This window comes from Passer domesticus, chromosome 4 (assembly GCF_036417665.1).
Source record: "Passer domesticus isolate bPasDom1 chromosome 4, bPasDom1.hap1, whole genome shotgun sequence".
Taxonomy (NCBI): domain Eukaryota; kingdom Metazoa; phylum Chordata; class Aves; order Passeriformes; family Passeridae; genus Passer; species Passer domesticus.
The window spans coordinates 45,579,800-45,688,747 of NC_087477.1; the positions used below are offsets into that span (position 1 = coordinate 45,579,800).

Here is a 108,948-nt window from a genome sequence, read left to right on the forward strand (position 1 = left end):
AATATTTTGAAGCATTTAGTTCACATTCATTTTGCTTATACCAACAGGATAATTTCTACCTCTGTGCAATGTATATGCCCATAATGATTTGTTTACAATGAGGTTACGACGAGGCAATGTGAAGAGACACAATGGGAATAATAGCTGTGTGGAGACAACAGGCCCTATCCATACAATCTTTCAGCTGTCATCTGTGTTCAAGTTCAAGGAATGTATCTCAATTATTTTCACATCATACTTTTCCAAAGAATGTTTTCCCTTTAGAAAGCTGCTGATCAAAATAACCAAAAGATAAAAATCAAGTTGTGCAATCATTTCCAGTTACAGCTTCTTTTTCCCCCCCAGTCTTTAATATTTCAAAACCTTGCTTTGAAAAACTAAAGAGCAAGCAAACAAAAGCTACAAAACCCCTTGGAACTTAGATTATATGTATGTGGAATATCTAATAATAAAATTAAGAACTGTGCAAATCCCTAAATACCTTTTAATTATTATTTGATTAAAAAAATTAAAGAGAATCTGGATATCTATGCCCTTATGTTTCCACCTTGAAATTATGTGAAGGGAGAAATATGTTGTGTCTCAAACCAGCCTTCCTGCTGGGCTACAGAGATACAAATACAACTGGATGAGATGATTACCCTCTGCATCACCCTAATCTAATGTTTTACAAGTCATCAAATCCAGGTATTTAAGCACCTGTTTGGCCCTTATCCTAGGTATCTGTAGAGAGGAGGAGAGATTAAATATATGCTGAACTGACTGTCTGTCTCCCATTGTGATTAAAAAGACATAACTGCCAGAGTCCATTTTCCACTCTGGTTTCAAAACCCATGAATTCAGTGGAATCACTCTGGATTATAAATGTCATCCTTGGGAGTAGAAAATGACCTTGTGTCCCTTTTCTTTCCACCACAAAGATCCTCTTTCCAGCTTTCCCATGTTGAGCAAGGACAAATTGGCACATGCTACCACTGCACATTTCCCTCCCAATTACCCATTTCCTCTCCTCTGTGCATTTTTGAAACAATGTGTCATGTTCTGAAACCTCACATACCTGAAACATTTGGAAACACTGAGCTCTGGATGCATCTGGTTATTAGATTTGAGATGGCTGCCCCTTCTGCGAGTAAAACCCTCACAACTGCCATAGGAAATTCCATTAAATTTTTCTCCTCTATGTTAAAATTTTGCCTCAAATATTTTACTGCTTTATTTATTTATTAATAAGTTTTGTAGTAGTCATGAAAAACACTACAGAAACTTAAATAAAAAATGTTATTTTTAGGACAAGGATATAAAACAGTCTTCCAGGTGAGAACATACATCCTCCACAGCTAAATTCAGTGGCAGAGTTTGCCATCCACTGTGGTGAATGCTCAGTGGCAGGTTATAGCCTTTGGGAAGCAGAACTATAGATGGATAGAAATAATGTTTTTCTGTATACTTTTACTGTGAAAATTTGTATGTGGCCATATGATCAGCAAACAGCTTATTGTAAATTTGTAGTGTGAACAGCTTGATAAACCCATTGGTTGACTTCAGCCTACTGATGTGTGACATCAAACTGACACACAGAAGGGCTCTTAGTATAAGCTTCATCCTCTGTTTTTAGGAACTAGTAGAACACTGTCTTTAGAAATGTCTTGACTCTCCTCTACTTGCTTGGAATAACATTTTTCCCATACCAGCAGAGTGTAAATGCTGGTTGCTAACTTAAATGCTGAGTAGCCTTGCTAGAGCTAGTAAACAAATTGAGCCTCATCAATTGCATGTCATCAAATTCTCTGTGTTCTTCTTTGTGTCTTCTATCAAGAGGCGTTCTTTCTTCTCTGAATTTTAAGCATCACACTATTACCACTTTGGATAAAAAGTCCCATCCAACCCATTAAAAGTTATTAAAAAATTATCAAGCATTGACTTATATATAATGTCTTCTGTTTATAATTTTTTTCCTTCAGTTAACAAAAATTTACTTTTTTTTTATATAAGGCAGATTTTACAAATTGTTATAAATAGAATTACCTTATTTTTACATTTTGCTGTCTGAAAAAAAATCTCAGTTTATTAATTCATTAGGTTGTAAGCTGGGGATCAGGTAAGTGATAGCTAAGGTAATAATTTGTGAGGAACTAATCTCCGGTTACAGCAATGGCAGCTTTTATTAACTATGAGCCAAAAGGCTAAGGATATGTCTGAACTAACTTGGATGGTGCTGTGCCTGCCTGTGACAAGCTGTGAATTTAGGGCTGAAATAAGTTTAAGGATAGTGGCAGAATGAGGAAACAGTTCACAGGAAGGGATGGAAGAGGTGTACTAAAATCTTGCACTACTTCTGTATCTATAGAGTATTACAGACTTTAATATTACAGACTTAGCTGAGTGGATGTCCTATTGAGGAGAATGGAAATATTTACACAGTTGGTGATTGTACTGTATCAGTATGTTGCTGAATTAGTCTTGAACATATTTAGGAAAAAAAAACCTAATTATTATCACCCTGGAAGTCTATTTACACTTGCTACCTTTTCTCATGGCCTAATGCCCAACAGCTGCACTAACAAGAGACATTATCAGCCCTAATTGTCCTTCACCTCCCTCCCTGGAAGGGACCAATCTGCTGACAGAGCCAGTGTAGTGTTTCATTTTAAAGGGCATTGGTTAGCTTAAATAGTGGGGTTTTGCTAACTTGGCTCTTTTAGACTGAAATTAATTAGGGTGCTTGCCAACCTTCACCCCTTAGGCCAGCTGCTTATGGGCTCCATGTGTGTTCACATCCTGAAGCACAGTGTAAGTAATATCCATGAGTCAATAGCAAACAAAAACTGAATTAGATAAAGGATATATTTTGAATATTAATTATAGTAATAACAAATATAATTGGGTAGCACAGTGGCCAAATAACAGGCAAAAGTCTATTAAATGCATTTTTTGTTGCTACACACAGTGAAAAGTATTGCAACAAGACCAGTAAAGCAAGCAAATGTGTTAACAAGGAGAACCAGTAATTTAGCCCCCTCAGCTGTCAAATCTGGATTATTCATGCAGAAGTTATTATGTATTAAAATATTTTTCTTTATGCATAAAATTAAGCCCTTGCTAGATTGTTAAAATGGCTAGACAGAAAAATGCCAGCTGTAGCCAGTTCTTGTACAACTTGGTATTTGTAACTGGTATTGGGGCTTAAAGGATCTTCCTCAGTTCCATGATGTGGAAGCTGGATTTTGAAAGCAGAGGACACTTCCTTTTCTGGGAATAGTAAGGATTTTTTTCCTGTTTTTTCTTTCCAGTGAAGAGCCTGTTTGTCTCTCATGTGCACTGGCAGATGGGGTGAGTGTGAAAACATTCATTTTTTATTTTTGCACTCAATGTTCACTGCAGCATATGGTAGCCAAGAAAGGAGTGAGTAGAAGGTGAGAGTGCTCAGTGACAGAGTGGCCTCCTGGAGAACCTGGTGGCCAGGGCCTCTCATGCAATGTGTTCCTTTGTAGTTTTCTCTGTGTTATAAGTTAACCTTTGCATTCTGGACCCGGGTCAGTTTGTGTCTTAAAAGAACTCTTCCAGAAAAGATAAATCTTACCCTAAATTCAGGGGACATATGCTTCAGAGGTCTAGGTCAGGGTGTAAAAGCTCAGATTCTTAAACTGGATTGAGGCTGGAGTGTTCAAAGTGGTGGGGCATTGCTCAGCACTCAGTCGTTGCAAGACTTGGAGATGGCCAAGCTCCACTTATGCAAAAATCTAAATGTCTCCTGTTCTTAATTTGGGTGTGCTGTTCCTCCAGCAGTGGTCACAGCTGGGGAATTCAGCAACCATTACCCAGTAATGCAGGGGAGGATATGTAGCTGCTATCAGCTCACACGGAGTGGTGAGCTGTGGGAAACACGAGTCTCCCAAACTTTTCTTAGAAGAGGACTGGGAAACTGCCATGCATCTGCCTGGAGCAGTGACTCATGGCTTGGGGTGCGTGGTAAGAGAACCCTGTAACTGTGGTGCGGAGCAGTCCTTTGCCTGCACAAATTGGACTCTGCCTCCCTGCCATCCCAGGACTTGTCAGTGCAGTTTAGCCACTGTCCTTGTCTCGATAACAGTTTAATTAATTACTGAAAGTGGCATCAGAAAGATTGGGATTGTTCCCCTCTCCTCCATCCCGGATTGTTCCAGAGCAGGGTAGTTGTGCTACTGTCAGGGATGAGATTTCACTTCCCCTTCACGGGAGGACCAGTGAATCCAAATCACCTGTTGCTGCATGAGAACAGTTGACATTCCTAAAGCTTTCAGTGGATGAACCTGCCAAAGACACTGAGAATCAGCAAGCGGCTGCTTTTGGAATAGTGCTTTTCCAATGATGCTGAATCTCTCATTAGCACCAGTCGCAGGTTCCTTGGGATTGAGTATCATGGAGGAAATCTGTTCTGCTTTGAGAAAAAAATGCATTGAGGAAAGCCAGCTAAGGGGAAAATTCAGGTTCTTTAGATGATGCAAACCCTGGGAAACAGAATTACAATATATACTGCATACACTAGATGGCAATGTAATACCTGCATAAAGAGGTTACCCCCGGATTCAATAAAAAGTGTTTTCTGGTAGGTATTGCGAGCTCTTTCAAAGTAATAACTTTACCTTAACTCTCTTACAGTGACCAAATATTCTAACAAGGGGTAAAACACAGGACCAATTTGGATCAGTAAAGGACCACTGAATTAGTGTCTTGCTTGTTCTCATTAGTTTAATAATTTTCAGAAAAGTGTATTTATTTGTCACAGAGCTTAATAATTATTTCAGAATGTAAACTCTGTTAGTATGTTGTTCGACCTTTGCTAGGTTTTCATCTCCTATCCTGGTTTGACCCCAGCTCAAATAGCTTTGAAACATCCTTCCCGTATATTCCCTTTAGAATACTTTAGACACTGCAGATGTTCCCTTTTCATTTCCTCTTTTTTTTGTCTGATGAGAAAAAGCCTGTGTAATAGCTTGGTAATGTTTCTGGGACATAAGGAAGCTCTGTTGCATGTATAACTCAGGTTCACCTCCTTCTCAGACTTTGCTGTGCCTCTCTGGATATAGGCAAGGTGTGAATAAACCTGTGATACTATTTGATTTAATACATACTGTACTGTACTTTAGCTTTTCATCTATTTAGGTGATTGCCTCATTCATCTAGAACCAGTGCTGAATATTCAGTAAGGCTTTGTACTATAGTGAGAAAATTCTTCTCAACTGTTTTGTGGTTTTTTTTGTTTTGGGTAGTTTTGATTTTTTTTTTTTTTTCCCATTGTTATCACTTATTTGTATCATATTACTGTTTAAATAAAATTTAAGGGACATCCACTCTCCTGAGCTTATAGCAGACATTCTAATTGATTCTTTTATAGCACTCCTGTCATTAAGAATCAAACAGGGAAATTGTGTTGCAGCTTTTGAATGATAACAGAAAAAGTTAATACTGCAATTCTAACATGTTGACCTCTTAATCTAAATTTAGATTCAATTCATCCCCTTTGCAGTTAGTTTTGTTGTGCAATCATAATTGAATGCTTCTTAGTGAAATTCTTGATGTTGTTTTCAGTCAATGAAAGATTATTGGGACATTCCATGTGGTTTTCTTCAGTATTTGTGGTGTCTGTGCATGAAGAGCTGCAGTAACAGAAGGCAACCATCAGTAATTCCACATGACCCTCAAGAATCCACCATGTCAAATATCAGGCTATATCCCAAGTAGCTGCTGAACTTTGTTTTTCAGGTTTTCATTTCCTATCTCCCAATTAATTCTTCTAGTATTTCCGCCCCCCCACCCACGCAGAACAGTCCCTCTCTCTCTCTGCTTATTATTTTTATTATTTCCATTCTGCCTTTTTTATTTACCTTTTCCTTCCTCCTATCTCACTGTATAGAACATACAGGGAATGGGAACTTAATATATTGATTTAAAGGGAATTAACAGAAATATTTAGATTTTTTTTTTAATCCTGGCTTTGTTTGGTATTACTATTTCTTTATACCTATGCTTTGACCCTGTCATCATTTTTTTTTTTTTAATCAACAGGGCAGGTGAATGTAAAAATACACATTGAAATACAGCAATGTGCAACACTGCCCTTCATACATGGCTAATCATGGTCTTCTCTTTATCCTGACTGTACCTGTCATGCCATCATACATGGTATGCACGATGGTATGACAGGCTGGAAAGGGCCTTAAAGATAATCTAATTCCAACCCCCCTGACATGGACAGGGACACCTTCCACTGGACCAGGTTGCTTAAAGCCACATACAACCTGGCCTTGAACACTTCCAGGGATGGGGCATCTTCCTTCTTGTGATCTAATGTGATGAAAGCTCCTGTGCCATGCTTCCTTCCTTACCCACTTTTCCAGCTAGCACCTGCTCTTGCAGTTGAGATTGACAGTGGACTAATCCTTGAACAGGGACTCCAATTACAAACCAGCATGAGTTTGTGTTGTGCTGCAGTATTTCTTCCCTCAGGGCTTTCTTTTAAGGTGAGGCAGAAAGTGAAAACTGAATTAATGCATTAATTTATGGAAAATGCTTTCCATATCTTGGTAGTATGGCCTTACATAAAAGTCGGCTGAAAATTCTCTGTGAAATCCTTTTGGTGTTTTTGATTGCTGAAGGGACCACAGAATAAATTCCTTCCTTCCTAATGCTGCACATACCATTGGGAATCTTTCATTGGAGACATTTTATTATTGTCATATTTTCAGCGAGTTAAAAATACAATTTTTAAAAGCCTATTATGTATATATTAAAAATATCTCTGCTTTGACTACAGCTGGTTAGAGAATGTATTTTAGCATCTGTTATTTGGTTTATGTTTTGATTTGACTCTGACAGAAAGTTGTTTTTCCTTTTGGTTTCTGAGTGAGAGATTATGTTAGTAGCCTTGGGTAAAAGATGTCTTCATACCTGCATATGGAGTAGAAGATGACTATATTAAAGGGATTAATTTTACATAATTAAGTTTTTTACACAACTGAACACCAGTCTTTGCTTGGGTGTAGAAAAGCAAGGCAACATATGCGAACTGATTGATTCACTCTATAATTTTGGAGCTATAATCTTATGTCATCAGAATATTCTGTATCAGACAAATTTCCTTGCCTTAGAAGCTACTGCACAGTTCCAGGTGTTGTAAAAGAGCAGAAGACATTCCAGATGTTATTGTATTTTAACATATAAAGAATGTGTATTAGGTAAGGAAGGAAGGGTCAGTGTAATTGGTTTAGCCTCCAGACATAAGTCTTTTATATAACTAATTTTCACAGCTCTTACTAGCAAATTCTGCAAAGTGGTTTCTTAAGGAAGAGGGGGAAAACTTGCCTCACTGGTAAACTGATTTGATTCCAGAATTACTGACTTATTGAGATAAAAATGAAAACTTTTATGTGTCACTCTTTGATTAAAAATTCCCAAGATAAATCAAAAGTAAGAATCATCTAATAATTAGATGGATTAATGAAATGCTAAAATAACTGTTTTGCAGTGGAATGTCAGCCTGTCTCTGTGGCACTTACAGAATCTCAGCCCATTTAGTGCTTTACAATTTCCAGCTGAAAGTTTGTTTTCATTTTGCTGTTATTTACAGTTCTTTATGTGAAACATAACAAATCTGATGTGAATTGTCTTTGTTGTAAGTTAGATAGTCATACTCTGGTGATGATTTCAGTAGCATGTATGTGTTTTCTGTTTAGGCTGGATTTACACTGGCTCATCAAGTGCTGGGGTTGGTTGTATTTTCCTTCAAGTTCAAAGCCTTCCTCATGAAGGTTTTTATTCAATTATGAGGTTCTATTGTCTAAAATGAAAATGGTTGTAGAGGTAGTTCCCACTGCAAATCTTCTGCATCTTTTGTCTAGTTACAATGTTCAGATTGGACAGCTTTCCTATCTGACTCTCTGTTTTCCAGATTAAAATGCATTAACTGTGGAGTGAGTTAAAAAACTAATCTTGGCCAATTTAGCAAGAAATGCCCAAAGTACTTAAGGTGTTTTGCAGACCTCTTAAGCTGAGTGGATGCAGCAGCTGACTGGAATTCCCGGAGAGAAAAGCCATGTGACTGTTACCTTGAAAGCAAGACATGTCCAAAAAATCTAAGTGGTATTAATTTTCATGTCCACATTTCCAATTATTTGACCTGTGTGTTTTGGGAAAAAACTCTTGCAACCCTTTGTTGAGCAATTGTTTCTTTAAGCATTTGCGTTTGCCTTGACGTCTTGGCTTATTCAGGGAGCCTGCTTTGGGAATGAGCTCATCAAAAGCCATGGTATCTGGAAGCCAGACTTCCATTAAGTGTGCCTGAGGACACTACGTGGGCTGTGAAGCAGTATGGAGAGTTTTGAACCTTTTTCCAATACGATTCTTAAAAACACCCACCTTGTTGAGCTGGTGGTGGTAATGGTTATGCTCTCAAAGTGAAAGAGGCATTCAGGATTATCTTAAAAATCTCATTGGCAATCATTGGCAATCTTTGATCTTAGTGCCTTAAACACAAGAGAGAAAAGGATGAAACAAAAAAAAAACCAAACCAAACCTCCTGCCCACCAACACAGAGAGTTTCTTTTTTTCAGTATCCAAATATATGGCTGTTTTCTCAAGTATAAAAATTCTTTTATGTTTTTGTATGTGTAGTACAGTAATAGATAGAAACAAAAGTTTATTGAAAGTACATCATGCTGATGTTGCATGCTGAATTCCCTCTCCCTCAACCTAAGCAATGGCTGTGTTTATGCCGCACAGAAAGCGAAACTGGCCTTGTTCTGAAGAGGCACAGTCAGCATGCTTGCTAATTCTGTCGGTGGAAGGAAATCAAAATGCAAAGAAAAATAATTAGAGATGGTAAAAATAACAAAATATTAAATTTTTGCTCAAGTTGTGATGTGATATGGATGAATTAGGTGAAAAGAGCAATTTTTTTCTTGCTTGCTTTTTTATTTCCTCTCTAAGAAACCACATATGAGGTCTGCTGGTAGCTGAAATATCTGTAGGATTATGAAAAATTTGAGAAGAGGAGATAATTTGAGTATTTGTAAAGCTCTAGGTAATTAAACTACTTTGAATCTGTTGAAGACAGAGTAGTGAGTATACAAACATTTCTCATTGCATTTCAGAACTCTCTTCTGGTATCTTGTACAGATTCATTGCAATAATTAGATGAGAAAGAAGCAGTTGCCATTGCAGCCAACTACTGTTGAGAAATTAAACAAAAGTCTGGGGAAGATGAGATAACCTGGCAAGGGAGCTCGGGGTTTAGGAAGAAGTTTCTGGTGGATGATAAGGCAGTGATATTGCAAACTCAAGAAGGAAAAAAAAGTGGGTTTAAATTTGCAATAGATTATTATATGGGAAGGATAAAGGTTGGGAGATATTTGAGAAGGGAACAACAGAGGTAGTGAGTTTAGGGGTGGAGGAGGTACTAGCTGAGGAGGGAAAATGGAGACCAGATTTTCAAGGCAGAGAAAGAACTTGGGAACTTAGACCAACAACAAATTCAAGATTAGAGGCAGCAGTGTAAGCACAGATCTGACAAGATGATGAAGGGAAGAAGGGGCAGCCTGTGCTCATTCTGGCATGTGCTGAGCTCTTCTGGCAAACCTGCCATGCTGGTTTGTGAAACAAAGCATGGCGCAGCATCGAGGGTTTGGGGATGGGTAAGTGTCAGCTCCTGGTACGCTGATCCTCAAAGAATGCAGTCACAATATTAGCTATTAATATTATCACTTCTGTGAAGGACTGCGTGCAGCAAACAAGCTCGGGAGGAAGCCAGGGTAGCAACCCTTCAGGTAGCAGAGTGCGGAGCTGCCTAACTCAAGCAAACGCCTCTTCAGACAGATCTTGTTTGCACTTCAACTGGCTTCTGATGTTGCTCGAGGCTGTATCCTACTGAACTTGAATTGTGTAAGGCAAAAAAAAAAAAAAGTGGAAAATCTCCAATTCAGAGTGCTGAGAGAGCGTTTACAGGAAGTGGTTAATGGGAGTGCAAGGTCTGGTGATTAAAAAGCTTGCTGCAGCCTCTTGTCTTTGATCTTACCACGCTGCTTGTCCCCATCGATCATTCCAATTTATTGCCCTATCTATGCACATTTGCTCTTTGTGGGACTATTTACACAGTCCATCCTCATCAGATTATCAGGTGATTTACGCCCTGTCCACACAAAACCAATTCACAATGGGTGATCCCATTGATGTGCAAGTGGGTTTTATACAATTCAGTTGTCACAGAAGTAAATTGCACTGCCATAAGCTCACAGGTTTATAGTGTGTGTGTGCACAAATGTGGATTAAGGGGTTGGCAGAATATCAATTATATTGATGTGGATTGCTATACAGAGCAAACTTTCAAAATACAAAGAAATTTAGATAGGAAATATTCCAAGTACTATTTTGCAGCATGATGACCCAGACCAAAACTATACTGAAGCAGATCGTTCCATGGTTTAAAAAACATCTAAATCAGAATATTTTTTAATTGTTAAAAAAAAAAGGAAAAAAACTAAGGAAGTTGTTTAACATTTGGAGTACTGACTTCCCCCCTTCCTCCCCCTCCACCCAACAACTTATAAATAGGGGGAAAATACCTGAAAATATATTATTTTTCAGTAAAGGAATAATTTAGATGAAACACTACAGTAAAAGCATTGTTCCTATTCTCTGCACCCACAAAACTTGAATACTACTAACATACTTCTAAATTTCTCAAGAGCTTAAACTACTATTTAAGTGAAAACTACTATTTTTTTAGTGAAAAGAATCAAGGCCTAAGAGAGGACTCAAAAGAAGTATTGCTGTTACAAGTAAGATAAGGAAATTAAAAAAAAAAAAAAAAAACACAAAAAAAACCCAAAAAGCCACAGAATAACACATGTAGTCACATCAGGGCATCTGCAGTTACCTTTGCCCCTATTTGGATATTGGGGGATGAAGAGCAGCTCTGGAAGCCAGTGGCTGGTGATGGGGATGGCTGGTGGAAGCAGTACTGTCACTTTTCTGTCTCTGGTGTGCTTGTGCTGCTCAGGAGAAAATTTTCTTTTCTGCATTTGAGGGAGGTGCTTCCATGTTTTGTTTTTACATCTACCTGGAAATTGAGAAGAATCTCCCTACCTGGTTTTCTGTTTGCATGGGTACTGCTGTTTAAACCTTGAGGTCTGGTTCATGTGTTTTAAAGCTACTTTGATTCTTTTAATATTGAGTCTTATATTCAAAAGAAGGAGCAATAATGATTAAAAATTAAGTATGGTATGCTGAAAGCAACAAGGTTGAAATGTGATTTCTTTGACACATCAGTTCAGGTTACTTTACCAGACACCCCAGCAACTGGGTACTGATGTTGGATTGGATTAAGCTGATTGATTTTGTGTTTGGGAATTAATGATAAAGATGTAAACATCAGCTCCAATGGTACTATTATGAAATATTCTATGTCATTGCCTCCCTTAGGCAGTGTTCCAACTTATAAAAACAGGGAGTGAGCTATAGGCATTTAGCAGTTGCTAAACTGCTAAACTGGGTGTTTAGCTAGATTTTGAATGAATGCGCAATATTTTGCTCTTTATTTAGTACTCTAGCTCCTAATTTTTTTCCAATAAAAAATATGGGAGGGCAAAAAACCTGCATCTTATAAACTACCAGGAGTAGGATCCTGGCTTTCACGGAGCAGTCTCCAGTAGGAGAAAATAAATTTTCTAATAATGGCATTGCACTTTGTTTCTGTAGACAGCAAATTCAAAGAACACTTAGAGTAAATATTGAGCCATACAATAAGTCTCTTGGGATAGACATTTATTTGAGTCCTGAATGATGTATCACTCTAATAAAGTCAAAGTCAGACAGAACTGAATAAAGGATATCCTTCACCTGCTGCTTGGCCTGTGGCACATCTAGGAGATGAAGTAGTGGATTACATTCACACAGCTAGTGAAAGGTCTTAACAAATGAGAGAATATGCTAAAGAGATAGGGCAGTAGGTCTTGTTTCAATAAGAAACCAACTGTTCCCAAAGTGCTCCTTTTTTTGGGGTCCCTTCCCCCTACGATTAATCCGTATTTGAGACTGTTGACCCAAGTGATCGTTCCCAAATGATTGTCTTTGCTTCCGCTCTGCTTAGTCACTATTATTCTACAGCTGAGGCTCTCTGCTTTCCTCAGGCAGTTCCACTTGTTCTGCTTGTCTCAATAGCTGTTTTTAGAAGACGTGTCTTTAATTAAGCTCAAGAGGAGTTAAACTAAAAATTCCAAGAAAGGTTTTACCACAAAGAATGAAGAACTGCTAAAGTTTAAATGTTGAAACATTTTGGCAGAGATAATAAAGTATGTTCATTACATTTGCTAGGAAGGGGAGACTGGAATGCCACACGCTGAACAATTGCAAAGATTTAACACTTGGGTATAAGAACATTTTAGAAATAAATGTATAAGGTGGTGATTTTCCAAGTGGGACTGAAAGTTAAATTAAAATCAGATCAAGATGCATGAAAAGGTATTGCATACCATTTTAGACTGGTGTTTTGTGATACGCTGACATTATTTTGGCAATACGAAAAGTATCACTTTTATAAGTGAGTTCACACTGCCCTAGTAATTTCAGCCACGGAGCTACAACAACATAACTGGTGAAGAAAGATGAATGTGATTGATTGGATAGAGTGCATGGATTAATAAGTGTCAGAGCAGAGAAAAAATATGCAATGAAGAGAAACGGGGCATGGGAGGAGAAGGAAAACAGGTGTTGTGGCTTACTAGAAGGTTTATGGAATTTGGCACAGAGTATTATCCCATATTTAGTGAAGCTGATGGCAAAGCTCCCGTTAACTTTAATCATCCAGAATCCAGACATTTCCCAGGGTATCCAGAAAAAAAAAAAAATATTGTAGAGGGGCAAAATAATAATGAAAAAATGGGAACTTGGACAACAGCAACAATGCAAGCTTGTCAGGAGCCAGCCAAGAGAGAACGGTGATTTATTAATAATAATCTTATGCTTTCTTATTGACCAACTGAATGCAACTACAAACAAAGGTAGAACTGCTTTGAAAAATTCCTGTTCTGTTCTCTGCATCTAACTAAATAAATGTCCAAATTTTAACTCTTGTGAATTACCGTGGCTCAGAACAATATGTCTGTTATTGTTGGTGGACTGTGATGATTTATAAAAATCCTCAGTTATTCTGTTATATTTAAACAGGGTTGGTGGGGCACACTACAAGATATCTGTTTTGAATGCTACCATTTCAGTAGGAGAATTCATGCTCAAACCACAGTTCTCTGTCTGTTCAGAGAATGTGTCTTAAGCTGTTCAATTTGCCATATTGGTGAATATGTGTCCACGATATTTTTAGCCTGAGAGTACCTGGCTGTAAATAAGCTATGTACATTATGCAGAAGGGAGGAAATCTCAAAAATAGGTTCAAAAGATGCTAACCTGATCTGTACTTATATTATCACACTAATTTTTTTCAGTAGAAAAATCTGGATCACAGAAAAAATGGAAATTAAAAGTGTTCTGATTAAGACATTATAAAGCAAGTTTCTTGATGCTATCTTGAGATATGGAACTATTTAAAGGAAGACTTTATGAACAGCAGAAAAAGTGGTGTGGTCTTCATTGTTATTATGTGGTATAGTCTCATTCAGTGGTATATACCATTTTCTTTATTGGATTGCATGATTCTAGATTCAGTGATCCATGACCAGAAAAGGTCTTGGATTAATTTACTTCTAAAATTCAATTGCCTGCAGTCACAGCACAATGAACTGTCTATAATTATGTTTGAGTAGTGCTTGGACAGAGGAAACAAGATTTTTTTAATGAATGGATTTTTAATTCTGAGCAGCAGTTCCCAGAGTTTTTTTCATGGGCTGTACCTAATAGTTTGGACTTAGAATAAGAGCCTTATAATAAAAATAATCTGTGCCATAGTAACTTTTTGTTCCAAGTCAGTTACAGGATGTTTGTATGCAAGGGAGAATCCAGCACCATTACTGAATGAATCATTGAGAGGGACTAATGCAGCTGAATTTTCTAACAGTTAATTCAGGCAATATAACTTTCTGTCGCTGGCACCTGGCTTTGCTCTCCATCAGAGAGCAGTCGGTGGATGCCAGGCCTACTCCATAAATCCAGTTTCAGAATATACGTGGGAAGAACTTTCCTATGAAGCTCAGTTGCTGTCATAGCCAAACACTTCTGTCTGGGGTGGTACCAGCAGCCCTGGCCTCCCTCTCCTGTATCAGAGAGATGGCCACTGGGCTTTCTTGACTGGCTGTTCTTGGTTTGCAGGTCATGCATCAGGCAGAATATCTGTTATCTCTGTTAGCAGCTCTGGGAAGGACTTGGTGGCTGCAGGAGTTGTGTTAAGCAGCAGGTTCTGCTGAGATCCACAACTGAAAGTTTCATGTATAAACACCATAACAAGAATTTGAAGGTTGCAGTTTTGGCAGCCTTGACATTTCAGTAGAGATAATTTAGTGTTAATTATGATTTAATTATTTTCTATCTTAGAACTTGCAGTGTAGTAAAATCACTTGATCCAGCTTGAGGAGCAAGAAAACTACAGTATTAATCATTACAAATGTGCATATATTTTACATTAATATGTGTTCAGGATCAATGATTATATATGTTTGTAAAATTATAAGCGTTATTATCCAGTTATTTCTCTGCATCTGAAAAGCTGGTACCTTTTGACTTAGATGTTGAAACCCAAAGTCCTCCAGTTATCATCATCTTTAAAGCATGTTAATTACATATACTTCTGTCTTATTCTGTCCCTGGCTTTTACATGCCCATTCACTTAAATTCCTTATGTTGTCAAAATGCCCAATATTAGGCATAGATTTTATAGGCTGTTTTCATATAGGGAGATCATGTATTTATGTAACCAAAGAGGAATGAAAAGCAAAGACCATAAACAGTGCCCACGAGAATCTTGTTGAAGCTGTATTTGCAAAGCAGATGAAGAGCGCTGGCATGGGAGGATCTGCCCAGGTAGCCAAGCAGAGCACTGAGTTTGTGAGAAAGTGGGCACTGGTGTAGGGCAATATCTTGAAGGACAAACCTATTAACAGAGATGATTATTTTTATATCAATGAAAATCTTAGCATTTACTTATTCTGTTAATTTTTTCTATGCAGTATGAACTACATAGATCTATAATTTAGATAGATACATCCATCTTTAAATCTCCTTAAATGCCACTTTTCTATCTGTTACATTTGTTAAGAACTTGACCTCATTAATGATGACAGAAACTTCAGTTAGCTGAGTGTATGCCAGTACTGACCAAGAGACTGATGATGAATTTTTCTGGGATTTGAATGACACCTAAATAATGGATCATAAAGGTATGGATCATATTGTCAGTGTCTGAGACTGTGTGTCTGGATGCTTGATTACAAAGCTGACTGTCCCCAGAATATTCTATGGTCTAGCACTGGAATGCTCAGCATGATAAGACAGTTGAAAATTCTGAAAAATCCAATCAAGTATGGATTATGAGTTTAATACCATGTTTCATTTTACTAGTGTCTGATTTAAATCTGTAGGTCTGTAGAACTTAACTTATGAAAGTTCCTCTGATGAAATATCATTAATCTGCAGCACTCAGAATAGATATGTGAATATAGGTTTTAATTTAGTGTTGGGAGGAAAAGTCTTTTGAATGTAGTGAAGCAGTGACTTTCATGGGATTTTGAGGAACACTTTAAAGTATTTCTGCGTAACTTCTCAAAAAAACTGGCAAGAAAGCTTCAGAAAGTTTGTCTCATTTGAATCTTCTAAAACGTCACTTTGGTATTGATGTCTACCTGTATGGAACCAAAGTGGTTTCCTCTCTCTATAGTAAGTAAAAAGGTTAAAAATTGACATGCCACTCATTTAAAAATGGCTTAATTAATGTGCTTCTGACATAAAGTGTGTAAGTAATTTGGGACAATGTACTATCTTCCCTTGCCCAGGAACACACTGGAAAATGTGCTGATGGCAGGTGTAACAGTCTGCTATTTAGAAAGTGCTGCTCAAACACTTTGTCTTGTCTCTACTTCTCCATTTGGAAGTAAATGTGCTGTTCCTTCTCTGTCTGCCTCAGACCTTATTTCGCTGACCATAGTTGAAAAACCGCATCCAATACCCTGAAATGGCATTAAAGAGTGATACCTGTTACTCTGATGTAGCAGTAAGTGTACCTTGTATTCAAGATTTATGTCAGGGAAACCTTGATTTCAGGCAATCATTTAAATCTTTAGTATGAATGTGTATGATCGAAAAAACATTTTTGCTTTATATCACCTATATCACCATGCCTCATTCCATCCTGCTGTAAGGATTAACATGTAACATCTAGATTCAGGGAATTATTTCATGATATTGCAGATAGTTGTGTATGGAATTAACAGTGTTCATATAAAAATGTTAAATATGAGTCCCTGTGTGTTGTAATTGTGCTCAACAGTGAGCTATTTTTCTTTTGCTGTACAATTAATCTACTAGCAAGTCATAGATTCACAAACATGCCTCTTGTTAGAATTATTATTCTTAAAGTCTTCAATTTAGATGTAGGATCTTTTCTTCTAGGAGAAGCCAGTATAGCAGAAAATGCAGTCTTCAAGGGAGTGAAATATACAAGTCACAAAAAAGCAGAAGGGAGAAAGAAGTATTATTCTAATCTCAGTATTAAGTACATAAAGAACCAATCTACTGAAACTGAATGACTTGCCTCAATGTAATCCAATTTTTTTGGTAGTAAAGCCAAGAAGATGATTTTGATTTCCCTAATGCTTAACCCCACCCTTCCTTCACAATATTCATTATTATAAAACAATCCCTAAATCCTGTTCATATCAAGTGAGAGCAAAAGAAATCTTTGCATCTTGACAGAGACATGCTATTAATTTGCAAAGAATGCCCAAAGGTTTGACAGCACAAATCCTGCAATACCTGATAGCATATGGATGTGTTACTTGTCCCCAGGGTCTTTGATACAGGGATTAAGGGTTTTTTAAAAAGTCTTCTTTTACCTACATGTAGAATGCTATCTATATATTAAAATGTTCAATCTGCTTACTCATTATTGGCAAGAGAAACAAATATTGAAACTTCTTCTGGCAAATCTCCATCCCTAAATCTGCTGCACATAGCTGTTCTAAAGTTTCCATTTTTCTCCAGAGTAGGCACAGTCACTCTTTGTCCTCTGCAGAGCAGATCAGTGCACAGGGAAATCTCATCTCAGTCCCAGTACAACTTGACTCCTGTGGTGTTTCAGTACTTCATTCTGGCCATCTGTGTCTAACTGCTTCAGCAACTTTCCTCTTAGTATTGTCATTAAGCATTTTCTGCACGCAGGCTTTGCACTTGGAAATGAGCAATGTTGTGTTAATCTAATTCTAGTGAATCAGCTAGACTGTGTAAATTTGCAGGGACATGTTGTTTGGACCAGAATACATATTTCCTCTCCCCCCCCCCCCGCCATTTCCTATTTTCCTTTTTTTTTTTCTTATTGCTACTGGTCTTCTAGCCACTTTCTGTTCAGATATCTGTCCTATTGCCCATCACTAGTTACTTTACTCTGAAAATAAACCCTGACTTCCTCAGGAACATAGTGCCTCTTTATAACTGAAAATTGTTCAGTTATTAAGGGCAGTTATCAGGCCTTCTTGATTCTAAGACATGATGCAAAGACATTTAGGCAAGAGGAAGGGTTCACAAAGCAGTTCAGTTTTAGGTATTGATCTTGGTTTCCTGTCACCTGCTGAATATTATATACATAATATCCAGTGGTGTAAGAATATAAATGGGCTTTTGAAGAAAAGATGCTTCTTTTCTAGAGACTTTTCTACTGCCATTCTGCAAAGGTGTGCTGTTTTTCTCATTAGAGATCTTTAAAATAAAGCACAAAAGCAACACAAACCAAAATAAAAGCCGACAACATAATTCGTGTTAAAAAAAATAAAAAAAAGTGAGATTTCATCTTTCCAATTAATAGTGAATAACAATCAGATGTCTGTTAGTGATGGGATGCCTGTTTCATTAGCTATTCTTCACAGCAAACAGATGCTTCCTACCATAAAACAGTTAACATCTAAATAGATGATGAAAAATGAGCAGATATGGCAGTCAGGAAACACAAAGAAACTTGTTGAGCTGCAGTAAAAGAGGGGAAAGATGGGAGTGGGTATTTCAGTAAAGAAATCTGACAGCTTCTGCGCAGACCGAGGTATCAATTGGATCAGGCTGACAAGGGCAACAGGGAACAGAGGGCTTTTGGGCATAGTGCCTTTACATTTGCAGTGCTACAGGGTCCTGGAAATAGTTCCAAGTGCAAGATACATCCACTTCTGGCAAGTCAATGTTCCATCTTCTTTGTATTATAAAACATATTTTCCTGTTTGTTGGCTTTGAGTTCAACAGAGGGAGCCTTAACAATTCAGGAACCATAAATCCATCTCTTTTTGAGCTTGTGAAGCCTGGTCCAAGGAAAAACACCACAGTGAATGTGTTCACACATTTTTTCCCCCCGTTGGCTCTGGAGCACACTGTATTTTGCAGGATGACTGCAGAAATGCAGAACAAGTGGCCCACTGCCACAGCTGCAAGGACAAGTGGAGTCATCCCAGTGATGATGAAGATTGTTGTTGTCATACAGCCCTGCTGTCACATGGATGTTTCCAGCAGCTGGCTGGGCTGGAAGCTGTAGTTTTGTGTCTTTTTATCACTAGTACAGTTCCAGAAGCTTGTTTCCTGGTTACTTAAGGAAAAAAGTTTTGTTCCTATCTGTTGCCTTTTGTTGTCTTACTGACAGCTTTCCATTGCTCAGTTGTGTGAGTAGGTTGGTCAGCTGCACATTTTTTACTTGTCTACTTTTTATGCACACGAGTTAATTCAAGTAAAATGTTTACTGGGATTTTTTGACTGACTGTGGTGCACAGATATTGCTTATTATTGCTGCCCTTTTGTAGTTGGCAGTGACAGAGACCCCTGTATTAGGGAGCAAAAAATTCTTAGCCTCATTTAATATCTCCAATGTGTAATAAGCTACATAGCCCTACTGAGTAGAAATAACTTGCTTAACAAAAATAAAGGGAAAGAAATGGCAGCATGAGAAATGCAGGTCATTATGAACAGCTGAGATTTGCACAGCAGTGATTTAATCTGAACAAGACTGTTCCTATTAAAAAAAAAATCCTCTTGGATGAGTGGAAGAATCCTCCCTGATTCCACTACATGTTGGATGAGGACATTTGTAGATGAAACTTTATAAAGTTGTACCTTGAGCATTCTTTGAATCTCCCAGAATAGGAATTTAATTTAATTATTTTAAAATTATCTTTCATGTTGTATGAATTTGCATATTTTTCTTTACTCTGAGAATGAATGCAAGTGTCAGAAAACTAAATTTGTGGTAATGGGTGCTCCACAGCAGCTGAAAGTCCTTGGGTGAAGGACTCCAACTGCTGGCTTGTGCTGTGGTCTGGCACCTGTGAGCCAAGTGTGGTGAGAGCCTTGGATAATGAGGGAGGTTGATGAATGTAGGATAGTTTGACATCTTTTTTTTTTTTTTTTCATAACAGCACAGCAGTTCTGAAAATACACAAAAACATTCTAAATGTTTATCTCAGGTTGTCAGATTTATTATTCTTTTAGGTTATTGCAGATGGCAAATTCATTTTAATCTTACTTTTTAATGTTCTGTACATTTGTTTGTAAATTCCTTTACTTTAGAAACATCTGTATTTTGTTTTCCCTAGTATTATTAAAGTTACATCAGATTTGCACTCAGAATATCATTATGTGCAGCAGTGCCACCAGATTAAAGAGATTATTATGGTTATGAACTCCCTATATATTTAGTTCTCAGTTCTGTGCCAGTCTGTGAGCTGCCTGAGTGGATCTGATTTGCAGCATGGCTGTTTTCTACAATATGCAGATGATTAAGGCCTATAATTAACTAATGATTTATACAGCAATTTGACAAAACCTTTTTTGCTCTCATTGTCTACTCTCAACAGAAACATTTCTCTACCTTCAGAGAAATTTCTGCTCCTGTCTCCTCTAAACCTCAGCTATGAAACATCTTTTAATTTATAAAGCAACTTAGCATTCCTCTTTGTAGTGGTGGAGGTGGCTGTGCAAACTTCACAGCTCGGCATGGAGCATGAGGGGAAGTACAAACTTTAAAAGCCACTAGGTCAAAAAAGAGCTTTTTGCAGCTATCCTCCAAGTGCAGCCAGCAGCAGTGGCAGCCAGCCATCCTCTGCAGAGTAAGGCTATAAACATGGCTTTTGAGGGCAGAACAACCCATCATTTCTGAAGTAACTGTACATGTAACATCTCCTTTAAGTGACAACCCGAAACAATGATAGTGTTTAGGAACAATGCTTTGTTAAGAGTAAGTGATGCTGGAATAAGGGGACCGCAGCCGCCCTTGACTTTCTGACAGCCTGGGAGCCAGTGAGGAAGTGCAGATGGAGCCAGTCTGCATCAACCTCTTCACACTCACTTCTTTTTCATTTCAAAGAGCAGGAAAATATTGAGCAGTGCCAAAGTCCAAATGAGCCACTCTGCATACAATAGGAAAAATTGTAGAGCACTGAAGACCACCTTAGATGTGAGTTCAAAAGAAAAATGTGTATACACATCTTTCATGTATTGCTGATTCTCTTCCTTTAAATCCCCACTATGAATTTTCCAGGAAAATGTGGAACAAACAACAAAGAGAAAGTTCTCTGATTTATGTTCTATTCTAGACGGAAGAAGAGAATATTGGAAAATATTCAGAGTGTTGTTTAGAAAATGGGGGCACATCTCAGAAAAGGGAATTTAAAGCCTATCAGTCTCCTTTTTAAATCAGTGGCAAACTTCCAAGTAGCTTCAGAGAAAGATTCAGCATTTAGAAAACAGACTATGAACATATTTTTTAGCTTATTCTGTCCACCTCCCCTTTTAAATGACTGAAAACATAAACCATGTTTAATGCAGATGGTTCTCACTGGTAATATGAAATGCATCCAGTTGTGTTCTAACTACACTGACAATACCAGAAGCTACAATACCACCCTATCCCCCCAAAAAAATTATAATAACTATGACAAATAAGTTTCAACCATTAGAAGTAAAAAAGAAAGCTTGTATCTTCAGTCAGAGGAAAGGCTTAGAAGAAAAACTGATTATAAGAAAACAGTATAAAGGGTAAGAAAACTGAGCTTAAAACCAGAGACCATCTGTGAGAACAGAAAATACCTGAAGATCAAATTTCTTGGGACAAATAAAATCTTTTAAATCAAAGGAGATGTGCTCATTGTTTTCAGTGGCTTTGAATTCAGGCTTTAAATTGGATTGAAATTATTATGCCAGAGAGCCTGCAGCAGTAAAGGTCTAAAACTAGGTTTTTGCAAGCTGATGGCCTGCTATGTGTAAGGAAGTCATGGGGCAAGTCAACAAATCAGGAGAAAGTTGTATTTATCCTGACTATTGAATTATATTTTATATTTTGGTCTTCAGACTGTTTTGTCACACCTTTGTACTTCCTCAGCATTAACTGAAAATATATTTGTCATTCTTAACAGTTGGGGGAAAATTGAATTCCATCTGTTTCTTCCATAGTAAGTAACAGGAATGAAGGCCTTAACAAAGAACTCCCCCTTGCTAAACACCACATCAATGCTATTTGTGGTGAAATTCTAGCTTAATGTATTTGGGCCCAGAAAAACTGCTTTCCTATGCAGAAGTCCATATGATCAGACAGCAGTGACAGATGATCATCCAATCTGGTCAAAAACACACAGCCATTTCTGCTGTGTAACAGCTTTTGGAGTCTTTACTGGTACATCAAGGCAATTTTAGTAGGATAAGTTTTATATGGAAAGTTGTATGAATGAGAATTCCAGGTCTTTCTAATGAGCACTTTAATTGTGGCACAGTCATCCAGAAATCTCTATAGGTTTAATAAAATGTTTCTCATTCTTTCATAGATAGACTCTTTCAGATTTTTCTATCCAACTTTTTTTTTCTTGTTTTGTTTTATTGTGCTTACTCCTGATCTGCAAGATAAGTAAAAAATGTTTTCTGCAAGGACCTGAATGTTAGAATTTGTATGTTGAAGCCTATCTGTAATTACAAACTCTATCTAATAGAACAGTCAATTCTATTACTTGGATATAGATAGCAGGGTAATACAGAAAATTAACCCAGAGAAACTGTAGTCATAGGCATTGAATACTCACAGCCCTAGTGACCCCTGGGGCCAGGGAAAAGTAGATCTGGGGTATATCAAAGTGAAGACAAAGGAAATGGGTAGTGAATATTGTACTAAAATATTTTTGTATGTCTGATCTAACTGAGGAGAATGTGAGGTGAATCTCTTCAGCCACCCTACATCTGCTTACTGTCTTTTTATTCAAGATTATTCCCTAATTTATGAAGAGATAGGCACATGTTCCCTGACAGTTTGTTCTGAGTGGTCCTAGAAATGGATGCAGAGTCTGTAGAGTCTGAAAGCAAGCATTGGCTGTCCCTCTGGACACAGAAGCCACCAGTTCAGCTCTTGTGTCCCAGTCATTCCCCAGTCACTGCCAGAGATACACAGCAATTTCTAGGAGCAAATAACTCTGCTGCTAGAGATGTTTGTCATTGCCACAGATAAAACAGAAACTTGAGCAAACTTGAGCTGAATATGGTTGTTCCTGACCAAAGGAACTAAAAGGTGGAGTCCAGGAGTTCTGCACTAAGCTGTTTTATTCTTTTCCTGAGAAAATAATGGGTTGGAAACTATCACGTATTAATAGTTTTCATTATATTTCCTTTCCATGTCCCTCTTATATGTCCTTTCTGCCTAGTTAATGACTTCACATGCAATTACAATCTCAAAGTGCAGGTCACCATGTTCAAAATGTTACACCCGTTTCTGGCAACAGCCTCATAAATAGCCTGGAGCATATGCTTCCTGTATCGTCCCCCTCTCTTGGGGACAGAGGCTGTTACTGCTGATAACAGATCAGCTCCTTGGTGATTCATGGGAATTAAAGGCCAATACAACCTGAAACATTTCTATCTCCCCCAGCCTTACCAGATGATACTGTGTCCTCACTCAGGACTTCCTGGAATGGTGTGGTCACCACCTCCTGATGCTCTCTGGCGTGAGTGAAGTCTTCAATGCCCTTGGGCAAAATGACTTTACTTTTTGGAACAGAATTTTATTTTCTACAGCAGTAGTTTTCACTGATTCCATGGAAACTACTTGCAGGACCTTGTCTATTTTTCACTTGCATTTATGGGCAATTTGCTATTCAGCATTGAGATTATTTTTGCATTCAAATGTTTTTTCTCTGTGACTGTATATTAGAAAAAATCATTAACAAACTGACTTCTAAAAGTCAGAAAGGTGATTAAAAATAGTCTAATCTGAAGACTTAGATCCTCTGCTACCGTCTGCTCCTTAGATAAATTGTTCTGCAGATCAAGAGTAGTGAAGGAAAATGCTGTATTTAGAACATTTGAAGCTCATGGAACATGAAGGGCTCATTGGCTGAACTAGCAAATGCTTTTTCAGACAGATTTCACCTATGTCAGTCCTGCACAGTGTGTTTTGTGGATCCTTCACAGCTGGAACTGGGTATTACAATGAAAATTTCTTTTAACTTTTGTCAGAATCTCTCACATTCAGGGCAAACAACCCTTTAAAGCCACCTTTGTTACAACTGGAACTTAATAATGCAAAACAAACCAAATTTCAGCCTAAAGCATATTGCAGATCTCTTTTTCACCTATTTCACCTATTTTCACCTACAAAGCTGTATTGTTTAAAGCTCTGCTCTACATGCAAAAAAAAAAAAAAGAAAAAAAAAGAAAAAAATTATCTGAATGAGCAAGCATGAGTTTGCTCTTGAAAAGATACTAAACAAAAAAAACCTTAACAAAAACATAATCAGAAAATCATTCCAATACTGTGCTTGAGAACATTCTCCCACTTTAGAGACAACCTAGATATCCAGTTTGAGAATCTAATCAATCATTAATTATGGTTTTCAAGCAGAACTGGTACAACATCCCTGCATTTCTCAGTCGATTTAATTGAATGATCAGCCTCACCTTCTGAAATCCAAGGGTCATTTCACAGCATGTTGCCAGGATGGTTTCTATTTACAGTTCTCTCACTCAGTGTGTGTGTGTGTATGTATGTATATATATATATATATGTATGTATTTTAAAGTTAAGTAGACTGAAAAGTAAAACTTCAGTGAAGACAGTGTTTGAAGGGTCTGTGACTAGCTCTTCTGGAATTGCTTGAAGTCCATATTTTTTGTAGCTGATTTGTCTGTGGTTTTCTCCCATTCTCACAAGCACATCTGTGTAGTTGTCTGCCTGCTCTGGATTTGAAATAACATGTATTTCAAACTCCAAAAGAAATGGGTGGAGTCCGAAGTTGTGTAGCTTTTAAATAAAAACGTCAGGTCATCAGTAAATTTGTTGTACCTAAGAAAATATCTGTGCCTGAGGCGCAAAGTAACTCTTTGCCATATCTTTCCATGCCTTATGGATTTGATTTTATTCAAAGATGTCTGCAGAATGGAAAAAAAAAATCAAAACCAAAGCAGCCCAGGAAACTCAGCACTGAAGTAATTAAGGTTGTTGAGAATTACTATCACATTCTTGGTGTTTTGCTGATTAATTGAAAGACCTCAGTGTGTCCAATGACACAATAAATTTAGCAGATCTAGGAATGACTTTCTGAGCAGGATATGCTAATGTCAGGGTTATTTTCCACCTTTCTCTAAGAGTGATCCTACATGCTGCGTTATTTTTAGAATGTAGCCTGTTGATAAAAAGCTCAGTAAAGATGGCCTTTAAAGAAGCCAGGATGATTCTTTTCCCCTCACAGAACAGACTCCACAGCCTCCCCTTTGAAATCCCAACTGAAAGCAGGCATTCCTGCCCCTTGATGTTAAAGGGTGCTACTCCACAAAGAGAGAAGTTACTATCTGACTCAGTACTGTCACTTTTGGTTTCCGAAGGATTATAGGAAACATTACATCTATTTCTTTGTAGTTATTTTTCCACTGTCTTCTTTGTCCTACTGGTTTTTAGGTCTTTCATGACAAGACAGCTGATTTGCCCACACGTGCTTCTGGGGCAGGGAATAATAAAGCCCGGCACACCCTCCCATCACTTAATTTAAAAGTAAGCTTTAAAGAAGCAAAAATAACCAGCAGGCTTTCTGCAGTGCATTAGTGGGATTATTTGCTTGTTTTTTTAATGTCTATTTAAATACCTTCCCTGATAACCTGCAGTGGGAGGGATTTGAAGCCCTACCTCAACATCTATTGAGGTACCAAATGGGACAATGCATCCTTTTGGAGGAGCAGCAGTGCAGGTGTCTGGCTGTTGAGAAGGGCTCACAATCCATGGGCTGTCAGACCAGCAGCAGGAGGCACCAGCCCAGGGTTGCACTGTAAGTCAGGGTAGGGAGGAATCTTCTGTGAGGCTGCTGGGGTGAAATGGGCTCTGTGGAGCAGCCCTGCAGCTTCATAGGAAGTAAGGAGAGGAAGATAGGAGGATTATTTGGCAATTACCATTCAGTCTGATCTTGAAAGAATCTAATTATGCAAGTTAGTTCAAGCATTCCACAAGATGCATGAGCATTCAGCACCTCAACATGTCAGGACCAGAAATGGGGAGAAAAGGGAAATGATTGCTCCTTGTGACTGCCAAATCTCTGTATTTGTACAATCTAGCACCTAATAAATAGCAAGCGATGTCCTTGTAACAGTTAATAAACTATAAACATTCATTTAAATGTTTTCTAATCTAAATGCGATGATTAGTTGTTGGTTTGTGGTTTTTGTTTTTCTTTTAAAAAATGTAACATACACTCATTTGTTAAAATCTTGATGGAAGTAGGAACAGTTTCTGCTTATGTCCTTAGGGAAATTGGCCCGTCAATTTTCAGCTCCTATAAAAGGGGATAGAAGAGAGTTCCCAAGGACTAGACTTGAGCAGATTGTGGAGGTCCATCCCATCCTACTTAATGCAGTTCAGATGTAGGAGTTTCCACCTACTCCAAAAGATGATTAGCTTCTAGTGATTTTCCATCACTAGCATAATTTTTAATGCTGTGCAATGTCTGTCTGCAATCCAATGGTTCTGGTGAAAACAGTGACACAGATCGTATATACCAGTGTATGTGTGCACTAGAAATTTTTTTCTATCTCTGTCTTGACCTCCCTCCTCCAGAACTGAGTTTCCAGACACACCCAAATGTACATTGATCCTTATAAAAACCCAAGCAATTATATTTAAAGGAATACAGAATACTTGTTCTATTTTTATCTGACTCTGTCACAGATGGTGGGGGTATAATAGTCTTTGAGGAACTGTGGTGTGACTCATTCCAGTAAGAAGATTTGTAATCCCAGGCTGTGTATCTTGTTAGTTAATTTGGAGTACAGGAACAAAGTTTCATCAAAAGTTTGTAGGAGCAAAGTGATTTGTCTCCCTTAGGCACCCAGCTAAGTGAAATTTCCAAATGTGAAATTGGAGAGAGTATAAAGTGCATGTGACAGCACTCAAAGCATTTGTTTGCCTCTCTATGCCTATGATGTAAAGTTACCACAGTTTTTGTTGCCTTAAATTGATTGTAAAATGTTGCTGTCACAGAGTTTTGGGGTTTCTTTACAATATTTCCAATATGCTAGTTCATATTACTTTAATGCAATTTAATCTCTTCCTTGGATCTAATGATATGCCTGTGTTATGTTTTTTGTTTGGATCAAACATATCCTCTCAAAGGGAATTTTCTGGTCATCCTCTCCTTTTCCTGCATTTAGGTTTGCATTTGGGAGTATATGAGTCAGGATGTGTTGATTGGCCACTGTAAGCACCCCAAAGCCCACACAGCTCCATGGCAGGCCCTCTGTCCAGATCCCCTGTGCTGACTCAGGTGTTCACAGCACTGGGCGGTATCCTGGGGCAGTGCTCTGTTCTCTGTAACCACTGAGGGCTCAGTCTGGGCGGCTGTGCACAGCTCCCGGTTCATTTACAGCATCTCCCTTTGTGCCAGGGTGGAAGAATGAGGTGTCAGGCTGTGAGTGAGCCAGCGCTGTGCCGCACACAGCGTGCTCTTCCCAGCCGGCGCTGCTCTGTGTGCCCGTGGCACGGTGACTGCTGCCGGGATGGCCAGTGTCCTAGCTCCCCTATCTCAGCAGCAAGCTATTCCACTTGCAGAACACCCAATCGCTCATTTGCCTTCATGAGTAGGACACTGTGAGAAAATTGCTAAGTGAAGTTCTGTTGGTAAATGTGAATGTTTTTTCTTTCCGTGTACATTAGATTAATTTCACCATTTCTATCTTTTTATAACCTCCATAACATTCAGTTTTGCAAGTAGTCTCCCAAGTACTGTGTTAGCATCTATCTGAAAAACTGCTGGCAATATCCCCAAAGTTTTCTCTCCCATCTCCTCTGTGAGTCCTCAGTATTGAATGTGAACATGGAAGGTGGTGCAGATAAAAAATAGAGAAGGGAGAATGTGAATATGTAAGAATTGATAAAATGAGCATTGCCAAAGTCCTCCGCAGAATGACAAAGTGAAGAAGCTTGGTAGAAATGAGGACTGAGAGGTTCCTTTGAGTTTTTTCTCCTTTGTTATACTCCTGTTGGTGTCACTCTGAGGTATTTTGGGGAAGCCTCTTTGTAATTCTGGACCAGGGGAACAGACTGAGTGACCAGCCACTTTACTGGCTTGCTGTGTGACCTTCTATTGTTTTACTCCTGTGTCACAATATTCTTCCCTCCCTAGAGTTTGTTGAAAAAATAAAATTTTATTAAAGGATTCCTGAACTGTAGCTAACATTTGCAAAGGATTTTGCTTCACACAAAAAAGCAGTCTAATGGCACCATGACATGACACTTATTACATGGCTTTATGCATTTTTTATTTTTCTACAAATAGCTTTTTGGCTCAACCAAAAGGAGTGCTGGATGAAAAAATTCAGTGTCAGCAACTTCATATCCTCTCTATTGCTTTATTTACTTACTTCTTGAAAAATCTCACTTGTGTTCTTAATTTTACTGGGCACTTGCTGATCAGTTTTCTCATCACAGCAAGACAAATTGCTCTCTGCAGACATTATTTTCACATTCGTTGGTGGCAGGGGAGGAACCATGTGGGTTTATCAGATTGGCAGATGTGATCTAGAAGAACTTCAGTTTGACTTCACAATCTCTATTTTCCAATTACTCTTTTATGCTTTCTTAACTGGTCTTTTAAAGAGCTGGATTCTGTCTTGTTTGTTTATAGAATAAATAAAACTAAGAGAAAAATAATCTGGCATGAGACTCTGCTCTGCTTGGTGCTGCTGTATGGAGCAGTGAGGATTGGTACAGTGCTGTCAGAGCATCTCACAGAGAGGATGTTGTATCCCATTGCCTCTGGGATGCAGAAACACTCTGCAAAAGTCATCAGATGATCTTCAAAGTATCAACAGCAAGGTCATTAAAGACCTGCCAAGTGCAATGTCTGTTGGACTCTAGAAAACAAAACACTATTTCAGGACTAATGGAAATTTCCACGAAACAGGCGGGATGTGACAAAAAGCCCTGCACCCACCCAACCCTTAAAAACATTGCAGGTTATAAGGTAAATGTATTAATAATGCTTTGTGGACCTATAGGAGGCTTTCCACAAAAAGAGTATAAGATGATGTTAAGTATGTGATGCCTGAAATATAGAAAAGAATTGGGTTTTTTTAAATGCAAAATTATATTTACATATGTATGTCAAGTTTTTATTGCATATCATATTTCAAGTGAATTCCCTTTATTTAAAATGTTGCTGCAGCAAAGAAAAAAGTAAGAACAATCACAGGGCTTGGTTCTCCAGTAGAAAAAAAGTTTGGTAAACCAATAGTTGTCCTTTGCTTAATGAGAAGCTAAGCAGAATATTTGTCAGCTCTGCTGGTGTAAGGGATTCAGAAGCAGTGTAGCCAAGGAACATAAGGAAGAGTGACCTTGGTATCTTTAAATATTTCTTTGTTTTTCTTCTCTGTTTTGGTGAAGCTGTGCTAATTTGGGGAATTTGTCTTATTGTGATCCAAATGATAAATTATGTACTAGCAAAAGCTGCAAAACAGAAATGAAATACTTTTGAAGTTGTTCAAATTATTTTTAATACAGTTTGGAACATTTTTCTTAGTAGTTTTACCCTAAAGAATAAATCTTGAATATGATTAAGTTGAAGAGACACTTTAAATCCAGATTAAATAACAGTTTGTTTGTTCTACTTATTCTCATCTGTCTTTGTCTTTTTTTTTTGTTGTTGTTGTTTGCTTTGGGTTTGTAGGGGGATTTTTTTTGCCTTTTTTATGCTGATTTTTTTTCATGTTTTCTTCTTTTATCTTACAAATTTATTCCTCTTTCACCATATTCTTTCTTTTCTTAATTTAATTTTACCTGAGAACTCCTGAAACATAACTATTATAATTGTTTTACCTTTTAAACTCTCTTTAAAAATAATTTATTAATGTGTACCTATGTAGAATATATAGAATTATGCCCATATATCTAGTTCTGATTAGTGAAAAATTAAATATTCCCTTTTTATATGATCTAATAGAACAGGAAGAGTTAATTGACAGACTGTAAGAGATTCAAGCAGAGGATTTGTAAATACCTGCAATTTGCCTAGCAGGAAAAACTGTGGATTTTTTTTTAATATTGGGAGCATTGGATATTATTACAGCAGAATCTCTCTTCTTCTGTGACCAGTGGCAGAAGTCGAGGAAATGGTGTGATGCTGAGTCAGGGGAGGTTTAGGTTAGGTATCAGGAGAAGCTTCTTGTGCAGAAGATGATTGGGCACTGGAACAGGGTCCCCAGGGAAGTGGTCACAGTGCCAAGCCTGTCTGAGTTCAAGAAGTGTTTGGACAGTGCTCTCAGGCACATGGTGTGACTCCTGGGGATGGTCCTGTGCACTTGGACTCAATGATCCTGATGCACTCCTTCCAACTCAGCATATTCTACGAAAATGATAAAGCTAATGTCTCCCTTTAAATGGACTGAAAAAGAGTTATTATTTATGAGTCAGCTTTGCTTCAATGCATGGAAAAATACTGGAACTAAAAATTAAGCTAAGTATTTGTAGGTACTTTGAAAAAGGAGAGTAGCAAAAGGAGTCAATACAGACCTGTCAAAAATACATTAAATCTAATTAATTTCCACTCAGGATTGGCTAATACCCCTTGTCAGTAGAGGAAAGGTATTACATATGGTTACATTAAGGCTGTAGATATTTTCATAAGCAAAAGAGATACGGTCTAGACACAAGATGAATCATTAGAGGATGAATTCAGACTCAAAGACTATACTCAGCAGTTTTGTGCAGTACACTATCAACCCTTTTAATTATCTATCTCGATAGTAGGTTAGGGAGTGTTCTCATCATCTTTGTAAGAAGCATCCTCCTGGGAGAGACAGCAAGCACTTTCAGGCAGGGTTGGACTTTGCGATAAGATTTCTGTTAGATTTTAGCAAAATGTGATGGCTACTCAGAAGGTTAAATAAGTACTGGGATAGATTCTTGGAAAGGGCTTTCATTACTAAGGGCCCGAATAGCTAAGTTAGAGAAGTGTCTACTTGCCATGAACTTCTGACATGCACTTTGATCCTGCTTGGTGGAGGTAGAGAGTGAAATGAATGACCTTTTAGCTTCCCTTCCAGCTTTGTTTTCAGATTTTATGATAAGAATATAGATTCCAGAGCAGAAAGATAGCTTTATATTTCAGCCAGTGGAGAATGTTCTGAAGAGCCAAAATTCACATTTTGAAAGTAGGCACATGTGAAGTGTATTTGACAAGATCCAAGGAAATTTAAAGATGGGCACATGCAACCTTTAGAAGACCTCTATCTCCTTTTTCTCTAATGTGCTAGCAATTAGGGTAACTTCGCCATAATACCATAGTATTGTCTGATTTATGGAGTGGCTGATGTTTTCCAAAGATCTTTCCTCCTCCCCTTCAACTATAAAAATGGCTCCCCTGGAGGTTTTTGATTAACATGGAACAAAGAAATATAATTTCACTTGTGAGGATATTTTTGTGGTACTAGAAATTTTCTCAAGACTGTGAACTTTATGGGGAGTGTTTAACAACATAGATTCCACCTATTTTCCCACATTTGCTTTATAATATCAAGCCTGAGTTTAAAAAAACTTAAGCATTTCCACTGAACATTTTCTCTAGTAAAACCCTATTAAAACCATATTTTTGAAACAGAAATTACAGTATGACCAAAACAGTTGGAATGTTCCCACTAAGGCATATCTGCAGTACTTGATAGTTATTGGCATTTTAGATTTATGGAGGGCCAGCTGCGAGACATTCACAAAACAGAATTTTGATTTATTTATTATTAATAACAAGCAGAAGTTTGCATTGAAAAACAAATTGCACAATGTGACAAGCTAAGGAAATGAGTAAATTCCTTGTGCCAATCGTGTGATTGTGCATTTGCATAATGAATTCATTTTCCCATAAATGGTCAGAAAAAGGCTTATCCCCCACATACAAAATATTTCATGCTTTGATTTTTTTAACATTTTTATGATGAATAGACATGGTTGCATGGCTTAAATGCAACTTTAAGCATATATCAGAAATTAGTTTTGTTGGTTGCTGGTAATCTGCTGTCAGAAGGCCATCAGCTTATCCATGTGATCTTTGGCTTTGAAAAATACATTATTTTTCTCTTTTCAGATATGCATGGCTAATTATTGTATAATTGCTTACAGAACTAGCAGGGGAACTACTGAAATTAATTATGTTTTTCAAGACAGCTTGCCAGCTCATACACAGATATTGACACCCATCCAGTTTCCCACTCATAGGGAGTTTCCTTTCTATTTATTAGTGGTATTCTACCAAATATCTACCTGACTCCTCCTTCAGATTTATCTACACATTTAGCAATACTATTTTAATAAATCATAATTCAGTTTCTCTTTTAATACATCTTCGGTTAGGATGAAAGATTGTAGCATTTGATAATGTCCTTGTAATAGTCGGTTTCTGTCAAGGGAAGATGTTACTGCTGGCAGTGTGATAAAGCAAATAGTTTATTAATTATGTGTAAATCCAGTTCATTTAGGGAGGAGCCATTTGGGAGACCAAAGTACCCACAGGTTTCTGGTTTCAGATTTATCTAAGTGGTTGTGTGTTTTTTGGTTTTTTTTTGTTGGTTTTTTTTTTTTTTTTTTTTTTTTTTTTTTAATTGAAGGAGAAGATCTATCTGATCTAGTGTAATTCCACAAACTGCCAGGGGCCCAAACTATATATTATTGAACCTAAAAAGTAGATTCCATTGTTTGACTGTAGTTTAAATTCTGAGGCAATATGTAAAAAAATCATCAGCATATTTACATACAAGTCATATGAACAATAGAGCTGGACTATATATTCAAATTGTCTAGTTTATTAGAACATGGTGTTTAAAATTGTGAGATCACAGAATAATAATATCAATTTATGATTGCAAATTTGTAATGAATAAAAAATTGTTATTGATATGCAGTAGGATTTAAAATGGTACTATTTTCTGCAGGCACTTACTCCAAACTGTAGTAAGTCTGCTTCCTTATCATTGCTGTTCAATGACATTTTGTTAATCTTTTGTTATGCTTCTGGTTGAATTTTAGATTAAAAAGTAGGAGCCGTGGTGATATTGCTCATGTTAATGACATGGCTCTCAGTGATGCCAATAAATCCATACCCCATTATACTCACATTTCTGTTTCAGGTCCCATGGGTATGTGTGATATTGCATAGGTAGTGATCTCACATAAGTCTGCTTGTTAATTATGGAAATGTAAATTTAGAGTATAAAATCACCTTCGATTATAAAATTTAATAAAATAAAAAAATACCTATTTGAAAAAAGTAAATTAGATCTACAATCTACAGGACCTTCTTTTCAAAATCAGAAATCTAATATGGCTTTCTACATATGAAACTGAATCAGCAAAAGAATGAACCCGTGCTCATTCTGACTCATGTCCAAAACCATTTCAGTGAATCAAATGCACCTGTTGAGACATTCAACAGTGACCTTTGGCTCACACTCTGCCTGATGCCTATAAGGGTTGAGATATGTAAAATAGGTGAATATATTTGAAGGGCCATCAGGTTAGAAAATCATCATCCTATGTGGTTATCAACCAGCTATCAATTTCTCACTTGTGTGGTCTTTAAGTCTCTAAAACCCTCATGGATGTGGCATGAAAGATGCAGAGCTTTCCTTTCTGAGTGTTTCAGCAAAATGCTTAAATTGGGTAAAGCTGCAAAATAATATCTGACAGTTTTGAAGCCCATTTAAAAAATCCATATCAGTTTTTGTTATTCATTTGCATGACAGCAGTCAAGGCTATTTACTGTAACATGGACAGAAAAATCAAATTTCATTTAAAAATGAATGCTGACTGTTCAATAAAGCAGGTAAAGTAAATTGATCTCTATAGGATACTTTTAGTGAGAACTCCTGAAAGTTAAGTAAACAGAACAGTCATAAACATGCAGTTTTGCCTGGTTTTCAAAATTCAAGATCCCTGTTTTTTGGGAAAATGTACCAGGAATACTCTAGTGAAAATCATGTTCCTATTTCAGGATTATTTTTTTTAAGTCCTCAATGTAAAGTGCTGATCATGCTTTCTTTCATCTACCAAATCTCTGAACTTGTTTAACTATGAACAAATCAAGATGTCATTTCTGATAGAACTGAGAATTTCCTGACAGCTCATTTGTCTGCCAATAATAAAATCTGATCTTTCTCATATGGGCCAGATTCCTCACTGTGGATCAAATGAAAATGAAAAGCATGTGATGATGCTGGCTTTTCAAAGATAAAATAATGATCAAAATCCTGACAGATATTTATTATAATAAGCTTTCTTTTCTGAAGCAATATTAATAGTTGCATGAATCAGAGTTATTTCTCTAAAGAAGGTTCTGGTCTACTTCCACCTCCCTTGAGATTTTGAGAAGTTAAACATGCCTCTCTCTTGCTATTTTTCTTCATTCCCTGTCTTGGAAGAAACTGCTCTCAAACAGGTCTGTATTCTTTCTATGCCAGAAGAAAAAAAATATACTTCTTCAGGGAACATCTTGAGGTATTTGGAAACCTACCTTTGCAGACTCACTTCACTCTGGGTGAAGAATAGCTGGATGAAAACTACTTGTTTGGATATTATGGTAACCTACAATAAGATAAATACAATAAGAATACATTATCACCTTATATATACTAAAAATATCATTCAGAAATTTTGTTCAGATAGGTAACAAAGTGAAAAGAAACCCCACCATTATGATCTACTTAGTAACAGATCAAACCAAAAAGATGTCTCAGGAGGTCTGGTTCTCTGATAGCAGCTTTCTGGCTGTTAAGCATCGCAATTCTATCTTATTCTGTGACTGCTTTCCACAGAGGTATCCCACTCCCTGGGAAATGTGAAATGTGCTTGCTTTTATAGGCAGATCCTTTCTTTGAGCCTTCCAGGGATTCCATTCATATTTAGATTTTCTTTTGTGTTTATCTCTAAATTTTTGGTGGAAGGTTTCGATATATTTCTCATTAAATTACTAGGAGTCTGTCCTTTGCATGTAAAAGTCATGTCTGCATCCTACGTATTTGACTAGCTTGCAGGTGACTGTGCTTGGAAGGCAGGCCTGATGATCTTGTCAGTGTCTGAAAGTATCCTCTCTTTCAAGGAAATACTGATGTGAGGCTTTGGTTGGTTACTGGAATCATGCAGACAGGATTCTTCACTTTGCTATCATCGCAGATGTGGTTACAGCTTTTTTGTGGATGTGTTATAAAACAGGTCCACAAAATAGTTCAGGTTAAGAGTAAACTCCCCAAGGTCTTATTATTCAACAGCATAATTTATTTTTAAACTATGTCCCCTGCAAAGGACCTGAAACTTGTAATTGAAAACCTGTATATTGTAAAAAATACTTCATATACACCTCTAGATGAGGTTAATGTATACAAACACAACACGATCTTAACTGAGCCTAAACATATCAGTAATTAAACGTTGCAGAATTGTAACATGTATGAGGCAGCTACAGTTAAAATCTATATTGGAAAAAAGTTATTCTTGGAAAATATTCTTTGCAATAAATTCTACCAGTGATTATCTCTGTGCTGTAAATCTAAGATGTCTGAATACACAAGAGACTGCATATCAAACAAATATGCATAAAATATAAATAATATTCAGTTCTTATTAATTTGGTTTTTTTCTGTTTGTTTTTGAGCATCAATGGACCTTTCATCTGGATATATAAATAAGAGGAAGAATGAAATCAATGTGCTGATAAGAAATCCCCTATCAAATTGCTTTCAGAGCTTTCATAAGCTTTCTGCAGCGTTTTGGTGTGGATGAGTAGTTTTCTAGTTTTTTTTTTCTTTTTTTTTTCCTGGTACACCCACATATCTAGTTCTGTCCAGCTTCCAAATCTTGTGCAGTCTCAGAATAACATCAAATCAATACAGATCCAATACTCTTGCTTTTGCCTCAACAGTAAAAACCTAATGGTGCTGACAGCTTTTGAAAAGCTTTCCAGTTGGCCAAATGTGGAATAAATTATCCTTAAAAAGAAGTAGAAGTCTTTTCCAGCTATGCTATTATTGTAGTATATTCCATCAACAATACCTATAAGTGTTTAATAATACATTACAGCATTACAGGCTAATGGGGGATATTACCTTTAGTACAGAAAAACTGGTACATTTTATCCTTTTTTTCTCTAAGAAAATTACTCCTCAAAGCAGGAACTGTTGACTTTCTATTGCAGCTTCAAACACTGAGCCTTTAAGAAATAAACAAATTTAATGTAAAATGTGTGTGTAATTTCCTTAGAAACCAATTTAGGGAAAAAAGGAGTGTAACATTTTGTTCCATTTTCTTAACACAGGTGCTAGCTGTGACCTTTTTTTCAGGAGGGTTCTTAAGTATGTGTCTCACTTGAATTCTGTAAATCTACAGATGCTGGTATGACTTCTCATGTACGAGCATGATACACACATGTCCTAAGGGATGCTCTTTTGCAAGGAGAAAAAAAAAAATCTCGTATCTTGTTTCTGCGTCCCTGTCCTATTTCTACTTTGCAAATGTCCTTGCCTTTTTATCCTCCTCCCCACAGATTTGATTTCTTATCCTCTGCCCTTCTGGTACTTATTTATCCATTTCCTTCTCCAGACAAATCACTACACACGTTTTGGTGATCAGAGATGTCAGATGCAAAATGAGTTTGACCAATATCTATTACCTCATTAACGCCCACAACCCTCCTGTGCTGCTGCATCTTCAGCAGTGCCAACACTCTTGTTTGTAGAGTTGTGTAGTGAAACACCTGGGGATGAAAAAGATTTAGTAGGTGTTATTTAACAAATTCTGTTCTGAGGTTACTCATCTGGCTCACTGTGCAGGCTCGGCTGAGGCTGGTGTGCACAAGTGAGTCGCAGTTAACTGCAGTGCAGCACCACAGAGCAGTGGAAGCAAAAGGGCAAGCGTCAGGGCTACCACAGGACAGTGCTCAGGATGGCATTTCTGACAGTGCTTTATATCTCAGATAAGGCTGAGGACAACACTGCTCTAAGAAATGAACACTGCCTGATTTCCAGATGAGAAGTTGAAAAGTCTGTGGGATAACTAGTGATATAACTGGGGACAGCTTGACCTCTTCAGTTTAGGAGGAAACTGCCTGTACAGCAGTCAAAATTCAAAAGGTCGTGTCTACTGATGATCATAAATAGTTTAAAAATATTATTAAATTCATAGGAATGCAATCTATAAACAATTGGAGTTTGCTTGTTTATAATGTCTTTAAACTTTTTCCTATAAAAAGTTGAGATGCATGTTGTACTTATAAAACAGTTTTAGAGATTTTGAGTCAAGCCTTGATACTGCGATTCCAAGGTACAGAATTGCATTGAAAAATCTGGAGGGCCGTCAGAGATATTGTAGATCTCATAAAAGGGGAGCACTATCATGCAATGTGACTCTTTAAACATGCAGATTTTGTTCCTACAGTTTTTGTACTTTTTTTTCTGATGGTATAGCGAGTCCATCTCTGTGTGCCTAAAGAAATTCACCTGAAGCTTTTATTAGTAGTACTGTCTGCACTGGAGCAAGATGGAAATTTCTTAAGTCTAAATTTTGAGAGTAAAACTCCCCAGATAGTTATATAAAAAAAATATAAAAAGGGATTGTTACTGTTAAGAATCAGAAACTTTTCCCACCAAATGTACGATAATTTCTTTTAACAGAAGAGGAATTTTATTATTTGTATGTTATCAACAAAACAATTATTTTCAAACTTGTATTTAGTTTGGATGTTTAGAAAGGAAAACAAACAGTCACTGGATCAAGTATTTATTCTGGCCAATTTTCAGCTAACTTCATTCTGTGTACTTTTTTAAATAAGAAAAGGATTTTTGCAGATACTGTGTTTTGTGGTTTTAAGTGCTCTTGGCAGGAAGGATAGGTATAGAAAGGACATTCTGTATGGAGCTATTTGCTCTCAGATTTTACCATTTCTTCTCAAGAGCTAGGTGTACAGATTGGGAGTGCAAAAAGAATAGAAGGAAATCAACCAAAACCCCCCACAGACACACAACAAAAATGCTCTAACAAGATTGTTTGTGGGGACATGTCTGACTGCAATTAGCACATGGCTATTGTTCTTTGTCAGTTAGTGGATGGAGAACGTTTAATTTCCACTTACCTAACATTGCTTTACTTTTGGTTTGCAACAAGACCATGGCAATACTTGACAAGATTAAAACTCACCTGAGTAATTGCAGCCTATTAGCAAGGTTAAAAGGGCAATGAGAAGGAGAGTCAGAGAAATGAAAAGCATCAGTGGTGTTTTAGTACCAAGAAAGGATGGGAAACTGCAAGAAATTTACAGTGAAACTGCAGTATAGCCAGGAAGATGAGGGCAATATTCTTTCTCTTTTCCCTTATCTAGGGTGAATATAATTCTTTTTTCCAAGATGTTTTTTTCTTCTTTTCATTTTAGAAAAATGTTGTTTGTTGCACAAACCTCCACAGAAATATTGAATACCTTATACCAGTTAATCTAATTTGAAAGATATTACCCTGTATGGTATGATACACTAGAATATGCCATACTCCTACATTACACATAACTGGAACACCTAAGACCTCAGAGCAAGAGAAGTCAATGACTTTCCTAATATCAAATATGAAAACCTTGCTTCTTTGGTATTTTAGTAAAAGGGACTTCCTAGACCCTTGGGAGTTTTTGATTATTTGGCCCTTCTTGCCTATGAAACCCAGCCTGGGAGTAACATTTCATTAGTAATGAATGACTGTGATGGCTGACATTAGTAGAAGAAAAGAGAAATGGGTAATGTGGAGGTATTTTTTAAAGTTCCCATTGCTGTGGTTATATATCATTATCACCTAAAGAGAATCATAAGTGCAGAGCTCGCTTTGGTTCTGTGTTTCTGTTGCAGTTGGAATCTCTTGTTTGTAGATAAGTGACCCTAATAACTGTGAACACAGAGCAGATGCCCCAAGGTGCCCTGTCCTTTTGGCATGCAGAAGGATGTCCTCTAATCAGTGAGCTCTAATTATACCCAAGTGTTAGGGGCAAAAGACTGCTAGCTGAGATGCATAGAGGTCCAAAGAACAGAAGATTTTAACTCTGTAATGAATCAATTTTAAAATTACCATATTTGAGATTTTCAAGTTTGGAACTAAATTTTTGTCCTGTCTTCGGATTTATGAAGAGTTCTGTTTTTACCGAGTGTATCTGCATACTTTCTCCTGAAGAACACAAGTTTAGTTCAATAAGCTAGCTATTTCTGAATAGCAAAATGTATCAGTTTCCCCCACCATTTCTAATTTTTTCCATTGTTCAAAGATTGCCACAAATTAGCATAATCTTATAGGTGATGATATTAAGGACACAAAATATTTCTTTAGTGTTGTGTTTTACTTATTTGTTCTACCGTTTCCATAGTTAAGGATTACACCACTTATTCTTCCTGATGGCAAAAACATTCATTTATTATTTACTGGGGATGGTGTTTTGCAGCAAGGATGCATGAAATTGAAAAGATTAGCATCTGAGGGAAGACTACCTGTACCTATTTAACTATCAGCCTGGAAATGACTGGAGCTGTTTATAATTTGTTGAAATACTTGGAAAAAAATTTGGTTCAACCTTTTTTATTATTATTTAGTTGAAAAAAAAAGAGCTCTGAACCAAACAAAACAAACTCCTTTTGACTAGCAACAAAAAAATGGTGATTAATGAAAAATAGGAAAAGGAAAGGAAATATAACTGGAGAGCTGGAAGCAGAGAGCTAGAAAAGCTGGAACAGAAGCAGTTTCTGAATGTTCTTGTGAAATTCTCTCAGTTCCAGCTTTCCACCCAGATATTTAGCAGAAATGTGATCACATTGTATTTGTTAAGACATATGCTTGCTATTTTCCCTCATCCTTTTTATCTGCCCAACTGTTGATAGGAAGTACAACCTCTGTACTTGGTGCTAAAGTGAAGTTGCAGATCTAGCTGATGTTTAGTTTGGTGCTGATGGCTGCCTTCCATTTCCCCCAATGAGACTTCTCACTGTTCTGATAAATTATAGTTGTTGCCAATGGACCTTTTCCTTCCCTTTCTTCAGCACTGCAATCCAGCTGTCTACTGAGTACAGGGAAAATAGCTGACTGCCCAAGGTTAAAGCAAGGACATTTTTCTCTTGCTGGAAAGCTGACAGTGAGCAGCATAACTCTGCCTGAAGAAAAGGGCTTACCCAAAACACTCCTATTAAAATATCTTTTCATTCCACTTGACATTCATGCATCTACTGGTGGTGGTTATTGAATAACTAAATCCAAGGCAACCATTTTAAATCAAATTAACTCTAGCGGAAACTCAAAATTTTACGGACATTTTTGACATTGCTTTAAGGCATGTGCGTGCCTTCACCAGCAGCCTGTTAGACACCATTTTGTTTCAGGAAAGAAAGTTTCTGTTTAAGATGTGTAGAATCAAGTATCTTCTATATAATTTGTATGTCACCTTAAAGAAAAATCTGAGATTGATGCTGTTGAAATAATTCTGAAATTTGATTCCTAACCTATCATCTAATCTGCACTCAGCTGGAAGTTCTTGTCATGAAAGGTCAAACCTCAGTGCACCAGAAATTCAGTTTAACAGTGACTAGCAATGCAATTAGATATGGAATTCTAAAACTTCAGTACCTCAAGACACTGACAAGTATCTTGTGAGTTGCAAGGAAGTCTTTAAAATAAAAAAAAAATTAAAATTATTTAAGTAAGAAAGAAAATTAAGGGTCACTTTATACTCGTCCGGTGTTATTTCTGTCAGTGAATTTCTGGATCCTAAGCACGTGCTATAGATGTTGTCAATCTTAGAGTTTTGTCAAGAAAGCAGTAAATATCCTCTAAATGTCAGAGCAATCAAGAGCCAAAGGAAAGACTCCAGCTGATTCCTCACAGAGCTGAAAGTAAGAATAGCCTCTCTTTGTGCTACTGGTTCAACTACACCCTGCTGCTGGTCAGTTTAATGTTAAGCTTCATTGATCTGCAGTCAGAACTTTCTGCTGAAGATCAAGAGAGCCAAGAAAGATTAACTTTCCAACATTGTCATAAAGCTTTCCTGCACCAGACATATGGGAGCAAGTTGCTTTAAAATTTAGTTCTGTTAATGACCTTCCAATGAGTTTTTTCATCTGAGATCTAAAAACATCTGCCAGAGCCCAACCACAAGTGTTCACAATCTCACACAACATTTTAAATTCTGTTAATAAAAATGCCAAAATGAAATAACATTTGAGCTTAACTTCACTACTGTAATATGCAGAAAGCAGGTGAAAAGCTAATTCAAAAAGAGAAAAGCATAAATGTAAATAAAAGAGTTTTAGCATGGGATTCAAGAGTATGTCATTAGTGAAAAAAGGTATTAATATGGAACAAGGCCAGAGCAATTCAGATTTTTTTGCAGTGGCTTAGCATGAGGTTGATTGAAAGATTAGAATCCACATCAAATTGAAATTTGACCCTAAACTTATTCTTTAACTGTTGTCTGTGGTATTTACTTGCTAGTGCTAGACCTGAATTCAATTCCAGGTGACACATCAGTTGTAAAGGTGCTCCTGCAAATATAGTATTTGAAAAGTATTTCACAAATTTAGAAAGTAAATCAAAATAGCAGACCAGTATAATTTTGTGTGATTGAATTTTTCTCAGATTGTACGTTACTGAAATTGAAGGATGATGAAGGTGATGGTGGAAGACTGGCCGTTACCTTTACATTGAACAATAAATGTTTCGTTTACAGGTTGAATTGTAGTCTTATAGGGCTTCAAATTCTTGCCAGAGAAAAAACCACTAACCTACATGTTTCATGAAGAACTGACATTTATTAATGTTTTAAAATCAAAGCTGATTGTTCAAAAATCTCTAAACAATGCTCTGTACACAGGGATCATGTTATGAGCAATCTTTCTGCCAGAAAAGGATTGGTTTTTCTCATGCTCTTGACATTATTTGGGACTGACTCTTCATTGGGGATCTATTTCCCTAATCTCTGTTCATTTCAAATTTCTATTAAGAATTAAAAAATGATGAAGTATCTTTATCCTCCAGTTTCAGTGAACAGTGGGCTAAGCACTAACAGTTGTTACACTTGCGTAGATGCTGCTGGATCATACTCATGTTTCCGTCTGATTTTAAATAGTAAATCCAAAAAATGTAACACAGTAGAACCTTTACAATTAAAATGGAGTTCCTGTTGTATCTCATTATCATATTTCTTGGCTGAGTTTTTGAAAGATAAGCCCATTTAAGTCAGATGAGGTTAAAGACTGAACTATAGCAGGAGAGCTGTATGTGACTCTGCAGTATGATGTTCTCCTTTGCCCCATAGCTATCCATCTCCACTTAAATGCATGCAGTTCACATTTGTTACCATGAAAATGTGAATAAATGTTAAGTATTGCTTTATTTCCCTTGCTTGAGGCTCAGCAAGCATATCACATTGTCACATGCCACTTTTCCTGACCTTGTATCCTGGAGACCTTTGAACATCTTAATGGCTAAGCATGAATGATGAACAGCAAGAAGTTGGGCAGTCAAGAATCAAATGCCTCTGAAAATAACACTGTTATAGACAGTGAATTATCTTCATTTAGTACCATTGCTACTGGTTTTCTGTAAACCAGCTGTTGGCAGTTTTATGTAATCAAAGATTTTTGAGTAATGAGCATGTTAATAGAGTTGAGCACATAGCAAAATTACTAGGTATACTATATTTTAGAAATTCAATTACTAAAAAATAATTGTGATGAATCCTTATATCATGAGAGAGGCATAAAATACTAGTGAATCTGGCTGCTGGCAGTGAGTTGTGACCCATGTACAGCTAGATCTGGCCTTGAATGTGGGTAACTACCTTAAAATTTGAATTTCAGTTTAAGAATTTAAAAGCTCAGTAGGTGATTTCTGTCTCCTAGAGAAAGAGCACAAAATAGGACATGAACAACAAAATTTCTTGTCTGTTTTCTACCTGTAAGAGAAGAACTCTTTCCTCAAATGGGAAAAGCCCAGTGGAAAGAACATGTTGAAGTGATTATGGTTTAAGCCATTTCTCCCTGCAGCCTTCTTAAAGATTGAAGTGCTCAGTATTAAGTAGTGTTGCTGTTATATATATATTCTCAATAGGATTAATTACTGTAGGTTCATAACATCATTTAGATTGGAAAAGAACACTAACATGGTCCAACAGTTAATTGATGTGAAGTGTAAATTTTTTACATTAAATTCTTATTGCTAGAAACCTTAAACATATTAGGGTTATGTAATTAGAGAATTTCATTGCAGAAACAGCAAGTACATTCAAGAAACATTTATTTCTTTGTGCACTGAATGCAAGTTAATATACAGCAAAATGCTACTCAAAGCCAGTGTGATTTGCTAATATAATTAATTTAGTATCTTATTAGAAAGGTAAAATTCTGGATAAATAAAGATATACTTTTTGTACCTTTTTATACCTTTATATTTTCATGTGTATAAAGTTCCTTAAGAAACCCAAGAATGAAAAAAAAGAACCAGTTACTCAGTGGTGCATTTTTTGTATTTCTTCTCTGTATTCAGTACAAGGTAATAAAAGGGCTTATGAAATGTCCTTCTTGTTTTAAGTCTCAGACACTGTAGAAAAAGTAGAACAATTGAAGACATTGGAACATAGATTTTGACAAGTCAAAATCTAAGTTTCATTTTTACTTGAAAAGAAATGTATTTCAATATGATCATATGCGCTGGTTTACTTAAAAATCATTGCATTTTTTATATACTTCATCACATAAAAAAATCTAATATTTATTAAAGGTATGTGTATGGATAAAATCAACAATTGTATTATTCAGACTGTTCAGAGAGAGCCCAAGTCAAAAGTGTTAAATGAGTTCATGCTTCCTTTTCAAATACCTTTTCCACAGCTTTTTGTGGTGTTCACGCAGCTCTACTCTGGACCTTAAGGCTGCTGCTCATGCCTTAGCTTTATTTAGCCTCTTCAAAAGAAGTGAGGGGAGAAGATCAGACTTTTCTGCTGAGAGTATAGGCTTTTTTCATCTTGCTACCTTTGACAGAATTCACAGGAAGAGTCCAAGATGGTGAGGGAAAGGTTCTTTTGAAATTTCTGGGTAACATCTCCTGTGTTGTTATCTTGTTCTTTCATCCCAGACACTTTTATTTTCAACGTGAATAACTGTCACAATAAATAATCTTCACAGGTTTCATAGAGCATTATTTGCTCTATTGAATCTTCTCAATGATTTTGATTCAAATATCAAAAACTCTTCACAGAGGCGGGAAAACCTTTTCATTCCCAGACCAGGGAAACAATTTTGCTGGTATAGCAATGCAGTCAGCTCTGCTATAGAAAAGAATGCAGTTCTTCCATCGCTATGCTGGGGAAAAAAAAAAAATCCAAGTAATTGTTGTCGTTCTTACGGCTGTGGTTTCTCTTCCATGGTTCTGTTTCAATCTCTGTGACCTTGCAGCTGCTGCAGCCATGTTGCTTTGTCTCAGCAATGGGGCCTTAACATTTTTTCCCTTTATGCTGTGAAGACCGTGACCCATTGACTTGTTATGATTTTTTAAAAGCTCTCCATAGAATTTAATCCAGTTGTTCACATCTGGAAAGTAGAAACATAACTGCCTGATTTTTTTATTTTTTTAAGCTTGGGGAATGGGGAGGGGAGGAGAGGTAAAGGAAAGGATCAGGATTTGGATTTTAATCACTTCTACTTCTTTCTGAACTAGCTCTATTGATTTGTAGAAATTGAACCCACACAGAAGGAGAGGCCCAGTTTTATTCTTCAGACAGTCAAAGTCTAACTTTTCTGTATAAAAATCTTAATAGCAACACGTAATTATGCAGCAGCCAGCTAAAGAAAATACTTCCACATTAAAACATGCCTTTATCCAGTTTAAATGCAAACTTCAGGTTACTAGGGATTTCTGTTGGTTGGAATAGGCTTTACAGGTATTTGCATTCCAGTCAGTCAGATTCTTCCATTTTACTCTGAATGGATTCAGATAGGTAACACAAAAAAAAAGGTTTGACTTTTTTTTTGTTGTTGGTTCTAGTTTTTAATATTTTTAAAAATATCATTCGTTCATTTAGCACTTTTCCAATCTGTTCTCCAAGCCCAGCACACATTTCTTGTGAGAGAATTAGTTGCAGTGGGAACTAGTGACCTGAACAGCAAGCTCACATATTTTTACAATCTGGATGTTTTCACTGTGCTAATTTGAATATAAGACTTGTGAATGCGTGATTGTTTATCTGTGTGCAGCAGTACATGACACCACCACATGCTTCTCCAAGTATTACAAAAAACAGAAACAAGAGGGAGAAAAATGATTAACAAAGGAGTAATCTGTGTTTAGTAATGGGATCTATAAGCTGAAGCAACCTATAAATCTACAATGTTGACGAAAGTTTATTTATTGCTGGGCAGTTAATGTAACTAGTAATGATCTGGGCAGTAGTTTTCATACTGAGGCAGTAAGAAAATTAGGTGCTTTTACTGGCAAAAATCCTGGATCACTAGGGAATTATACAATGAGATCTGGGAAATTTAACATTTTCTTGGTAGTGTAGGGGTAGTGGAGTTAGCCTGGGAAAACGCAAGTCAACATAAATTTTCTAGTGAAAGAAAAATTTGTGATACAACATAGAGATTAGTGCTCATGCGTGGCTTGAACTTTGACCTGTGGCCTGTGATAAGAAGGGACAGGATTTATTTAGCTGCAATGATGGTATTAATTTCTGTATAATTAAATGTGGTAATAGCTACATGAATCCATTTGATTCTGAGCACCAGGAAAGCAGAAGAATGCTGAAGGAATTCCTTAAGTAGTAAAGGGAATGGTCAAATCTAAGGGTATTTGTAGACAGAGCTAGGTGTCAGATACTGTAAAATCAGTACAGCTGCATGAAGAACACCACAGTGAAAGAGAGAATATTCTCTTCTATTGTACTATTGAAATTTTCATCATCAGGTTCATTGTGAGTTTTCCTCAGCCACCTAATTCTCTGAAAATGAATGAGTTATTTCTTAGCAGTAATAAAGTGGCATAACTTAAAGAAGTGAAAATAAACTGAAGGAAAAAGGCAATATTTCCAAAGGTTTTGGTAAATGAATAAATGCAGCCATTACAAGCATCTTTGTACAACAGGATGTCCATTAAGCAAATCAACACTTTATCCTTTGTATTTTGCCAATTTATTAATTATCATAATTTCACAAGTCAATCATCTTGACTTTTTACACTTTTGAGGTAAGATTGCTCAACACATTTTCCACTTGATGGTTTATACAAGTTCTGACCTTGAAATCTTCAACTTGTTTTACATTTTACATTGTATGCATACTAAAATGAATAATTATGAAATATAATGATTAAGAGCTGATTAATGTGTCATAATGGCTGATTCTAACTCTTTCTAGGAAACCAGTTCTATATGTATTTAATTAATTCTTAATATTTTATCTTCTGATTATTTCAAAGATTTCTCTCTTAATAATTAATTTGTTCTGAAGATAAGAAAATGTATGGATTACTTGGAGTTCCTCTTAGGGAAAAAGTACTATATAAAAACTATTTTCAGGGCCAGACACCTTGATCTTATGCTGCTTGTGCCTGAGCTATAAATAAGGAAATATGTAGATTCACTGTTTATTCAGGAAATCCAAATATTATTATTATAAAGGGGGAATAGAAAAAAATTTGGAAAAGATACTTAAAGTAAATGGAAGGAAATGAAAAGCCGAAGGGGTTTTTGGTGTGTTTTTTTTTTTTTTCTTTTTTTTTTTTTTCTTTTAAATAAAAATATTTTTGTTCTCTTGTGAAAAAAAATGCATAAATTTCATATGAAGCAGTGTGTTCTACATGTTAACATTGCTAGGTAGTAATATACAATCTATTTGGACAAGAAAATATCAGAAATTGTGTTTCCAACCTCGCATTTCAAAACTGTGTAAGGTTTTTAAACATATTTTTGTTCTGGCACTGTTCACCTTTTCCAGTAAGCTGGACATCAAAAGTACTGTATCTGCATAAACATGAGAAGTATAAGGAAAATATTTTAATTCCCTTTAAAGAAATCAATAAAAAGTGGGTTGTGGATATGTTTGAATATATCTTAGTGAGTTTCAATTATGTGTGAGTATATCTTACTGGGAATATGGATTAATTTGAGAGCACATTTCTCAAGTGTATCATCTGCTATTTTTAGATTGTGCCTTTATTAATGGGAAATTTGCTGAGTGAAGATTTTTAACAGAGCTTATATAAAACAGCCAAAGGAGACCCCTGTTCACTTACCAGTGGTGTAAATAGCAGGTTTAGTTTTTTGGGGTTGATTTGGTTTTGTTTTTTTTTTTCCTTCACTGGCTGGATCAGCTCATATATGTGGTATGTAGAGTAATGCAATAAAACTACAGGTGTGGTCAGAGGTATCTCTGAAATGTCAGATGGTTTTATTCAGATAGGAATAAATTTCGAAGTATTAAAGGTAGAAGTATTTCTCCTAGAGCCAAGTTTGTGAATAGCCATTGTATCCTTAGTGGTTTGAATACTTTAAATTTTGAAGGAAATGAAAAATATTATCAGAATTTGATGTCTTGGTTTATCAGTACTTTTTCATATCAGCAAATTCAGGTTTAGTAAATTGGTTGTGCTTAATAATAGCATAGAAATCACCTACATAATTTCTGAGTTAAGAGGATAAGAGTGAGCTGTGCTGCTCTTTGCAAAAGCTGTGAATTTGCTTTCTGTGCATTAGGAGCAAAAGCAACAAAAGTTTAGCATCATATCTGTGGTATGATCTTGAGCAATTTTGCTTATTTCAGGTAGTTCTAGGCTATTCCTCTCTAAATAGAAAAGGGCATTGTAATTTCATTGATATGGAGTTAGGAAAATTCGGTTGTCTGGGAAAGTGTTTTGTGCTGCTTTTGGTTTTGCTCAAAAATAGTTAGGAATGGCCAATTCTAAAGGGAAAGGGTGTGTATTCTTTTATCCAGGATTGTAATTTAAAAAAAAATAATTAATAAAGGAATAAGTTAATAAGTGTTTTATTCAATACACCATTGTAAAGTTAAAAATTAAATTCTAATCTAAAGTCTATAAAAGCAAGCACACATCAGAGATTCAGTCCTACAGATGAAAACTCCTATTACTGAAATGAGCAAAACTGAAATAATTGTGGCTAGTGTTACGGCATCTTTTTGCCCTTTTGGGGTTTCTAAAATAAAGAAAAGACTTGTGCAAGAATTTTTGTATAAAACTCTAACCACAATTTAAAAGATGTTCATGACTCACACTGACGTTTTCCTCTCACATGTGTTATGACTGTGACTTAGATGAACAAACTCAGATGTAGTATCTGAGTGAAAAATAGGGAAAGTGGCCAGCAAGGCAGGGGCTTGGACCATCAGTGGGAATTGTCTTTCTGTCACTTCTCAAGGAAGATGAGTTTTGATTTTGATTTTGAACATGTCACAACCCCTTCGGAATGGTCCAGCTTACTTTAAAAACCAAAGAACTTTACTATAAAAGTATTATATTGTCTTACTGTCTCCTGAGTTTTTATCAGTTTTGTGATTTTTAGATTTTTAACTATGAGGTCGAGGATTGGCAAGGGTTGGGGAGTGGTTAGTTTGCTTTGTTTGGTTTCAAATAAAATATCTTGGTTTGAATACCCACTTCCTGAAGATGTTTGCAAAATACTAATCATTGTCACAACGTGGAAACCAACAGGCAGGAAACTCCGCTGTGAGGATCCTTCAGCCAGAGAAGGTGCTGAGCACTACCTAGAGCTCTTCTCTGGCTGGGAATGGAAGTGTTTCTGCAGCACAGAAACAGGGGGAATATTTCTTTTAATAAATGGAAGAACTTGCAGGAAACAAAATGACATCTGCGTCTTTTCGGTACTGCTGTTGCATATACAACAGCTGACAGTTCTCCAAAAAGTGAGGCAAATGTTTCAGAAATCTCACTGTAAATTTTATCTGCTCATTTAATTCATGTTCCATCCATAAATGAAGTGAGTCCTTCCAGTCTGCGGTTCTCCCATGACTAGATAAATAACAATAAAAGAATTAAAAACAGTGTTGCCCTGGGGACAGTAAGTCTCTCAAGATTATTAGTTTGTGTTTTTACTGTGTCAGCAAGGATGTAGATTTGTAAATATCCCAGACTACCCAAAAGGGCAATAAGTTATTCCCCTTTTGTTGTTTTCTTACGTAATATACTTCCTTATTTTCATAGAGGAGGAAATATAATGCTGAGAACCAGTGCTAGAAGTTGCCTACTCAGAGTCTTTCTCATAAATATGAGTGAGTCAGAAGCTGCCAATTTGTTCAGGAAAAGCTATGTAAGACTAGCACACAGAGATGAAAGAAATATATTTTTCTTAAGGATGCCTTGTACTACCAGAGTTTTAAAGGCTGATTAATTATAAAGGTCAGAAGTTAATCTTTGTTTTCAGGATAAAAACTCTGCTTTGGGAAAAAACTTGAGTCATTTACTGTCAATAGTGACAGCTTGGATTATGTTCATTTATAGCTTGTATTCTGCCATATATTGTCATGCTATTATATTGAAATGACAGTGTCACAGGAAAGCATGCGTAACAAAGTCTGTGCTAAAGGATGTAGGTATCATTGAGCAGTCATTAAAGTCAAAAAGAGTTCTACTGTTAATGCCAGTGAAGGTATGATTTCCACCCACCCTATCTCTAGACCACTGCCAGTCTTAAAATGATGCATTGGCCTGGGGTTTCCAGTAAAACCTTTTGTAACTAACTCCTCCTTTGTGTGTCTTGTTTCTGCCATCATCTTAGCTGTTACTATCCAGGAAGCTTTTCAGCTGACTGGCTGCTGAAATGCTGCCTAGTGCCTCTGGGACTCTGTGCACTCAGTTTGGTTCCCTAAACTTCCCTATTTGGTGCCATATGGACTGCCATGATGTATGTGAAGCACTTGTGCAAGAGATAGAGAAGGAAGATGAAAGAATTTGAGATTTCAGTTCAATGAGCCCTTGGTTACACTGTGGCTAGTTTACAAGGATATTAAAACACCATCCCACAAAAAAAAAAAAAAAAAAAAGCCAACCAACCCCCCAGTAAAAGGCAGTTTCAGAAAATTCTTTGTATTTTATTCTCTTTTTCTGATTTAGCATCTTTGAAGTATTTGTTTTGAAAGCATAATTTGTTTTTTAAATGAACACTAATTATTGCAAATAAAATGGGGCTGAAATTCTATACATAATATTGAAGTTATGGAAGACACTTTTTTTTAATGCACTTCAAAAAATATTTACTTTGTTTCAGTCTGACCACATCTCCTGCATTGTATTCATTAGTTCAGGGCCTGAATTAACATAAATTCATCCTCTTTTCAACCCTTGACTTTGCCACAAAAATACTATTGCAGGATTTCTTTCAGAGTAATTCTCTTACAACTCCTTCCAATGTGAAGGACTGGTGGGATTTAAAACACTGTTTTCCTTTGCATCTTGTCAAGTTTGAAGGGCATAGTCTGAGCCAGAGCAGTGCCTATTGTGTTGTCAGGCCTCTGAATCCTACCCAGTCTTGTATTACTGATCTTGGCTCTGGCAAGCAGATGTGGATTCCAGGGCCTGCCAGGTAGTTGAATATTAAAACCAAATCCTCAAGAGGTATTGAGGGTCTAATCTTCAACATTAGCTCCCACTCAGCTCTGAGTGCTTGGGCTTTAACTGGATGGGATGAGGAGTCCTCTCAGGAAGTGAATGGCATGCCAGAATAGGTCTGCTCTGGATAATGGTATTTCCTCACACTTTATGGCCTTGGTGTGAAGTTCTGATGCCATTTGGTAATAACTTTGCCTTCCACTGACCCAGCTCTAGATTTGGTCTTATTTCTTTTCTTGAAACTGGAGCTCTGTCAGGTTTTCTATACTTTTCATATAGAAACTTTTGTCAGCCTTTTGCCAAGATAAATAATTCTCTTAGGGAACATAAATTGAAATATTTTCATCTCCTCTGACTCTAAACGATCTACTGATCTGTTTATCTAATCAGCCTATTTTCTTTCTTATCTATTGTGCTGACATCTGAATTTTCATCTCTTATGTGATAGATTAAACTTAAACAACTGCCCTCCAACACTTCAGTATTCTCTCAAACTTCCCTCTCTGTTTTTAACCTACAAGAGATGTTTCAACAGTGGACTTTAAAATGATCCCAGACTGACTTATATTATTTTTTGATTCAAACTTCAGTTTTCAAAACTAATGCCCATTTAGAGGGAATTCTCTCTCTAGTAAATATCTCTAAAAATCAAGTTACATTTAGGTCACTGCTTTCAACTGGTGATACCATTCTGTAGAAGTGCCAGAGTTATTAAATATTGTGTTCAGATATTTGTATTTAAAATCAGTCTTCTTATCAATTTTATTTGCAAAAATCAGAAATAAAGCACTCAATTCAGTCTTGTGGTGTGACACAAAATTAGAAATTCACACACAAAAAAACCCCAAAAACCAAAACAAAAAGAAAAGCAAAAAAGTTTACAGTATGAACATTGTTTTGTTACTGTAGTTTTACTACACATTATTCATACTTTCTCAACTTAGTTAATGGGCAAGAGAAGGAACTTGGAGTTACAGTCCAGTAGGTACAATTGTTCTTATTGTCTATTTCTTACTGTGTGGAGTGTTTTATTTATTATGTTAGAACTGTTAGGTTCCTGCTTTCTGACTACTTAGCTGTGCCCTGTGTGAGTAATCTGTAGGATTTCTCCCCTACAGGTTGTTCACATAGGTAAACAGAGTTTAATCCTCTGAAGTGCTAGAATCCCATTGTATTCAGAAGTTTTCTGACATTGTGGGCTTTTTTCTGATTTTATTTTTCCAAAGAAGTAAAATATCTTTGTGAGAAAAGGATAGTTCTGTGATTGGTGTACTGTAAACCACTGTGATTGGTCTAACCTCTGTAATATGTTCCTACACCATCCTCCAAAGCCAAATTTGTTTGGGTGGTTGTTTTTGTTTTTGTTTTTTTTTTTTTTGGGGGGGGGAGTTTAATTATTTTTTAATTAAGAAGTAGATCTTCTGATTAGACAGAGAACCAGATAAGGGCTTTGCATCTTTTTTTTCCTAAGTTTTCTATAACAGCTCTATATGACTCTATATCCTGCCTCCTAGTCCCTCAGAAAAGGGAGAATCAATTCACTGAGGCAGTGGTAAAAACTTCAAAGAATGAGTTCCTAGCACAACTGAACTGAGAACTTGATTCATGGTTGAAATAGTTCAGTCATGGCCTGGATACTGGCATCTGTATTTACTATTCTTAGAGTGCCTGTATATAGCTTTTCTATATGAAACAGAATTAGTATTATGTGCAGGATTAATGTTTGTAAGAAATGATGAGATTAAAGTTGCCATGGAGCTAAAAATTGTTTTGAGTATATTTAAGTCCTGATTTTTATTTTTTTCCCATTGGATATGACTGAATTTCCCTACTAGACTGAAACTAGGTCAATGAACAGATAATTTATTTGCATAAGTATTTTCTAATTATTTGCATAAGTATTTTCTTGTTTATCAAAATATATATTAATGAGATTTTGATATGTTCGGCCAATTTCCATTGGCTACTAGATTTGCACAGTTATCTATTATGTGTATAGAAAAGAAGGAGCAGATCTTGCGAGGTGCTGTATGGTGTAATATTTCCTTGACACCAGTAAAGGTCAGCATTTTCATTGCCTCCCAGGATTGTAATGGAATATATGAAAATATTTTATTGCTCCGTTTTAATATTTATGGTTTTGCCTTTCATGCATGGGATTTGAAACCACACTACAAAGCAACAATGTAATGTGAAACTTTCAAGAGGTTGATTTTTGTGTTGAAGGCATTGTAGTGTTCCTGCTGAAAAAAGTGGTAATGGACTTCAATTAGTATTTGGGCTGCAAAGAAACAGAATTATTCTTCTAAATCTAGATGACTCATAAAAAATATACAGTCCAATGAGTTTTTATTGGTTGTTGGCCACAGAACTTAATTTTTCCCTGGATCAGATCTATGCTGGCTTTTTGATAGTTTTTGTTAATAGTCTTTAACAGTTCAGCTTAATCTAATTTTGATGTTTAATATTCCTTTGTTTAAACAGTATCTCATTTTAAGAAAAATATTTTAAAGGGCATAATTGCACTCTCAGGTTTACATTAACATCTTGTGAAATAAGACACGTGTTAAATTAGTATTGCTCAGAAATTAACTATTACCACGAGACCTCTGTGTTTCCTTATGTTTAACCACTAAAATGGTGAAAGTGGAGAAAATTTCTAACTTCCACCTCTTCTCAACAACACAGAAGTGTTGGCTGCACTTTCAGCCAACCTTATGCCATTTAACAAAAACTGAAGAGAGATACGATGTTTACTGCAATTAATAGCAGATTGAAATAATTTCCTGTAGAAAAGCTACTCGTGAAAGCAGACTCCATCTTCAAAAGCACTGAATCAAATCCCCTCCTGTCCAGCTCTTAGGATTTCTTCCTGGAATGTCCCTGCACCCTATGATAAAAATCCAAAGACTGAGATATATGAAGTTTTTTGTCTGGCCACTAAGTTATCCATTAGCTTATTTGTTACTGGCTACAAATTTACATTCAGAGCATAGAACAAAATCATAGAACAGTTTGTGTTGGAAGGGATTTTTAAAGTCCAAAACCCCTGCAGTGAGCAGGGCCATCTTCAACCACATCAGGTTGCTCAGAGCACTGTCCAGATTGACCTTGGATGTTTCCAGGGATGGACATCTACTACCTCCCTGGGCAACCCATTCCAGTGTTTCATCACCCTCACTGTAGAGAAACGTATTCCTTATACCTATTCTAAAGCAACCCCATCTTCATTTTAAAAGTATCCCTTGTCCTTTTAGCAAGGCAGACCTTCCTAAGTTTTGTCCCCTTAGTAATTGTATAGTATTTTATCCAGCAACTGACCAAACCTTAGTAATTTTATAATATTTTATCCAGCAACTGACCAAACCTTACCTGCCAAACCTGCCTTCTCTCCTTCCCTTTCTTCCTATCCCCTAAACTAATGTTTTTTTTCCCGGATGTTAGAAAATATTTCTGTTATTGGAGGAGAGTTTTGGAGTACAATCAAAACCAAATAGAAAATATTGAAACTACTTTAGCTTTTTCCAACAGATGTTTCAATGTTCTGCCTGAAATCACAAAGGAACTTAAGTGCCATTCACAAGGTGAGGCATAAGGCATAAGATGTGTCTATATCCTTTAAATTCTTAGGCAGTATACAGACCAAAGTAGATATCTAAATACAAGTGTGAGAAAGGTGTTCCAATCTCCAGATTTTAGAGTAATAAGATATTGCTGTTTCTTCTATTAGTAGTAGTCCTCCACTATTCAGTGATGTAGAATTTGAATTTACTTTCTGAGAATATTATCTTTCAATATTTTAACTGCTTCAATTCAAACCTGAGTTAATGATGAACATTGTACCCTTTCCAGAGGCTATGTTGCTAGTGAAAGAGGTATTATCCTGCCCTTTATCTTCACCTGATTTTTTTGGGGAAGAGAATTATGCTAATGTTTCTTTGTGTGTTTGCAGCAAAATAGAAAGAACATGCAATCTGGGATCTCTTTTGTATATAAACACAGTCAATATTTTCCTTATACATTGTGGGAAAAGTAGATGACTTACAAGGAAATTTTTTTCCAAATTTCTATGAAATAAGTACTTTCAAATAAAGTTGTATTGTTTGTTATCTCATGTACGTGATATTATGTTTTAAATTGGAGAAAGAAAGGTAATAGCAAACTCATAGCAGACCTTTTAAACATGCAGAACAATAGTAGAAGGATCCTGTGCTTTTTATTTGAGCTTCTTGAAGAGGTCAGTATTTATAAAGCGGACTAAATGCTCCTCTGGCAAGGACAATTTTCCCTTTATTTTTGGCTTCTCTTGTTTCTTTAGCTGGTATCAGACCTTGAAGGTGCATCTTTAATAACTCTTCTCCACAGGTGCTCAGTGCAGTTCACAAGCAATTTGGCACTGCAGTATTTCAACGAGGGCTGCAATTGATGGGAATAATGTTCAAAGAGGCCTGCTTCCCCAAAGAATTGCGTGTCACATATTCTGGTGTGAGATGCAGGCCCCTCAAACCCTGCCCTGCTCCTTAGCCACAGATCAAGGACAGACAAGAAGAGAGTAGGTGTTATAACACACTTAGGGTAAGGGTCTGTAGAACATAGAAAGTTATATGTCAGAGTAAAGTGTAATTTTTGTAGTTTTATAGGGGTGTCTTCAACACTTTGACTTATGGTATTAGCATAGTAGAGTTATTCAGTGTGACTAATATTTTATTCTACATTCTAATTTACAGCTTCTTATCAGTCTCCTGACAAAGGCATGTTTCAAACTTATTTCTTTAGGTAAGAAGCATAAGCAGGTACTTAAGTCTTGTACTGACACTGAAGTATGGAAGGGTATTAGTATTAATGTTTAAGAGATAAAAATCACTGAATTTTCCTATCTGATTTGCTCAATAGAACATGTCACACAGAACAAAATACTAATTTTCCATGTTACTTTTGCAAAGCTCTTGTTTTAAGTATTACTGACTCAAATGTATGACAAAGAAATTGTCATGAATACTCTCTTGCTAAACAGACTATGCTCTCTGTGAGTTCAAAGGCTAAACTATTGCCAGAATGAAATTTAAACTTGTCTCTGCTAAACATCTGTGCTCTCAGAGTTACCAGTGATGTGTCCCTTTGACCTGTTTCATTTGAACTTTGCTGGAAATGAATTTTCAAACTACTAAATCTAACTTCAGGGTGTGAATCACTACTGGGTGATGATAGGTAATTGAATGATGAACTCACAAGGGGCATGAGAGTACCGGAGTTCGTATGTTCTCAAATGAAAGAACAAAAAAAGTTAGGGTTGCAAGTTAGGGATGGGTGAGGGTGGAGTTTCTCTTTATTATAAAGAAAGCAGATTTTGCAGTGTTTTTGTTTTATGACAGTTAATTTTTATATCAACGGTGAAGTTTTTTTATGCGTCTTGTATTAATATAAGTGATGATAACACAGAAACATAGTGGGTGGATGAAACATTCTTATTTATAGCAGGCAAATACACCTCTCTAAGCAGATTTTTTGAGCAGAACAAGCATGAATGTATTCTGCTGTAGCAGGACTTGTAACACTCCAGAATCCTTAAGACTTCTGGATGGCCTGACCTGGGAGAGGGTAATCCTTGCCCACAGGCTACTAGGCAGCTCATCAGTTTTTGTGTATTTAGTGGTGAAAATAGCAGAGTGTGGGATAGACTGTGTGATACACACATACACATTTTGAAAAGATGAGCTCTACTAGTTCTGCTGTTTTTATTTCTATGTGAAAGAGGCAGGATTTGCTTCTGTGCTGATGAAATCTGCTTGTAAAATCATTCTTACTAGAACCATCCAGTTCTACCAATGAAACTGGTTTCTCCTGTATTTTCTGAAACTTGGAAATACTCATCAGCCTTGGGTTTCCCCAAGGTTATTGTAGCTGTGTCAAGTTTTCCTCTTGGTAGCAGTCCTACCTACACAACGGTTTCGCTGGTGTTTCGAAAGAGAGAACCTATCTGCTGTATGTGTTTGCAATCCTGTTTCCATCTGAAATTACTTGTGTTAATTATTTTTTTTTCCTGATGTGATTGCCAGTCTTCTGCTGGGAACGCATGGTAAGTGTGTTTCTGTGTAGATGTAGGTCCTTAAGCAAAGTGTGTATTGCTCCACAGGGAGCCAGACGGGTGAGAAGCGGGTGAGGTTTATTGTTGCAGTGAACTATACTAATGGGGATTCAAAACATAGAGGAAAAGGACACTTTGGGATTCATTCAACAACATGCATAACCTTGGCACAGATCCCAGTGTATCGGTGTTGAACTGAATAAAACAAATATTGGATTGCTGAACAGAGCTTTCTGAAGTGTCTTGCATGTGTTTCTGCTTTACATGGTAAATATTTGTAGATCTGTTTTTAGTTAATATTATTGACACAGATTAGGTGAGGAAAAGAGACCCAAACTCAAAAAACATTCAGAAGCTTGCTTAAACTATTAGTTTATCCCTTCTAATGCTCTGTGATACTACTTCAGTATGTATTTATTTCTGTGGAAATACCAGAGTGTCTGATATGTGTTTCCTAACCATACCATGTTTAATAGCACTTCTGAGACAAAAGCTTACTGTATGATTGATATCATATTTTTACTGAAGACACAATGAAAAACAAGGAAGAAAAAGTATGAAAACCCTTAGTACAACTTTGAAACTTATTTCTTTTATGTTGTATTGCATAATTAGAAGAAAAGGAGCATAAGAAACTATGTCCTGTCTTCTAATTAAAAAAAAAAAAATATTCCACTGAACACCCTTTTTAGAGCTCTTCTTCTTTCTCCCTGCCCCCCTGAAGAAGTTCACTGCACCCTGGCTCCCTAAATATTAAGGTCAGTGCAGGTTTCCCATTATGGAAGCCCATCTGTACAGATTTTTAATCAGTAACTGTGTTCTTTCCTAATTGAGGCAAAATGGCTTCAGCAGCACCTCCCTCTCTGTTACCTTTTCCCACACAGGCATGCTGGGCTGCAATAGCATTTGGCACTTTTTTCAGATGTTTTTCCCTAATTACATGCGCCTGTTTTCTTTCTCATGTTAGCCTCTGTGAGAATGGCTTACAACCATGTTTATAGAAACAATGCTTTGTAGAAAAGACCCAAAAATATTGCAGATGTTATGTTACTAATTTATGAGCTGCTGTTGTGAATTTGGAGGTAGAGTTTTATTAAGAGCACTTGTGCAAATAGTCATGGTTGATGATATGAGTGCTGAAGCATGGTGTCTTCAAAGACTCTAAATGTAAATGGCACTGCTCATCCTGTCGCTGCAGACTGTCCTTGGTAGCTTGGGCAGCATATGGTTTTAAAATTTCCTTATCATGGACACTAAGCTGGCTAATTGAAACACTCCAGCTCTTCTGCAAGGACAGAAGAAAATTACCTCAAGCACTAAGTAGAGACCAACATTTGGTGTGTCCTGCCCTACTTTGCTCAGCAGCCTCTGCGCCGCTGTGGAAATAGTGCTGCTGGAGCAGTAGTCCTACCTGGACACCAGTGCCATAGTTCACAGGGAGTTTTTCAGAACAGAGAAGTAGACACCCCTTCTCTGCCTCTGGGCTTGCTCTGCAGCAGCTGTTGTTGATAAGAAATTCCTGTGTTCTTGGAGGTCGAGCAGGCATTACAGGTGGTGGATGGATCTCCCTGGAGGGATGTACACAAGAGTGCCGTTGAAACACGACCCCTCCATTACAGTACCTCCTGTCTGAGAGTCTAAAAGTGATCCCTTTCCAATCTTATTTTTAAACATGCAGTCAATGCATGAGCTGGCCAGCAAGCTGCCAGGCTATGTTTCTCTTCAACTGCATCCTTACATCTAAGAAAAAAAAAAAATCAAACCCCATCTGATTTTATGAGAAATCAAAACCATCTTCTTTGAATACACTTCTTTCCCTACTGAGATTATCAGGACAAATATATTGTAGATGGAAACTATATTAGAAGGTGCTCATATAAGAGTAAATATTAAACATAAATCGTATTTCTCTTTCCATTTTTCTAAAGCTGCTAACGAGAAATACCTGCTAAGCTGCCCTGATGTTACATTCAGAATTCTTTATTCTATATTGATATTTGATAAATGTTGCTTTCTGAGGTTTAGAATCTAGAAACCTACTGTCCTGGGAGAAGGGCAGGTTTCTGGAACACAAGAGGAAGCAAGAAATCACAGGGAAGTGTGGCTATGGAGTAGAAGACAGAGCTCATGAGGAGAAACAAACAAGGTAGGCATTTGTGGCAATCTATACACATTCACAACACCTGACCTTGTCAAACTGTGATCTCTTTAGTGAAAAACTTGCTGAAATGAAAACTAATTCTAAACATTAGTTAGATGCGTGTGATATTGCACCTTTAAAAGATGAATATTTACTGTTTTGTAAGTTGATTACTCTTTTAATGTGCGTTCAGCACACCAGACAGGGCATAGTAATGGTTTCTAGCCCTACTCAAGCTGTTATTATTGGCATATTCTTTCACCAGTACGTAATCACTTTGGCAAACAGAGTGTGGCCGACAGTGATTCTGGCTGATGGGTGTAGAAAAAGTTCATTGGCTAGTTAAAACCTGTCAAAATTTCCTGTACACATAATTTGGCTGGGAGGGTTTAAAAAATTGCTCTGTAATAGATCCTTTTGCATCAAGCCATGCATGACTTTGTGTTATTTACAATTAAAACCAAGTCATTTGGGATCTGAAATATCATGTTTCCTGATTCAACTTGTATTTGTGTCTACACAGGTCTGATGATTATTATTATTATTTTTAATTTCATAGATATAAGTTTTCATTTTGATTGAAATTTTGTCTAAAACCCACTCCCAGGAAAAGGAAGTAATACTGATTTTCCTATTCTTTGTTTTTTCTTCTTTAAAACAAAATTCAAAGTAGCTAAGATCAAATGTGAGACCTTTGGAAATTTTCTTTCCAACTCACTAAGGAGGCCATTCGTAGAAAAGTGTTAGTAAAACAGAAGTTATGAGAGGAACAGTTTTCTCATTGTAGTACCTTCCCTCAAAAGGGACAACAGTGAAAAGCAGCATCCTTTTGTATGACAAGCAAGAAATAGACCCCTTCCTTCCCTGGTTCCTGTGGCTCCAGAGCAGCACTGGAGATCCTTATCTGCACCTCAGCTGGGCCAGGACTGAGCAGTGTTGCTTTCAGTGGGCTGCCCAGGACAGTCAGGGCTGAAGGATGTGTTGGAGGTGTGTGTTTTTAGGTCCTGCTCCCTGCAGAGACTGACAAGGCTGTGGGAGGGCCCAGGGAGTCTCTGAAAGCCTCATTTTATACGCACAGGATCCAGCCTTATTGGCTCTGGTGCTTTGGCCATCAGCTTTCTCATAAATTGTTTCAGAGGAGTGGAATGACAGGAAGGTGGCTTTCTACCAATTGGAAAAAAAAATTATTTCTGATTCCGTGGTGAAATAGCCAGAGAGCTCTGTGTTCCAGGCCTTGCTGTTGGTGTGTGGACCTCTAGGCTCAACACAAATGCTCATAGGTTATGACAAGCTACATCTCTGCCACAGGAATTCTTGGAAATTTTGAGCTGTACCCCACTGCTGACTGATATCCCTTGGCCTCCATGTGGCCTTGCAGCTTCAGACTTGCACCAGTCTTGCTGAAGCTGTCTGTGTGTGCCAGCTCTGCTGATGTCTTCTCATTCTGCCACTTGGAAATGTTCCTAGAAGGAAACCTCTAGATGCAGGTAGGGCCTGTTGTGCAGGATTTTGGTCTCTGGAAGCCGTGACAGGAGGGTGTGCGAGGAGAAGGAGCCTGGTGGATGGCTCTTTTGGCTGTGTTCTGTTGCACTGGGACATGAAGGACCCAGCATGTTTTCTGACACACTGACATATTAATTTTGGGCAGGCTGGGAAAAAGAAATTGCAGCAGGTTGTGTTGACATCTTCTGTATGTTGGACATATGTAGGACATCAGCATATCTTGTTAGTACCTGGTTTTCCTTAACATGCTACCTCTGCATTTCCCCTTAGAGTGGAGATCAGGCAAAAAGGAATGGAAACAAGCGTAAGTGATAATCTACCATGGCAGTGTAAATGCAGCTCAAAGCTACTGCAGCAGTTCAACAAATGTAGGCACAGGCAGCAGCTGTACAGTGGTCCAGGTTAGCACCTGGAGAATTCTTCCTGGTTCTTTTTGTTTTGCATTAGATGCTTAGGAAAATTTCCTTATCAGGTTACTGAACTGATTTTCACCTGCCATTTTGTCTTAAACTGGAACAAATGTCAGGGAAATCAGCCTGACAGTAAGCATCTGATCCCCCAGCAGTTTAGCAGTGCCTGTGGGGAGTCACAGGTAGCTGTATGTGCCATGCAGGAGCACCAGAACACGCTCCTGGTATCAAAACGGCTCAGAGAATCTTCCATCATACAGCATTGTGCAGTGCAGATATACCCCAATTATCTAGGCCAGGGCAGGCAGTCCCACTTCCAATGTTCAGTAAATCTGTCCCTCTGTGTTTTGACCAGTGCAGAAGTGGTTAAAACACTGTGAGTCTTTTGGGGTTTATTGAAGTATTTAATTTTATAAAGTGTGCTCACTGAAGGCAGGTTTTGCTGTCATCGCTACAGATGCACATCTCATCACTGCATCACTGCAGTGATGCTCTTGGGACTTGTGTCTGAACACTTTGTCCTTGCATTCCTAAACAGAGAGGCAAGAAGTTTAAAAACCCCTCATTCACATCTTAATGTATTTAGACTCCTTAATACCATATTTTTAACGATATCACATATGAAATGAATACATTGTGACACTTTGTGTTTGTGTATTCCCAAGCTTTGAACACACTTGGAGCTAACCTTGCACTTCAGCATCCAATCCATTTAAAATATATTTCACAGTCTTATTTTCTTTCATCAGAATCATCTAGCTGCTGCTTGAGGCATTTATAAATTATTCGTAGAAGCACATACAAAAATTATATTGGATCAATATTCACAAACCAGCAAGGTTTCAAATAACATGTAGGCATTTTGCTCTAAGCTATTAAAGTCTGTTCCAGTTTTGAAATAACTATTACTTTTAAATCCTTATAAATCTGTGGGAAATTATAATATTGATCCTTTTATTTTTGTCTTGCTGCACATTCAATTCGTATCCTACAGAGTGCACTATATAACTTTTCCTAAAGTAAACAGGACAGGATCATCTATACAGAAAAGAACTGTAATATATGGCATGTATAAAATAGCTTTATAGTTGGACAATGATTAAAAATAAAATGTGCATTGAACCAATCTCATATTTCTGTGTTCCTACACACTGTCAAGAATACCTAAGAAATGTGCTTATCAAGGATTGACGGAGTATTACACAAACATTGACTTTTTATTGCAACTTCAATCTGGATTTATGCCTGAAAACCTCTGCTATATTGTTATTTTGAGTAATGAGAGGCATTTATAATGCACTGAAGCATGAACAAATTTTAAAGGCAACTGTTATATCTCTCTGAGGTCTTTAGCATGCTGAGAGCCTGCAGTTGAAGTCTTCCAGGCCCAAGGATTTCTATGATAGCTACATTTCAGATTTTTTAATATATGAATTAGGGATTTATATTTTTTTTACTCTGTTGGGACATATTTTAAGCACTTCCAGTCATTATGAAAATGGTCTGGGATTCGAGGTTAATTCAGATCCAGATTCATAGTTTCCTGAATTATACACATATGCACAAAAAGAAGGTAATCTAGAAGGAAACCAGGTACATTTATGATCAGACCTGTCTGTTTTTCACAGGAATTTTGTTGGAAAGACATATTCCTGGGAGGTAGTTAATTTTCAAGTAAGTAGCATTCTTGTTTAGGGCAACATTCTGTCAAAAAATGTAGAGCTGTCATCACCAGGTTTGCTGCCATGCTTAGAAATGGCTGGTGAAGAAATGACTGGTGAATTCTCAACATTACTCTGTAGGTGATGTTACTGTTTTCCTTTGCAAAATGAGTTAAGCACTGCCACAGACAAAAGCTTCAGTCTTCTTTACAGCAGCCTGCTGGGACAGCTGAGTCCCCTCTCTAGCTCACGTGCGTGCATTTGGAAAACACAATTTTCCCCACATCTGCTACAGGGAAGACAAGCATGTTGTTAGGCATTTAGCTCATAATTTGATAATTGTTTGAGCAGAAGAGGTAGATCATGGCTTACTCTTCCTCTTCCAATCAGTATAAATCGTTCCAGCGATGCTGATGGCTTTGTATCCTATAGCATGAAATGTTTTTAAAATTTAAATCTAAGAGCAAGTGCTGTCCCCTTTTAATACAGTTCTCATTTTTAATGACAGAATTCTGGACAGAAACAAGAAGTAGTGTTGCTTTAATTTGGGCTGAGACTGGAAAGATAGAACAGTATTTTACTTTTCTTGGTAATTCTATTATCAGCTCATATGATGACTATATATGCGTTTTTCCTCAGCAGCTTTACTAATGCCTTGACAAATTGAAATTATTTACACCAAAAATTATCTATGTTACTAGGCCTTTAGGTTTGAACATATATAATTTTTGTTTATATACGCTTGGGCACTTGTGATGTTCAAAAAAAAATAATGCATCTGCAATGGTATGCAAGTGGCACATCCATATGCAGTGTCACAGCAGAGGAAGTGTCAGAATTCCCTGAGCTCACTTTTGAACAAATCCCAGCATAAACCTTTCATTGCAGAGCAGACCGGTCACAAACTGAAGTTCTCTATTGGATTCCTGTAAAAAAGGCATGATGGCTTTCTGCACTGAAAAATCAAATGCCTGGAAGTTGGACTGTGCTCAATTTCCAAGCCAAAGAATGTAGGGACTTTCTTAATTGCCAGTATTGCAACTGAGGCAAGTGCCTAAAATTCAGGAAGAGTCATAAAGATGCTGCCCTTAGAATTAAAACAGAGACTATTTAATGTACAACTAGAAGGAAAAAATTATTTTTGTTGGAGTTAAGGAAACATTATTTGGCCTTTTTTCATCTCATTAGTTAAGCAAGCGAGAAGTAAAAATTCAAAGTGTGAATGGATCAAGCACTGTTTGATTAACTACTTGACTGACTAGTATCTTCACAGATTAGCACTGCATTTTCACACTGATACAGACATCATTTTCAATTTTGTTGGTGTATGTGGTTGAATTTCACAGGACTATTTTCCTGATAGGAATAGATAAGGAATAATTCAGACTAAATAGGATGTATTTGATAAAAGAACTGCATTTTTTTCAGGGCATAGCAGAGGTTTATTTTTTGGAAATATCTTGATAAACACCACTTTTAATTCTATTTTTAATGGGAAACTTCAGTAGAATGTACCTTATTTTTTTTAAGCCCTGTGTTTTCAGTTTTAGCTTTTATTTTCCCTTTCTTCCCTCATTAAAAGAAGAAGGAATTATGTCATCTGGGATTGTTGTGTATATGTTGCCTTTTATTTTGATTTTTCAGATCTTTGCCAAGCTTAGAAAAATAATTATGGGAAAGAGTGAAAAAAACCCCACATTTGAAACTTTGCCATTGTGTACTGAAAATATGGAGAGATTTTTGAAAAGACAAAGGGAAGGGGAAAATATGAGCATTATTCATTTTCTTGTAGCTAGAATCAAAGCAATGGGAGTACAACACAAATTTAAGTCTGATATTTAAACATTTGTGTTTCCAATGTTTTGTAGCTTCTTGAAAGCTGTTGTTTGAAAAATAGTACCCAGCTTTAAAATTTGCAAGTATTTTCTAAATAGTTTTGCAATAACTTCATGAGTTCTAGATGAACCATTTTAAGGTCATAAGGTATGAGATTAACTTGGTCACCTTGTCATTGTTACCAGGTTCAATTCTTCAAAGACCAGAAAGTACTCAGCAGTGCCCACGCAGTAAAGTAGCTCCATTTTTATCAATTAAGCTATAGAAATCTATCCCTGCTGCTGATCTGACCTACATTTAGTGCCTGTCACTAGCAGTTAGGAACAGGTTTTATTCCTGTTACTACTGAAGAACCTCACAGTAAAATTAAATCTGTTGTAACTTAGAACACCCAAGAAATTAAATTACTCATGTGATGGAAAACTTAGCTGAGTAATGGCTTATGAACCATGAAATAAATTATATTTGGTTTCGTAGCAGGACACAACAAAGTGATAAGTAATTGAAATTTATTTCTGCCAGACAGTCTCAAAAATTTTGAAGACACTTTTTTTTTTTTCTGATGAGTGAAGACCACAATATACTGTGTAACTTGTCCATGTCTCTTTTTAAGCAGCCTATTAATGTGGTGGGTGTACTAACACTTGGTACAGCTTTTGAAGTGGTGTTAGCTGCTTAGTTGAGATGAGAAAAGCTTTTTCAGTTTCTTATTTTATTTCACAAAATGTAAATTATTTTCTCTGAGGAATCAGGGACTTCTGTGTTTTGTTTATCATGGAGTTATTTTGCTCATAGACTGATGATTTTTTTTTGTTTCATTTCTAAAGTTCATACCTAGTCTTAAAATTCTTTCCACAGTTAAGTGTTGCAATGTAGAGTATTAGAACTGTAGCATATTGTTAGGGACTTAAATAACAAATGAATGTGCAGTGATCAATATTGACCACTTATGTTGTGCTTAGTTTTGACTAGAAGAAAATTCTCCCTTAAGACATTCAGAAGTGGAAATGCTACTGACATCTTTGGCCTTTCCATTGGATTTTTAAGACATATGGATCAAAAGTTGAAAGCAGCCACAAAACTCATGCAAAATGGCAACACTTTTCACAGAATTTCAATACAAGTAATCCTTATTTGTTCCTGAAAAATTCACCAGGGCCATCTTTCCATGCAGAGCTAGCTCCACCACAGTGTAAGAGCTGTATTCTGTATACTTTAACTCCACCCCACACCGAAGTCCCCGAGTACTGTATTCTTTGGCTGTCATTCAGTATCCAGAAGCCAAATCATCTGTGTTTGTGTAACTTGGTAAAAGAGAATTTTTAAAGTCTATTCAGTTTAAGGGAGCTTCTGCTTCTAGGTCAGACAGACAATAACTCTTCTCTTTACTATAAAGACTTACATGCTGAATCAGTAATTCTAGGCCATCTGAACAATAATATCTGAACATTATGGTATCATTTATGTATTCCCAAGGAACTAAAATGATTGCTTGAAGAATGTTTTTTAGGCAGTTTTTCCCTGAATAATTCTCCCTTGAAAATTTGAGGCCACATAAATGAATTGCACATGTAAAGTCTTGGATTCACATGTCAGCTTATCTGAGCAAGCACTTAAATCTTGGTTCACTCTCCAACAATCAATAACAAATGTAAGAATTCATTTGTCACCCCAGGTGTCTCAGGAAAAAGTGTGCCTATCTCTCTGAAATACTAAACAACTCTTTTTTGTACTAACTTTCTGTAAGTAATAAGCGTGTATATGACTATTTCAACAATAAATTGCTGGCACTTCTACTTTAAAACTTCATGTTTAATGCAACTCAAGTGTTTATATCTTGCATACAATAGATGGTCATTTCTCCCAGTCAGAAATGTCTGGGTTATTCTTGCTCTACACAGGAGACGAGTCTTAAACTCCAAAGAATTCAAATTTTTTTATCAGTTATTCCCTACCATGCCCGTCTGACATGTGATCAGGTTATGAAGTATAAAACCAAGATTTAAAAGGTGATAAGAAGATAACTGTATACATGTTATTGAGAAAGATTTTCCATGGATTATATTTCACTTAGCCTTAAAATCTGCCTCTGACTGAACAAGGAACAGCAGAGCTTCTGGATTTTAAGGCTGCAAGCAACCCTGAGCCATATTTTTCAGTACAATGGAGATCCATCAGCTGTTGGTATTTAAAGCACAGGTCTCAAGTTTGTCTGCTTAAAAATGGGCACCCAAAAGGTCACTAGAAAATAAGTAAAATTTATTCTGAAAGTTCTACCATCTATGTCTGGGGGGGGGGAAAAAGGCAACAAACAAGCATCATGGATCTTGCAGACTTGTTGAGCAATGCAGAGTAGATTTTCTGATCTTCTAATTTTCGTTAAGATTTTGTTCAGATGGTTTTAGATTGAACTGTATGGATGCCATGATTCTTCTACTTTCTGCTAGAAATTAGCCAGAAGTTCCAAGAAAAGTTGGTTTTGAAAGCATCTAGCATGCATGGTCTTCCCTAAAGGAAAGTTGTTATGCACTCTGGCTATCCAACTATCTGCATTAATAGTTCTATCAAACTGGAATTCTTGTGTGGTTTATCTCTGTGAACTTTTCAATGGCCAGTAGCAAATCCTGAAATCTTTCACTTCAAGTCTCATTCAAGAAGAATTTGCAGCAACATCCATTGCCAAGCAGGAATTCTTGCCCACCAGAGATACAGAGCTGCAGGCTAGTCTGGGATTTTTCAGAGTCTGTATCCTATATTTGCAACAGATAGCTTCAAGTAAAATAACCTGTTAAAAATCAAAGAAAACAAGCAGGGAAGAAGGAATGGCTGGGCTGCTCAAGAGTCAGAACCCAGGAGTAGCCTGAGCCGTGGTTTTCTTGGGGCCTGCCCTAAATCCAGTTTCTCTTAATTTTTCAGAATAAAACACCTTAATCCTGGAAAGTTCTTGGGGTTTTTAGGATTATTTGGGGTTTTTTGTTTTGGTTAATTGATCGGTTTTTAAAATTGGTCTTCAATTTTTCCTCTGAGAAAATTTCCAGCTATGACATCTGAGTAGTAAATTAAATTTTGGTGATGTATTAGGTCCAGTATTGACTAGAAGCCATTTTTTTAAAAATATTCTCTAAATGTTGATATTCTGTAAATTGGTGTCCACAAGAGTGTTACCAAATGCTTGATCCCACACAGAAAGATGGAAAATCACTGACTTAGAAGTAGCAGTCACCCAGGTATTTGTGATCATATTTTATGCAGATCAGTTTATATATTTGCAATTTTAAAAGTAACAGTTTCCCAAAATTTTATGCCTTGTTGCTGTAAGTGACAAGGACTAGGAATTCAAAAGAGAAAATATTCATGGAACCTGGTGTCTATTTAGACAACCCATAAGAAGCGCAAAAAGACATGAAGAAATTGTGCTGGGCAGAAAATAATCTGGTTGTAAGAAAGTGTTAGAACAGTACTGCAAAACAAAAAAGAACAAAAAGTAGAACAAAATGAACAAAAAGCTAAGTGTTCTGGTGAATTTAAATAATTAGTGTCAATGACTGTAACTTAGAAGTTTAAAAGTGTGTCTAACAAGAAATTTAAACCCAGAGTCATACCAAGACAATCAGAAAATATTTAAAAGACAAAGAAAAAAAAGGCAGGAATTCAATTTCTAGATGCAGGTATTAAAATCAAGGATCATCAATGCAAAAATACACTCAATAGTTATTCCTATTCTGTATTTAGAACTAAGTTTCAGTATCAAAAATTTATAGAATAGAATTACATTTAAAAATATTTTGAAGCTTACTTCCTGGGGTAAAGGGAAGAATAAAACAGTATCTGTTTCCCCCACCACCCTCTCCACCCCTCAATCAATAATTAAGTAACTAACTCTCAAAAACATTAAAAAAGCTCATAGAGTCATATGAGAAACCAGTAATGTTTGTTGGGGGCTTTTTTTTGCAAACCTTATAAATTAATAGACTATTGTATGGTTTATCCTTTAGTCTAGTGCCAGATTCTCTTTATCTATTTCTTTTTTAGGTGAAGTTATTCTAAGGAAATTTTATTGAGAACTACAAAACATTTTATGGTTATAGCTATCCCATCCATTGAGGGATATTGCTCCACGTGGTTGAGGGACTGATGAGTTGGATAGGTCAGTTTCATGATCGTCTCTGTGCTTGATCATCTTTGAATAATTTTCATATTAAGTTATTATTCTGTTCTAGGAATATTTTAGGGGTGGGGAGTGGGGAAGTTTAATTTGTTTGGTCTGAAGCTGGAGAATTTTCTACATCATTTCAGAACTGAGACATTGATTTCCATTGGCCAGTGGACTGTAAGCAGTTAGCAGACGTCAGATCACAAACCCCTAATAAAAGATGTGGAAGTGCTAAATTGGCCGAGATTGAGATGAAGTCACTGTGTTTAATTGAAGCTTTGCCATAACATCCTTACAGTCCGTGATCAAACATATCCCAGTGCATTATACAGCTGCTCAAATATATCACTGCTTAGACTGCAGTATGTTTTTATTGGAATCAGCCCATCCAAATACCCTTTCTAGGGGTAGCATTTTACACAAATTATGTTAATTTCTTCCATGAGCTGTTAGGCTGGAAGTGAAGTCTTCTGTAGGAGAAATAAATATGATCTAAGATCTCCAGTTCTATTTATTCCATCTCAGTCAGGTAAAATTAAAATATGTTTATTACATTACTGAATAAAACAAAACAGCTTTAGAAATATCCACGCCACAGGAGTCTTCTCTCCATTTTCTAGACATTTCATCCAGAAATATCTCTGCTATATTGTGCTTAGGTCCTGACCTTCTTATTTTTTATAATAAAAGTATGTTCTTGCCATTGACCCTCTATTCAGCATGAAGAACTACTGCTAAACCTTATTGCTACTGTAAAAGGCTTCTTTTCATGCCGGCATGCCATGTCTTTTTGAGCCACTGAGATGTACTCTGTAATCCTTCATGGCTCGTGCTTTATCACCAGAAATAAAACTGAAACAGCTCTTCACCTAGTTTTGTCTGATAAATTTGTCTGTATTCTGCTGAGGTGAAGAAATGACAAGTTTTAGGTGAAGACACTATATTGAGAAGTATAAGCTGGTAACACCATTTATATTTGGTCATTAAAAGATTGTGAAGAGCTATTTTCATGGTGACAATAAGAATGAAATTGGACATTGGGATTGTCATGAGCTGGTAGGCAGAAGACCTCAAAGTTGCTGTCATGGAGGAGAAACAACCTAAAGAGAATATTCTGCCTTGCTTGTAAATGTTCACTAGGGACAGTAATGCAGTGCAGGCAGCTGTGTGTCATCCACAGCTTTGGCTGGCTCTGTGTGGAGCCTGCGAGTGTGATGGATCCATGGCCATCACCTATAGTGGTGATTTGTGTTTTGTGGGTGGCTTGAAAACTGCAGCTTGCCCAAGTAGGATTTGTGATTGGTTATGATTTTGGAATGCTTCCAAGGCACCTTACAGCTGCACTCCAGATAATTGTCAATTCTGTGTTGTGTCAGTCACAGGTTTTATACAGTATGGTGTTATGTGCCACTGCTTCACCATAAGTAAGGTGTAGAAAGTTGTAGGACAGAAGAAGGAGTATTATTTGGTTTAACTTGGGAAATGCTTACAGGAATTCTGTTGCTGCATATATCATAGTGAGGAATATAAAATACTAAAATATAGGTGCAGAAGACTTGCCTGAGCGTGGCCAGCTTCCTAGGTCAAAAATTTACCTGTAAACAGAAACATTGCCAGCATGGATGTGCCTGTTATCCGCATGCAGGGCTGGACTATGGGAACACTGAAGGCAGTAAAGCCTTTTCCAATGGTAGGAGATATATGTTCTTCCACAAAAAAAACTACTGTAAAGCATTTTGCTGCAGATAGGCATCTTATCAAATGCTTAGATAGGATTTCAGACATAAATTGCTTTCATAAAGGTAACTGTGCTCAAACAAACATATATGATTTTTTTAAAGGCTAGAAATACATTGACACAAGAGAATGTTTGGTTGGTTATTTAAGAAGGAAGTTATTTTGTTGTCTTAGCTACCACTGTAGAATACAGAAAGTGGTATGATCTAGCTGGTTTAATATTCCACTTTAAGAACTTTCCAACAGAGTCCCTTCCTGCCCAATGCACTCAGCTGCGGTTCCCCGGGGTTTGTTTGATTCATAGTTACAATTGCTTCTCTGACGTGCATCACGTCCCTGGCCATAGGAAGCTTTGGCATTAACAGGTACAATTCCTTCTGAAGCACATGAGATATCCACTCAAGCTGAGAGCTGGGTTTTACTCCTGAACTGTAATAGAACAAAAAGTTCCCCCTACAGTGCGTCTGAGAACACATCACGTCTTGAATCTTTGTTTGCCTTATAACTAGAAATTGTCTTTGCAGCTTGCTGTGAATATGTTAATATGGCACAGGCATGGAATTGCAAAGACTTTGTGTGCTATCTTCACTGCTGCTTGGCTTTGATGGTTTTACACACATTATTACTTTAACAATTTTATCTTGTGTATTTGCCCTTGAATTTGACGTTAATGTATACAACATTTGTTGTGGCTTTTTGTCCCAGATGAGGAAAATTTTTGTTACAGAACAAGAAGAAACACCACAATTTCTTAAAAAAATATAACTTGGCTTTGATCCAGTTAAAAAAACCAACAACAAAAAGCTGCTGTCTTTATTAGCAAACCCAAGGGGACCATTAAATTGTCACTGATGCCCAGATGAAAACATTTGCTTTGCACTCAAGTTATTTTAAATCAGTATAAAATTTAAATTTAAAAAAGATGTGTCTGGAAAAAACTTGTTGAACTGATGTTTTATTTAGATATTCCATATCTCTTACTGAATAGAGATACTCTGTATAAATTATACTTGTGGAAAATAGTTTATTTTGTCTCTACGCTCTTTTGCATTTAGGACATAGAATAAAATCAGTAGCAGATCCCCTGCAAAATACCTGTTGCAACAGGACTGTGGTTTATTTTCTACCAGGCTACCAATCAGTACCTTCAGGATTTAAAAACACATTTCTAACTTTAAAATGGTGTTTAAATAATTATAAATAATTTATGAAGTCATCAGGCTTTCAATTTAGCATTAGGAACTCAAAATTGTGCTTCTGAGAAAGTGACCTCAATATAAATTGGACCAGAAAGAGCTAGAAGGAGAAATTCTCTGGGAACAAAAGACATAAAGTAGGGAACTTTCTTGCAGAGCCAATTGCAACAAAGCCCCTAAAACAGGCTAACGAAGTTCACTAGATGAAAAAAATCCAAACCAGAAAATCCCCCCAACCACTAAAATAAGTAACCATTAAGCATAGAATACCTCTAATATTTTCAATACTAGTTACTTGCCTTCTAGCTGCAGAATATATTGCTTGTCCTATTCTCCATTCTTTGTCTAGAGCATCTCAGTTTTTGCCTTTTTTCTATAAACTCTTCAGGCTGCTATTTGTACATAATAATTTTTAGACCATCTTTGCTTCACTGGGCCATTTCTCCCAAATGTGCTCTCCTGTCATTCTGATGGTCTCAAGGACTCTGCAAACGTGTTCATATCCAATGAAATTTTTTTCCTCAGAAATTTCTTTCAGCCTGTTATCATGATAAACTTAACTAGAAGGATGGGCAGGCAAGGGGTTTTATTTTATCGCTTTGTTAATGTCAATCAAACATCCAGTCTAGGCTACTGAAGATAGTACTATTTTTCTTCTTTCTCTGTTTTTCTCTTGAAATTTGTAGGACTCTGCACTATAATCCCAACACTGATCACAGATGTATTCAATAGCAGTCATGGGCAAGGTTGGTGAGTAGATGCCCATTACAAAACTATTAGTGGGGATTTTCACTTTTTTGTGTTTCAGTACAGAAGCTGAGTCTCTGTGTTGTAACTAAAGATCAGCTAGGTACAAGACAGATTTTAAAACTGGCTGCAGAGAATTGTGTCTAAAGGGTCTCAATGTTTTAGATGTTTAGCTCTTGTTTGATCTAATATCATATAAACAAGTAATTCCTATAAGAGATGACAAATTTTAATTAAATTACAGCATATTCCTGAGTGCAAACCCATGATTTTAAGTTATTGTCCAAGCAAAACTGTGGGCCTTAAAATGTAGGTCAGAAAGCACTAAAATCTTCTCTTCTGATAGATTGATATGGAAGGGCAATTGGAACAGAAAGGTCGTGTCCTGCTCCCACCTCAGGGACTTACTCTTGTTGCCTTGCCTTGGAGATGGATGTGGTTAGGAATGTCCTATTTTATAAGCTCAGACCTTCTCTCAGTTTCAAGAGACAGTTATTGTGAAAACTGGTAAATAATGCACATTTGTTTTGAACATGTAGAGCTCTACTGGAAAATAATTCAGCCATCATAGATAATTATTTTACATGATGACACATTTCCAGGGATAATTCCATGATGCTTGGTACATCTTCTTAAGTGCTTGGGCTTGTAAGTGGTGAAGATATTTCACAGAGTACACATTGTATGTGGTATTTCTTGGATAGAAAAATTAAGTTTCCTTTGTTCTGGATGAATCACCTGTTCCTAATTTCTAATAAGAGTTTTTGAGGAAAAGTTTCGTTTGAAATTATATCTTAATAAATTAATAAATCTTGAGAAAATGTAGATAAATTCTGCCTTTTATTTAAAAAAAACCCAACTTCTATCTAGTGTGATTTTCCAGAGGAAACTGAACCCAGATGTAGAACATCCATGTTCTGCATGATTGTTTTTCATTATGGCCTTTGATGGCTAAATGGGATTTTTCTTTTGGTGATTACTACAGCCAACATTTGAAATTAATTTTTTCAAATGAACAAGTAGCTATTGTTATGTTCAAATTCTTGTGTGGTCAAACCCTTCTCCTGAATAAACTCTGTTTAAATTTCTGTCACTTTTTTATGAGCATTGGATCTCTGTAGGGCTATCTTTGATGAAAAACTAAAAACAACCCATGGGTCTTATTTTTAGTCAAGGAATCACTTCACACATGAGTTAGATCTCTTTTTCCAAACAAACATTTACTACGAATGCATGTTAAAACAACTCTTGTGAATATAAATGTGTTTTGAATAATTATACTTTCATTGGGTAGAGTTAAACCACATTCCGTAAGTGAAAGGAACTTCTCCAGTAGCAAAGGCACAACATTCAGTCAGCAGAACTGGGCCTGAATAAGATTTTTTAAAAGGCACCTGCAAGTTAAGATGCATTTCTCCTATTGCATGTGACCAATCCAGATCTGTGAGCAAAAATTGCTAGATAAGCATTGGCTTATATTAGGTCACACTGCATTGTTTTGCTACTGTCAAAAATTAACTATTTTGCAACATCTGACAGTTTCTTTCCTTAGTCTAATCACATTTATTTGTCAGAAGGTAGAGGTCTACCAGCACTTTTCAAGACACACCTTTCAGTTGCATTGTAACAAAGATGGTGGCAAACACTAAAGCTGACAAACTGTCTTCATTCAATAAATTAATTAATTTCTTCTTTTTTTTTACTGTTATCCAGTTATTTGGCTAAAACATAAAGAACTGGCTCAAAAATAGTTTCTAATATATATTAAAATTCTGTAACTCTTAGGCTTTTACACATTTTCTTTTTTTGTAAACCAGTGGACTAAAATAATATTGATCTGAACACTAACACTTTCATGCATGGGTCCTTACACTGCAAAGGCTTTCAGAAGTTATCCAGCTTGCAAGAGGGAGTTTACAGGCCACTTAGAAGAGAAGTTAGCAGAGTTGTTTGATGTTGTGTCAGAACATCTGGGTTTTGCACCAACATAACACTGTCATATGGAAGCAGTACATTTCCTTAAACGGGCTTTTGGCTTTGTTTTATGGAATGCTTGTTACAGAATTTATAGAGGATAGTAAACATAAAAGATCTTTACTCTGAAGCTTACTATAAAAACTTCTGTATGGTTTATTTCACTGTGTAAATTTATTTTCTTCTCAAGTGCTTTTAAAGCAACAACATTGTGAAACTCTGCATTCAGACATTAATTAGAATTTTAAAAAATATCATTGACTATCAAAGTTGTAGATTGTCCACTGAGTTTTTTCATTTGTAATAAGAGGGTCTTAGGAGTGAGTTTTTTTCAGAAGTCATGCAAGTTCATCATCAGAGCATGGTCAGAAGATAAGTTTTCCCAGTGACCTGGACTTGCTGTCACAGTAGGAGCAAACATTATATTGTAACTGAAGGCACACTGCCCAAGTCCAAATCTAAAGTCAGACTATAAGGAACAAGTGAACAAAGAAATAATTAAGAAATCCTAATGCAAGTTTGCTGGCAGATTCCTTTTTCTGAAATGTCAGAACTAAATGGCACTTTTTTACTTTGTCTCTTTTTTTCATCTTTCTCCCTGCTGTCTAACTATAGTGAGCTTGTAAATATATTAAAAAAAATATACTAATTCAGGTATGCTGCCCCCTAGATAATGTCATGTTTTTGAGGGCTTTCCCTGAAAGTAGGAAAGGTTGCTCCCTTCACATTTCTCTAGCTCAGAGAAAAGAATGAAATAAAATTTTTACTGTTCTTAATGAGCAACATAATATTTGGATAATTCATATTTTAGAGGCAATCTGTATCAGTCTTGCAGTATTACTTGTGTATACAGTAAAGTGGACACTTAAAAGTCATTTGAGGCTGAAAATCAGAGTGCAGCATAACCAGCCAGTGAAGGTGGCAAAACGTGACTTTCATTTAGACTAGGGAGAGCTTGTTCAGCTCCTTGATTTGCTTTATAGGCATCTGGTTTTCATCTTTCAGTTTCTTCTTTTATTTTTAAAAGTAAGTTTTAAATGCCACCTTTGTTGTGTGTAAGTGGAAGGTTCTGGATTGCCCTTGTTAGGGTCTTACACTATTTTTTGCCTGTCTGGGGAAAAAAAAAGATTTTTCTGTTTGTTTGTTAGTTTGTTTCAGGCTGACCTAGGATGTTTTCAGTTTTCTACCCAAACATTAGAAGTTCTTTCCAAACCTGCCACAAAGCCCAAGCCTTCTTTGTGTAACTTTACACCAGAACAGAAGTGTGAGCCAGTTTGCTTGGACCATATTCCCATGGACAGCCTGCTATTTTTCAACTATCTTCACATCAAACAAAACCAGGAACAAAAGAAAGATATTTTTTCTCTTTTAATTCCAACAAAGATAGAAGAAGGGCAAATTAAATTCATGTGTGTTGAAGAGCTAAAATGAGGGGAGAGGTAAATAGTCCTCCAAATTGGCACAGATTAGAAACAAGGTATTTTAACAAAATTATATATTTAACCATAGAGTTTCTTTAAGCTTCCTGCTGATTAGAATTTCAGATTCAGCAAGGCTCAAGGTCTTGCTGAAGAAATGGGGTTTCTTTTGTGCTGTCTGTGACAACAGAAAACATGAGTATTACTGACAAGGAATTATTATAGAGATAGCTCATCATTTTAAATGTAAGAGAGGAAGTAAATCATGGTCATATGTATCATTTGTCTTGCTTGGAATTATCTCTATCATGTTGGAAGTTTTTATTCGGAAGTCTGTGTTGACTCTCATGATTAGGGACAGGAATCCTACAGCTGACAGGAAAGTGACCTATAAATAATGGCCCATGATGGACTTGTCATATAGTCACTAAATGAAATATTCTAGTACCCATTTCCTTTGTCTTGTTTCTCAGTTTCCGTCTTGTTTAAGGTTATTTCTCTTGACATATCCCACTAGCTCTCTGGAAGGAGTAGGTTTTGGTTTTTTTTTGTTGTAAATGTATCGCATTTTCATCAGAAAAGTATCACTGGAAATATTATTGGAATTATTTTTTTGTGAACAAGAACTTCACTTGAGTATTATTGAATATACAGTTGATAACAGATTTCCAAATAAAAAATAAATAACTTTTTTTTAAAAAAAGTAAAGGTTTATAATTACATGGATACCAATAATTTATAAAATAGGATTAGGATTGGCTTACAAAGCAGTATGAAATCTGGATTTTTGGGCAAATGAAAGTGTAACAGTTTAATAACAATATAATTGTACAACACATCAAATACACTATAGTAATAATCTACATGCATTCTCTTACTACCATGCAGTAGCAATAGCTGTAGAAAATCAGTGACCTCATGATACCAGCCCATTTATACTCTGAGTCAATAAAAAATACCAATATTCCAGCAAGGAATACATTATTTTATTGAATTTACAAATGGTGAAAAATGTGCATATGGAATGATAACGTCATGTAGCATATGTGCTCTAACTTTGCATCATAATTTGTGTGGTCATGTCTCTAATGATAAGAACCTGATGCTTCTGACAGTTGCAAAAAGGATCTGTGCTAAATCTGTCCTCAAAAAGGGGACATTCCTGTTATTGAGGTGGAGAAAGATGTTAGCAGAGAAGAATCCTGCCTCCACTCTAGCTCATGTGAATTTTACCTTTCAATTCATTGAGTCCAGGGTTTCACCCCAAACTTGTACTTCAGGTGTCCTTTATTTACTCATGAGTAGAGAGACAAGCAGAAACAGCCATGCCAAATGTGCTTGGTTAGCTTTCAGCAAGCCTGCCAGGAGTGAACTCCCGTTGCAACACAGTTCAGTCAGTGTTGCACACACCACACTGGCAGCTGACAGTGCTTAAAAGTCTACAACAGTACACTGCATGAAAGAAGAGCCATAAATGTGGGGTGGGACACCTATATTTCTGCAAAACTTGCAGAAACTTTATGCTGGCAAATAAATTAGGCTTTGCTTAATAAAAAGTAGTAACTCAGTTGTTTTGACCTTTGTTTTGGTTTATAAGATTATGACAGCTACAAAAAAAAAAAAAAAAGATCATATGACAGCAAGACCCTCATTGTTGTGTCTGCCAGTCTCACCTTCCCTCTCTTTTGAAGTCAAGCTGATTTACTACAGGAACAGGAATAATAAATGTGTCTAAGTGGCTTAGTGGACCAGATATTTCCACTTGAGATTATGCTTGGTTGATGGAATAAATTACTTGTGGTTTTTCTCTAGTTAAACCTAGAGGATAAATTTTATCTCATTTATAACTGTGATCATTGTGTTTTAGTAACTCAATACATACACTGCTTAGTCATACTGAGTTCAAGCTTTTGAGTCTACATCGTTTTCTAGAGTAGAAAACAGGCTGTGATCTGTGCCATGACCATTACTTGTGAAGTCTGTGAGACAACTGGAGTGACTAACATAGTTCTTGGAAGACTACTCATATGTGCAAGCTGTACTCATGATTTAATTTGCTTTATCAAGGTTGCACATCTGCTCATTAAAATGTCACTTCTTGTCCAAGCTGGAAATGATGTTTTTCTACTGCAGAGCTGCAGTTCTTCTACTCATTTGTCTAGTCACACACTAATCACAAAAAGAGGAATCACAGTTCATAACTGGAGATGGAGCTATTCCACTCCTATTTCCCTTTTGTTTAGTAAGCTTCAACAGTTGAGAAGATAACAGCAACAGATGCTTGCAACAGTGCTAATAGTAAAAGCCCTACAAGTACCAAAAATCAACTTGCTGTTACTTTCTTTCTCTAATCAGCTCTACAAAACAGTCTTGGAGAAACACAAAGAAAGTACAATAGTTGAAAGAAAGTTGATATAAACACAAGGTAGTTGATACAAAACAGACTGACATTAAATATGTAAAATAAGGAAAACAGTGTTTTCATACTTGCACTGCGAGAGTTTGAGTTAATGGCCATAATTGTATTAGATGGAGTCAGCTACATTTCAGTCAAACTCTCCATTGTGGGCCCTATTTACATACTCATTTGCAGTAAAAAAGTGTAGATTCCACGCTGTGATCTGAATGGACTGAATAACATATTAGTATTGGAAAAAAATTACTAATATTGAAATAAGTTATGATTGCTCTGTGATGGCAAAAGATTGAAAACACATCAATATTCCTAATGTACTAAGTGTGTCCTTTCAGATTGTTCAGGTATCAGCTGGACAACTAAAGGAGCCCACTGCATTCATTGCCTGTTTTTTGTCTCCTCATCCTTGTGTAAAACAAACCTCTTCACAACATAACCACCAGCTTGCTGTAGTGAAAGCATCCTAAATGTGTAGATTCTTATCCAGATAGCTAGGTAATACTGAGAGAATATAATGTGAATATATATATGAGTAAACATATATAATGAATGATATATTATTAATTGAGAGCCTATAGGAAATAAATCATTGCATGCATAATTAAATCTGTAAAAAGCCTTTCATCTAAACAAAAATAGGTGCAAATAAGGCCTTTGGATTTTTCACTGTTTGCCTAGTTGAGAAGACTTGAATGTGTGGAAGTTTGGGCTCTTTAGCTTTCAGGATAATTGCAAGCAATTAATTTTAATTGAGGATATTTCTATAAGCGGGATCTCAAAGTTATATAGGAATTATATAGGTATTGTATAGGCTTGTTGTCCATCTATTAGTAAATAGCACATTATGTTTACTTTTTCTAGTTATGGCTGGCTATTTATTTCCTTATTTGCTCATATGCATTTTATAATAGGATTAAAAAAATCCATTTTGTATGCTTAGTTAGGAAATCTGAGATCCTGAACCATTTCTCAGACTCCCTGAAATGCATTTAAAAACACATCTGGTAAAGTGTTCGATGTGAGTAGCACACCAGGAACATGTAGATTTTCAATGATGCCAGAAGTAGAGTTTTGATTTCTTGGTCTTAGCATTTCACAGTTTGTTTATATCAGCAGCAAACATTTGTTTGCAAAAAAACCCTTTCTTTTCCAGATGTGAGTTTGAAGGTGGCATCCAAACAAAAGATTTGAAATGCTGTGCCTTTTTAGCGAGACAATTTTAACGGATGATTTTCTGATTAACTTCCAGCACTTACTTTTGCATAATTCTTTAGTTCTAATATACTTGAATGAATAGTAGCCTGCAGAGTAATGTCAAATAAACACATATTTCAAACAAGAGCAGGGGGAAGTGTAATTTTCTACGCAGTTACAGGCTGACCATATATTCAGAAGAGGTATTTGGCAGGAGTGCGATTCAATAAGTTCTGAATAGCCACTACCCGCTGTTTTACTACATCCCCTACACAGGGCTGCATCGAGGACCTGCAAAGTCTACAATTGCAAATGGGACTTAAATTCCAGGGTGGTAGGAGTCCAATATTTGACCTCAGCAGGAGAACTACAAAGCTAGCAATGGCCAAGGAAGAAACAGAACTCTAATCAAGACTGAATTAATGCTGACGTGATGATTTGAAACCCAACATGAAAAATAGAACAACAGCAGATCTGCCCGTATATGGTCTGATATTGCCACCCAGCCTGAATTGCTGTTGAGAGCTTGTAATTTATTGCACGAGCATGCCTGATTGCTGTCATTGTGCCAGAGGTTTGATACTCCTGAAATCTGAATGGGGAAGGAGAGTAGATCATATCTGAAAATAAACTATGAAATTAAAATTTCTGTGGCAGAGGCTTGATTACCATATCTTCAGATAAGCAGCTGGAGGTTACTGAGTATGAATTTCATAAGGATCATATGGTGCTATTAATACTCAGCATTTTTTTCTGTAAATCTATACAATGAAACTGAGCATTTTTTTCTCTACCTCATGGCTTTAGAAACCAAACCGTACAAGTATAGGGACAGATTTTGCATGAAAAAGGAGTTTGAATTCCAATTCCCTCTTGTGGCAGAAACCCAAGTCCACACAGGACTTGATTTAGAGAAAAACTAAAACAAAATAAAACCACTGGAAATTCTTTAATGGATTACAATTGGATTTGAAACAGACCACTCTCAGCTGCATCAGAGAGGCATAACAGAGCCTCTCTATGTCCTCCAGCTAGTGACCAAAGCAAAACAGTGCAGCAGTAACAGCTTCAGACAGCTACGATTTAAATCAAAGGTCTGATCTTCTGCTGATTTTCATCCTTTCCACACTCACTGAATCAGAGACTCACTGAATCAGAATGGGTATGCTCAGAAGGGACCAGAGTGCCTCATCTGGTCCAGCATTGCAGAGAATAATTACATTACTGTGGGCCTATAGGCTGATTGCATTGAAACAAACACCTTGTTAAAATTTGTATTACCAGCTGTTCTCCTTGTATGTCTCAATTTTAAGACAGTAGCCAATGAAACTGTCATTTTGGCTCTCATCACTTGGGGTTCTAGCTCAGTGTAAGGCCATCTCCAGTCTTCAGGCACTGTTAGAAGTACTTTCTTTTAAAACAAACTTCCATGAAATCACTTCTGTGTCTACAGGTTCCAGAACCTCGACACTGTGTTGCTGACATTTTAGGCTTTGGCAATACAGTAAAACAATTACATTAGGTGGGGTTTCCCTTCTACTTTAGAGATCTTGAGCACAGCTTCTTCCATCCTGACAGCAGCCACTTGACATTCAAAGCATACTAGGGGCAGATAATGTACTAAGAACAATGACAAATTAATCCAAAAACATTTTAGAAAAGCAATGAATAACAGGCTTTAATTGCTACAGCCATGTTGGTCAAAAAATTCCCTAAATCTACTAAATCTATATTCAACCACACCCTAGCCAGTTGTTTCAAGACTGCAGGACCAAGCCCATTAGTACTGGCGCCTCTATTTATATTTTTACAGTAGTACATGGTTCAATTTATATGTTAGTTTATTTATGCCCAAATATGTAATAGAATTACAACTGACATGGCATACATGGTTTAATATTGAGTAGGCTATATTGAAATCAGGGAGGCATTTGAGGTGCAACATGCTATTTAGATAAGCTAGAAGAGAAAGTCCAAATTAAAAAATACAATGAAAAATGTTTATCTCGAATTTATTTTCAAACTCTTTGTAATAGTTTGGTTGTTTTGTCTCCCTTCATGGCTCATAAGAACGACATCTGTTCTTACTGATAACCTGCAAACTGCACATCTGCTATCAGAATTTCATATCAGATACCTTCTGTCTTCATCATGGCTTGCTTGTTTATATGCTTAAGGTGCTGTATTTGTTACTGAATATGTAAGCTCTTTGAAGCAGCTATTTTTGCAAGATCTTGAAGTGACCTGGCTCTGGACTTCAGGCCTCCTACTCTGTCTCTGTCTAATTATATCTGTATTAGTATGTTTGTGGGTGTTTGTAAATATATATAATAAATTTATAAGCAAGTTGCTGGAGCTGAGTTGTAAGAAAATATAAGTAAAATTAATTTAAGTCAGTTTTGCATCCCTAAGTTGGTCTGACTTAGAGCATACATGGGGCTTAAAGCCCGTGTCTTATTGAAATTTGACTGTTCTTCATCTACAGCAGGTGGTACAAAGAAAAACAATCCTTAGTGTACTTTAGCTTTGGGCTGTCTATTTCCAGAGAGATCCATAAACTTTGCAAAACAGATGGCTATACTGACAGCTTGCCAGAAGCCTCGGGACCACACTTAGTCTAAATAGAAACATGAACAAAATCACTATTTATTTCTACTCGTGACACGTCTAGTAACTGAATTAAACTGAACTGCTGCTGTTTAAACCTAAGAGTGATTTTATTATAAAAAGGTGGGGGTAAGTGCTGATGACAGTCCTAGTTTAAAACCTTTCCAGGTAGTATCTTAGATAACCATTTCTTGATAAATAAATAAAAAGGGACCTTAGTAGAAGCCATTTAATCAAGCATGCTGGCAATGCTTGCTTCGGTTCTCTGAAGGGAGGAAATGGGATTTCCTGGCGTGGTGTGCCAATGTGAAATGCATTACATGCTACTGAGGGAGCTCCTGGCCCACCCAGTGCCAGGAGGCTCATTTAACAGTTTTGCTAACGTGGTTTTCGGTGCAAGATACCCTGCTTCTTGAGCTCATTAACCTCTGCTGTGTTCTGAATACATGGGGTACAGGCAAAAATAAGCTGCAAGCAGTGGTGTATACCAGCTATGTCTAAGATCAACAACTTTTCCTATATTCAGTGAGAGTCAAGCAAAAATCAGAGGATGCAGTCAGCAACCCTTGCTTTCTATAGCATTCTGCTGACATTCAAATGTAGAAAGTTTTTTTTATTTCATCTTCAGACTTTGAGCTCTCCATCCAACCTTGAATATCACCAGGAAGAAATGCCACCTAAGTCTGAGAGGAACATAGAGCAGGACATAACATATTGTAGCTGCAGTTCTTAGCAGGTTTTTGAGCAGCTGCTGAAACTGAAGGAATCAAATGTCTATCAAACAAATACAGCAACACAGACCAAAAAGTTTTGTGCTAGTAGGAGGCTGAGTACACTTTGTATCATACATTTTACTCCTTCTGCTTTCCCTCTTGTTCAAACAGCAGGACTTCAGGGCAAACAGCCAAGACAGATTCAGCCCTTTGCTGAGGATGATTCCACAAGCCTGACATCCTTCCACAGGCACAAGGCTATGCCTTTGCAGAATACAGCTTGATTGACACTTCAGTGTGATGACTCATAAAGTCAATATTTGGATGCTATGTTGCATGAAAAAATGAAGATTCCCTCCTAGTGTCTTCTGAGCTGCATAGAGCCTCAAGTGCAGTCTGACCCGGAGCTGACCTTAGGAGCTGGCAGTAGAGGTTCCTGGTTGCTCTATTAGGCAGTGCAGGGATCTGTTTGTAGGGTGAGGTTTGGGGCTCCTGTGCAAAGTACTGTTGGAAAAGGGGGTCTTTTCTGAACTCGTTCTTTAGCTTCAAAATCCACGTGTAGAGATTTATCTTTTAATGACTGATGGGATTTGCAAGGAATCCCTTTGCTGTCATCCTGGACATACTTGCAGTCCTGGCAGGCTAAAGTACTGTTGGCTGCAGGGATGGAGTTCATGATAAGCACCTGATTTTCCAGTATACCACACAGCTTAGAGAGCTGCTTTCCCCCTCAGTCTCAGTATTATGGATGGTCCTCCTGAAGATGAGATAAAGTATCTCTGAGCAGTCCTCTTGTTAGGTGGGTGCCTGGGCCTGCATCAGAGAAGCCTTATTACTGTGGTGCCAAGAACTGATTGGGCTGGGAGTTATCTACCAGATTTTACAACTGCTATCTAGTAGATAATAATTCCTGTCACAAGTGCTGTGACCCCTTAGCTCCCACTGCCCTCTAAGCTCTATAAGTTTTATTGTTAAGGGATTTCCAGCCCATCCCTATTCATTACCTTGGAAACATAAAGAGAAGCATTACTGAAAATGTCTAATAATGAATTTAGCCTAAGCACCCTGCTGGGAGGTAGAGGAACATTATTATCCCCATTTTACAGTTGAAGAATAAGTTGCAGAGTTCAAAGCTGTCCACCAGATCTCCTTCTGCCAAGTCTGTTCTGCCTATATGACTAGGCTATTAACTTGAATTCCTCTTCTGACCACTAATACAACAGAATCAATTGCAAGATAGGTGGTCTCTCATGTAATCAGATTTGAAACCTTTGAGGCTTACTCCAAATTAAAAACAACAGTTTAAATCCTGCCCATAAACTTGCTAGCATTTGCTACAGGTTTCTGCAGCATCGCTTTAATAGACTCTCTCTGTAAAGCACTGATTATCAGAAGGCAGAATGCAGCTGCCAGTGCTTAGTAAGTATATAATCTCATATGCAGCTTCCTTGCAAATCCCAGAACAACAGTTTTACGTGTCTGAGAGCCATGTTCTTCTCACTCTTTCACAACAGAGATGAAAAAGTGGGTATCTCAGTTTTCCACGTAGCTACAGCTATGCTTGTTTTAAGCATTGAGAAATCAAGGTGTTGGCTTTAAAATAATGAGATTTTAGACAGATACAGTTCACTGAACCTCTCCTAGTTTTGTGTGAGGAGGATTCATGTTTTTAATATTTCTTCAAGAGCAAAAGAACTTCAGGTTCTGTGGGGTTCTTCAATGTAGGAGAAAATATTTGTATAATCTCTTGAATCCTATTGCGTGGATTTCAGCAAACCAGCACAAATCTGGTAAAGCTGAAAGATATGGAAAAATCTTTCTTGCAAGTACCTTAAATTCTGAGGTGGTTGTCACAGAAAACCAGATGTTGCCAGTGGCTTAGAAATTAAGAAAATATCTCATATGGGAGAATGAAACAAATAAAATCCCATTTTAGCTGAAACTTTTTGGTAAATTATAAGTCAAGTAAGGTAAATTCAAAGAAATCTTGATTCTATGTGCTGAAGCAATGAATACTACTTAGAAGGAAAATACTGAAGGAAATGTTATTTTGTACAGTTTTAGTCTATGTAATACTTGTCTGTTAACTCAGATAAAACAAACTGAAGTAATAATATTGTAATCTGGTAAGGAAGCAATGTGGAAAAGACATTTTGAGAGGATTGAAAAGAAAAATTCTATTTGGAGCCCATGCCCATGTGAAAAGAAGTAGCAAAAGGACTCGAAATATAAAGGTGAACCAGACTTCAGCATGGCAACCAACACCAGTTATGCAAGTCAAAGATCCGCAAAAGGAAATGCACTGGATGCAGTTTGGGTAATGTTCATCATGAACAAAAAGGACAATTATACCACTCACTCAGATGCATATTTTTTAGCTCTAAGTAGGTGCAGTTTCAGTGAAAGATGAGTAGGCTTTCCTATAAAATAGAGGCTTTAGTATGACAGAGAAATGCAAGAAAACACTTAGAAGATACACAGGTAGATTAAAATTCAGGACACAAGTAGGAACACTGCCTCTAGAAGAGTACATGAAACACTTTGGACTAGTTATTAGCTTAGGAGACACACAGGAAGGTGGGAATGATGAGCAAATCCAAGGCTGGATTAGAAGTCCATAAAACCTTTGATCTCATGGAAGGAGGGGTGTGTATTAGAGTGGAAGACAAATGTGGTGCATGAAGAGCCTTTGATAGAGTTTTCTTGGAAAGAGAGTCATAATCAAGAAGAGAACAGAAGTATTCAAGCTTTCCATGCATTAATTACTGGAGGAAAATGAATTATGGAAACATTAATAAAAAAGAGGAACATTTCTAAGGAAGGGCGCTGAGGATAAGGCAAATGCCACTTAACTGTGTATGCTTGATAAACCTGCAGAATTCTGGTAGGTACTATTTGAAGAAACAAGATCCAAGGATGTACCTTGTTTCTTCAAATAGTACCTATCATCACTTACTAGATTTTTTGGTTTTTCACTGTCGCTTGAACAACAAGGTGTTTCAAAGGGATTTACTGAAAAAAATAAAATTCAAGGCACTAGAAGAACAGTTTATCAGTGACAGGGAAAAATGTAAAGTGGTAGAAAGATGGATTATTTTGGAAGGAATTTGAGGTGCTGCATAAACAACAAATCCAGGGTGCACTTATAAGAAAAATTAAAACTCTGAGTTGTATGGTTAAAGCTGGCAAAAGGCAGGGATTCTGTGGCTATCTAAAAAGGTACCGTGACAAGCTATGCAAAAAAACCCTGAAAAAAGTGCTTACTGTCCTTTCTCAAAAAAGTAACCTGAGTGTGCTATTTGGAATAGATATCCAGAGTACATGAGAAACAATTTTTAATAAACAGTTTCAGAGATGACAGTTAATTAAGCTGCAGCCAGGAAGGATGTGGAATAATGGCATAATGAACCTTATTCTATTACACTTGTGCTGTTGGCTAGGTCCAGGAAGAATGCTTAAAATGGGAGGCACTGGAAAGCCTTAGGAAACATGAAACTTGTCCCAAACTATTCCTTGCTAAATCAATAGGTCTCAGGGTTTGTATACAAGTGTTAGAATAGCCTATTGCAGCTGTGGACTTGCCTGTGAAGAAAACCACTGGTTAGGCCAAGTATTTATTTGAACTGTGCTTCTTTAAAAATCTTGAATACCGTGCTTGAGGGATTTGAACTCCTGGTTAGGAATGAGAGCATAGATGGAGTGGATGGGGGCAAGACTGAAACTTTGGAACAATGAGACAACTATTTTGTTTTTCTTTAGAGTAATTTACCAAACTCCTATACATTGCAAGTGGAACTGTATTTTTCTCCAGCTTTCTGGTGACATAGCAGAAATGTGCCAGGATCATGCTAGGTCTTGAATGGACCTAGGAGCAGCTGGGCAATATTTGTAACCCTGGTCCATGGGCAAACACTGCTCAGGGGTAAAGGACTTGTTCTAGAGAGGCACATCCCACCTAAAATAGAAGCTTCTGCTGTTTCAATATTTGCGGGTCATAACTATTTCTAGTGTTACAGTCCTAAAGAGATACCCAGGAGATAGAAGGTGCTGAGCTAGAGATAGGTTGCTAGTTAGAAAAGTCAAGGAACTGTTGTCATTTCCTGTGTTTACAGAGCAGTATACCTTATGTATAAATTCTACATTCATGGCATGAAATGTGAGGAAGTTGATGGCGCTGGCTGGAAGCCAGAAGTGCTGTTCTTGCTCCTCCATGGCAACAATTACACCAGCCCAGTGAATAAATGTTCAATTAAATATTAGAAACTTAGCACAACAACTCAGTGTCTCCATGACTTTATGCCAAATTCAGGGTAAGAGTTGGTAGCAATGCCTTCCCCTAACTATCTTGCTGCCAGGTTCTCTAGTGGGAGCTTTTCTCAGTCCCTCCAGCATGAGATCTTTAAATCTGCTTTAAAGCTGTAAGTACTAAGAGATACATGTGGCCAGGTTGGATAGGGCACTTGTTTAAGTGCCTCTCTAGATGGCCAGTCATTTGGACAAACAAGAGTGCTATTTTCTGTAAAGAACAAGGGCAGCTGCAACCACTACAGTCACCAGGACGGGCCAAAGCAAGATCCCCTCCTCCAAAGGTGAACATTGAATCCTGCTCATCACTCAGATTCAGAGTATTTATTTTGGCTTATCTCATCCAATACATTATCCAATTTACTGCTTTTTGTTCCATAAATATATTTCCTCTAAAACCAAAGCCTTTCTGGCTGAAAATTGTCCACATGTTAGATCCAAACTGACTAGTCATTTGGGATGAGCAAAACTACACCTTCTTGGTAAATGAGCTGTTTGTCAAAGTTGCCTACTTAGATGTAGCAGAGAATGTCTTATTTATGGTTTCATTTACAAAGGCAATAATCATGACCTCCACCACATTGCTGCTCATGAGGCAAAGGTCCTTGCTCATGTTGTGTGGCAATCACAGCATGGCTTTCAAAGATATTTCCTTGAAAGCTGTGTCTAGCAAATAAGTTCCTTCAAGCATTTGCAATCTAAAGGGACAGACCAATGCCAAAAGTGGAGAGTGCCAGTCTTTATTTGCACTCTACTGCAGAAGCTGTGAGCCTCTGATTATAGCTATAAGCTGTTCATCTGTAAGCCTGCTGATAGCAGGGAGCTTGGTGCACTGTGGAAGCTGAACTAGGAGAAATGACGATGCACACTGGCAGAAGATACACAGTGAAAGGACTGAAAGCTCAGGGGGGAAATTATCACATATGGAGTCAAGAGCAGAGCTGAGAATCTGGCACTTGAGGGAAAGCCTAAATGAATTGTGAAAGTCTCCTACAGTAAAGGATGCAGCTGTCTTATGCTATCCACCTAATGTTCCATCTCCTGGAGCAAAAGATCCTAAATGAATGATGCCAAATTTGTTCTCCTTGCATGTAGAACACAATGTGTAGAACACTCATAAAATGGAATCTATCCAGTATTTCTCTTTCTGAATGTCTTATGTTAGTCTTCCTCAGACTTCCTTTAGTCTTCCCTGGGGAAAGTTGTCCATTTGCCAATGTCAGCCTCACCAACACAGTTATACACACAGGTTAGGTCCACCAGTATCTCTTATAGTTTTTAGGTGGGAATAAAAAAAAATCAAACTATTGATAATGCATATTCTATCCTTCCTAATAGCTTCAAGATCTCCTGTTTCCAAAATAGCAATACCAGTTAAAACTGGACTTTGGATAAGTCATTAACAGGACTACAGATGGGCCACTTCATTCATTTGATAGGGAGACTAAAGGAGAGTGATTTTCATGCAGGTGGGGGTACTCTTCACAATATTGATTCAACTGCTTTATATGCTGGTAACTCTGGGTATTCCTGCCGTTGTCAAGACAGAACATTTGCAGTAATGCATATGGTATTCTAAAAATTAGCAGGTTATTAAACAGAGATAAAGTATTGTCTGAAACTTGTAAGAGAAATAGACCATGTGTTCATGCTAGTAAATATTATCCTGAATTATGTCTAAACTCTTGGTTAGTGCTTGGCTCAAAATGAGGGGAGGATGATCTTAAATGTGAATGCAAATATGGTTGCCTACAGTAAGGGCTTTCTCTCAGCTTTGAAAATTCACCCCTTTCTTAAAAAAAATAAATAAGAAAGAAAAAACTCTTGACTGGGTTTGGATTTATTGAATGACTTATTCAGTGATGACATAACATCTATTATTGATATAGATTTTAATTTTATGCATCTAATTTATTGCTGCTCAGTCTCCTCTCTCTTGACCATGCCCACACAGTTTAGATATATTGAGGGTATAAAAGTAAAAATGCTGTGCATCAGAGGCTGTCATCTCCAATTTGTTTCTTATGCAGATAGCTAGGTAGCAAATTTTGTGAGTAAATAGCACATTAATTTATCATCTTTGGTACTTGAGAACCCCCACATAATACATATATTTGGCATTAGTGCCACTTTTCATTAAGACCCCCAGGGTCTTGAAGTCTGTGGAAACTGAACACTCATGATAGAACCATTAAATTAATAGCAGAAAGAAAAACTCTATATACTTTCAATTCTTTTTACAAGTCTGCTTGTTTTAAGAGAAGGGTTGGCCAGAAAACAAGAATTCTATTTGCAAAACTATTTGAGGTTTAAAATATACAACAATTTTGCCGTGGAACATTCACATGACCTTTTAGAATTTCTTATAAGTATTGATTCATTCTGGCATAACTAATTTCTTGGGCAGAAAACTTTTCTTAGACTGTGGGGGATTTTATACTCAAGGTTTCTTTCCTCCAGTGTATAGTGTTTTTTCTATCAGTCTTAATATTGGTATTGAATAGAAAAATACATAAAATGGATAAGATAGTACAGCTCTTACAGAACAGAAAGCATTGAGCCGGGTAGAAGAGGAGTCTGAAGCCTGACTCTTCCAGAATCCCTTCAAGTGGTCAGGCTCTTAATTTGGTTTTGGCCAGCCAGTTCATTCTGGACTGGAAAAATAAAAATAGCCAATAGTGCTGACACAGAAACCCGAATGATGATTTGATAAATCATCAATATACTAAGAATTTTTGATGCTCTTGCAAACCTGGAATTGGTTGTCTTCTGAAATCACAGTTAAGCAAGATCTAAGAAACTGTTAGGGCTTGAATGATTTTTTTAAAAAAAAATCAGTATGTTTTCTTTCCTGTTTAACGTGCCTTGAAAAATACAGAGGACATAATCCTTGTCCAAGCACAAGACTTGTAACTACCACTATTCAAAATCAGAAATTAAATTAAACTATGCTTCTAAAGTCAGTAAGCACATCACCCAAGGCTAATAAAATCCTTCCCTTCCTTGCTACACTTAATGAGGATTTCTTTCTAATTATTGTCTGGTGTAAGTTAATTGCTGAGTGTGTGAGGAAAGAAAAAAACTACTTAGAAATTACAAACTGCATTAAGTTTATAGCTTATAAATCCTTTTAAACACACTGTAAACATTCAGTATCCAAAGTGCTGATGTCTTCTGGAAAATTCTCTTCCTCAAAGAAAAATAAAAAATAATACTATTAGTCCTTAATTGTGGGTGTGGAATACTTTGCAGTTTTGGCTCTGACCTGAACTCCATTACACCTAGTGATACTCATGCACTGACATATGGATACACCCTCACATCAGCATCCTATTTCTATTTGGCCCAGTTAAGTCTTAGAAAAACAAATATTTCTAAACCAGCATAATTTTCTTTGGTTCTGGCATGAAATAACTGAGCCACAGCATCTGATGTTGCTCTGCTTTCCCTGCCTTGCCCATGTCAAGCGCCAGTCTTCCACATGTTTTCGTGACACAGTCTTGTAGGAGTCAGCAGAGTGCTGTATAGACTTTGGCCCAAACAGCTGGATGACTGACTGGATCTGCTCACTGACTTCAAATCACATGTTATCAGTGAAACCTTTGCTGCTGTGCTTCCTTTCATTGTGTCCTTAAGCTGACCATTTCCTGTTCATGTCCTTTAAGCAGAGAATATGCAGAAGATCAGGGTCAGCCCCGACGCTGCAAACGCTTCACTTATGGTTTGGGAAGATAAAAGTGTTATTTTAATAGGGTTTGAACAAACATAAAAGTTGCCTACACTTCTTTTTTTTTCCTAATCAGTCACACTGAACTGATCATAAAAATTGCCTACCTCATCAATTTTTAGCCAATATTGAACTGATTTTTTTTAAGCATGGCGTGTAGTTACAGCTGGATACATGTAAGCTACTGCAATCTGGTGGAGAAACCAGAGTGTTTTTAAATGACCCTACACCGTAACCTAAGCCAAGTAAATATAATGATTCACCCCGGGAAGATAAATTATTGCCTGGAAAAATGCCAAAGCATTTTAATTTGTAACTCCAACATGTCTCTCTTGGAACCCATTGCAGGGTGTCTGGGATACAAAGTTATTTTCCAAATTGTTATATAACTTCATAATTCATTGTGAGGTTTTTTCCCCTTTCTCATCCAGCATACATATACATATGCTTAATTTAGACAAAAAGTTTGCTTTAAATAGCAACCTGAAAGTCTTCTGCTATAACACCATCGGGGGAAAATTACCTTAGTTGTGATTATCAGTAACATTCAAGATTTTAAATTAGAGCTGCAGCAGGTGTCAGGGGGCTACTTGTCACCACAGCTTGGAAATGTGACAAATTGTCAGAGCTGGTTGGATGTCCTAGGCTGTTATTAGCCATCTGTTTGCAGCTCTGGGAGGGTCAGCTGCCTGGACTTGACCAATGCCACCCCTCAATTACAGAATTTACAGTTTCAGCCCATTTAGAGCTGATTTTGTTTACTGTTTATAAAAGAAAGATGCATCACATGGTGCTGGGCAGGCTTGTTTGTGGGATTTTGTGGGAATTGTGGTATACAATTTAGGATTCAACTGCCGAAGTGTCCCTTGGGCACAAAGTGGGTGTGACTCTGTGCCTCTGGGCCCTGCTCTGGGTACCTTCTCTTCTGACATGTCAGGACTTTCAGCTGGGAAGGAGAAGTTACCGTTTGCCTGTTTATGTTCATTGTATGCCATCCTTACAGCAACCACACTCAGGGTTACTATTGCAAAGTCCCTTCTCAGCTCCTGGTGCTTTCAAGAGCTCATTTGTTCCTGCAATAGTTCCCAGAGAAGTCACTCACTTTTCTGAAATTTAAAAGTTCAGTGGCTAAAAAAGGTTTAAAAACTGTTGTGTCCCATTCCTTTAGCAGAATACTAAAGTTTCATAATGATCCTACCATTTCCAAGACCAAATAAATACTTTAAAACAGAATAGTAAGAGCTGTATTTTGATAGCTGCAGCAGGTGTTCCTTTTTTTTCTCCAAAACATGTTTGAAAACACTCTATAGCTAATTGGAGTTACCCTGCGAGCCAAAGGAAGTTGTGATAACGTTAATAAAAAATAAATTATTTTATTGCATTTTATACTTTGTTAACTATCTAAAATATTTAATTATATTCATCAGAATAGAAAGATATTAATGATTCCACTTATGTTTTTAAAAATTTCTTTGTGTACTAACATGTATGAAGAAATTAATGGTAGACTTAAAATCCTGAAAAATTATATAAATTATATTTTACTGTGCTGGAAGAGAAAAAAAGTTCAGTATATTTGGTTCTTGCTTTCTGTGCTATTAGTTTTTCACTTGGGAAGAAATATGGGCAATGAAAATGGGCTAATAAATTTTACCTTCTTCTATTGTTTATAATATAATTTGCTTATTAAATAATAAAATAGACAGGAACATGTACTGTGTCTTGGAATGTTAGTCAGACTTGCTCTGACACCTCTTTGCCATAACTGGCCTGCACCACAGTTTAAAGTAGCTATCATGAACTGAGTCTTTAGTGTCACCTCGTCCTTCTATAATCATAGCATTTACAGTTCTGTCAGGGTATACTAATGCAATATGAACTGACATGTGCCCCATAGTTTTCTTGGAAGATCAGGCAAGAAAAAGCCCTTCTGTTCAGGAATTGTATGGGACACATTCCTAGAACAAGCCTGCATCTCTCCTCCTACTTGTACTATGGTGCACCTCTGGATATCAGAGCCATGAAAGCCTTATAAATCAATAAAATAACAGTTTATATGTTTTGTATATGATGTGTATCAAAATATAACATGGGCAATTCTGACTACAGAGAGTATAGTTCCACTGAGAGCTTTTGCTAAGATCATGCTGTAAATCAAGAGTGGCTTGTACAGTTTAAAGAATATTCAGCTAGCATCCAAGATCCTTAACTAAAGTTACCAAGGTTTTACTTCAACAGAGAATGGATTAGACCTATATTGTGTGTGCATGTGTGCCTCTGCACATGTCCTACCTATCTCTCAGTGCAATTCTTGGGTTTGTGAAACTATACGCAGGATTTGGTGATCCTTTCTTTAGGACTTGAAACAAAGATTTCTTTGAAGTGGCTTTTTTTTTTTTTTTTCCTCACTGAAGTAACTAATTTCCCATCTTTCCACCTTTAGCATTTCACAGAAAGAGGTGTTGGGAAATTTCCATTAGCCTGCACTATTTGTCTGTGGTAACAGAATATGACTACTATGTTATCACATATCAGGCCAGGCAGGTTTTCCTTGGATGGTAAGGTGAGGAAATGCAGCTCAATGAAATTTTAGGAAAAATCAATTGCCAAAGAAAGTTAGGGACAGGATGACAGGTAATAGTTCTAGACTGAAAGAGGGTAGATTTAAATTAGATGTTAGGAAGAAATTCTTTGTGAGAGTGGTGAGGCACCAGGACAGGCTGCCCAGAGAAGCTGTGGATGGCCCTTCCCTGGCAGTGTTTAAGGCAGGGCTGGATGGGGCTCTGAGAAACCCTTCTACTGGGACATGCCCATGGCAGGGGGCTTTGGAGCTAGATGATCTTTAAGGTCTACTCCAACTCAAACCATTCTGAGGTTTTATGATTCTAGGATAAATTCTCAACAAAATTCTATAATTTTGCAGTAATATGTTCTAGAGCTTTTTACTAATATATGGAAGTGAATTACAGCTTATGCCTCAAATACATTGTCTTATCTAGGTACTCTCCATCTATTCTAAACAGCAATGGAGATACATATAAAGTACATAGTATTCAGAGTTTATGCCTTTATATCTTGGCTCTTCCCAGGGAAAACAAGGAGGAAATAATTTTATACTAAAGTGGCAAAGTATCAAAAGAAACAACAAATGAATTTTCACTTGTATGACACTTGCTAAGAAGTTGACATTGAATCAGTCTACATAATCTGCCTGTGTAACTCTCATTTAGATTCAAAAAATTTCCTTAAATTGTAGAAAAGCTGCTTTCAGTGCAAAGGAGACAAGTAATGAGTGTGTCACACAAAACAAGTATCTGTCTTCTTGCCTCGCTGGGTATTGTGGTATATATATAGTATTTGTTAATTCCCAGGGCTACATGGACATGCACTCAAAATCAGTATGACTGCTCAGAACTGTAATTGGATGGATTTTTTTCTTGATTTCTAAACTAAGAAAACACTTCCAGGGAAAGAGAAAATTGTATATAAGAACAGAGGTGGGAGAGAGGTTCATCTTACGTGTGTGTGTGTGTGTGTGTGTGTGTGTCTGTGTGTGTCTGTTAAATTCGGTGCCTTTCATTTAAAACTGAAAACTAAAGAAGTGGGGTTTTTGTTGTTGTTATGTAGCAAATAAAAATTTGTCTGGTTTTAAAGATCTGGTTAGTAAAAGATTTTGACTTAATTGGAGCAAGGAGTGTCCAAAGTTGTCTTTTGTCTGTGGAAGGATAACTAATTTGTAATACACTCTCTCCTCAAAGGGAGCAGATTTATATTTCCTAGCAATAGTGGAATGTCTGGACCACAGAATGAGTCTTAAAAAACCCTGTTTTGAAGAAATCTCTGCCAATACTGGATTGTCACAGTAATGTTTCTTTTTCCTTCTGTTTTTCATGCATTATTTGGGAGGACCACACAGCATAGGGAGCCGTGGTGTACCATAACTGCTACTGAAATAACTGCAGTCTGAGAAACTGTGAGTACAAGGAAATAGAAGATATTTGGGTTGGAACTACTGAGGATTTATGCCCCAAAGGCTGCAGAAATGTTTATGTTTGTTTACATTTTAATAACAGTGGGTTTCCAGTTTCTGCTGTGATCAAGTATTTTAACTGGATGGATGCTCATAGGATGCTACCAGTCACTGGTTATGCTTAAACATTATCCAAACACAGCCAATTAAGTACCTGTTACTGCTTGTTCCTTTTATTTGCAAAAAACATAGCTTGGTCTGCTAGGAGTCCATAGATATAAACACCAAATTTTAAGGCTTTTACTCTAAGTTTGGAGTTTTTAGAGAGTAGAACAAATTTTGTTTTAAATAGTAATACTGTTTTTAATGCAAATCTAAGTGTGGGATACTTTTCTGGAGAACAGATAAGTTTCATTATTAACAACAATAAAGACCCCATCAATCAAATTCAGCATACTAGAAACCAATGAAGAACAAAACTACAACAGCATCAGACCATGCCAACAGTATTAGGCACTAATTGGCCTAATTTCTATGTTATGACATTAATTACAACTTGGCTGTGTCTGTCAGGTTGGGCTGAACAAATACTAAACTGGCATGACTGAAATATCTGCTAGAAACTTATTTGGCTTTCTATTATTTTTAACTGTTGAGTTCACAGAAATATAAAAGTCAAGAGTAGAAGCTCACATTTCGTAGTTGCATTCTCTGTTTCAAGTAAGATCCACGTTGAATGTTTTAAAGTTTATTAACATCTGTCAATAAATTGTACTCTCAATTTTGACTACAGTGTAATAAATCAGTGAACAAAGTAAGGTAATATAGATGTCTCGATGTGGTGACTATGCTTAGAAGGGTATTTACATATGAATAGGTCAATCTTTATGCAAAAACGTACTTTGAGCTGCACAAATTATTCACAAGTGCATTTTATGAATTGAACCTCATTACTGTAAATGATACTGACCCAAAGGCACTTCACATTGAATTTTGCTCTCATACCCTTATATATACATATATTAAAAAATTGTTATATTTAGCAATTTCATATGGCAATTAAGACTTTAAACACTGGCAGCACTTCAGGTCTATGTATATTTCAGAGCTATGTGTGTTGTGCTACTCTTACATGATGAGGAAGCTATTTCAGTGCTGGATGTCTGTCTCTTCATGACTTTGAGCTGAGGCATTCTCTTTATGCAAACGCACACTCTTTTGTTCTCCTTTTGCAGCCTAATTACATGCTGCAGTCTTCTCCCCAAATACCTAATTTCACTGAAATTGTTAGTAATTCTATCATGACATATGCAGATATATTGGGGAAAATACACTGAATGTTTGGAATGTCCTTGTTAGTGAACTGGAAAACTGATGTCAAATTTATCTTTTGAAAAGTGTGAATTGTGAGTTTAAAGTGTAAAAAAGGATGGTTTAAACAGTTTATTTAATTCAAGTCCCTTGAACCAGTTCCAGTCATCTTGTCATTTTTTAAATCTTTGCTAAGATTAAAAGGTTTTCATTAAGAAATGCACTGGGCAAATTTTGCTCAAACTGTCAATAGCAGCAGCTGCTTTTCCTTTATGAATTATCTGTAAGGACAGACACATTTGGGAGCTTTCAACAGAGGAGAAAACGTATTACTTGCTATAGTGGCAAGTTTTCCATTTCACTATGTAGCACCACTTAAGGGTCATCCTGTCCCCTTCCAGAGCCACGTTTGCACAAGAATTATTTAATGCAAAATAACAGGACAGGGAATTCTGTGTTCCTGCTTTGTCTGAGTGCAGTGTAGCAGATGAAGTAAGAGTGTACTGGGTGACTAGACGACTCTCCCTGAAGACAGAAAGTAATCTCTGGACCAGTTATGGATTATAGGCCACAAACTACTGAACAAAGGATGTATTTGAGCTGTTCATTTCAGCCAAGATTTAAGATTTCTCTCTGTTTCAGCTAACTCTTTGCTGCTTAATATTTGTGGTCAGTGACCAGATGACTGAAGAAGGAAAATCAGAGGTTTGAGAAAGCCCTAATGAACATTCCTAGGCGTGAGCCTTTGTACAAGTACTCATGAGACTTCTTGTTTTCCTCAAGCATTTTGGCTAAAAAAAATACTCACATGTTTTCTGAAAATAAATACAAAAGGTCATAAATACCACTGAGGTGAATTCATGGTTTTACTGTAATACATATCTCTGAGTACTTACTTTGCAGTATTCACCCATGTCTGAGTAGTAACAAGGGAACTCTTGGAATGCAAATGTTCTTTATCAGCTGGGAAACAAGAAAAAAAAATCTATGTTATACACAGCATCATGCCTCTAGATCTGAATCTGCCACACATGCGAAAACACAGAATAAAAGTAAAATTGTGGAAGTAAAATTTCATTGTGCCTGGGAAAGGCTGAAGTAAAACACCATTAAAAGTAAATCAGATTTAAACTGTGCAAAAAACTTGCTGTATAGACTGCTAAATGCTACTGAGGGACTCGATGTGTTACAGCTGCAGATGTTGATTTGTAATAATAGGCCATGTAAATGTTCTTCTAGGGACAAATACACTGTAGAACTAAAATATGACTAAGTTAAAAAAAATATTATATAGTACAGTTATTTGTTTACAGTAGAAGTCTCAAATCTGCAAGGAAAATTATTAGAGAGGTATACTTAACCTAACATTGCTGATGTATGCAATCTTAGAAAATGATCTTCAGAAGTGTTAATTTTAATAGAACTACTGCTATTCACTAGTTCTTATGTATATTTTAAATGATTCATCACAGTCCTGCAAGCAGAGCAGGCAAATAGGAGCTCTGGGGACTCACTGAACCTCATGACTGAACAGTGAACACCCAGTTTTTCTTCATTCTGTCAGATGTTTTGTACAGAATGCTGAGCTGCTTCTAAAAATTAAATTAAATGGGAATTTCAGAAAGCCTGGATTTTTAAAATCAACTTACATTTCATAAGAGGCTGTTAATAAATGTATGTGTTATCCTTTAAATACTTTTATGTATAAATGGGTATTATTTTCTTCCCATTTTAAAAGAGAAACGAAAATGTAGAATTTGCTTAAAAGATCTGACTTGCTTTACAGAGGTCCAGAATGACTGTTGTTCTTTTATCCTCAATAAAAGAGAAGTTAATTAGATTCTTTTTAAAACAGAGTAAATTAATATCTGTAGAAAATATTTGACATGATGTAGAAAATGGGTGATTCCATAGCAAGACATGGGAGAAAGGGTGCTAGGCACAGAAATTATTATTCTCAGAAAAAACCTGTTGTTGAAGTTTTCAAAAACTGACACATTATGGCATTCTTTCAGCTGTAGGAATATACTGCTCATGGATGCATTTTCTGAATCTTTCCTTAAAATTTCTATTGAGTTGGAAAGACTGAAAGTTAAAATCATCAGGGTGACAAGGAGACAATGATTTACACCTTGTACTCAGATAAGAACAAAATAACCATTTCCCTTTGGCATTCTTGCCATTTTTTGTTACTTCACTTATAGCACGGGACATTCTTATTTGAACACCCTTTTAACACTACTTACTATGTCCTTCAACGCGTGCACCAGTGATATCAAAAGTTCATTGTTTTAGAAACTTTTTATTAGGATTCATAGCCTTTGAGCTTTGTATTGTTATCTGCCAAAACAAAATGACAATCAAATAATTCTGCCACCTCTTTTTTTCTGTCCTTCCACTTTTTTTCAACTTCCTTGCTTTTCATTATTACTGTACTCTGAAACGACATTATCACAGTGGAACATAAACAAAAGATTAGGTATCTCATCTGGATTAGCTTCACGGCCTCTCTCCTTTTCACCCCCAAAAGCTCGATGACCTGCTAAAATATGATATCAGCTGCGTTTTCTTTGGCTAGCTTGGTTCACTTGACTTGACACCAGCAAGATCAAACTACTGCAGACTGTCAGCATAAGGGATATCCTTTGAAAAACAGAAGTTTTTCTTCCTTAAGGTCAGACTTTTTTCCTAACTCCTTTCTCCTTTGTATTTTGGATTCCCCTTCCCATCTTCACAGAATGAAAATAAGTCTTTGTAAAGCTACAGTTGCAGTATTGCTCTATAAAGCAGCAATTATATATTTAATATTCCAGCAGAAATTAAAGACCTATTCCAATGATAAAAAGCAAGTAATGTTTTTCCTCTGTCTTAAAAATCAGATCTAAAAATTAAGCAAATTTTACTTTCCAATTTGCAGATGTTTAAGCAACTGAAAGATAACTCCTGAAAATTATGCTTGTTTCAGATTCTGATATTAATATTACTTTCTTCTAAACTTCATTGTACAGAGGAAAGAACGAAATAATTTTGAAATATTACCCTACTAATAGAGCTAAGAATATGAGCATGGAAAAACTCTTCTCAGTGGAAGATGAGACTGTTCTTTACTAGGTGAAAATGTGTAATTGCATGACACTGTCTTTACATGCACATTCAGAAAAAAATTGTTTGCATGGTTAATGATTATACTTGCTGTGATAATGACCAGTACAGTAAAGTTCTGTCCTTCCATCAAGGATACCATCTTCCCCCATTACAGACATGTGTCTGAATATTCCATTTGGTCCCAAGGGCATCATGAATTCTGAGCAGGGTATGGTTTTCCATTTGATTCATTCGTTCTGCTGCTGCAATTGCTCTGATATCAAAGGATTTTAGGGAACAGCTTAGCTTATGAAAGCTGACTATGATGAATGTTTTCAAACCTCTTCCACAAGTCTTGTGGAAGGAGAGGAATTATGACCTAGTAATTTCTTTTTCTTAATTAATCTGGAAATGAAACTGTGTGTCTGTAGAGCTTGGAACTCTGTAATGGTAAAATATGAGAGTTGATGAAATGAAGATAGCACTACAGTTCACAAATTCAGGGTTGAAAGAATCCAAATTAAAAATGGAGGTTGAATAGGAGGTTGAAGCAGCTTTTGCTGCTTCAGGCAATTCACATAGATTTCATGCAGCTGCATAGATTGAGTAGGAACCCAATGACTACTGAAAATGGAATATTTCTGGTTGAGCTTTCCTGGGTGAATGCAGAAACCCATTTCTACATAGTGCTATTTTCATTGTTCTGAAAGATACACCAGCTTTATCTGTATGCTTTGCTACTGTATGGGAGACTAAGCTGGATACAAAAGGAAGACCTATATATAAACATGGAGCCTGAAAAGCTCAGCAGGGTATCAAAGAATAAGTTGACCCACTAATAAGAAAGGGGTATGAATTCTATAGCTGTGTGTCTATGAAATCTGTTCAGTGAACTGTGTTTATGACACTATTGTGTAATGGTTATGAAATATTCAAGTCCTAGCCTTTAGAAATATTATAGTTTACTGAAAAATAACTTCGAAATAGCAGTTATTTTAGATTGGTAGATAGCAAGACAGATGGAAACAATATTGCTATAAAAGAAATGTCAATCATAAAAATAGAATACAAAGAACTGCAATATATACATATAAAAAAATATGTACATACTATCTGTGTGCCTACATCCTGTGCAACTCCAGAGGTAATGTTATATGATCCCAGTTTTTGCTTATAGGAGACTTTTTAAATTTATGATGACATTTCTCAAAGATATTATCGGTACTTAGGTATGAGGCTTGGGGATTGCAGGTGTAAGTTTGATATTTTACAGTATATGAAATTACAGTGAATTGCGGTCAGTGAGAAGCTCCAACTTCTGACTGCATTTCTGCAACACTGTTCTAACAGTGTCACTTTGTGACAAGAGCCTATGCACACTAGGAAGGAAAAAACTGGGCAAAAGCTAATAGTTACTGGGGCTGCCAAAAACCCCAGTTAACAAAGGCTTCTGCCTCAAAGCCACAGCACTGACAGGCAGACACCAGTGGTCATCTGGCAAATGTCATGGGCTGTGTCCCTTGTTCTGTCTCCTGATCCTTTACCTGTAGCTCCATTTGTAGGGTCCATTTCTCTCCAGCTCCTGCTGTGGACCACTAGGCTGGCTTTGCTTCGTGCTCATGTACCCTTTCTTAGCAATTCCCAGTGTTGTGCCTATTTTCCCCCTTGCCTGCCTTTGGGTTGTGCTCTTGACTCACTCTTCTGGGGTATGTGGACTCGCTCCTTTAAGCTCTGGCAGTAACCTTGTTTTGCCTTCTCCCTCAGTGTTCCAGCTCAGCTGTCTGTGCAGCTGTGTCTGACCCTTCAGTTACCTGTAAGCATCCCATGCTTAGGCACCAGGCCTCCCTGGCCATGTACTGCTGCAAAAAGCTCTGTCCTCTCCATGAATGTCAAAACTAATCTTGAGCTCACGCCTCAGTGGCTCACTCTCACAATAAAAGAAGATTTAACACAGGTAACTAGCATGTGATGGGAGCCCCAAAGAACAACTTTGCATTTGTTTTTCTCAAATAAAACAAAACAAAACAAATTTGCTGTGTTTCATCAAAGCTGGGGCACAGCCTGACTACAGAAAGGAGCTGGAGTCAGACAATCCACTCTGCTCAGCACTGAGAGTCCTCATGTTGCCCAAGCAGATGGAATATGTGCTTCTCTGCACAATATGTCATTGTGAGCAGGAATTTCCATCATTATAAATGCAATTTAAAATGCATTTCCATATTAAATTCATTGCCAAAAGTTGTATTAGAGATGTTTGTTTCCCCTCGTGCAGGCTTTTCAGACACATCTTTCTCGTTCTGAGATAACCAATACTGCTAGTGTATAATGAACTTGCACTTTGCTAGTCATATCATCATAGCTAATACAATAAACATTGAAGTGGCTTGGATTGATTACAGTATGCTGCATGCACAAAACCCAACATATTCAGGGAATAATATACTTTTAAGAGATTCTGTCTATTCAGTGTATCTGCTGAAGAGCCCACTGAGCCAACGACTGCTAACATAATGTACTTCTCAGTTTTTATTTTTATGGTGTATTTTATTTTATTTTATGACCTAGTGAGCAGCATCCCTCTCCACAGGTGTGGAGGGTTGGAACTAGGTGATCTCTAAGGTCCCATCCAACTCGGGCCATTCTGTGATTCTGTATGTTTATAGGATTTTTTATTTTTAGTCTCTATAAATTTACAGAGAAGCAGAGTGACTGGTAAGAGGGATAGCAAATCTCCCTATTGTAGGCTACTGCTTCTTAATCTGGTCCTGGAAATGAACTTCAAGAGGAGAAAATCCCTGCTGTGAGCCAGCAGCTGTGGTGTGAGTCATGTATACTTTTCCAGGTCAGTTGGACTTGTACCACAGTTGTACAAGACCTAAAGAAGGTAATATTTTGATTATTAACATGTTCATATAGGGAACTTTGAAAGTAAACCAAAAAGAGAGTCACACATTCATTTATGTTGCCCATATGAAATGATGGTCTGGCATAATTTGGTCAGCAGTTGCATTGTAGAGCAACTCAGTCAAAATATTAATTTGGAGTCTTTATGAAGACTATTATGAAGTAGTTCAGATTTGGGGAAAATTTTTTTCATTAAATTGCTCTTGGGTAGTAAAAGCTAGAGCTCTCACAATAAACAATCACAAAAACAGAGGTAAATTTCACTTCATTTTTTCATAAACTATTAGAGTTGAGATCTTAGCTTCAAGAAATTTTTGATTACAGATGACGCAGACAGACATGTTTTTCAATGTGAAAATGCAATCCATAATCTACATAACTTTTGAGATAGCAGCACCTGTGGGAGAGTGATCCTCTACAGACTAATAGTAATAAAACCTTTCTCACATGGGGAGAATTGTAAACAGTGAGAAAAACTGACAGAGGCATAAACATGGTTGGGGGTTTGATCTGTGGGGAGTACTCTAAAACATGGAGCAGAGGCTATTCATAAATATAATATAATATAATAAAAAATATTATATCTGTTGTGGACACATGATATTCTGTTCTCCCTTAAAACTTGATTGGACCTGAGTTTTCACCTTCACTTGACCAGAAAAGATACTTTGATAAGGAAAAAATATAAATTACTATTTCTTATATCCCTGGCATTCTCAGATACTTGGAGAATGAGCACAGTGGTTCACATGAAAAAAGTAAGGCAGAAAAAAGGAAATCAAGTTTTTGCTTTATCTTTGATTTTTGTGGCACTGGGTCCTTAAAATAAGCCTTCTCACAGCCATCCCTAGAAGAGGACGAGAAAAAGTAGTAACCATGCCACATAGTTACTGGTGTATTTCTAATTAAAAAAATATAGCAAGGGCCCCAAGTGGCTTGTTGATTGGCCTGGCTGCTGATCACCCTAGAGGTGATCAACCCATATCCTTCTCCCCTTTTCAGCCAAGTCTGTTATGGCCACAGAAAACAATGCTGAAGACACAACTTCTAAAAATATAATTCTGTCACAAAGGCAGATGTTTCATTTGTTCCATTGAGCAACTGTTAGCTTGATCCATTTTATTAAAAGAATGGAACATAAAAAAGGAGTAGCTTCCTGGATGATAGTTATGTCAGGCTCTGATGAAGCCTCTTATTTTCCAAAAATACCTTACAGCTGAGCAGATTCTGAAGCTTTTAGATTAATAATATATATATATATATTAAAGGTCAACTTCATAGTATTCATGGCATTTGGATCATGTAAGTAGATAAAGGGAAGGAAGAGAATCCCATTTGAAGTAAAAGTACTTTTAAAAAACGCAATAGGGTCTAGGAACATTGTACTTACTAAGCATGAAATAATCAAAATGACAAATAGATATTTGGCATGGTACTGGTTTAATGCAGTTTCTCTTTATTTTTAAGTTCTCAAACTTCATATGCAAAACTCATGTACCTGTAAAATTTGTGGATAAGGAAATGTTTCTGATGCAAAGTGCTTTCAAGAATGACTATAAAAATTTTACTCATGCAGTCATAAGAATAGTATCACAATTTATGCAGTAATTAGCACAAGTTTTAATAATATTACAAGTCTAGTTGTATTGCAGATGCTTTTATGCACAAAGTGTTAGTATCATCCAGTTACACAGACTTATAAATTATTTTTTTCAAGTATAAAATGAAATAAACCTCATTTCTTGCTGTCCTTTACTACGCCCATAGGTAAAAGGGAACATGTATTTGTCATTATAATAATTTTCATTTCTTAGCCATATGGACGCTCCAGAACCTTTATTGCAGACAGATCTGGCCTGTTGCTGCATGCTGGAGAGCCTTCTGTCTAAACCATTTTCCCCTTGAGCATACTGTTGTGTCAGCTGTGCAACTGTTCAAGACTGGTGCTTGGCCTCAACGTGCTTCCTCTTTCTCCCTTGTCATCCTTGAACACGTTCCTGAGGAAAACCCAGTTACCAGCAGTACAATTTCACTTGCACCATGCTACCAGATCTAATCCTGAATAGCTCACTTGCCAGTTTTGCCTGGTGGGGGGATACCAATGGGTTGTGAAAAGCCAATTTCCTGCTCTTGGGGCTCTTGACTGTCTGACCCTGGTCTCCTGTGTCAGGCTGCACCCCTGCAGGCCCTAGTGCACCCAGGCAGCACAGTGAAGGTGTTCATGTTACAGGGCTGTAGGAGTACTTATAGTTCTATTTACTGAACAGGTTTTCTGGTAAACCTTTTGCTGCATTTAGAAAAGATGAAAAGAGCAGGCAAGTTTAATCTAGCTACAAGCAGCATATATTACCTGACGATGCTTTACTGTGGTTTCTGAGCGTAAGAGAAAAGCCAAGGAGGATGAATACAAAGTTTTGAAAGAGCTGAAGAGTCATTCTTGCCTTCAATTCTGCACCATTTTCTAATGGTGCTTTTTCTTTTTCATCTGCATTACGGAATCTTTATAATTAGAGGCAATTTCTTAATGCTTAAAAGAAGTGGGAAAATAATGTTCAGAGGAAGAAGCAAGTGTGTTTTAAGGTTCTCCTCTGGTGAAGGTAGGAAAAGACAGGTTCAGGATTTGGAAATGTCAAACAAAATCTGTGCATGCAGGGCTAAAAATTAAGGAGTATTATAAAATATTGGTTAGAGATTTTAAAGATTCCACTGTTCTGATACTGAACATATATGCATGCTTTGAAAGTAGGGATTCATTACTTGTGAAAAATTTTCTTTTTCCTCAATATCACTCCCTCTAATAGGTCTACAAGAGATATCTTCAAGAACTTCCATTTTGAAATTTAACAAGGGGAAATAATCTTGCCAAGAAGATTTCCATTTCTAAGTGTTAGTGTCCCAGCATGGCCAGTCCATTGTGGTCAGCCTTGTGGCCAGCCTTCTTTCTCTTTCTTCCCCCGTTTCCTTTCTATTGTGGAAGAACACAATAGAAACTTCACAAAGAGGAAAATACTTGTAGCATTTAGGGTGGACCAAACACTAATACAAAGACCAAAGAGGACATTCATCCAAATAGCAAGATATAAAAATTATGTCTTAACTAAAAATAACTATGCTTCTCCTAGATGTACCATGTAGGTAGTCTATGCTAATTATTTTCCCCAAATTAAGTTATTAATTATAAATAATCACTGATACTCTAAAAATATTTGAAAAATTAGCAATGTGGCAGGCTGATGTTTATGATACTGTTTGAACTTCTACCTTTCTTTCCCCTTTTTTCCACTTTTCTTTTCCCTTTTTTATTACTTTCATCACAGATTGCACCCAGGCACCAAACACTGGAAAAATATTCTCCCAGAAGCAATAATGTAAGATGTGTGCTGAAAGCCTCCTTTTCCCAGCAGCTTTGCTAACTGTTTTCCAGATGCCTTTGCTCAGTCTAATCAAGGAGTTTGGGTAATGTGGAAACACATTGCAGATGACTGCAACAACTGGCTAAAGATATTTTGCTAAACTGCTTAGTATTTTCAAGGTACTTAGTTCTTAAAAGTAAAAACCATATTAATCAGGACAAAACCATGTCAATCAACTCTGGAATTAATTTGCTGATTCTAAAGAATGCATGAGCATTGAACACTTTGATAAAGGGCACTTACAGAAACCTCTTTTGGGACATGCTTTAGATTTTGGTACTACAATGCTTTGCTCAGTCTTTACTCCTTATGTAAGAGTGCGTGTTAGCCTCTAATGGAGTGTGAAATCTCACTGACTGTACAAGTAATGAGGATTCCATCACCTGGAACAAAGGCAGGGCTCCTTGCAGCAAGGATATGTCAGCAGTGTAGGAAGAAGACATGGATGTTATTTGGCACAGTCAGGGTAGCTGCAGGGAACTCTGAGCTGTCTAGGTCACAAGAAGAACAATAGTATTTCTATAGGTAAACAAGACCTTCATCTCTTTCCAGCTAATGACAGAATTATTTTGTTTCACTGGCAATGTTTATATGGGGAGATTAGCACAGTCATTCTCATCTATTCATGTACACTCCTATAAGTTTTGTTCATTTGTTGGTAAACAGCTGGATTGTCCCATTGTAGTTACCATTCTGTGAAAGAACATGTGTGAGTCAATTAGAAGAAGCTTTGTAAACCTCAGCTCCTGTTGCTGTAATCCAAACAGCAAAAATACTGGGTTTAGAAGTAATAGTGAGTCAACATTTCAATAATTTATTTTGTCATTCTTTTTTCTCTTCCCTGTAGAGAAGGTGTATGCCTTTCTGGTTCCCTGTGCCTTCTAACAAGGATCCTAGGAAAAAAGAAAACTGTGTAAATAAATACCTTTTTAGAAAAAATCATAGGGAGCCCATCAACATATCTTTCAGCAACGCAATGGCCATCAGATCTGCTTCAATCAGGCACTGATTTTCATTCCCTACTTCAAAATATTTTCACCATTTTTCCCTTTTGTTTACAGATCAGGCTAAATTTAATTTTTTTGCCTTTGCAAACCATTAAAATTTAAAAATAATTTTAATATAACCTTGACTAACACAATTATATGCAGAACAGTGTCAAATTTTAGGACTGTTGCATTCAAAAGCTGAAACTTTCAGGAATTGAGTATTAACTAAGTACAGATTGCTTAGCGAAAAAGAAAAGGACTTCAGGAGAGCAGCTGGTTTTGGTCTGATGTCTATATATTTTTCATAGTTTGCAGAAAATATTTTATTGGGCTTTTTCTGCTGTAAGACTTTTGTAGGTGGGCAGCTGACAAATGGATAGAGCAAAAAGACTCATGCAGTGTCAGAACTGAGCTGACTCGTCTGCTGAACCACTATGAGCTCATTACATAGCACAGTGTCAAAGCTATGGTATAATTTAAGAACAAATGTGAAAGGAAGATGTGAAATACGTAGAAAATTGAACACTGAAGTTATCAAAATAAATGCTGAAAATTAACTGTCTTTTAATTAAAGACAGAGAATAAAATGTGCCAGAGATGTGACAAAATGTACAGCAGGAATAGCACTAAAATGAAAACTTTCTTTAGCATCTCAGGTTTAATACTTGGCATAGGTTTTGTAAATTAATTTGACTTGCAAAAGTCAAAACTTGTAGATTAAATTTTAAAAAGCATTTGTTTGGTGGGTGTAAATATATTAAGAGGGGTCAATAAACCCTTTTATCATTGTGAGTGCATTATCAGGCAAACCTATATTGCCTCATGCTGTGATAGGAAAGCAGATAAGGCCTTTGCCATCTGTTCTGAAGGTCCTGAGTTTAATTCTCCATGGGAGTTAGTACATGATGCTGGTAGGAGGGGAGGTATTCATTTGGGAAACTGTTTATCTTTCCTTTAGAGAAAAAACATTTTAAAAATAATATTATTTTAATCAGAACAGATATCAACTAATTTCTCTGCTTTTTTGAGGTTTACAGTGAACTTTAAGTAAACAATTCTTGTAGGAAATAAATGACTATAGAAGACAGGGATATTTATCAAAAGTGGACTTTTATTTTATGGTTTAAAAGCAATTTACAAATATCCTGTTTGCATTATATCCATCTTCACAAATTTTATGTGTACTACTTTCTAGAACTTAACGTTGTCACGATGATTAAAATCCATTCACACAAAATTAATAATATTCCGATGTCTGAAAGAGAAAGAGCAAATTTGTGATATACAGCATCTGGTCTCTCTTCTTTTATTTTCTTGTTTTACTTTTTTCCCCAAGTAGCAAACAAGTTTTCAGCCTATTGGTCAGAAGATAAGTTCTTTACCTCTGGTACTTTTCTTCCAAATAACAAACAAAAACAGGACACTCTACTCATTGAGTATTTTCTTTCTTGTCCTTCCCTACCAAAGACATTTTAAACAGATGATCACAGATGTCAGTCACACAGAGCTACCGCCTGCTGACTTCAAGTCATATGAGAGTTCACTTAAATCTATGCCAAAGACCCTGCTTTCTAATTGTATTTCCACCTTCATAACTGTGTGCAGAGATGTATCTTTATGAAATATATGCATGTGATAAAGATTTTGCACACAGATTCAAGGCGTTGGCTCTGGCTGGATGTTTCAGAGGCTTTTTTACAACAACATCCTTTTATAGCCAAAGTTAACAAAGGCAGAAAGCCTCTTCAATACAAAGTGAAGCTGAGTTTGTAACAACTGGTTCTCTCTACTGTGCTGTCTGAGAGCTTCATGACTTTTGCTTCTGGGATTGATTATGGGGGGAAGTGGTAATGGTATATGAGCTTATAAGTGATTCTGTCTTGCATATTGATCTTCTCTGACTAGACATGTTCACAAGAGAGGCAGGAAAATGATGTGGATGTGTTCTTGGAGGAACAGGAGATGCAGTTGCAGAGTTACACAGCTGTTTTGTTCAAGCTGGGAATACAGAGATCAAAGGAGCTCTGCACTATTAAATGGGCTCTCTGGAGAGAGGGAAAGAGACAGTGAGGATAGAGGGATGCAAATAGGAATTATGGGTCTGCTGTTCTTGCTGACGAGGCAGATGTGAGATATGGATGTAGGGCCCATGGGATGCAACATAAAGCAATTGCAGTGTTTCCCCAGCTTCTGGGGAATAGTAAGACATAGGGAATGATAGGAATAGGTGGTGGGCTGTTTTAAAATTCTTTTTTCTTGGAGATACTTCTAATTATGCTTTGATCCAAGGAGGCTGCCAGGTACCAATGGCATAGCTCCTACAGGGACCAGAATCCATAAGCCACCACTGCTGTTCCAGCTGGCAGTGGTGGGAGCTGTCTGCAGGTAAAGCTTTGCTTTAGGGTGGATTGACTCTACAATTACACCCCCAGGGAAGCGACAGCTCTGCTTATGAGGCAGGGAAAGTGAAGTTATTTGACACTGTTCTCTAGTGGCACTAGAGAGTTTTTCTTTCAGGAAGCAGTGAGACAGAATTGCTGCAGAGAGACCTAAAATGGGAGATCCAAAATCTCACATTGTATGTACATAGGTAGCAATCTGTTTTCCTTATACTACACTTTTCATTAAGAAATTCTGTCTATTTTCTAGTTTCATGTGTACAGAGTGGCTGAAAATCATTACTTTAACAAGACAATATAAAGCTCTTAGAATTACTTTTCCAGGTGTGTTTTAAATAAAGTAACTTTTTATTATGATCTCTACTGGTTCTGATCATAAATAAGGTATAATAGTTTGGTGATTGTAATAGTATTCAGGTTCACAAATTTACACAAATATTTTGTTTCCACCTTTGAAAAGATCCAGATCTTTACAGTTAAAAGGCATAAATTGAAATAAAGGACCAATGACCTTATAGTCTGACAGCAGGATCTGTTCTTGTAATCAGAAATTACTTTGAATAGAAAGACCTTTCAGAAGCCAAAAAATCATAAATGTTTTGGTTCCCATCTGGGTTTAAAGTCATGGGATTTATAATTCTAACTTAAGTGCTTATAAAAATGTTGCCCTTGTGTATTAAAAAATGCAACAAAGGTCCAAATGCACTCAAGTTTAGATATGCCCCTAAGTTTCTTTGATTTCAAGGCAAATTGAGAG

General features: G+C 36.8%; 1 long non-coding RNA gene across 1 annotated transcript; it reads left to right on the plus strand.

Moving 5' to 3' along the window:
- The first annotated feature begins 2,592 nt into the window (after nt 1-2,592).
- LOC135299130 (uncharacterized) lies at nt 2,593-81,012 on the plus strand. Its single transcript, XR_010361174.1, has 3 exons — nt 2,593-2,790; nt 3,291-3,330; nt 79,046-81,012. It is a non-coding gene; the product is annotated as an uncharacterized LOC135299130 (long non-coding RNA).
- The last annotated feature ends 27,936 nt before the right edge of the window (nt 81,013-108,948 follow it).